Genomic DNA, 121,896 nt, shown 5'->3' on the forward strand with positions numbered 1-121,896 from the left:
CGTTGCAGATATATTCATGGATTTCTCTCTATATATTTTTTACCTTTTATTTAACTCTTATTTACAATGATGGCCTACCCTGGCCAAACCCTAAACCGGACGACACTGGGACAATTATGCGCCGCCCTATGGTACTCACAAACACGGCTGGTTGTGATACAGCGTGGAATCGAACCAGGGTCTGTCGTGACGCCTCTAGCACTGAGATGCAGTGCCTTAGACCGCTGCGCCACTCGGGAGCCCCTGAATACGGTTAAGCAAAGCAATAACCAAACCCTTCTAAACATCTACGTTCCAGGAAGTTGTACATGGCCCACTATGACAACAGGCAGCGCAGGTCTCCACAGCGCTACAGGGGCACACGTGGGTCAATTGAAAGTGTGGGTTCACAGCTCCTTTCCAGGTGTGTTGGTCATTACTGAGACATGGTTAAGAAAGAATGTTTTGAATACTGATATTAACCTTTCTGGTTCTAACCTTTTTCGGCAAGACAGATCTTCCAAAGGTGGGGGAGTGGTAATCTTTACCAAGGATCACCTTCAGTGCTCGGTTGTCTCCACCAAGTCTGTCCCCAAACAATTTGATTTGCTGGTTTTAAGCATTAAACTTTCAAATAGCTCTTTGTTGACTGTTGCTGGGTGTTATTGTCCTCCATCACCACCGGCCTGTACCCTACCTGCCCTAAGCTCTCTCCTGACCCCTTACACTAAGTCTGAATTTGTTCTGAAGGTGACCTAAACTGGGACATGCTTAAACAACCTGAACAAGTCCTAAAGCAAATGGGACTCCCTAAATCTCTCTCAGATTATTACCAATCCCACAAGGTATGATTCCAAACACCCAGAAAAGGATACTCTCCTCGATGTTATCCTCACAAATAATCCTGATAGGTATCAGTCTGGTGTTTTCTGTAATGACCTTAGTGATCACTGTTTTACAGCCTGTGTTCATAATGGCTGCTCAGTGAAACTACCTGTCCTGATTTGTCATAGACACTTGCTAAAAACCTTTAATGAGCAAGCCTTCCTTCATGACCTGGCCTCTGTAAATTGGTATAGAATCAGCTTGATCCCCTCTGTCGAAGACACTTGGACCTTCTTTTTTGATATTTTCGGTGATTTGTTATAACGCTCCCATAAAGAAAATGAGAATTAAAAACAGGCTCAGCCCCTGGTTCAACCGTGATCTTGCAGAGTTACTCCACCTCAAGAATTGCGTTTGGCGAAAGGCTCGGCACACGCATACTCAGACTGACTGGCTCTCGTTCAGGCAAATGAGAAATAAGTGCACTCAGGCTATCTGGAAGGCCAAAGTTAGTTACTTTAAGGAGCAGTTCTCTCTCTGTGGGTCTAAACCCAAGAAGTTCTGGAAAATGGTTAAAGACCTGGAGAATAAACCCTCCTCCTCACAGCTGCACATGTCCCTTAAAGTTGATGATGTGGTCGTTACTGACAAGAACCACATGGCTGAGCTTTTTAAATCACCACTTCATTAAGTCAGGATTCCTATTTGACTCAGCCATGCCTCATTGCCCGTCCAACATTTCCTTATCTCCCACCCCTTCTAATGCGACTAGCCCCGATGCTCCTCCCTCTTTTTCCCCTGCCCGCTACAAAGTTTCTCCCTGCAGGCAGTCACTAAGTCCGAGGTGCTGAAGGAGCTCCTTAAACTTGACCCCAAAAAAACATCTGAGTCAGATAGTTTAGACCCTTTCTTCTTTAAGGTTGCTGCCACTATAATCGCCAAGCCTATATCTTACCTTTTTAACCTGTCTCTCCTTTCTGGGGAGGTTCCCATTGCTTGGAAAGCAGCCACGGTTCGTCCTTCATTTAAAAGGGGAGATCAAGCCGATCCTAACTATTATAGGCTTATTTCTATTTTGCCCTGTTTTTCCGAAGTGTTGGTAAAACTTGTCAATAATCAACTGACTGGGTTTCTTGATGTCTATAGTATTCTCTCTGGTATGCAATCTGGTTTCCGCTCAGGTTATGGATGTGTCACTGCAACCTTAAAGGTCCTTGATCTAAGCAATGTTGTCCTGCTATTTTTATTGACTTGGCCAAAGCTTTTGATACGGTAGACCATTCCATTCTTGTGGGCCGGCTAAAGAGTATTGGTGTCTCTGAGGGGTCTTTGGCCTGGTTTACTAACTACCTCTCTCAAAGAGTGCAGTGTATACAATCAGAACATCTGCTGTCTCAGCCACTGCCTGTCACCAAGGGTGTACCCCAATTTACATCAACAACATAGCTGAGGCAGTAGGAAGCTCTCTCAGATGAAAGCTCTCTCAGATGATACATCCTTATACTCAGCTGGCCCCTCCCTGGATTCTGTGTTAAACGCTCTACAACAAAGCTTTCTTAGTGTCCAACAAGCTTTCTCTGCCCTTAACCTTGTTCTGAACACCTCCAAAACAAAGGTCATGTGGTTTGGTAAGAAGAATGCCCCTCTCCCAACAGGTGTGATTACTACCTCTGAGGGTTTAGAGCTTGAGGTAGTCACCTCATGCAAGTACTTGGGAGTATGGCTAGACGGTACACTGTCCTTCTGTCAGCACATATCAAAGCTGCAGGCTAAAGTTAAATCAAGACTTGGTTTCTATCGTAATCGCTCCTCTTTCACCCCTGCTGCCAAACTAACCCTGATTCAGATGACCATCCTACCCATGCTAGATTACGGAGACATAATTTATAGATCGGCAGGTAAGTGTACTCTCGAGCGGCTAAATGATCGTTACCATTCGGCCATCAGATTTGCCACTAATGCTCCTTATAGGACACATCACTGCATTCTATACTCTTCTGTAAACTGGTCATGTCTGTATTCCCGTCGTAAGACCAATTAGTTAATGCTTATTTATAAAATACTCTTAGGTCTCACTCCCCCCTATCCGAGATATCTACTGCAGCCCTCATCCTCCACATGCAACACCCGTTCTGCCAGTCACATTCTGTTCAAGGTCCGCAAATCACACACATCCCTGGGTCGCTTGTCTTTTCAGTTCACTGCAGCTAGCAACTGGAACGAGCTGCAACAAACACTCAAACTGGACAGTTTTATCTCAATCTTTTCATTCAAAGATTCAATCATGGACACTCTACTTACAGTTGTGGCTGCTTTGCGGGATATATTGTTGTCTCTACCTTCTTGCCCTTTGTGCTGTTGAAGGTGCCCAAGAATGTTTGTACCATGTTGTGTTGTTGTCGTACGTTTCTCTTTATGTAGTGTTGTGTTGTCTCTCTTGTCGTGAAGTGTGTTTTGTCCTATATTTTTATTTAATATTTTTATTTAATTTATTTTTAATCCCAGCCCCCATCCCTGCAGGAGGCCTTTTGCCTTTTGGTAGGCCGTCATTGTAAATAAGAATTTGTTCTTAACTGACATGCCTAGTTTAAAAAAAATATATAACTCCGGCCCAGACAGAGCTTCATACGCAGCAGCAATGTGGCAGAGGGGCCTCAGAAGGGACGACTTATAGCCATCCCACAGCAGCTGATCCTGCTTTACCCCTGCCTGGAGCTGCACCCCGTCCTGCCCCTCTGCTCAGGTCTACATGGCCGGCTGCTCCTCTTTCTCCTTGGACTACTCTCCAGCCCCACTCCCTCTGTTCTGCTACACCCCCCGGCCCGTTCTCCATGTCACCCTCCTGGACGACTTCATCCACTCCTCCAGTTTCTCCAGCCCATCCTCGTTGACTCCCTGTCTGAGGCACCAGCATCATCGCTACAACGGGCCTCCGCTGCTTCCAGGCCTGGACATTGCTCCGGGGCTGTATGCTGCCACTCTGGCTGGTCGGAGGGAGTTTGACAGAGAAGAGACGGCAGCCCACTTCAGTGATGACTCCAGCAACGAGACAGGCCTGTCCAAGCGCTCCTGGAGCCAGTCTGATATGAAGGTCCTCCGGCCCTCCACCAGCAGCGTTCCACCCTTTAGGTCACTATCCCCACCTATCACGACGCGCGCCTGCACACCCAACACACCTCCCTTTTACCTGGTCCTCCATGGCTGAGCAGACCACCTCCTTATGTGCGCTGGGGGCAGGGAGCAGGACAGGGAGTGGAGAGTTCCGCCTCAATAACTCTCACATTGTGTTCCCATACTACTGCCCAGGCCTGGGGAATCTGGTGCACTCCGGCGCCTTGGCTCAGATGTGTATTTCATCTGGTACTCTGCAGCTGGACGAGGAAGACTCCATCAACTTAAGTGACCCTGAAGGCATTGCAGCTACAAAGCAGCCATGAGCCAATCAGAGTGTCAGTACTCTAACTGGAACAACCCCATTGTTATCCCTAGCCAATTTGTTTTTCTTCATAATATCCAATTGGCAGTTGGAGGGGGGGGGGGGGCATGGGAGGTCTTGACCCATTAAATCTAAGGGTTTTCGTGAAAGACACTCCAAACTGATGGACGCCTTGAAGAAACCCTGTCAGACATAACATTCTGGTGAACAAAATTGACATGAACAAATGGTATAATTTGCAACAATTCCTTGTTGCAGCACATAGGATGAGTACTGGGATGAAAGCTAAACAGCCCTACTTCCCCAATTGATAGAATAATTTGTATGTTTAAGATAATGACTAAAGTATTCCACCCTGAAACCATATAATTGTATAAAATGTGTTAAGAGTCTTAATTCAATAATGTGTGTGACTAGGCCATTGTGTTACTATTTCGCAATATGAGCTGGGTATAGTTGAGACATTCAAGGACAACACAACTGTCGACTTGTGATAACGGTGAAATTAATAACTGGAAAGAGGCCTCCCCAGCCTAGGGAGGAGAAAAACTGTTAGAAATGGCTAGGCTTGCAGAAGATGAAACATGTTGCAGAAGGGTGATAATGTATGTGAACTTTGGAAAAATACAGCCCACCTAAAGAGAGGTGGAGTTTCTATTGATGCGAGTTAATTTGTGTGTGTGTGCTATAAAAAGATTGTTCTCATTTTGAAGTCAGAGCGCTCTCTGAATAAAGGACTGATCTATTGCAGAATCTGAGACTTTGTTAACCGGAGATTTATGACCTCTGGGAAATAGACAAAGCTTGAGTAATAGTTGAGTTCAACCATTGAGATACTGTTGTCACGAGAATTTTGCTGTTAGGGAATCAAACTGTTGGAATAATTCCTGATGGAGTTTCTGCATAGACGTTGGTTCCAAAAACTGCAAGGATTGTGGAAGAAACAAGGACTTATTTTTGTGAATCACTTTTCCTGTGCAGCTGACTACAGATGTGAATACTAGACTTGTCCACCATAGCTGTTGAATGTCAAAGACACTGATGCAACAGCATGGGCTATTAGGTGAGGACATCTCCAATAAGAATTCCTATTGTAAACAGACATAGTACATGTACCACAAAATAAAATAAAAAAGAATAAACCCCAATGACTTCTCACAACCCATGTCCAAATTTCTGGCAAGCTTGCTTAAACCTGTTGGCGCATGTTGGAGCTAAAAAACGACACACAAAGTCCCGAAGCACCCCACCGTTGTGGTTATATTACTTGTAGATATTTCCTCAGCAAAGTAAAGCAGTTCCGTGCAGGTGTCCTCACAAGATCCACAGCTATCAATGAACAGACAGTACTCCTAAGCAGCAACAGATATCCCATGGAAACAAAGTCGTTAATCTTCCACAAGCAATTCTCTCCAAGTCTCGCACGATGCTAGGCTAACCTCGAGCTGTCAAATACCTCCACGATGTGAGACAGTAGCTTCAGTCTCTATGAAGTCCTTAATTAACAAAATACTCTTCTACACAATAAAATCAGTATTTCCCTTCAAATCTCAGTAGATATGGGTTTTGTTCCATTTTTATAGTCTTCTTTCAGTTTTTCTTCACCAACACTGATATCTCTCCATCTTTCTTCAACTTCTCTTTCCCAGGCCTCCTGTTAACCAGGTCAACTCTCCCATTGGCCACAGCTTAACAAACTACCTTATTGGTCAAAACTTAAACCAACCTATTCACATGTACATTAAATAAATATTCATTCAAAAGAAATGCATTAACGACACTACAATTCAGGAGCAATTCGATCACCTTTTAAATCTAAAACCAATTAATTATAACAAGTGTATTACATCAATAAAACACAGGAATTCATAATTTAAATATTTATTTTTCAAGACCAAACCAAAATGAATTTAACGATTGAAGCAATGACTATCCAATATATACATTTGACAGCTTCCTGTAAAGCTAAGTCAACACGGTTTCCATTATAAAGTTCAGATACAGAAATATAAACAAAAAAAATAATCGTAGTTTTGCCATCTGCATGTCATTTGAGGAAATATAAAAATATGCAATGATCAAATACCTTATTGCTTTTAAAAACTTGAAACACTCTGGCAAAATGTATTATTACCATTTAATGCATTTGATGATACATGACCACAATTAAATAGAGAATATCACTGCAATTCTTAAGTTTAAATAGAGAATATCACTACAATTCTTAAGTTTTAGGCACTGTTGGATGTTAAGTTGGCATACTTCCTCCAAAAGGGGCAGTGTCATCACCACACCAAAGATGGCACCCTTTTGTATGCATTTGAGCTTGGCTGATAAAATTCCCAATAAAGTCTTTATTTGGGATTTGTTCAAAGATACACGACTCCCCAGTAGAGAGTACTCAAGGACTCATACCAATGTTTCAAACATTACACGTCCACAATACCGACATTGCCATTTCACTTGAGCACTCATCAAGTATTTTTTGGTAGAGGGAGAGCATATTGTCTTTAAGACAGAAAAGTACCCCATCTCCCTTGAGATCTAGTCTGAAACAGGGAAATAACTAGCAAGCATATTTAGAAAAAGCTCCACTCCCTTCAAAGTGTGTGCAGTGCATATTTCCTTCAGAAGCAGATCTCCGAAGGTTCCAATAGGATTGCCCCTTATAGAGCTAAGATCCCATAAGATAGATATGATTTGTATCTTTTGGAATGAGAGGGCGTGATACATTTTTGCGCAGCAAAGTCCTCCACCCATTTCCTATACAATCTTTCCCCAATGCCCAAACAAGTGACCCCTTTCCAAATTGTCACAAACAGAAGTTTGATTCTCTGGACATTCACTGGTGTGAGTCTTTCCTCAACCATGGCTTGCTCTCAGCAGAGAGGTACTGAACTCCTGTGGTTTGACTAGATATGCAGTTCTCCAAACAGCAGGTTTCTAAATGCTACAAGTGACATGATGAAGATGGTAAGCTAGACATCAGAAACAAGTGCAGTACACTGAACATCTAAAATATAGCTACTTAAACATTTTTAGTAGCAGTAAAAAATAAATTCAAAATTGAAATATCTTTAAGTAGCTATGTCTTATACTCAGCAGAAGATTGATGTTGCAACCTTAGAGTTTATTTTTTGTCTCAGACTTAAAATATTACAAAACTAAAATACTATTGACTACCATAACAGTAACAGGCTCTGCTTTGGGCACTAGCTTGAGCCTACTTTAAAGGGATTAAATAAAATAGCATAACAAAACATATTTCAACAAATATACATTTAAAAAATATCCTTTTGGTTATAAGATCAGTGAGTGTGCACAGCAGGAGTCCTCCCTCTTTCCCTGCATCCATTGGTCCTGGGGGAGCTGATCAGAGGAGAGGCATGGGGGATGATGGGAAAAGGAATGGGGGATGATGGGAAAAGGCATAGAGGCTGATGATGCACTCTGGAGGCGTGGTCCTCATCAAGCGTCTAAACCTGCCCTCCACATGCCACTAACTGACAGACAATCTGATGGGAAAGTCCACAGGAAGAACACAGTTGAAGGCCACCTGCTCCAAGTTATAACATGTCATCTCCACAGCTCCCAACCACTGGCACTATATCTATATAACATGTCATCTCCACAGCTCCCAACCACTGGCACTATATCCCCAACTCCCCTCCTGTCCCCCAACTCCCCTCCTGTCCCCCAACTCCCCTCCTGTCCCCCAACTCCCCTCCTGTCCCCCAACTCCCCTCCTGTCCCCCAACTCACCTCTGGAACTTGTCGACGATGCGGTTGACCATCTTGTCTGTGACTCCGGGGCAGATGTCCTCAGCCAGGTGGATGCTTTTCTCCAAGTCCTCCATCACTCCCTTCATCTCTCCATCCCTGCGCTGCAGCTTCAGCTAGAAGGGGTGGAAACAGACAACAATAGAGGATTTACTCATCGTTACAACTTATAAAAGAGTGCGGATGTAGAGTTCACCCTTCCCTACCTCAGTGAATACTGGGGCAACCAGAGTGGTCAAGCTGGTAGATTTCTTCAGGAGGTCTTGGTCCTGTCATCAAATGGAGAGCAGAGGACAACATTATAGACACACAACATTCTCTTCGTACTCCTCCCACAGATGCCAACTCACCGTTCCATTGGACACCTTCTTAGGTTCTTTCTTCTTGCGAACAGTAGTAAAGGACCAGCCTGGCTGGGAGGAGTTGTTCTCCTTGTTACTGGACTCCCTGGAAACATACCGACAGACAGCAGGAAGGATCATCTACAGGTTTAACTTTACTCTAGTTCAGAAAGGGTCTTCGATCACATTTCTACCAACCGTCAGTCAGTGATACATTGTTTAGAGCCTTCTCTACTCACGAGTCAGAGTCATCAGAGCTGGAGTCTCCATCACTGTGTCCCTCGGCCTTCCAGCGTTTCAACCGGTCGATCAACTCAGTGAGGTAGGACGTCCTCTTGGCATTCTTCACTATGAACTTGTGCTTCAACAGCTCCTTAGCTGTTGGCCTCTATACAGAGGGACAATCAGCCCACAATTAAAGGCAGGCTTACCAAGAACAACCAAATGGACTACCACTCAATAACGCAAAATGGGGAGGAAGCTGGGGCATTTTACTTACAAATGAAGGGTCTTTGTTGAGGCAGGAGTCTATAAAGTCCTTGAAGGTCTTGGAGAAGTCTCCGCTGAGTGTGGGTGGTGTGTTCTTTGGTATGAGGAAGAGGACCCGCATGGGGTGCATGTCTGAGTTGGGAGGCTCACCCTTGGCCAGCTCGATGGCAGTGATGCCCAGAGACCAGATATCAGCCTGGAGGAGGGAGTGTGTGTGTGTGTTAGGTAGTCATTGTGTGGGAGTAAGATTGCAGTATTTGGCAGCATCATTATGTTGTAGAAAAGTAAAGAGTTCAACTTAAGTGTCTTCCACTAAAGACAAGCCCATTCTTCTCTCCAGTCCCCTAGATAAGCAGTCCCAACCTCTCGCGATGACCCCAATCTATTTCCCCTAATAGTATAACCAATAGTTAGCTTAGTGCATTATCATTCCTTCATGAGCTTAGAGCTGCGTTATGTCTCCAAGTCGATGTCTGTACGAATCATTTATAGCTGTAGGACACTATTTAGGAAGAAACTAAAGAGAACAGAAAGCTGGTAACCTTGTGGTCGTAGGCAGACTGTTGGATGACCTCGGGGGCCATCCAGAAGGGCGTTCCCACAAACGTCTCGCGCTTGATCTGGGTGTCTGTCAGCTGGCCCGCCACGCCAAAGTCTGCCAGTTTCACCTCGCCACACTCTGACAGAAGAACGTTGGCCGCTGCCAAACCATACACAGTCATGATGTCAACAGCAATTACTGACATTAATAAACACAGCACTGGCATAAAAGGTGAGACAACCTGATATATTAACCTCTCTTGGGTAGGGGGCAGTATTTTCACGGCCGGATGAAAAACGTACCCAAATTAAACGGCCTACTACTCGGGCCCAGGAACTAGAATATGCATATTATTAGTAGATTTGGATAGAAAACACTCAGAAGTTTCTAAAACTGTTTGAATGATGTCTGAGTATAACAGAATTCATATGGCAGGCAAAAACCTGAGAAATCCAACCAGGAAGTGGGAAATCTGGTTCTTGTAGTCTTTTCAAGTCATTGCCTATCTAACACAGTGACTTAGGGTTCATTTTGCACTTCCTAAGGCTTCTACTAGATGTCAACAGTCTTTAGAACCTAGTTTCAGGCTTTTGCAGTGAACAGAGAGCAAACAAGGAGGCCAGGAAGTTGGTGACTGAGAAAATGACATGAGTTTTGTGGCGCGCATTCACGTGACGAGGTATCTGTGTTCCAAAACGTTTTTTCAAGACATTGGAATCATCCGGTTGGAATATTATTGAAGTTGTTAAAAAGGCCCTAAAGATTGATGCTATACAACGTTTGACATGTTTCAATGAACGTAAATAGAACTTTTTGTCGTGAAATTTTGGGCGCGCTTCCTACATTTGGAGTAGCTAACTGAACGCGCAAACAACAAGGAGGTATGTGGACATCGATGATGTCCATAATTTAAGAAAACAACATTTATTGTGGACCTGGGATTCCTGGAAGTGCCTTCTGATGAAGATCAAAGGAAAGTGAATATTTATAATGCTATTTATGATTTTGGCGGGTATCTGTATTGCCTGGTGTATGTTTGAGCGCCGTACTCAGATTATTGCAAAGTGTGCTTTCCCTGTGAAGCTTTTTTGAAATCTGTTACAGCAGTTGCATAAAGGAGATGGTTATCTATAATTCTTTGAATAACAGTTTAATATTTTATCAATGTTTATGATGAGTATTTTTGTAAATTGTTGTGCTGATTCACCGGCAGTATTGGAGGCAAAATATTTTCTGAACATCACGCGCCAATGTAAAATGTTGTTTTTGGATATAAATATGAACTTTATCGAACAAAACATACATGCATTGTCTGACATTGAGTCCTAGGAGTGTCATCTGATGAAGATCGTCAAAGGTTAGTGCTTAATTTTAGCTGAATTTCTGGTATTTGTGACCCCTCTCCTGCTTGGAAAATGGCTGTGTGTTTTTTCTTGTGTTGTACCTGTCCTAACATAATCTAACTTTATGCTTTCGCCGTAAAGCCTTTTTGAAATCGGACAATGTGGTTACATTAAGGAGAAGTGTACCTTTAAAATGGTGTAAAATAGTCGTATGTTTGAGAACTTTGAATTATGACATTTTGTTGTTTTGAATTTGGCGCTCTGATTTTTCACTGGCTGTTGAATAGTGTGAACCGTGGGTGGGAGGCTAGCGTCCCACCTCCCCAAGAGAGGTTAAAGCTGAAATCCAGGATTAGGTGAAACTGCACCACTGGTCGCCACAGATACATCTTATGGGTTTTTAAACTGGGCAGTTAGATTCTGAATCGTGGTAAAAAAAATGTGGACATTCTGCTGTTCTACCGTGCAATGATGTCTGATGGGGAGGAAAAAAACATGTTCATTGTTTGAAGTAATGTCGTTGTTTCAATATGGAAAACGGACATGGCAGCTTTAACCCTGTACTGCTGTAGCTCGCCTCTGTCCGAGATATCCTACATGCTGGACGTGATGACACGCACCTTTGATATCTCTGTGGATCTTCCTCTCGGAGTGGAGGTAGTCCAGGCCCTTCAAGATCTCCTTCAGCATGGTGGCAATCTGGAACTCATCAAAGGGCCCTGCTCGCAGCTACACACAAAACACAGTGAACACACCCAGTAGACAAATCCACCGACAGACATTGTACATGTTCACATATTGCATCTCTTACCAGGTCCAGAGCTGAGCCACCACCAAGGTACTCCATAATGATCCATAGTTTACTGCCCTGTACAGAGAGAGAGAGAGAGAGACACTCATTAGACATTCTAATACCAACGTCTTCCTAGGGGATACACATGGCTGTAAACATGTTGTTCCATGCAGAATGTCTTAGGATGGCCTAGAGGTCTAGGCAGTTGCCTCTGGTAAACAATGTACCGCTGCAGCATGGGTTTGAATCCAGCCCACGCCACCTCTACCTCTCTATTCAATAAACATAAAATGACAAAGGGATAAACCACCCCCAGAAATAAAAATCATGAAACTTCTGTCAATTTGGGTAAAATAAAAAGGCCCATGATATTTTTTTATTTTACCAGGCAAGTCAGTTAAGAACAAATTCTTATTTTCAATGACGGCCTAGGAACAGTGGGTTAAGTGCCTTGTTCTGGGGCAGAATGACAGATTTTTACCTTGTCAGCTCAGGGATTCGATCTTGCAACCTTTCAGTTACTAGTCCAACGCTCTAACCACTAGGCTACCTGCCGCTAAGTGATCAGTCTGAAAATCAGGAAATTGTATTGGAACCTGTCATAGCCATATGATTCTCGTCACTGGACAGTGTTGTATCCCATATCACATTTCATAACGTTTAAAACAATTACCTGCACTCCAGATCCCCATAATTAGCCAATAACTTAGATGGTATGGGCATACTGTCTAGAACACATCCACCCGTTTACGACCTGACAAAATATATTTGGTTTAGATGTGCTCAACCTAAACATTGTACCAAATTATTCAACTCAGTTTCTCCTTCCAAGTACCATGTCTCAATGAGCCCTGTGTGTCTATGGGAAACGTGGGAAAAGGGATGTAGTTGCCATAGCAACATACTCTGCACTGGCTCTGGGCCAATGACTATATATACACACATGAAGCTCTGGGCATACACGAACTGCAACTTGAACTCTGAGATGACTCCTAAATTATAAGTGCAGTTTGTCTAGCTAGTTAGCTACTTCACATGCTGATATTAACTATGGTATTGTGTGTAGCTACGTTAGCTAGCCAGTCAGCCCAGAGAAAGCATTGGGGGTTTCGTAGTCAACTTGAGCTGCAACAGATTTTCATGTTGCTACCAACTTTGCTATAACAAAATAGTTCACTGAACTAGAAGTCATCCGACTAGCTTGAAAAGATGGTACCATGCAGTATCGAAGAGCCCTCACTGCTGCTCGATCATCCTATTTTTCCAACTTAATTGAGGAAAATAAGAACAATCCAAAATGTATTTTTAATACTGTCGCAAAGCTAACTAAAAAGCAGCATTCCCCAAGACAGGATGGCTTTCACTTCAGCAGTGACAAATTCATGAAGTTCTTTGACGAAAAGATCATTAGAACGCAAATTACGGACTCCTCTTTAAATCTGCATATTCCTCCCAAGCTCAGTTGTCCTGAGTCTGCACAACTCTGCCAGGACTTATGATCAAGGGAGACACTCAGGTTTTTTAATACTATATCTCTTGACACATTGATGAAAATAGTCCTGGCCTCTAAACCGTCAAGCTGCATACTGGACCCTATTCCAACTAAACTACTGAAAGAGCTGCTTCCTGTGCTTGGCCCTTCTATGTTGAACACAAACGGCTCCCTATCCACTAAAAATGGCAGTAATAAAGCCTCTCTTGAAAAAGCCAAACCTTGACCCAGAAAATATAAAAACTATTGGCCTATATCGAATCCCCCATTCCTCTCAAAAATGTTAGAAAAAGCTGTTGCGCAGCAACTCACTGCCTTCCTGGAGACAAACAATGTATACGAAACGCTTCAGTCTGGTTTTAGACACCATCATAGCACTGAGACTGCACTTGTGAAGGTGGTAAATTACCTTTTAATGGCGTCAGACCGAGGCTCTGCATCTGTCCTCGTGCTCCTAGACCTTAGTGCTGCTTTAAATACCATCGTTCACCACATTCTTTGAGAGATTGGAAACCCAAATTGGTCTACACAGATAAGATCTAAACCAGGCCAGATCTTGTCTGTTGGAAAGATATCAGTTTGTCTCTGTGGATGGTTTGTCCTCTGACAAATGAACTGTAAATTTCGGTGTTCCTCAAGGGTCCGTTTTAGGACCACTATTGTTTTCATTATATATTTTACCTCTTGGTGACGTCATTCGGAAACACAATGTTAACTGTCACTGCTATGCGGATGACACACAGCTGTATATTTCGATGAAACATGGTGAAGCTCCAAAATTGCCCTCCCTGGAAGCCTGTGTTTCAGACAAATGTTCTACTTTTAAACTCAGACAAAACAGAGATGCTCGTTTTAGATCCCAAGAAACAAGCATCTGTTGAATCTGACAATGAATCTTGATGTGGTCTCAAATAAAAGTGGGTTACTCTGGACCCTGATCGCTCTTTTGACGAACAAATCAAGACCGTTTCAAGGACCACTTTTTTTTCCATCTACGTAACATAACAAAAATCATGCAGAAAAATTAATCCATGCTTTTGTCACTTCTAGGTTAGACTACTGCAATGCCCTACTTTCCGGCTACCCGGATAAAGCACTAAAACTTCAGTTAGTGCTAAACACGGCTGCTAGGATCTTGGACTAGAACCCAAATACCCAGATCATATTACTCCAGTGCTAGCCTCTCTACACTGGCTTCCTGTTAAGGCAAGGGCTGATTTCAAGGTTTTACTGCTAACCTACAAATCATTATGTGGGCTTGCTCCTACCCATCTTCCCGATTTGGTCCTGCCGTACATACCTACACGTACGCTACGGTCACAAGACGCAGGCCTCCTAATTGTCCTTAGAATTTCTAAGCAAACAGTTGGAGGCAGGGCTTTCTCCTATAGAGCTCCATTTTTATGAAATGGTCTGCCTATCCATATGAGAGACGCAGACTCGGTCTCGACCTTTAAGTCTTTACTGAAGACTCATCTCTTCAGTAGGTCCTATGATTGAGTGTAGTCTGGCCCAGGGGTGTAAAGGTGAATAGAAAGGCACTGGAGGAACGAACCGCCCTTGCTGTCTCTGCCTGGCCGGTTCCCCTCTCTCCACTGGGATTCTCTACTTTACTGGCGACTAGCGAAGCCAAAGCAGGCGACTAGCGAAGCCAAAGCAGGCGACTAGCGAAGCCAAAGCAGGCGACTAGCGAAGCCAGACAATAGGGATGCAAAGGCACGTGTCCTTCTAGATTTCCGATACGCATATTGAAGATGTTAGAAAAACTGTCCACATGACTGTCAACCAACAAGATGAGTAAAGAATAGCAAAAAGCACTAGCCTGTGTCAATCTACTATCCTGCATAGTACAAAAAAAACAGGTTCTATTGATCAGCTTGTCCTTCTGTGTGAGAAACAAATATTCCAAAACATACACTGGGACAGTTGTGGGATGTGATAGATCCCTAATTCATACAACCACTGTACATAAAAAAAATACAATAACATTTTAAAAGGCAATGAGGCTGATGCAGTTGAATCTTGGTTTCATCAGACCAGAGACTCTTGTTTCTCATGGTCTGAGAGTCTAAGTGCCTTTTGGCAAACTCCAAGCAGGCTGTCATGTGCCTTTTACTGAGGAGTGGCTTCCGTCTGGCCACTCTACCATAAAGGCCTGATTGGTGAAGTGCTGCAGAGATGGTTGTCGTTCTGGAAGGCTCTCCCATCTCCACAGAGGAACTCTGGAGCTCTCTCAGAGTGACCATGGGGTTCTTGGTCACCTCCCTGACCAAGGCCCTTCTCCCCCGATTACGCAGTTTGGCCAGGCAGCCAGCTCTAGGAAGAGCCTTAGTGGTTTCAAACTTCTTCCTTTAAAGAATGATGGAGGCCACTGTGTTCTTAGGGACCTTCAATGCTGCAGACATTTTTTGGTACCCTTCCCCAGATCTGTGCCTTGACACAATCCTGTCTTGGAGCTCTACGGACAATTCCTTCGACCTCACGGCTTGGTTATTCCTCTGACATGCACGGTCAACGTTTGGACCTTATATAGAGAGAGGTGTGTGCCTGTCCAATCAATTGAATTTAACACAGGCGGACTCCAATCAAGCTGTAGAAACATCAAGGATGACCAATGGAAAAAGGATGCACCTGAGCTCAATTTCAAGTGTCATAGCAAAGGGTCTGAATAAATATGTAAATACGTTTTTATTTATTTATACATTTGCAAAAATTTCTAATAACCTGTTTTCGCTTTGTCATTATGGGGTATTGTGTGTAGATAGATAAAGGGAAAAATAATTTCATCCATTTTAGAAGACAAATGAAACAAATGTGAATGCACTGTATGTAATTAAAAGTCTCATTAAAGTCTGGCTACATTTTCTGGTGCCTCCCTCATGTAAGCGTTGGTCTGGACATGACAGGCTGTAGCCAACACAGGCTATCACCTACACTTCAACATGTAGGCAAATTATTTATGGACATTTACATAGGCTTATGTTTTTCTTAACAGAATTACTACTGTTTTTCAAATCAAATGAATTGGCTATTTTGGTTAATGGCCTTGGTGCCCTAGCAGATGGGCACCTCTAGAAGGCCAAATCCCCTTGTCCCTAAAAATCACAAAATGCCAGGCCTGCTTACACACATCATGAGGGTGCTACAACCTAGCCTACAAATTAATGTTTATAAAAATAGGCCGCGTCAAAAACTGGAGTAATCAAGGTGACAGACATTGACACATTGAAAAGCGCCTTGCACACTCTTGACTGCATTTAGCAGATCTAGGATGTAATCATTAGTCCAAACAAGTTTATTTTGGACAAATTCAGGTAGATCCATTCCCATTTCATTCAAGAAATGTTTTGCAACAGAATTGGTGGAATACACCCAATCACCCACAGTTCACTTTCATAGTCATAAAACAGCATCACCACATCTACCTGCTCTCCTCTCACATTTTTCCTTTGCTTGTGGAATTCTGTGCACAACACAACAGCTGTCTGTGACCAGGCGAACAAACCTCTATAAGCCAAACCTTCATACCATAACCGCTACACAGCCTAGATAGTAGCTATTTTGACTATGATGGTGACTAAAACTAACGAGTTAGTAAACCCACAATCCAATCCATGTGTACAATCACGCAGTAGTGTACAACAAGCAGTTACACCAGCGGGCCCTGGTGGCAATACATTTATAAAACCGAAAGCTTACATGGACTTAATGATTTGGAAAAGTTGGAGTGTTGGATAGCATTAGCAATCTAGCTAACACATATCATTCCTCTGAGTCAGGTTGTTGAGTAGGCTAAATTAGCTGCATTAGCTAGCACAGTGTGAAAATGAAACTCCTGCTGCTCCTCAAGTTAAGGAATTAGTTAAAAACTGTTCAACTATAGTCCCGCTCTCTCTTTGAGTCTACTACTCACCACATTTTATGCACTGCAGTGCTACAGTAGCTAGGTGTAGCTTGTGCTTTCAGTACTAGATTCCTTCTCTGATCCTTTGATTGGATGGACAACATGTCAGTTCATGCTGCAAGAGCTCTGATAGGTTGGAGGACGTCCTCCGGAAGTTGTCATAATTACTGTGCAAGTCTATGGAAGGGGGTGAGAACCATGAGCCTCTTAGGTTTTATATTGAAGTCTATGTACCCAGAGGAGGATGTAAAAAAGCTGTCCTCCGGCTACACCATTGCGCTACCCTACAGACTGCTGTTGAGGCTACTGTAGACCATTGTACAACAGTGTGTTTTAAATCAGTTATTTGGTGACAATATATTTAGAATAGTTTTATATAAGAAAATATTTTTATGAAAGCCTCCACAGAGTTATTGTAACATTTCAAGGCCCTGGGGTATTTAACCAGGGTTAAATCACATCTCCCTCTTCTAGAAATACAGGTATTGTAAAATAGTAAAAGAGGGGTCTTCTGATAAGTGACACTGTATTTCTGTGGTACAGACTGATCCACTATCATTTTGAAGGAACAGACATTAACACCTCCTGTTGAATTGTAGCTGATTTACACTCCCAGCTGTGAGTGTAATATTGCCTGAGGTCTCCAAGTATGAGATAACATTCCACCAAGCAACAGCAAGCTGTATGCTAGAGTCTGTGGGGCCTACGCTTTGTTAACTGCTTGTGTTCAGGTATTTGTCAATCAATTCCTAGTAAGCAGTGTGTGTTACCTTGAGATAGGAGCCATAGTACTTGGTGACGTAGGGGCTGTCACACTGGCTGAGCACGGTGATCTCCTGCTGGATGTCCTCCATCTCATCCTCAGCTTCCTCCAGGTCTATGGTCTTGATGGCCACCACTTTCTGGGTGCGGTTGTCGATGCCCTTGAACACCTCGCCAAAGGAGCCCTTCCCAATACGCTCCAGCTTGGTGAACAGCTCCTCGGGGTCCGTCCGGCTGTTCTGAAGGTCGAGAGACGAGGACATACAAGTTATGTAGCTAGTTTATACTGTTGGATCAGGTAAAAGAAAATAATTTAAAAAAAAAACATTTTAATGATAGGCCATTACATAAAACTGATGATCAACTATTTTATAAAAAATACCCAATTAGGAAAATCCATATAAATCTGCACTGTTGCCGCAATGTAGCCTATCCCTAAATAACCACAAGCATGTTTCCAAAAGGAGCCTGGTGGATCCAAATAAATGACACACTTTCTTCTCTGTTAAGCTTATTATAAAACTTTCCTCATTCAAAATGTGGAACATTTCAAATTCAGCAAAGGTGAGAGAGTGCTGCCTTGAGAACACTGGGAAGCAGATGTGTCTTGATATCATCATGACACATCACGACCCCTCTACCTCGCCTGACACAGGAAGAATGAGGTTCCAGTTCCAGAAGGCAGACTTAGTGTATTTATTCATCTGGATAGTGTGGAAGAAGTCAGAGGCATCAGCCTTGATCTAGCCCTGCCCTGACTATTAATAGCACTGCCTGGCACAGAGGCAGGGCTAGAGGACTTCCTTGTCTTTCAACACCTTTGGGCGTGTTGTGCTCCAGTGTGACAGCACTACCTAGAATGGCACCAGTGTCAACGTCTGGATGAGCAGAGCGCGGCTCATGGCGTCACAGAGGGCCAGAGCAGCGATAGGAGGCTGCATCCTGCCTGCCCCCTTGTCTCACACATCAACTTTTTTTTATATTCAAAACTAAAAGCTTTAGAGAATAGGCCCCTATGCACATTGTGGAGAGAATATGCAGCATGCTAAACATTTAGCCTAACATACACACGTGCACAAACAGTCCTAATGGGCCGTTTCAATTTTCCTGCACTGTTGACAACTAGCCTAGCTCCACCTCAGGTGTTACCCACAGGAAGCCAGGGTGATGACAAGAGGGTAAGGAATATTTCAACTCAGGCCACACCCTCTACAAGCTTACAGAACAACACTTCAACATGACCAATGCTACTGGTCATAGTTGGCAGTATCATACCAGTTTCACAAGACATTAAGGCTTGCTGCCTGATTTAGCGTCAGACTTTGGACTCCGGGTAGGCCTTAATGACCAGGCTACATGAGAAAACAACAGGAAATCATATGGGAGAGGGGAGCTGCTGATCTCCCTGGAGACAGACAGTTGGATAGGAATTAATTTGCTGTGGCAAAGTGGGCAGGGTTATATCCTGCCCGGTTGGCCCTGTCCGGGGGTATCATCACAGGGCCACAGTGTGCCCTGACCCCCGTCTCAGCCTCTGGTATCTATGCTGCAATAGTCTATGTGCCGGGGGTCTAGGGTCAGTCTGTCCTATCTGGTGAATTTCTCCTGTCTTATCTGGTGTCCTGTGTGAACTTAAGTATGCTCCCATCTCTCCCCGAGGACCTGAGCCCTAGGGCCATGCCTCAGGACTACCTTGCCTGATGACTCCTGGCTGTCCCACCTGGTCATGTTGCTGCTCCAGTTTCAACTGTTTTGCCTGTGGCTATGGAACCCTGACCTGTTCACCTGACATGCTACCTTGTCATGCTGCTGCTGCTTTCAACTGTAGTCTTATAGCTCCACACACACGTTTTCATGGAGCAATCTTCCCTCTGATGTTCACATCAATGACAGACGGGCCCAAATAATGTCGCTAACATTATTGCACTGAAAGGTTCTCACCCATGTCAGATTACAGGCTGTAAATGGACAGTTGTAGCTAGTAGCTTAGGCCTATTTCAAGTCACAAATCTAGGGAACGGTGACCTTATGGCCGCCTAAACAATGACATGTATAGCTAAATTTGACAAGGCAAGGAATACACAAAATATAATTTCAGGCGACCAGAGGTGAACACTTGTGCCTTTATGAAACGTCACCTACCAATTAGCCTTTCCTTGATTACCAAGATGACCAACGCCACCCTCAAAATATATAGCTAAAGACCTCTGGTACTTCTTCTCTAGACAACTAACGTTAACTAGATACTAAACAAGGCAAGCAGATAGTCCACGCAAGCTAAGCTAACGTTAGGTCATTTAGCTCACCTGTTACACAATGGCAGACATTTGTCATTCCTTCCACTGAACTGTCGTTGAATACCTGCGGTCCTGAGTGCTAATAAAAAGGTAGCAAGTTGACTTTGATTTGTTTGTGTCATAATGCCCCTCAAAAACGATCTAGCAAGCCAACCACCGAGACAGCTAGTTACAAAATGTAACGTTAGTTAACTAGTGTGTAACTTTAGAACTAACTAGCAACGCCTTGAAAGTTAGCTAACGTTTGCTAACTAGCTTCACAGCTAGCCACAAGCTAGCTAAATGGTTTCGTTGTAGAAAAAGTTGGAGGCCTCCACTTACCTGCATCCCAGGCACTTGCACCGCACCCGGTGACTGGGCCATCTTCCGCATCCAAAGGAATAACAGAAAGCCAACCAATTGAATAGTTTTAGCTAGCTAGACTAGCTAGCTAACGTAGTTTGCTTTTTGTTATTCGCTAGTTAGACGTAGCAACCTTTTTTTCCTTTGGAAAAACAACGTAACCTCAAATAGGAGCTAGTTACCAGTATCTTTGACTTAGCCAGCTGCTATTAAGTCGTCGTAGCTAACTGCTAGCTAACGTTACCCAGCTAGCTACTTCAAAACAACAGGCGACTATTTCGTTCCATGATGACAATCGACCTAGATGTTAAAAATATATAATTAATAGTTGTAAAGCAATGTCTTAGATGTTACGACAGGCTATTCATCTGTGGATTTAGCGAGTACAAACGCACTCCAAAAGACAGCAGTCGACGACTTGTCAGTCAGACCCGCGTTGATGTGGCTGGCTGAAGTTATCAGCAGTTGGGTGGAGCCGAATACTGAATGTACAGAGACACTTACGTCACTGTTTGTCACCTCTCTTTCTTCAACTTCTCTTTCTATTGGACAAAACAATTGACTATATTTAAACATATGGACAAAAAATAAACATATGTATATGAATGATTTGTTCCTGCTTGACAGGGAACCAAATATCCATCTGGTCAGTTTTATTATTTTCAGTATAGCAGCCAGCTTCACAGCACAACAAAGCTAATAGGCCTCTATAAATCACATTGTTGACATTTGATACTGTTAATTAGAACCCTAAAAAAAAAAAAATTGCTGTCACTGTTATGTTTTCCATATTTATTCTCTATCAGCCACAGGAGGTTGGTGGAACCTTAATTTGGGAGAACGGGCTTGTGTTAACGACTGGAGCGGAATCAGTAGAATGGTATCAAATACATCAAACACATGGTTTCCAGGTGTTTAATGCCATTCATTTGCTCCGTTCTGGCCACTATTATGAGCCATTCTTCCCTAAGCAGCCTCCTATGCATCAACCCATGGTGAATAAGTGTTTTTCACTGCATATAACTTCTTCTCAGGTAGCCTACACACAGAGCTGCTACTACATGATAACATTGCTTTCCACCTCACACCATGGACACTGTGTCCTCTACTTTTCTTCCCTTCAGTGCTGACACCACAGCCCTATGGGAAGTATTGTCAAGACTGGTACTGGGTTACTGCAGACTTAGACTGTCTACAGTTGGGGAAAAACCTCTCCCAGTCACAACCAGTCAGATGAATGCACACAAGTGTGGTTTTAAATCCTTGCCAAGATCTTTATGTAGCCTAGACCACTGGTAATGTTAAGAACCACTGATATTCACAGGTCCATTTGACACATGGATGTGAAGAGAGCCTGAGGAGACCCACTCCAATCAGAACTCAGACAGTTCCTGCAGTGTCTCTTCTGCAAACAACTCGCCATTGTAAGCAGCTTTGCTCCTTGTTCCATCCTTATTGACTTTGCGCTTGTCCTTTTAGGAGTAGCAGGAGACTGCTGTGTACTTCCTCGAGACAGAATGTCCTCCATTATCTGATTTCTTCAGTAGCTACTCTCATGACCTGTCAGGATGTACAAGTTGCTTAAAGCTGATGGATTGTCTGTGGGAGTACTCTGCAAGATAATGTCCCTGAGGAATGAAAGCATATGTTAATATGCAACACATTTTTTACATTTTGCTTCAATGATTTGACAGAAATGTTTTGTTATCAAATTGCTATCAAACTCCTATAATTAAGAGACATGCCTTGAGGTTCCCAAGACTCTGAATATTCGACTTTCATCCGTGATCTCTTGTGTAACCTATGAAAAATATCACAGATGTCACAACATCATTTTATTGTCAATAGGAGAGCCTGACAATACTGAAAAGCTGGCCTGGCATGAAAAACTTGTTCTGCCTTACCTCATCACTATGTAGGCTTCTACCTTTAAGCCCATGCTTCCAGAAGGCCAGAACACTGTCCTGCAAACATACTGCAAATAACAATTTAGTCACCTCCAATCCTTTTGAGGCTGCTGAGGGGAGGACAGCTCATAGTAATGGCTGGAAAGGAGTCAATGGAATGGTCTCAACCACATGTTTGAAACCATTCCATTCCAATCATTCCAGCCATTATGAGCCCCCCCCCCCCCCCCTCCCTCCCCAGCAGCCTCCTCTGCTCCAATCCAGACACCAAGCTAAATGATTAGAATGCAGAACGCATCTATTCCCTTACCAAGAGTCTCAATGGTAAAGTCAAAGGTCAACATTGAGGTCATCCCTTTGCTTGGGCTGCCATCCAGGTTCACAATGTTCACAGTATCTGCAAAGGTACAATGGAAAAAACAGTCACAATTCAATCATTGCTTTTTTTCTTTCATTCAAGGGTCTTTTTCGCTCTGAATAGAACACTAGCACATCCAATGTTCCTGACCAAATGATACTGACAGAAGACTATTGAAAAAAAAAAAATGAAAAAAGAATGAACTCACTCTCCAGACCGATCAGGACTGTGTCTCTGTCCAGCTGGGTTACCTGCATCACCTTCATAGATCGACTATCTGTGAAAACGTCACAAACAATAGCATCACAGCTTGTACACTCTGCTGGTGTTTGTCTAGATTAAAACTACATTAAAATATCCAATTAGTGATGGAGGGTATTATCATAATAATGACATCGATTCCATCTACAGTACCTGACTGGGCTCTTGGTGTGTCATTCAGGTGGATGATGTCAAAGTGGACCCGCTCACAGGTCTTGACAGGGGTCTGTAGCCTGCTCACACCTACACACACCTGTGGCAGCTCATCAGTCTCCAGGACAAGCAGCTCAAAGATGGGGAGGGTTTCTGGGAGACTCACAGCTATGTACTGAGAGGGGAAGGAGAGAGTGGGACGGACATCGTCGGAATGCTTTGTGATGCTTTTCTATATACAGTACCAGTCAAAAGTTTGGACACCCCATCTCATTCAAGGGTTTTTCTTTATTTTACATTATAGAATAATAGTGAAGACATCAAAACTTTGAAAAAACACATTTGAAATCATGTAGTAACCACAAAAAAAAAAAGTGTTAAACAAATCAAAAAAATATTTTTGATTTTCAATGCCTTGAAAGTTTTACACACTGTCATGACGTGGCCCTTTTTGGGTGTAGATCATGGCTCCCCCCTTCCTCCCTCTCTCTCTCTCTCTCTCTCTCCTAAACCAGGTTTAGTACCTCAGGTCATAAATATCAGGTAGAAACTGCCATGCAGTAGAGAGGGAGAGAGCACAGAGAGAGAACAAAGGACTTCACTTGACCAAACTCCTAAATCCCCAAAATGGGAGAATTAAACAATATTTCTACTTTTGAGACTGGTTTGTGGACACTTAAGGGACAGTTATGACGAGTGTGTTTCATTTGGTGATCTCATGAAGGAAAGGAAACACACACAACGGTATCTCCTAAAGTGTACATTTCCCAGCTGTCAGGTTTAGATCTAAATATTGTGAAATGTATGTGATTAAACATGAAACTATTTGTGAAATTATGTAATGTGATATTAACCTTTAAAATGAGAGAATTGTCTTCCATGTAAAGTTGCACGAGTCAATGGCCACGCCCCCGTTAGGCCAGCCATTACATCAGGCGTCATGGAACTGGCCTTTTCTACTGAAATGTATAAAACCACCTGTGGCGAAATGTACATTTCATGCCAAAGAGACCCACGGTAAGCTGGACGTCTTGAATGGTTAAGACCAAAACATGCCGGGTGTTGCTGGTGTGTGAAGTGGTTTAAACTACAACTCTAACAAAGGACAAGACTATATCACTTGGAGCATTGGCTACACGGCTGGAAATGGTTAAACTATGAGACTATCGATCCCCACAGACTAAGAGCAAATCTTAGACATATATTTACTAGTCTGCAGCTAGAAATTACGTAAACCTAGAACAAGATTACCAACAACCGCCGAAGCATCTATGGTATGAGAACATTTACGAATGGTACTCTGAAGTATCCACTCTAACCACCTACAACCACAAAAAAACTTTGACTTCAATGAAAGTTAACCAGAGACTCTGCAGGATGATCGTGGATTCCAACAGAGTTGACAACAACGACACACACACACACACACACACACACACACACACACAGCTCAAAAAAATAAAGGGAACACTTAAACACATCCTAGATCTGAATGAAAGAAATAATCTTATTAAATACTTTTTTCTTTACATAGTTGAATGTGCTGACAACAAAATCACACAAAAATAAATCAATGGAAATCCAATTTATCAACCCATGGAGGTCTGGATTTGGAGTCACACTCAAAATGAAAGTGGAAAACCACACTACAGGCTGATCCAACTTTGATGTAATGTCCTTAAAACAAGTCAAAATGAGGCTCAGTAGTGTGTGTGGCCTCCACGTGCCTGTATGACCTCCCTACAATGCCTGGGCATGCTGCTGATGAGGTGGCGGATGGTCTCCTGAGGGATCTCCTCCCAGACCTGGACTAAAGCATCCGCCAACTCCTGGACAGTCTGTGGTGCAACGTGGCGTTGGTGGATGGAGCGAGACATGATATCCCAGATGTGCTCAATTGGATTCAGGTCTGGGAAACAGGTGGGCCAGTCCATAGCATCAATGCCTTCCTCTTGCAGGAACTGCTGACACTCTCCAGCCACATGAGGTCTAGCATTGTTTTGCATTAGGAGGAACCCAGGGCCAACCGCACCAGCATATGGTCTCACAAGGGGTCCGAGGATCTCATCTCGGTACCTAATGGAAGTCAGGCTACCTCTGGCGAGCACATGGAGGGCTGTGCGGCCCCCCAAAGAAATGCCACCCCACACCATGACTGACCCACCGCCAAACCGGTCATGCTGGAGGATGTTGCAGGCAGCAGAACGTTCTCCACGGCGTCTCCAGACTCTGTCACATGCTCAGTGTGAACCGGCTTTCATCTGTGAAGAGCACAGAGCGCCAGTGGCGAATTTGCCAATCTTGGTGTTCTCTGGCAAATGCCAAACGTCCTGCACGGTGTTGGGCTGTAAGCACAACCCCCACCTGTGGACGTCGGGCCCTCATACCACCCTCATGGAGTCTGTTTCTGACCGTTTGAGCAGACACATGCACATTTGTGGCCTGCTGGAGGTCATTTTGCAGGGCTCTGGCAGTGCTTCTCCTGCTCCACCTTGCACAAAGGCGGAGGTAGCGGTCCTGCTGCTGGGTTGTTGCCCTCCTACAGCCTCCTCCACATCTCCTGATGTACTGGCCTGTCTCCTGGTAGCGCCTCCATGCTCTGGACACTACGCTGACAGACACAGCAAACCTTCTTGCCACAGCTCGCATTGATGTGCCATCCTGGATGAGCTGCACTACCTGAGCCACTTGTGTGGGTTGTAGACTCTGTCTCATGCTCCCACTAGAGTGAAAGCACCGCCAGCATTCAAGTGACCAAAACATCAGCCAGGAAGCATAGGAACTGAGAAGTGGTCTGTGGTCCCCACCTGCAGAACCACTCCTTTATTGGGGGTGTCATGCTAATTGCCTATAATTTCCACCTGTTGTCTATTCCATTTGCACAACAGCATGTGAAATTTATTGTCAATCAGTGTTGCTTCCTAAGTGGACAGTTTGATTTCACAGAAGTGGGATTGACTTGGAGTTACATTGTGTTGTTTAAGTGTTCCCTTTATTTTTTTGAGCAATATATATATATATACACACACACACACACACACACACACACACACACACACACACACACACACACACACACACACACATATAGTTGAAGCCAAATACATTTAAACTCAGTTTCACAATTCCTGACATTTAAACCAAGTAAAATTTCCATCTTAGGTCAGTTAGGATCACCACTTTATTTTAAGAAAGTGAAATGTCAGAATAATAGTAGAGAGAATTATTTATTTCAGTTTTTATTTCTTTCATCACATTCCCAGTGGGTCAGAAGTTTACATACTCAACAAGTGTTTGGTAGCATTGCCTTTAAATTGTTTAACTTGGGTCAACTTTTCGGGTAGCCTTCCACAAGCTTCCCACAATAAGTTGGGTGAATTTTGGCCCATTCCTCCTGACAGAGCTAGTGTAACTGAGTCAGGTTTGTAGGCCTCCTTGCTCACACACACAGTTCTGTCCACACATTTTCTATAGTATTGAGGTCAGGGCTTTGTGATGGCCACTCCAACACCTTGACTTTGTTGTCCTTAAGGCATTTTGCCACAACTTTGGAAGTATGCTTGGGGTCATTGTCCATTTAGAAGACCCAAGAACTAAGCTTTAACTTCCTGACTGATGTCTTGAGATATTGCTTCAATATATCCACGTAATTTTATTTTTCCTCATGATGCCATCTATTTTGTGAAGTGCACCAGTCCCTCCTGCAGCAACGCACCCCCACAACATGATGCTTGCCACCCCCATGCTTCACGGTTGGGCTGGTATTCTTCGGCTTGCAAGCCTCCCCATTTTCCCTCCAAACATAATGAGGGTCATTATGGCCAACCAGTTCTATTTTTGTTTCATCAGACCAGAGGACATTTCTCCAAAAAGTACGATCTTTGTCCCCATGTGCAGTTGCAAACCATAGTCTGTTTTTTTTATGGCGGTTTTGGAGCAGTGGCTTCTTCCTTGCTAAGCGGCCTTTCAGGCTATGTCGATATAGGACTCGTTTTACTGTGGATATAGATACTTGTGTACCTGTTTCCTCCAGCATCTTCACAAGATCCTTTGCTGTTGTTCTGGGATTGATTTGCACCAAAGTGCGTTCATCTCTAGGAGACAGAACGCATCTCCATCCTGAGCAGTATGATGGCTGCATGGTCCCTTGTTGTTTATACTTGCGTACTATTGTTTGTACAGATGAACGTGGTACGTTCAGGCATTTGGAAATTGCTTCCAAGGATGAACCAGACTTGTGGAGGTCTACAATTGTTTTTCTGAGGTCTTGGCTGATTTCTTTTGATTTTCCCATGATGTCAAGCAAAGAGGGACTGAGTTTGAAGGTAGGCCTTGAAATACATCCACATGTACACGTCCAATTGACTCAAATGATGTCAATTAGCCTATCAGAAGCTTCTAAAGCCATGACATAATTTTCTGGAATTTTCCAAGCTGATTATAGGCACAGTCAACTTAGTGTATGTAAACTTCTGACCCACTGGAATTGTGATACAGTGAATTATAAGTGGAATAATCTGACAGTAAACAATTGTTGGAAAAATTACTTGTCATGCACAAAGTAGATGTCCTAACCGACTTGCCAAAACTATAGGTTCGTTAACAAGAAATTTGTGGAGTGGTTGAAAAACACGTTTTAATGACTCCAACCTATGTGTATGTAAATTTCCGACTTCAACTGTATATTGCAATTATTCTCGAGTGAGCGGCCGTTCATGTGCAAAGGATTAGCATTTCAATGAATATAATTATAGACTGTGTGTAGTGAATCCATTTGTCTTTCCTGCTCTCTCAGTCCCACCCCTATCTTTTTGTCTACCAAGCTGTCATATCGGCTTAGCCCGCTAGGTACTTTTTCTTTGTATCATGTAGTAACCCAATGTATGAACTAATTGTGTGTGTTTTCATGTATTTGTGTGATTTGATTAGTTAGTAAATAAATAATTAAGCCAATTTGTATATCGCTGATTCATAATATAAGCTAGGGTTCGTGCAGATAACCAAGAATTTTACAACGTTTGGAACGAAACTAACAGAAGATAAAGATTAACAATCATTAAAAGAAGACTGTACTCGATAAGATATGAAAATAGCTGAAGAGTCGATTCGGGAAATCGAGACTAAACATTTTCACGTGGTGCCCCGACTTCCTAGTTCATTAAAAAGTTTACATGATTAGTTTCATCACAAAATAATAATAATTACACAGAGAATTGATTTGACAAAATAACAGTCTTTACATTTAATGATAGTAAAGACACGACACTACTCTTGGCGTTCTCTCAACCAGCTTCACCTGGATTGCTTTTCCAACAGTCGTGAAGGAGTTCCCACATATGCTGAGCACTTGTTGGCTGTTTTTCCTTCACTCTGCGGTCCAACTCATCCCAAACCATCTCAATTGGGTTGAGGTTGGGTTATTGTGGAGCCCATGTCATCTGATGCAGCACTCCATCACTCTCCTTCTTGGTCAAATAGCCCTTACACAGCCTGGAGGTGTGTTGGGTCATTGTCCTGTTGAAAAACAAATGAAACTCCCACTAAGCGCAAACCAGATGGGATGGCGTATTGCTGCAGAATGCTGTGGTAGCCATGATGGTTAAGTGTGCCATGAATTCTAAATAAAAATCACAGACAGTGTCACCAACAAAGCACCCCCACTCCTCCTTCTCCATGCTTCACGGTGGGAACTACACATGCAGAGATCATCCGTTCACCAACTCTACATTTCAAAGACACTGCGGTTGAAACCAAAAATCTTCCATTTGGACTCATCAGACCAAAGGACAGATTTCCACCGGTCTAATGTATATTGCTCGTGTTTCTTAGCCCAAGCGAGTCTCTTCTTATTATTGGTTTCCTGTAGTAGTGGTTTCTTCGCAGCAATTCGACCATGAAGGCCTGATTCACATATTCTCCTCTGAACAGTTGCTGTTGAGATGCGTTTCTGTTACTTGAACTCTGTGAAGCATTTATTTGGGCTGCAATTTCTGAGGCTGGTAACTCTAATGAACTTATCCTCTGCAGCAGATGTAACTTTGGGTCTTCCTGTGGTGGTTCTCATGAGAGCCAGTTTCATCATAGTGCTTGATGGTTGTTGCGACTGCACTTGAAGAAACATTCAAAATTCTTGACATGTTCCTGATTGACTGACCTTCATGTCTTAAAGTAATGATGGACTGTCATTTCTCTTTGCTTATTTGAGCTGTTCTGGCCATAATATGGACTTGGTATTTGACCAAATAGGGCTATCTTCTGCATACCACACATACCTTGTCAACACAACTGATTTGCATTAAGGAAAGAAATTCCACAAATTAACTTTGAAAAAGGCACACCTGTTAAGTGAAATGCATTCCAGGTGACTACCTCATGAAGCTGGTTGAGAGAATGCCAAGAGTGTGCAAAGCTGTCATCAAGGCAACGGGTGGCTACTTTGAAGAATCTCAAATATAAAAAATAATTTGATTTGTTTAACACTTTTTTGGTTACTACACGATTCCATATGTGTTATATATATATATATATATATATATATATATATATATATATAAAAAAAAGCTATGCTAACATTGTATAGATGTGCATTGGGATCACACACCTTGAGTTGCATGAACTTCTGAAGAGGCTCATACCATAGAAGTAGGACAAGGCCAGTTGGTACAACAGCACACAAAAATGTGCTATCAGTGTACGGGTTATGCACTGAGAAGCATCGATAAGGCAGAAGGGAGACAGAAAGAAAGGAAGAGGGGGAGAGAGAGATGTTGTCTTAGTCATAGATACTGTGCAGTACACCTCCATTTTAGACTAAAATAACATGTTTCTTACCAACACTGCAGCGTCGACAGCCTTTGGTGTCTGATATCTTCCCAGACACAGAAAACTTTCTAAAACAGAAAACACATTAACATGACATTTTTTGGTACAATTTCCAGGATGATTTCCCTTCCTCTCATGTTAGTATCAGTGAAAAGCAACAGTGCTCGGGTATTTTCCAATGATGTATTTAAACCCTGGAATGCTGATGCAATGTATTGGCCATTGAGAGGATTTGAAGCCACCTGTTGGCCATAATGGCACTCCCCAGTAGGAGCTGTCCTCCATAGGAATGAACAAAATTCTACTGTATTCCAATTAAATGTTTCAAGGTCCAAATTACATGTATTTAGTATGTTCTTGTTGTAGTGGGGGCAGTTACATTAATCAAAAAAAATTACACTAAGGAAAATGTTTGTATATGTTTTTTCATTTTCTATTTGTATGTTTAGCTCACATAATATATTTTAAAAGTATGCATTAAAGTGTCTGTAATGGAATAAATGTGGCAAACACAAATGTAGACATGGATTTCTATAGCTTCCAAAATATTTTTGTGAACATTGGGAGAATGCCAAGATGGAGTAACAGTGGCTTAGTTATCTAGTGTTTTTATAAACCATTGGTATTTTCACTACAGCCTCCTTCTGACCAGTGGTGGGGTGTCCCTACCTTGAGTTGATCCTCTCAGTGAGGCGGTGGGCGTTGATGTACAGGTGGCCCTGCCTCTTCTGCAGGTGTCTACGGTCAAACAGGGTGGTCAGCCTCTGGGAGCACAGCTGGGATGATTTCCCTGTGGAGCACAAAGACAGTCAACACACATCTAGATAGAACATAAGTATTAGGGTGTTGTGGAGACACGGAGGATCCTACCTGAGATAGACATCAGCACGTTGTTCATGACATACAGCCAGCTGCACCTCTGGGGTAGTAACTGAAAAATAATATACATAAAAATACATTACAAAACAAATGACGGGTAGAGCAACACTGCTTTTTGTGTTAAACCAAAATTGTACAATGATGGTAGCTACCTTCTCCATGGTGTCCTCATGAAGCTCGTTGAGGTTCAGGGTGTAGATGCCCTCCTCCGTGCCCAGGATGAGGTGTTGATCTGAGGGAGGAAAGTCAGACATTATCCCTGAGATCTGACTGGTTTGACAGAAGCTCCATTTACCTATCGTTTGTCTTTATAACCTGTGCGTACCTTTAGTCTTTGGCAGGACCCATGTGACAGCACAGTGAATCTTCAATGGACAGCCATTAAACACCTTGGAAAAACAAGCCCCCATCTGGAAAAGATTGTGTGGGTCAATATGCATGATTTCAGTCCCGCTATGACCTTCGCAGGGTCATCAAACGAGAAAAAGGCAATATAGGAATAAGGTGGAATCATACTACACAGGCTCCAATGTACGCCGCATGTGGTAGGGGATACAGTCTATTACGGATTACAAAGGAAGACCCAACCGTGATCTGCCCAACAATGACACTCTACCAGACGAACTCAATGCATTTTATGCACGCTTTGACAACAACAACATTGTGCTGGGTGTGAGGGCCGTCACCGACCCAGAGGATTGGGTTATCTTGCTCTCCAATGCCAATGTGAGAAAGGTCTTTAATCAGGTCAACACCTGCAAGGCCGCGGGTCCCGAGGTTATTCCAGGGCGTGTTCTCAGAGCATGCGCAGAACAGCTGGCAGGCATATTCATGGTAATTTTCAACCTCTCCTTGTCCCAGTCTGTAATCCCCACATGTTTTAAAATGACCACCATCATTCCTGTCCTCAAGAACTCTAAGACTTCCTGCCACAATGACTACCGCCCTGTAGCACTCACTTCTGTGGTCATGAAGTGCTTTGAGGGGCTGGTTATGGCACACATTAACCCCACCATCCCAGACACCCTAGATCCACTCCAATTTGCATACTGCCCCAACAGATCCATAGACGATGCAATCTCAATTGCTCTCCACGCTGCCCTCACCCACCTAATCAAGAGGAATACCTATGTGAGAATGCTGTTCATTGACTACAGCTCAGCGTTAAAACGCCATTGTCCCCTCCAAGCTCGTCACCAAGCTTAGGACTTTGGGTTTGAACACCTCCCTCTGGAACTGGATCGTGGACTTCCTGATGGGCCGACCCCAGGTGGTGAGGGTAGGCAACATCACCTCCGCCACGCTGACCCTCAACACAGGGGCCCCATAGGGGTGTGTGCTTAGTCGCCTTCATTAACGCCTGTTCACCCACGACTGCGTGGCCACGCACGACTCAAACACCGTCATCAAGTTTGCTGACGACATGACGGTAGTAGGCCTGATCACCGGCGACAATAAATCAGCCTACAGTGAAGAGGTCAGTGACTTGGCAGTGTGGTGCCAGAACAACAACCTCTCCCTCAACATCAGAAAGACCAAGGAGCTGACCTTGGGGTGGCGAGCAGGCCCCCATCCACATCGATGGGGCTGCAGTGGAGCAGGTCGAGAGCTTCAAGTTCCTCGGTGTTCAAATCACTGAAGATTTAAAATTGTCCAAACACGCGCACAGTCATGAAGAATGCGCAACAGCGCCTCTTCCCCCTCAGGAGGCTGAAAAAGTTTGGCATGGGCCCTCATATCCTCAAAAATCTATACCATTGAGAGCATCTTGACTGGCTGCATCACCGCGAGGTATGGCAATAGCACCGCCCTTGATTACATGGCGCTACAGTGGGTGGTGCAGACAGCCCAGTGCATCACTGGGGCCAAACTCCCTGCCATCCAGGACATCTATATCAGGGGGTGTGGTAGGAAGGCCCGGAAAATTGTTAAAGATTCTAACCACCCAAGCCATAGACTATTCTCTCTTGACACCAACAGGCTCTTGAACAACTTCTATCCCCAAGCAATAAGACTGATAACTAGCTACACAGACTGCATCTATGCACACTCGCAGGGCCCTACACACACACACTGTCACTCCAACAGACACACGAACACTCACGCCATCATTTGCTCACTCACACAATAATGCAAAGACATTTATACTGACTCTAAACACCCACTCAGATGCAAGCTGCTGCTACTCTGTTTATCTTATATCCTGTTACCTAGTCCCCTTACTCCATATATATGTATTTATTATGGATCCCCATTCAGCTACTCTTCCTGGGTTCCGGCAGAATTAAGGCAGTTATTCACAACACACTAAGTGTGTCCCCTCAGGCCCACACTCCACTACCACATATCTACAACACTAAATCTGTGTACCTGTGTGCATAGTGTGTATGTTATTGTGTGTGTGTACATGTGTCTATGCCTCTGTTTGTGTTACTTCACAGTCCCCGCTGTTCTATAAGCTGTTTTTTTACCTGCTTTTTAAATCTGATTCTACTGCTTGCATCAGTTATCTGATGTGGAATAGAGTTCCATGTAGTCATGGCTCTATGTAGTACTGTTCGCCTCCCATAGTCTGTTCTGGACTTGGGGACTGTGAAGAGACCTCTGGTGGCATGTCTTGTGGGGTATGCATGAGTGTCCAAGCTGTGTGCTAGTATTTTAAACAGACAGCTTGGTACATGCAGCTTGTCAACACTTCTTACGAAAACAAGTAATGATGATGCAATCTCTCTTCCACTTTGAGCCATAAGAGATTGACATGCATGTCATTAATGTTAGCTCTCCGTGTACTTTTAAGGGCCAGCCTTGCTGGCCCTAACCCTGCAATTTTCCCAAGTCCTTTTTTGTGGCACCTGACCACACGACTGAACTGTAGTCCAGGTGCGACAAAACCAGGGCCTGTAGGATATGCATTGTTGATAGTGTTGTTAAGAAGGCAGAGCAGCGCTTTATTATTGACAGACTTCTCCCCATCTTAGCTACTGATGTATCAATATGTTTTGACCATGACAGTTTACAATACAGGGTAACTCCAAGTAGTTTAGTCACCTCAACTTTCTCAATTTCCACATTATTCATTACGAGATGTAGTTGAGGTTTAGGGTTTAGTGAATGATTTGTCCCAAATACAATGCTTTTAGTTTTGGAAATATTTAGACTAACTTATTCCTTGCTACCCATTCCGAAATGAACTGCAGCTCTTTGTTAAGTGTTGCAGTCATTTCAGTCGCTGTAGTAGCTGACGTGTATAGTGTTGAGTCATCCGCATACATAGACACACTGGCCTTACTCAAAGCCAGAGGCATGTTGTTAGTAAAGATTGAAAAAAGCAACGGGCCTAAATAGCTACCCTGGGGAATTCCTGCTTCTACCTGGATTATGTTTGAGAGGCTTCCATTAAAGAACACCCTCTGTGTTCTGTTAGACAAGCAACTCTTTATACACATTATAGCAGGGGATATGAAGCCATAACACATCAGTTTTTTCCAGCAGCAGACTATGATCAATAATGTCAAAAGCTGCACTGAAGTCTAACAAGACAGCCCCAACAATCATTTTATCATAAATTTCTCTCAGCCAGTCATCAGTAATTTGTGTAATTGCTGTGGTTGTTGAGTGTCCTTCTTTATATGCGTGCTGAAAGTCTGTTGTCAATTTGTTTACTGTGAAATAGCATTGTATCTGGTCAAACAAATTTTTCCAGAAGTTTACTAAGGGTTGGTAACAGGCTGATTGGTCAGTTATTTGAGCCAGTAAAGGGGGTTTTACTATTCAAGGGTACCAGAATGACTTTAGCTTCCCTCCAGGCCTGAGGGCAGACACTTTCTATCAGGCTTAAATCGAAGATGTGGCAAATAGGAGTGGCAATATCATCCACTATTATCCTCAGTAATTTTCCATCCAGATTGTCAGACCCCAGTGGCTTGTCATTGTTGATAGACAATCTTTTCACCTCTTCCACACTGACTTTACGGAATTCTAAAGTACAATTCTTGTCTTTCATAATTTGGTCAGATATACTTGGATGTGTAGTGTGAGCGTTTGTTGCTGGCATGTCATCCCTAAGTTTGCTTATCTTGCCAATGAAAAAGTCATTAAAGTAGTTGGCAATATCAGTGTGTTTTGTGATAAATGAGCCATCTGATTCAATGAATGAAGGAGCCGAGTTGGCTTTTTTCCCCAAAATTTCAATTAAGGTTCCACAAAGCTTTTTACTATCATTCTTTATATAATTTATCATTGTTTCATAGTACAGTGGGGGGGGGGGAGTATTTGATCGCCTGCTAATTTTGTACGTTTGCCCACTTACAAAGAAATGATCAGTCTATAATTTTAATAGTAGGTTTATTTGAACAGTGAGAGACAGAATAACAACAACAAAAATCCAGAAAAACGCATGTCAAAAATGTTATAAAATGATTTGCATTTTAATGGAGGGAAATAAGTATTTGACCCCTCTGCAAAACATGACTTAGTACTTGGTGGCAAAACCCTTGTTGGCAATCACAGAGGTCAGACGTTTCTTGTAGTTGGCCACCAGGTTTGCACACATCTCAGGAGGGATTTTGTCCCACTCCTTTTTGCAGATCTTCTCCAAGTCGTTAAGGTTTCGAGGCTGACGTTTGGCAACTCGAACCTTCAGCTCCCTCCACAGATTTCCTATGGGATTAAGGTCTGGAGACTGGCTAGGCCACTCCAGGACCTTAATGTGCTTCTTCTTGAGCCACTCCTTTGTTGCCTTTGCCGTGTGTTTTGGGTCATTGTCATGCTGGAATACCCATCCACGACCCATTTTCAATGCCCTGCCTGAGGGAAGGAGGTTCTCACCCAAGATTTGACGGTACATGGCCCCGTCCATCGTCCCTTTAATGCGGTGAAGTTGTCCTGTCCCCTTAGTAGAAAAACACCCCCAAAGCATAATAATGTTTCCACCTCCATGTTTGACGGTGGAGATGGTGTTCTTGGGGTCATAGGCAGCATTCCTCCTCCTCCAAACACGGCGAGTTGAGTTGATATCAAAGAGCTCCATTTTGGTCTCATCTGACCACAACACTTTCACCCAGTTGTCCTCTGAATCATTCAGATGTTCATTGGCAGACTTCAGACGGGCCTGTATATGTATTCTTGAGCAGGGGGACCTTGCAGGCGCTGCAGGATTTCAGTCCTTCACGGCGTAGGGTGTTACCAATTGTTTTCTTGGTGACTATGGTCCCAGCTGCCTTGAGATCATTGACAAGATCCTCCCGTGTAGTTCTGGGCTGATTCCTCACCGTTCTCATGATCATTGCAACTCCACAAGGTGAGATCTTGCATGGAGCCCCAGGCCGAGGGATATTGACAGTTCTTTTGTGTTTCTTCCATTTGCGAATAATCACACCAAATGTTGTCACCTTCTCACTAAGCTGCTTGGCGATGGTCTTGTAGCCCATTCCAGCCTTGTGTAGGTCTACAATCTTGTCCCTCACATCCTTGGAGAGTTCTTTGGTCTTGGCCATGGTGGAGAGTTTGGAATCTGATTGATTGATTGCTTCTGTGGACAGGTGTCTTTTTTACAGGTAACAAGCTGCGGTTAGGAGCACTCCCTTTAAGAGTGTGCTCCTAATCTCAGCTCGTTACCTGTATAAAAGACTCCTGGGATCCAGAAATCTTTCTGATTGAGAGGGGGTCAAATACTTCTTTCCCTCATTAAAATGCAAATCAATTTATAACATTTCTGACGTGTTTTTCTGGATATTTTTGTTGTTATTCTGTCTCTCACTGTTCAAATAAACCTACCATTAAAATTATAGACTGATCCTTTCTTTGTCAGTGGGCAAACGTACAAAATCAGCAGGGGATCAAATACTTTTTTCCCCCACTGTATAGATTATTTTTCTTTAGCTTAGTCACATGATTTCCTAATTTGCAGTACGTTTGCCAATCAGTCAGGCTGCCAGACTTATTTGCCATACCTTTTGCCTCATCCACCTCAACCATACAATTTTTCAATTCAAGGAGATTTAACAGTTTTTTGTTATTTTCTTAATGGGTGCGTGCTTATTAGTAACTGGAATAAGCAATTTCATAAATGTGTCAAGCGCAGCGTCTGCTTGCTCCTCATTACACACCACAGACCAGCAAATATTCTTTACATCATCAACATATGAATCACTACAAAAAACTTATTGTATGACCTCTTATACACAATATTAGGTCCAGGATCCCTGCACATTGTAAATATGGTTTTGGAACTGACCCTGGATATAGTATGCTTATCCCTATACATATCTACCTCCATCCCTCCAGTATCCCTGCACATTGTAAATATGGTATTGAACTGACCCTGGATATAGTATGCTTAATTACTTATTGTGTTCTTATGTCACATGTTTTTTTTCCTAGTATTAAATTGTTATAGATCATTGCATTTTGGGGTTTTGAGTTTGCAAGAAAGGCGTTTCACTGTACTTTTGCACATGACATTAAAACTAAACAGGTATTTTCTTTTTTGGTGGCTGTATATCCAGACATCTTGACTTACATGGACTTTGGGCGTGGGTGGAAGTCCATGGCAATCACCTCTCTGAAGAAAAAACAAATTCCACGATAGATAATCTGTCATTATGTGTGCACAAAATATTAATTGAAAAGTGTTGTCAGTGACTTGTTGATGGTGTCTCACCGAGTCCTCAGTTTTCCTCCTCAGTGTGCTCCATTCTGGAGACAGTGGGGGCCCCAGGGCCATGTAGGGTGTCTCTCCCGGCCAACGTCCCTCTGGCTCACTGCCCTCTGCAGGAACACACAGACCCATCAGTGCGGCATAGCGTCTCAGGATTATGGGTTTGAGACTGTTCTTAATTGGTCATGCAGAGAGTATACATGAAAAGCAGTTGATTTCACTACTTGTTACGCGATGATGTCATAGATTGTTTTAGCGTTCCTGGATGTGTTGTGTGCGGTGCTGTACCTTCAAACGAGCAGTTGGAGGAAAGTGAGAGGTCAGAGAAGATGGTGGAGTTGAAGAGAGAGGGTTCAGCCAGGGCCGAGTCTGTGTCTGGATGTGTGACAGTGGGAGGAGTCGAGTCAGTGGATGGGGAGATGTTATGCCTTAAGGCAGGGCTGAGGACCCCACTCCGCTTCACGGTACCACTTTTATCCATATCCTCATCTTCAGGAGAGTGCTGCAACAGATGAACACAGACACTGGTGTGGTTCCAAAGAAACATTGTTCAGTGCCTGAGAGGCTGATGATAGTCTGTAGTTCTCTCTTACCTCAGCAGAGGGCGCTCTCTTTATGGTTAACCTCCTGCAAAGAATATCAAACAGACACAAATATACTATGTTATGGGAATTAAACATGTCTAGTGGTGTGAATGTGCAGTATTGTTTTACTTGGTAGGTTTGTTTATAATGGAAATTATATTTTGTTCCTTTGGTGTGTTATTGCCTTCCAGACACAATACAGTAGGTATTAGGTATTTTACCTTCCAGACACAACACAGTAGGTATTAGGTATTTTACCTTACAGACACAACACAGTAGGTAGGTAAGTGCTATAAAGAGATGTATATGGAATGTCTTATAGCCTCACCTTTCAAGTAACGCTTCCTCAACACACTCCAGTAGACTTCTGCACCTCAAATGTAGAGTAGATTCAGTTATTGTTGCTTACATTAGTGATTTATTACGGCTGACATCACATAGAAAGTGTGAGAAATAATAGCTTACGGCGAGTTCTTCTCATCTCCTGTAATGCTCCATTCGTCATACGATCCCTGTTGGGGAAAATATGTTCATGTACTGACAATTTGACAAATAAATGAATTGGTTTTCTATGTTCAACATGCTGTTTGTAGAACATAGAGGTTAGACAGATAATTCTCACCAGGTCAGGAGAGAGCTCAGTTTCCTTCCTCATGGGAGGCCCACATTTCAGCAGATCAACTGGAAAACACATATACAATTATGATCCAGAAGAACACCTTTAAAATAAACTCAGCAACAAAAAACAAGAAACGTCCCTTTTTCAGGACCCTGTCTTTCAAAGAGAATTCGTAAAAATCCAAATGACTTCACAGATCTTCATTGTAAAGGGTTTAAACTCTGTTTCCCATGCTTGTTCAATGAACCATAAACAATTAAATGAACATGCACCTGTGGAACGGTCGTTAAGACACTAACAGCTTACAGACGGTAGGCAATTAAATCAAATGTATTTATATAGCTCTTCGTACATCAGCTGATATCTCAAAGTGCTGTACAGAAACCCAGCCTAAAACCCCAAACAGCAAGCAATGCATGTGAAAGAAGCACGGTGGCTAGAAAAAACTCCCTAGGAAAAACTCCCTAGGAAAAACTCCCTAGAAAGGCCAAAAACCTAGGAAGAAACCTAGAGAGGAACCAGGCTATGAGGTCACAAGGTCACAGTTATGAAAACTTAGGACACTAAAGAGGCCTTTCTACTGACAATGAAAAACACCAAAATTAAGATGCCCAGGGTCCCTGCTCATCTGCGTGAATGTGCCTTAGGCATGCTGCAAGAAAGCATGAGGACTGCAGATGTGGCCAGGGCAATAAACTGCAATGTCTGTACTGTGAGACGCCTAAGACAGCGCTACAGGGAGACAGGACAGACAGCTGATCGTCCTCGCAGTAGCCGACCACGTGTAACAACACCTGCACAGGATTGGTACATCCGAACATCACACCTGCGGGACAGGTACAGGATGGCAACAACAACTGCCCGAGTTACACCAGGAACGCACAATCCCTTCATCAGTGCTCAGACTGTCCACAATAGGCTGAACTGAGGGCCTGTTGGCCTGTTGTAAGGCAGGTCCTCACCAGACATCACCGGCAACAACGTCGCCTATGGGCACAAACCCACCGTTGCTAGACCAGACAGGACTGGCAAAAAGTGCTCTTCACTGACGAGTCGCAGTTTTGTCTCACCAGGGGTGATGGTCGGATTCGCATTTATCGTCGAAGGAATGAGCGTTACACCGAGGCCTATATTCTGTAGCGAGATCGATTTGGAGGTCGAGGGTCCGTCATGGTCTGGGGCGGTGTGCGTTACAGGGAAGACATCCTACTCCCTCATGTGGTACCCTTCCTACATGCTCATCCTGACATGACCCTCCAGCATGACAATGCCACCAGCCATACTGCTCATTCTGTGCATGATTTCCTGCAAGACAGGAATGTCAGTGTTCTGCCATGGCCAGCGAAGAGCCCGGATCTCAATCCCATTGAGCACGTATCTGGGACCTGTTGGATCAGAGGGTGAGGACTAGGGCCATTCCCCCCCAGAAATGTCTGGGAATTTGCAGGTGCCTTGGTGGAAGAGTGGGGTAACATCTCACAGCAAGAACTGGCAAATCTGGTGCAGTCCAAGAGGAGGAGATGCACTGCAGTACTTAATGCAGCTGGTGGCCACACCAGATGCTGACTGTTACTTTTGATTTTGACCCCCCCTTTGTTCAGAGACACATTATTCCATTTCTGTTAGTCACATGTCTGTGGAACTTGTTCGGTTTATGTCTCAGTTGCTGAATCTTGTTATGTTTATACAAATATTTACACATGTTAAGTTTGCTGAAAATAAACGCAGTTGACAGTGAGAGGACGTTTCTTTTTTTGCTGAGTTTATGAAATAAACTCTAGTAGATAATCATCATTACCATCATCATCATTATCATCATAATCATATATTTTTGTTCTGACAATGATATGAGATACCGGTAAACAAAAAACACACTTGTTCTCACACTACCTTCTTTAATTTTCTTTAATTTTCTGTGAATAGATGCTTAGTTTTGGTGCCAGTGACTATCCCCTCGTGTTCTACTGACCTTGGCTGCTTGCCCCTGCATGCTGTAATGTAATGCTACATTGGCCATAACAATGGCTCATCAGTAACAGAGTCCTTGAGGAGCTGTGCTTAGAGGGCATGGATCTGAGAGGCTATACAGATGCCGTATCTTAATTTGAGTAGGTGAGTTTGCTACTTCAGGAAAACAATCCTGCAGCAACAGGATGTTAGTTATTATGTGGAATATAATTAAATTGACATATTTGTAGAGGTTGATACATTTTTCGTAAGGGAAAACCAATTCTGAAATTTTTAAGCGAAATTACAAACTTCAGAAGCCTTTTTGAACCTCAAATACACTACATGTTTTACATTTCCTGCATTGCAGGAATGTTCTCCCGGAACAGGGTGATCAAATTAAGATCCTACATCTGTAGTTACTCACACTGCTCCTCAGACTGAGTCCTTTGGACCGGCAGGTGTTTCGCTAAGGAATGGATCTTATCAGGGAATGCACTGCACATCTGCAAAACCACACAACAACATACACAGCACACACAGATCATTAGTGACATATTCATCTTAGTAGTATAGTAATCCATATCATATATTGTTGTGCCCAAGCATACATTTCAGGAAAGGAAAGGTGAGGATAGGATAGGATAGAGGAGGGGGACAAGCTCACGTCAAGATCACTCTCATCCATAGTGTGTGTGGTTTGCAGAACAGGGTTGCTGGCCATGTCCAGCAGTTCAATGGCCAGGGTCCTGGTCAGCAGCTGACTCACAAAGGGGTGCTGAGGAGAAAACATAGATCATGTGGGGAGTGTCTGTCACCCGAAGGACTACCCGACAGTTTTTCCACTAGGGACACGAATACACCAGTTTTTTATTAACGTTGATGCTATCTTGTTGCTCTCCTCTAAAAGGATAGAACTCTGAGGTAGTACCTGTAACAGTTTCTCCGAACTGGGCCTCTTGCGAGGGTTCTTGGTGAGGGATATTTTCACAAAGCCGTGAAAGTCTGCAGACCTAAACAGATAGTTATTGGTTATTACCACATGGGCTCTGTCATGACGTTGCCCTCTCTCTGGGAACAGAGAACACAGCTGAACCCCCTCCCTCTGCACCAGGCCTTTTCTATGCACCATCCCCCGACCTCTATACTTCTGACACTGCTGTGGTGAGAGGGGTCGTAAAATACTAAAGGCAAATGTCCTTCCGCATGGCCCAGTTGAGAGAGAGAGGGGTTTCATAGAGAGACAAAGGACATTCTTCCAACTCACAGAATTGGGGAACCGAACGACATTTATGTTCTGGAGAAGGTATAAAAGATCGGTGAAGAACCCAGCTTTGAACTGGTCCGCTTGGTACAATTTTGTGATAGTCATTGAAGACAATAGTGCCATATTACCATACTAAGGTTTATATAATAGCCTCAGCTATGGGACTTGCATCTAAATGGTTGTATACAATGATTTAATAAGATTAAAGCTATTTGGAATATGTTGAGAGGCTATGTACTGATGTTAATGTGATAGAATTGTATTTCTGTTCAAAGCTTAACTCAGTCATCAGCACGCCCCCAGGGACACAGACAAGACCTGGCGTCATGAGACAGCCCTTTTCTGTCATTCCGAATAAAACCCCCACCCAGGGTTACTTTCTTCAGACCAGGCCTCCACTCCATTACGAGTTGGCCAATAGGTTTTACCCTGCATCCCTCTACTTAACTTTAACCATACCACATGGTTAAACTTTTAGTCTATCGATACCGACAGAATAATAACAAGTCTTTGATATTAATTAATAGTCTGCAGCTAGAAATTCTATCATTGAGCGCGAAGACTGACGAAACATCTATTCTATAACGACATTATTGAATGTCGCTTTGAAAGATCCATTCTAACCAAGAGAGAGAGAGAGAGCGAGAGAGAGAGAGAACTCTCCAACAGAACGACCTTTCCAACGAAGCTCACGACAACACACTGAGCGTAAATATATATATTGATTGCAATTGTTTCCGAATGAGTGAGCGTTCATGTGCAAAGGATTAGCAGATCAATTGTTAATATTTATCAACTCTGTAGTATCTTCTCAGCTGACCCCCACCACCCTTTGTTTAACAAGCCGCCATGCCGGTTTAGTCCACTAGGGCACATTCCTCTACCATTTCTTTGTAACGATAACTACTGTTTGTATGCTTTCTGTGAATTACTTAGTTTAGTAAATAAATGATTTTAAGACAATTGATGTATGGATGACTTTTAGTAAAGACTGGGTTCGTGCAGATACAACAATTTACGATGTTTGGAATGAGACTGGACGCGAGGTAAAATACACCATTTAAACCAGAAGATAATCGGCCTATACTATAATATATAATGTTATAATATAGGAAAGTTATATTAGGAAAATTATAACTTTGTAATCTGAATATTTTCCTTGGTGCCCCGATCTCCTAGTTAATTACAGTTAAACGATTAATCAGTTTAATCACGTAATAATGATAACAGGGAGTTATTTTGATAAACATGTCTTCAGTTTAACGGTGCCCAAAGACACGACAGCTCCTAGACACTCACAGTAACATACAGTATATACTTTCGGTTCTGTAGCTCATTACTTTTTAACTATAAAGTAACTTATACCATTTGGTCTTGTCCTTTAGTTTGGGTGGCTGGAAGCTGCTCTTTGACATCATCATCAAGGCCCTGGAAGAAAACAACAAAATCTTATGTACTTAACCTGTTGATGAAACATGATGCAGTGATAATTATCAAAATCTGATCTGTTAATATGACTGGATAGATGAAAATAGATTTAATCTGTATAATTATAACAATGAGAGGTGACATCCCAGCAACGGTGCCCTCACCTCATGGGGTGCAGGTCAAACATGGGAGGCTGAAGCTCTGCCAGCTCGATAGCTGTGATGCCCACTGCCCAGATGTCACATAGCTGGTTGTAGCCACCTTTCTTCTCCACTGCTGCAACCTCAGGTGCCATCCTAGAAGAGCAAAGCTGCCCGTGGATAACTATGGTAAACCATGATCAATGGCCTTGTTTTGGTACCATGTATGAACTTAGATCACTCACCAGTAAGGCGTGCCTATGAATGACTTCCTCTTGGCAACGGAGGCGTTGATCTCAGCTGCAACGCCAAAATCCGCTGGGGAAAAAAAGATGCCATGAGAGAGTTGGAGAAAAAGTATTTTTGTACATCTGTTTTTGAGTGTGTCTATGGGAGAGGCAGAGAGGATGTGTGAGAGTGAGTGACAGTGTGAGGGTGGTTGACAGACCCAGTTTGACATCTCCTCGCTCTGTCAGAAGAACATTTGCTCCCTGTGAAAAACCCACAGTGACACAATGAGTGCACTGTCTCATGCCCTCTCATGAGGACCGTCCACAGCTCCAAATACACACACACATCTACACTTAAATATTCGATTTCAGTAAGTATGAAGGAGTAGTTACAACGCGCCAGACCAAAATGATTCAATTCAGACGAGGGGTAGAGTAAATTGTTTACATGTTTTATATCCAACAGGATTCTATACATTACCTTTATGTCTCTATGCATTTTCCCAGTCTCATGTAAGTGATGCAGTCCCTGCAAACACAGAAAACCCTATAACACTGCACTGAAAAAAATGAATGTTCTTAAATGGGGATAAATGGAGAACTCTTGCCCCATAAAGAACCATTGATTTAAAGGGGGGGGGGGGGGGGATTCCTGACATGGCATCTATGATTCTTTAGAATTCTAAAAGGGTCTTGAAATGTATAGAAGCCTGCAGATGTGTTCCTTTCATAGTTTGGCAGTCTTAACTAATGTTGATTTTTTCAGTGAAACATTTCTAGTGTTGATTCAAAAGTGTATTTAACACTGTAGTTAAAATACAACTCACTGGTGTAAAATACATTCAGTGTTGGTGTTAATAACCAATGTTGAACCAAAACCACGCCCATAATTATTATATTTCCCAGCATGCTCTATTGCAGGTTGGTTTTTAGAATTGTTTGTTTCAATATCTATGTTTTTGCATGCACATTGATTGATTAATTGAATCTCATGCTACTCAAATATATAGCATTCATTTTTCTAAACTATTCCAATCTGTTACTTGGACTTATTGCATCAGTTAGTGTTCCAATTAAGATGTTTAAGGTAGTCTCATACCTTAATTTTCTCAACCCTGGTAGTCATTCTGAATGCAGGTTGCATGTGAATAAAAATTCCAAATGTTGGATATCCCCACTCTGGCTGGATTCCAATAGGAATTACACGTCACTTTGCAAGCCAGCTTAATGTAATTTAAGAGGCCTGATGTGGCCTGTAAACTATGAGTTTCAGGCCACTGTATTAGGGTAAAACTAGGCCCTTAAAAGAAATCCTTATGAAATATGTATTGTTTTGTCACTTTGTGAAGGCCACAGGACTGTAAATGAATGAATGCAACAACCATGTCTCTCTCATTTGCAAACACAGTCATGGGTGGTACTGGTAACTCAAAAATTCATTCAAAAAGCACTCTGAGAAATATGCAAATAAGGCTTAAAACACTACAGCAGGGCTATTCAATTCCAGTCCTGGAGGGCCGAAACATTTCTGGTTTGGATTTTTGCATGGTTCTTCGGAGACCCTAAAATGGTTACCCTATGGCCCTCAAACGCAACTCTGGACCGCAAAGCCAGTTCCACTGCACCACCAGGTGGGTGCAATTAATTATCAGGTAGAAGAGAAAACCAGCAGGCTCCAGACCTCGTAGGGTAAGAGTTGAATACCCATGCCCTATGGCATTGCTCTCAAGAACCTTATTTGGTTCCAACTTGCACCTTTATTATTTAGACTGTGGCACTGTACCTCAGAGCAACAGTCAAGCATGATGTCTGCATTTATAATGTGAATAATGTTACATCCAAATGGAAAGTTTCACAATAGAAAATGGTTGAACGCCTCAGCCAATGAATAAAGCTGCATATAATTTCATGCTTACCTGTAGTGTTTCCCTGCACACATATGCAATCTGCCTCTCATTCAGGGGGCCAGTAACTATGGAAACATACAAATTAAATATGTCAGGGCCATCATTAAAAAAAATGAATGATGTACACAGTAGTAACTGATATCATTTTTTATTTTAAGGGATAGATCAGCTTTAATATTGTGGATTCCAACAATGTAATTGTCTGCATCATTTCCAATCCCCCATATTTTGGGGGTAAATATATACATTTTTTACATGTTTCCCTGGTTGAATCTTTACTTGAACACTGGATGATGCCATTCATATACACCAGAGCCATGTATTTATATATAATTTGGAGAAAATTAATATGGCTCTGATACCACAAAAAAAAAAAAAAGAGTGTGACTTGTTCTCCAACTACCATGATAAATGTCCTGCAGGGAACCTCCTCCGCAGTACTCCATGCAAATCCACAGCTTGTTATTTCTACCAAAGGAAGAGGCATACCGTTAAAGGACAGTGGTGTAAAGTACTTAAGTAAAAATACTTTAAAGTACTACTTAAGTAGTTTTTGGGGGTATTTTTTACAACTTTTACTTCACTACATTCCTAAAGATAATGTATGTTTTACTCCATACATTTTCCCTAACACCCAAAAGTACTTGTTACATTTTGAATGCTTAGCAGGACAGGAAAATGGTCCAATTCACACACTTATCAAGAGAACAACCCTGGTCATCCCTACTGCCTCTGATTTGGCAGACTCACTAAAAACACAAATGCTTAGTTTGTAAATTATGTCTGAGTGTTTGAGTGTGCCCCTGGCTATTGATAAATAAACCGCCTGGTTTGATTAATATAAGGAATTTGAAATTATTTATACTTTTACTTTTGATACTTAAGTATATTTAAAACCAAATACTTTTAGACTTTTACTCAAGTAGTATTTTACTGGGTGACTTTCACTTGAGTCATTTTATATTAAGGTACAGTACCTTTACTTTTCCCACCACTATTAAAGGAATACCTCATTGCATTTCATATCAAGTTTTAACGTAATGTTTGATTGCAGACCAAACCTGAGGTAGCTGCCGAAATAGGCCACTATGTTCTTGTGAGTGCATTCTTTAATCATGGTGATCTCCTGCTGGATAGATAAGATGTCATCACCTGAAGAGAGAGATGAGAAAAGACAAATTCTGGAATATCACTACTTCACCACAATGTGATTAAAGGTCCAATGCAGAAATGTTTCTCTCAGTATCATATCATTTCTGGGTAACAATTAAGTACCTTACTGTGATTTTTTGACCATTTTAATTGAAAACAATAAACAAAAACAGCTTCTTAGCAAAGATAATTTTTCAAGCAAGAATTTAGCTAGGACTGTCTGGGAGTGGTCTGAGTGGGGAGGGGGAAACCGAAAACTAGCTGTTATTGGCAGATAGGTTTGGAGCCCTTTTTTTTGTTGGTGTATTAACTAACGTATCGCCTGGTGATGTCACCAGGCAGGCCAAAACTCCATCCCATCAAAACAGGCAGAAATTTCAGTCAGTCCTTTCAAACAACTCTATAAAAGGGCATTATCATAATTTCACACTGTTATTCCAAACTCATAGTGTGTAAATATATATTAAACACAGGAGAATCACTGGGCCTTTAAGATAAAAAACACAATCACATTTTGGGATAAATATCCTACCAGGATCTAGTTTTACAACTTTGATTGCAGAGATCACAGATGTCTTGATGTTTCGTGCCTATAGAGAAGTACAAAAAAAGTTAGATGTTTTTCTGATCATATGACATTGTGATTTCACTTCATGCTGTGAACATTATGGGTAGTGACATGACCTTTGAAGTCATGAGTGTCACAGCCTCTCAGGTCTACAATGGGAAAAGGAATACTAGCCTACCACGCATCACTAGTTAAAATGAGTTCCAGATATATTATCCTATTTGTGGGCCTTGTGCTCACGCTTTCTTTTTCTGAGAAAACATGGGTGATAAAGGAAAGAACACTCTCACTGTATGGCTACAGCACTGGAGGTTGGTGGCACCTTAATTGGGGAGGATGGGCTTGTGGTAATGGCTGGAGCAGAATATGTGGAATGGTATCAAACACATGGTTTCTATGTGTTTGATGCCATTTCATTAGCTCTGTTCCAGCCATTATTATGAGCCGTCCTTCCCTCTGCAGCCTCCACTGGTTTACAGATCATGATGCCATTCCATTAGCTTCGTTCAGACATTATTATACGCCGTCCTCTCCTATGCAGCTTCCACTGGTCTACAGATCATACAGACACAATGCTTCTGTTACCAAGCAAAGCAGCAAACGGCCACCCGGGAACAATGAGGCTCGTGTCAGTCACCGATAGAAGAACTGCTACCTTTGAAAAAAAGACATCTGTTATGGAGCGGTACTCACTTCCTGTTTTGTTTCTGTAGTAAAAGATTTCCGGAGATGTAAGGCATGTATCATATTGCAGCAGAACTTTTACCTCATCGGTTATTATTGCAAATGTCTGATCAAGATCATTTACCAAACAGGACCTAGGCAACCAATCCTTCCCTAATTTCATAATGATCTACTCATTTTATTTTTTCTATGAGAAAAAGTACATTAATTACAGAACTCTCTCCAATACTTTACAAGGGTGTCTTGGGTGTCATGTGCTATGACAGTGAAGCTGCAGTGAAAATACTATATATTTGCTGGCCTTTCCAAATATTATGCTATAGGTCAGGGTACTGGCTTCGTGTGTACAGTGAGTTTCCCCACAGATGACACTTCTTCCGTTCTCAACACATTGTTAGTTTCCTGTTACCAACTGCTCCCTTCTAGTCACCATCTCAGCTAACCATACTGTAAGATAACAGTGGAGTGCATTTCATAAGGTCCAGTACACCAAATTTTTCAACAAATGACCACATAGACCTAGAGAAACGGCTTTTTCAGCATTTCAATGAGCCTTGTTTTGACATGAGCCATTCTGATGTTAAACTATGTGCACATGACAACCAAACATTCAATACAGTTATGGAGAGGGACCATGCAGCCTGCCTCCATGCACAAATTGATGACACCCACGATGGTGAAATATCACTTTTCTGGCAACATTATAATCAGGATTTTTTAAAACATTTTTAATCATAAAAAAAGTTATATCACTCTTGATTAATAAAACCATCACATTCTGTTTTTAAACGTTGACTGCAACCCGTCAACATAGAACAGACTCCAGATATGACTAACCATTTACTCAAACAGGTGCGTCTGCTCAGGTACAGCCATATCAAAACTATCTTAGAATTCAGGGGGTGGATACAAATCCCGTAGCCTACGAAGGAGACATCATTCTCACTAAAGGACTGCAAAATATCAAAGCATGGTTTATTTCAAATAGGCCTACCTTAAATACGTCTCCGTATGTACCACTACCGATTCGGTGAATCATCTCGTAGTCCTCCAATGGGTTCGAGTAGGAAACACCAATTGCATCCATCGCAGCACTGTATGTCTCGACTACTGCTTTCTAGCCACTAATTATATGATTCCTATCCAGATGTCTGCACTTCCTCTGCAACAAACCATCAGAAGCAAAAGCTGAAATAAAAATGGCAGCTATACAGCCTTGTGATGCTCAGAGAACGGCAGCCTACCGGTGCCATGACATTTTTGTAAATAATAAGGCATTGTTGTTGCCCCTGAATGAAGAACAGAATCTACATTCTGGGTTTTTCAGTGACACAAAGCCTTGTCAAAAAATAGTAATTGGTCCCCATTTCGGTTATTGTTTAAATTATATATTTTCTTTCTATTTCAGTAAAAAATATGTGTGATAATAATCCCCTCTCGCACGCACGCACGCACACACACACACACACACACACACACACACACAAGGGGGTAGGTAGTAAACCCTGGGAATATACTTGGGAGAGCCCCTGGGGTTCTTGAGGTGATTGGTTGATTGACTGGGTGATTAGTAAGGTTATTTTATGGATATAGGAAAAACGAACTCAGGAATTTTTTAACAATGATTTATAAAAGAGTAGCATAAGTAAGCCACTGTATAAATATGCGGTAAAGGTAATGGTACTGACTAGACCATATTGAGACCACACCTTTATAGCCAAGCCCCCCTTCGTGGTGAAGGCACGTCCGTCGTTGTGCTCCGAAACATCATTTTCAAGGCGTCAAACGGGCTTGAGGAGTCAATTTAGCATCAGTCATCTGTTAAAAATCCGAAAGAATTTTAAACATAACATATTAGCTAACTACGCACTTCGATTTTACAACGTTTATTTTGATTGTCTCGTTGTCTGGGTAGAAATCGTCCCAAAAATGGCAGATCCGATGACACAGTCTGGACAGATCTCGTCCTCTCTGAACGCTTCATCGACAAAAGAAACTACATATTCCGGTAGGAAAATCATTTTTTGGAATAGTTTTATTTTGAATGCAAACATTTTGACCGTAAAAGCTCGAGCTCAGCTCAACCACACTCGTATGCAATTCATGTTCAAACAATTGATGTCGTGGGGGGTTTACGTGTGTGTGAATGCTAACGATGCCTCAGAGCGATTTGATCACATGTTGAACAGGACTCATGTTGGCTAACGTTAGCTAGTTATTGGTTTATTATATTCTAGGTAACGTTAGTCCCTCTATGCTGGTTAGCAGTGTTGTGAACTGCCCATACCATAAAGCAATTGTTTGGATAATTTGGTAGCTAGCAAAGGCCGAAGACCAGAGAAAACCTTTTGTATTTTTGAGTAGTTCCGTAGCCCACAATAGGTCGTTTGTTCACCGAGTTGATCTCTGACCAACGTTATGTAGCCACGGTATTATCAGTGTATTATCAGTGTAGGGACATACCGAGGATCCCGGGTAGCAACGACCGCGAGCACATGGCCCTATTTGAATGCGTTTAAAATGGTTCTAATCACACTGACAATGATTGGACCAAGGAAGGCATGGTTGCTTTCATTAATCAAACCAACCTTGTCAGCTCAGTGGTTTCGTCAAGAAAATGTAAGTGGTGAGCCAAGAAACGATGTTTCTTGTATATACGGTAAAACCTTATGACATTCTTTTTGGCATCTTCAATTCTTGCACATTTTTCTCATTAGTAAATTTCAACACTGTATGCTCAAGGCAAATTTGCTGAACTCCTAAACCAGTCAGAACTCCTGTACATACCCCTCGTCATGAAGTTGGCCAATGTCCTGCTTTTATCTAAATATAAAACCCGAGCTGATGACAGAAATAAGATAAATATCAGCCTCTATGCCTTTTCCCCTCATGCTCTATGCCTCTCCTCTGATCAGCTCGACTGCACCTGAAATATGCAGCATGTAATGTGACTAGTCTTGATCGTATGTAGAGGTAACTCTCTTGACCGCTTAGCCAATTTATTGAAAGCTAGCCAGTATTACAGGGGAGAGGCTATATGGACAGGCCTGGTGCCCAAATGGATGGCGTGTGTCATGCAGCCGTGTGGAGACGATTAGGATCAGTCAGTCGTTCTGATCAGCCCTTCCAGCTAGAACTACTGGCACCAGCAGCCGCATGGCACTAGTTACGTGGAAAAGTAAGTGATGTTTATTTTGATGGGCGAGGGAGAAATACCTTGTAGTAAGCATCTGGATGTCACTGTGATGGTCTACTGCTCAATGGAGAGAGTTTGCGCTGCAAATCCTGGGGCACAGTGTCCTTCGCTCCGCATTAAGGGGAGGGAAGTAGCTAAGATGGTGTAGCCGATATCAGGCCAGGATGACGGCTAAAGCACTTTTTGTAGTACATTAGGTGACAATCACAACTACGGGATTAACGTCTATCTTAAACTTTTTTGTAAAACTATTATTCCTACAAAATGAATGATTCTGTACAGTCCCAATTTTGGCAGACAAGTTTCAAAATCACTCTGAAGTTTCTAGGCACAGGCATAACTAACTAGCTGGGAAGGGGTCATCAGGAGGACTAACTGAACCAAATTCATTCTTCTCCACTCGACTCTTGCTTCAAATGTCATCATTTTGGGCACCAGGCATGTCCATGCAGTCTCTCCCATGTTACAGTTTGACTAGCCTAGCCAGCTATTGTGAAAGGCCATTTGGCTGCTTCAGAAGCTAAAAACAGCTTGGCAAAATGTACACAATGTGCTCTACAATAAGATTGTCAGCTTTTGATTTCCACTTACTATGACTGAGTGTGAGGCATGTGTTCCATAATGTATGTTTCATGCATATACATTTGAACAAAGATCATCATCATTTTAGTGTTTTGCCACTTATGGAGTACGGAGACAAATGGTAAATGTGTTGCTCAGTATTTGAAGGATAGTGTAAATATAGGTAGGTTACACTAAATATAGTGCTGTGGGGGGAGAAATCATACAATGTTGCAGTCCAGAAATAAACGCTTTTCCAACTATGCCAAAAGCCATCAACGCATGCTTCTGAATCCAGGCTGTATCACATCCGGCCGTGACTGGGAGTCCCATAGGGCGGTGCACAATTGGCCCAGCGTTGTCCGGGTTTGGCCAGGGTAGGCCGTCCATTGTAAATAAGAATTTGTTCTTAACTGACTTGCCTAGCTAAATAAAGGTTACACACACCACACTGACCAAAAAGTTATTTTGTTGGCATTTACACATGTCCCCATTTATCAGTAAAACAAAACCTATTTCTTTCACCGTTTTTGTTTTTACATTTTTTCCATAATTAAAAAAAAAAAAATGTTTTAGTCCTTTTTGTTTTTTAATTAAAATAATTTTTACACCTTTATTTAACTAGGCAAGTCAGATTAAGAACACATTCTTATTTTCAATGACAGCCTAGGAACGGGGGTTAACTGCCTTGTTCAGGGGGGATTTGGGGATTTGTTTTTGCAACCTTCTGGTTACTAGTCCAATGCTCTAACCACCTGCCTTACATTGCACTCCATGAGGAGCCTGTATGGCAGGCTGACTACCCATTACACGAGGGCAGCAAGAAGCCAAGGTAAGTTGCTAGCTAGCATTAAACTTATCTTATAAAAAACCATCAATCTTAACATAATCACTAGTTAACTACACATGGTTGATATTGCTAGTTTATCTAGCGTGTCCTGCGTTGCATATAATCGATGCAGTGCCTGTTAATTTCTCATCAAATCACAGCCTACTTCGACAAACGGGTGATTTAACAAGCGCATTTGCGAAAAAAGCACTGTCGTTGCACCAATGTACCTAACCATAAACATCAATGCCTTTCGTTAAAATCAATACACAAGTATATATTTTTAAACCTGCATATTTAGTGAATATTGCCTGCTAACATGAAATTGTCACTGCTCTTGCGTTCATTGCCTGGCTCGTTGCGAACTAATTTGCCAGAATTTTATGAAACTATGACATACCATTGCAGGTTGTGCAATGTAACAGGAATATTTAGACTTAGGGATGCCACCCGTTAGATAAAATACGGACCGGTTCCGTATTTCACTGAAAGGAAAAACGTTTTGTTTTCGAGATGATAGTTTCCGGATTCGACCATATTAATGACCCAAGGCTCGTATTTCTGTGTTATAATTAAGTCTATGATTTGATAGAGCAGTCTGAGCGGTGGTAGGCACCAGCAGGCTCGTAAGCATTCATTCAAACAGCACTTTCGTGCGTTTTTCCAGCAGCTCTTCGCAATGCGTTGCGCTGTTTATGACTTCAAGCCTGTCAACTCCCAAGATTAGGCTGGTGTAACCGATGTGAAATGGCTAGCTAGTTAGCCGGGTGAGCGCTAATAGCGTTTCAAACGTCACTCGCTCTGAGACTTGGAGTAGTTGTTCCCCTTGCTCTACATGGGTAACGCTGCTTCGAGGGTGGCTGTTGTCGACGTGTTCCTGGTTCGAGCGAGGAGAGGGACGGAAGCTATACTGTTACACTGGCAATACTAAAGTGCCTATAAGAACATCCAATAGTCGAAGGTATATGAAATACAAATGGTATAGAGAGAAATTTCTGAGCAAGGAACTTAAACGTTAGCTTTCTTACATGGCACATATTGCTCTTTTACTTTCTTCTCCAACACTTTGTTTTTGCATTATTTAAACCAAATTGAACATGTTTCATTATTTAATAGTGACGGCAGGGCTAGTTCAAACTGCAGTAGGATGGTTCTTCTCACGAGCGAATCAGCTGAGTCCATGCTTGGTGAATAGCACTTAGTTGATCTCTGGGAGCAGGACACAGGAGAGGAGAGTTAAATAGATCGTAGAGAAAAGAATTAATCACACACAACATCTGAGCAAAGGATTGTAGTTTGAGCCAGAAATGAACATCCTGTCAGTCTAAAACAAACTACAACCAGGCTACTAGAATCAGGAGAGAGGCAGGGTGCTCTGCATCCTACTGCAACTAGGCCTATTGACAGGGATAATGTGGCATTTGTTATTTGTCAGTATGAATGAAGTTAGTGAGTCCTGCCTTGATGACTGTATTAGCTTTACACTACTTGTCCTATAGATTTTTGCAGTCTTAAATTATTACTTGGAATAATGATAGCTAAAGCTCCCTGTCCCATAATGACATGCAAGTAGTGATAAAGCTATTTGCTCCTGCTAGCTAGCAACAGGTCTACATATTTTTTTATTTAATTTATTTCACCTTTATTTAACCAGGTAGGCAAGTTGCGAGCATGTTCTGATTTACAATTGCGACCTGGCCAAGATGAAGCAAAGCAGTTCGACAACATACAACACAGAGTTACACATGGAGTAAAACAAACATACAGTAGAAAATACGTCTATATACAATTAGAGCAAATGAGGTGAGATAAGGGAGGTAAAGGCAAAAAAGGCCATGGTGGCAAAGTAAATACAATATAGCAAGTAAAACACTGGAATGGTAGATTTGTAGTAGAAGAAAGTAGAAATAAATAATGGGGAGCAAAATAAATAAATACAGTAGGGGAAGAGGTAGTTGTTTGGGCTAAATTATAGATGGGCTATGTACAGGTGCAGTGATCTGTGAGCTGCTCTGACAGCTGGTGCTTAAAGCTAGTGAGGGAGATAAGTGTTTCCAGTTTCAGAGATTTTTGTAGTTTGTTCCAGTCATTTGGCAGCAGAGAACTGGAAGGAGAGACGGCCAAAGGAGGAATTGGCTTTGGGGGTGACCAGAGATATACCTGCTGGAGCGCGTGCTACAGGTGGGTGCTGCTATGGTAACCAGTGAGCGGAGATAAGGCGGGACTTTACCTAGCAGGGTCTTGTAGATGACCTGGAGCCAGTGGGTTTGGCGACGATTATGAAGCGAAGGCCAGCCAACGAGTGTACAGGTCGCAGTGGTGGGTAGTAGATGGGGCTTTGGTGACAAAACGGATGGCACTGTGATAGACTGCATCCAGTTTGTTGAGTAGGGTATTAAAGGCTATTTTGTAAATGACATCGCCGAAGTCGAGGATCGATAGGATGGTCAGTTTTACGAGGGTATGTTTGGCAGCATGAGTGAAGGATGCTTTGTTGTGAACTAGGAAGCCAATTCTAGATTTAACTTTGGATTGGAGATGTTTGATGCGAGTCTGGAAGGAGAGTTTACAGTCTAACCAGACACCTAGGTATTTGTAGTTGTCCACATATTCTAAGTCAGAACCGTCCAGAGTAGTGATGCTGGACAGGCGGGCAGGTGCAGGCAGCGATCGGTTGAAGAGCATGCATTTAGTTTTACTTGTATTTAGGAGCAGTTGGAGGCCACGGAAGGAGAGTTGTATGGCATTGAAGCTCGTCTGGAGGGTTGGTAAGTGTCCAAAGAAAGGCCAGAAGTATACAGAATGGTGTCGTCTGCGTAGAGGTGGATCAGAGACTCACCAGCAGCAAGAGCGACATCATTGATGTATACAGAGAAGAGTTGGCCCAAGAATTGAACCCTGTGGCACCCCCATAGAGACTGCCAGAGGTCCGGACAACAGGCCCTCCGATTTGACACACTGAACTCTGTCTGAGAAGTAGTTGGTGAACCAGTCGACGCAATCATTTGAGAAACCAAGGCTCTTGAGTCTGCCGATGTGGTGATTGACAGAGTCGAAAGCTTTGGCCAGGTCAATGAATACGGCAGCACAGTATTGTTTCTTATCGATGGCGGTTACGATATCGTTTAGGACCTTGAGCGTGGCTGAGGTGCACCCATGACTAGCTCTGAACCCAGATTGCATAGCGGAGAAGGTGCGGTGGGATTCGAAACGGTCGGTAATCTGTTTGTTGACTTGGCTTTCGAAGACCTTAGAAATGCAGGGTAGGATGGATATAGGTCTGTAGCAATTTGGGTCAAGAGTGTCCCCTCCTTTGAAGAGGGGGATGACGGCAGCTGCTTTCCAATCTATGGGAATCTCAGACGACACGAGAGGTTGAACAGGCTAGTAATACGGGTTGCAATAATTTTGGCAGATAATTTTAGAAAGGGTCCTGATTGTCTAGCCCGGCTGATTTGTAGGGGTCCAGATTTTGCGGGCATCAAGCTTGGATTGTAGGATGGCTGGGGTGTTAACCTCTATGGGCTAGGTGGGACGCTAGCGTGCCACCCGTGGTGCACTCCATCAACAGCAGGTGCATTTCAAGAGCGGCAAATTTGAATCCAAATAAATGTCAAAATTCAAATTTTTCAAACATACAACTATTTTACACCCTTTGAAAGATAAACATCTCCTTAATCTAACCACGTTTTACGATTTCAAAAAGGCTTTACAACGAAAGCAAAACATTAGATTATATCAGCAGAGTACCCAGCCAGAAATAATCAGACACCCATTTTTCAAGCTAGCATATAATGTCACAAAAACCCGAACCACAGCTAAATGCAGCACTAACCTTTGATCTTCATCAGATGACAACCCTAGAACATTATGTTATACAATACATGCATGTTTTGTTCAATCAAGTTCATATTTATATCAAAAACCAGCTTTTTACATTAGCATGTGACTAGCATTCCCACCGAACACTGCCGGTGAATTTACTAAATTACTCACGATAAACGTTCACAAAAAGCATAACAATTATTTTAAGAATTATAGATACAGAACTCCTCTATGCACTCGAGATGTCCGATTTTTAAAATAGCTTTTTCGGTGAAAGCACATTTTGCAATATTCTAAGTAGATAGCCCGGCATCACAGGGCTAGCTATTTAGACACCCAGCAAGTTTAGCACTCACCAAAATCAGATTTACTAAAGTCACATTTACTATAAGAAAAATGTTATTACCTTTGCTGTTCTTCGTCAGAATGCACTCCCAGGACTTCTACTTCAATAACAAATGTTGGTTTGGTCCCAAATAATCCATCGTTATATCCAAATAGCGGCGTTTTGTTCGTGCGTTCAAGACACTATCCGAAAGGGTAAATAAGAGTGACGAGCATGGCGCATTTCGTGACAAATTCAAAATATTCCATTACTGTACTTCGAAGCATGTCAACCGCTGTTTAAAATAAATTTTTATGCCATTTTTCTCGTTTAAAAAAAGGATAATATTCCGACCGGGAAAGCGTGTATACGTACAAAGAGAGAAAATAAAAACATCTCGTGCCTGAGTCTGAGAGTACTCTGACCAGCCACTATCCAAACGAGATAATGTGTTTCAGCCTGGGGCTGCCTCGATATCATTCAGCTTTTTCCCGGGCTCTGAGAGCCTATGGGAGCCGTAGGAAGTATTACTGTACTTCGAAGCATGTCAACCGCTGTTTAAAATAAATTTTTATGCCATTTTTCTCGTTTAAAAAAAGGATAATATTCCGACCGGGAAAGCGTGTATACGTACAAAGAGAGAAAATAAAAACATCTCGTGCCTGAGTCTGAGAGTACTCTGACCAGCCACTATCCAAACGAGATAATGTGTTTCAGCCTGGGGCTGCCTCGATATCATTCAGCTTTTTCCCGGGCTCTGAGAGCCTATGGGAGCCGTAGGAAGTGTCACGTTACAGCAAAAGATCCTCAGTCTTCAATAAACGGAGACAAGAAGAACAAGATCTTGTCAAAGAGGGCACTTCCTGTAAGGAATCTTCTCAGGTTTTTGCCTGCCATATGAGTTCTGTTATACTCAGACACCATTCAAACAGTTTTAGAAACTTTAGGGTGTTTTCTATCCAAAGCCAATAATTATATGCATATTCTAGTTACTGGGCAGGAGTAGTAACCAGATTAAATCGGGTATGTTTTTTTTATCCGGCCGTGTCAATACTGCCCCCTAGCCCTAAAAGGTTAAGGTTCCCATTTAAGCCCGGTGTGTTCCCATTTAAGCATGGTATGCTTTCAAACACAAGGACATTGTGATATCCCTAATATTCAATGATCATGTGTATAAATAGTTTAATTTCAAAGGGCTCGTTTACAAGGATTCGCGCATGTTCGTTCATCCACCCACAATATATGTCGGGCCTCCAAACAGTGGTGAATGGAAATAGACATCTGTTAGACAACACCAAAAAGTGTACCCCCACTATGTATTTTGCCGGGATGCTGTACTGGACCGCCTTTCACCCCTGGAGTAAAGTCATACCATATAAAACAAAGTTTTGGTACAATTTTATAAATGCGGACAGAATTTCTTCATTAGGCGTGGTGGTATCTTTCTGTGTGAATTATTTGTATTTTTGTATGTGAAATATGGTCAGTGGAAATGCTTTTATGCACAAATATTGATATAATAACCATATCGTAAATTTGGGAGTCATGCGACGATATGGCGTGTGGTCCTCCCACGACTTGAAAAGCATGCAGTTTATTAGACTACAGATTATATAATTCATGGACTTCACAGAGTGGTGAATGTTCAGTGATGAGCTCGATGCTGCTTTCCAATAAATATCTGAGGGTCTTATTCTGGTGACCTGATTGATGCTTGGCAACCGTTTTCTGACAAAAAAAAAAATATTCTTGCTCTTAGCCATAGTAATCTCATGTAGGCTAGCCTACCCGCACATTATCTGCAAGCTGTAGGCTAGAGCACACGTGCCAAGACCAGAATAGGCACATTTGCTATTTAATGTAATTTTTTTTTTTTTTTTTGACAACTATCGGGAAATAGTTTAAAATACGATGGAAACAGATTGAACTTGAGAACTTTATTCGGTATATGAGAACTTAATAGGAGAAGTACATTTTTGCGTGCACTGTCATCACGCACTGGTTTTTATCTGCAACAAGTCCATTTTGTGGAAACTAGGGTTGCACATTTTGGGGAATATTTAGGGGTGTAAACTTTCCGTGGGAATATATGGGAATTAATATTACCTCACATTTAAATGTAGAGGTTTTTTGCATTGGAAATAAACTCAGCAAAAAAAGAAACATCCTCTCACTGTCAACTGTTTTATTTTCAGCAAACTTAACATGTGTAAATATTTGTATGAACATATGATTCAACAACTGAGACAAACTGAACAAGTTCCACAGACATGTGACTAATAGAAATGGAATAATGTATCCCTGAACAAAAGGGGGGGGGGGGGGTCAAAATCAAAAGTAACAGTGAGTATCTGGTGTGGCCACCAGCTGTATTAAGATTTGCCAGTTCTTGCTGTGAGATGTTACCCCACTCTTCCACCAAGGCATCTGCAAGTTCCTGGACATTTCTGGGGGGAATGGCCCTCGCCCTCACCCTCTGATCCAACAGGATCCGGGCACTTCGCTGGCCATGGCAGAGCACTGACATTCCTGTCTTGCAGGAAATCACGCACAGAACGAGCAGTACTGTATGGCTGGCAGCATGTCCAGATGAGCCTGCAGGAAGGGTACCACATGAGGGAGGAGGATGTCTTCCCTGTAACGCCCAGCGTTGACATTGCCTGCAATGACAACAAGCTCAGTCCAATGATACTGTGACACACCGCCCCAGAACATGACGGACCCTCCACCTCCAAATTGATCCCGCTCCAGAGTACAGGCCTCGGTGTAACGCTCATTCCTTTGACAATAAATGCGAATTCGACCATCACCCCTGGTGAGACAACCTGCGACTCGTCAGCGAAGAGCACTTTTTGCCAGTCCTGTCTGGTCCAGCGATGGTGGGTTTATGCCCGTCGGCGACGTTGTTGCTGCTGATGTCTGGTGAGGACCTGCCTTACAACAGGCCTTACAACCCCTCAGTCCAGCCTCTCTCCGCCTATTGCGGAGAGTCTGAGCACTGATGGAGGGACGGTGTGTACCTGTCCCGCAGGTGTGATGTTCGGATGTACCGATCCTGTGCAAGTGTTACACGTGGTCTGCCACTGCGAGGACGATCAGCTGTAGCGCTGTCTTAGGCGTCTCACAGTACGGACATTGCAATTTATTGCCCTGGCCACATCTGCAGTCATGCCTCCTTGCAGCATGCCTAAGGCACGTTCACCCAGATGAGCAGGGACCCTGGGCATCTTTATTTTGGTGTTTATCAGTCTGTAGAAAGGCCTCTTTAGTGTCCTAAGGTCACACTTATGAAAACTTAATTGCCTACCATCTGTAAGCTGTTAGTGTCTTAATGACTGTTCCACAGGTGCATGTTCATTAATTGTTTATGGTTCATTGAACAAGCATGGGAAATGGTGTTTAAACCCTTTACAATGAAGATCTTGTAAGTTATTTGGGTTTTTATGAATTATCTTTGAAAGACAGCGTCTTGAAAAAGGGACATTTCTTTTTTGCTGAGTTTATTTACCATATCATATGGAGACAAACATAAACCTTTTACCTTTGTGTTAAGTAGACATAATTGCAAATTTATTAAATCCTTCCAATAGAAATAAAAACGATTTAGTTACGAATTGAACTTTTTAATTGAGTTGACTCTTCACATGGGATGACTTCACTGAACAACAAAAGGGAATATTGAATGAGCCCCAATGATCCATCGCATCTCCCCAAAAAAACATTTTCAACATGCATCTGTAAAATGATAGTCTAGAAACTAAAGCTTTGGTTGTCTTCCTCTCAGGCTTCCATGTCTTCTCCCTGGACCTCCTCAATGTCCACACCTCTTGAACATCAGACTTTTGAGGCCTCATCTTCACTCACTTTCCAACCTTGTTGAGGATGGCTTGTTGTCAGGCTCAAAAAGCCTCACATTTGCCCAGATGGCCACCAATTGTTCAACCCTTGTATTGGTCAGTCTGTTGCGTGCTTTTATGTGTTCCCAAACAAGGACCAGTTGCGCTCTGAGGCAGCTGATGTTGGTGGGATTTGTAGGATGATGGAGGCAACAGGGGTAATACTCGGATCCACAAAGTCCCTTCCACCAGGTGGCTGATGAGATATGTTGGCACGACTGCCATATTGCATCTCTATCCCAAAACCCTTGCTTGGAAGTGTACTTCGCCAGACTGGCAAGAACCATGCCCTCATCCAGGCCAAGGTGGCGAGACATGGTAGTGATGACACCATAGGCCTTGTTGATCTCTGCACCAGACAGGATGCTCTTGCCAGCATACTTGGGCTCCAACATGTACACTGCGGCATGTATGGTCTTCAGGTAGAAGTCTTCATGCTTTTTATGTGTTTCAGAACTGCAGTTTCTTCTGCTTGGAGCAACAGTGAAGTGGGCAGGGCAGTACGGCTTTCTTCTCTTACATCTGCAAGCAATCTGAACATCAGACAGGATGGCATTGTCTCCCTCAATCCGTGCAATGGCTACTGCTATAGGTTTCAGGCTGCTTACCACTCTCTCCCAAAATGCATAATCCAGGAGGATCCTCTTGATGCGGCTGTCCATATCAGCTGACTGATATGGCCATTTCTTGAAGAGACTCCTTCCCCTCCAGGAGACTGTCAAACATAACACCAGTGAGGGTAGGACTCCTCCACTTTAGACAATGCTGCGAACATGAAAGCTGCTTGGTCTGTCACCAGTGCAAAACCTTCTGTGGTCTTAGGTCATTACAGATGAGCTGAAGGCAGTCATCAATGTAGAGACTGGTGTGTCTGTTGTCCCTTGTGTCTGCTCTTGTAGAATACAAGATGTAGTTCATTATTCCTTGCCCATGAACATTCGACCACCCATCAGAGGTGATTGCAATACAGTATGCTTTCTCTATGATTTGCTTGACCTTCACTTGAACTCTGTTGAACTCTGCATCCAGCAAATGAGTAGCTAAAGCATGTCTGGTTGGAAGAGTGTATGTTGGGCGAAGAACATTCAGAAATCTCTTCCAATACACATTGCATGTGAGCCTCAGAGGTGAACCAGTTGCATACACCGCTCGAGCAAGACGTTCATCAGCATTTCTGACTACCTTCCTCCATTGAGTCCAAAAAAACTTCTGATTCCAGGAGGACCATGAGCTGTTGCTATCGATAAGGTGTCTGATTCATCATTTTCACCTCGAATAGAAGTAGAGGGACTTTGGTCAGAGGTTGCTTGTTGTGAGCGCTTATGGAACTTTATGCACTTGGCCAGATGATTCTGCATCTTTGTTGCATTCTTCACAGAATTTGGCACAGCATTTGCAAATGTACACAGCTTTTCCTTCTACATTAACTGCAGTGAAATGTCTCAACACATCAGATAGTGCCTGTGGCATTTTCCTGTGACGATTAGGAAACAATGATTAAAAAAATAAATACAATTCCATGTACAGATAAATACTTAACCTGTTTAGGATAGGGGGCAGTATTGACACGGCTGGATAAAAAACATACCCGATTTAATCTGGTTACCACTCCTACCCAGTAACTAGAATATGCATATACTTATTACATATGGATAGAAAACACCCTAAATTTTCTAAAACTGTTTGAATGGTGTCTGTGAGTATAACAGAACTCAAATGGCAGGTCAAAACCTGAGAGATTCCTTTACAGGAAGTGGCCTGTCTGACCATTTCTTGAACTTGTTTTCCATCTTTATCATTTACTAAGGATCTCTGCTCTAACGTGGCACTTCCCACGTCGTCCATAGGCGCTCAGAGCCCGGGAAAAAACAATGTCGTCATTCCAGCCCCAGGCTGAAACACATTATCGCCTTTCTCAAGTGGCCGATCAAGGGACACTGGCTTATGCGCGTGACCCCGACCGCCCCCGCCTTTGGGATTTTTTCCTCTGTTTGCCGAAAAGGAGATTCCCTGTCGGAATATTATCGCTTTTCTACGAGAAAAATGTCGTAAAAATTGATTTTAAACAGCGGTTGACATGCTTCGAAGTACGGTAATGGAATATTTTGAATTTTATTGTCACGAATTGCGCCATGCGCGCGACACTTCTTTACTATTTCGGATAGTGTCTGGAACGCATCGAACAAAACGCCGCTATTCGGATATAACGATGGATTATTTTGGACCAAACCAACATTTGTTATTGAAGTAGCAGTCCTGGGTGTGCATTCTGACGAAGACAACAAAAGGTAATCAAACTTTTATAATAGTAAATATGATTATGGTGAGTGCTAAACTTGCCGGGTGTCTAAATAGCGAGCCCGTGATGCCTGGGCTATGTACTTAGAATATTGCAAAATGTGCTTTCACCAAAAAGCTATTTTAAAATCGGACATATCGAGTGCATAGAGGAGGTCTGTATCTATAATTCTTAAAATAATTTATGCTTTTTGTGAACGTTTATCGTGAGTAATTTAGTAAAATGTTAGCGAATTCCCCGGAAGTTTGCGGGGGGTATGCTAGTTCTGAACGTCACATGCTAATGTAAAAAGCTGGGTTTTGATATAAATATGAACTTGATTGAACAAAACATGCATGTATTGTATAACATAATGTCCTAGGGTTGTCATCTGATGAAGATCATCAAAGGTGAGTGCTGCATTTAGCTGTCTTCTGGGTTTTGGTGACATTATATGCTGGCTTGAAAAATGGGTGTCTGATTATTTCTGGCTTGGTACTCTGCTGACATAATCTAATGTTTTGCTTTCGTTGTAAAGCCTTTTTGAAATCGGACAGTGTGGTTAGATTAACGAGAGTCTTGTCTTTAAATAGCTGTAAAATAGTCATGTTTGAGAAATTGAAGTAATAGGATTTTTAAGGTTTTGAAAATCGCGCCACAGGCTGCCAGTGGCTGTTACGTAGGTGGGACGAATTCGTCCCGCCTAGCCCAGAGAGGTTAACCTGTTATGGCTAGGGGGCAGTATTTTCACGGCCGGATAAAAAACGTACCCGATTTAATCTGATTATTACTCCTGCCCAGAAACTAGAATATGCATATAATTATTAGCTTTGGATAGAAAACACCCTAAAGTTTCTAAAACTGTTTGAATGGTGTCTGTGTATGACAGAACTCATTTGGCAGGACAAAACCTGAGAAGATTCCATGCAGGAAGTGCCCTGTCTGACAATTTCTTGGCCTTCTTGATTATCTCTATCCAATACAGGGGATCTCTGCTGTTACGTGACACTTCCTACGGCTCCCATGGGCTCTCAGAAGGCGGCAAAAAGCTGAATTGTGGCATTGCAGGCTCTGGCTGAAAAAAAAGTAGCGCGTTTGGATAGTGGCTGGTCACAGTACTGTGAGACTCAGGCTCGTGCACGAGGGGATCCCATGCTTTTATTTTCTCTCTCTTTGTACGTATACACGCTTTCCCGGTCGGAATATTATCGCTTTTTTATGAGAAAAATGGCATAAAAATTGATTTAACAGCGGTTGACATGCTTCGAAGTACGGTAATGGAATATTTAGAATTTTTTTGTCACGAAATGCGTCGTGCGGGTGACCCTTATTTACACTTCGGATAGTGTCTTGAACGCACGAACAAAATGCCGCTATTTGGATATAACTAGGGATTATTTTGAACCAAACCAACATTTGTTATTGAAGTAGCAGTCCTGGGAGTGCATTCTGATGAAGAACACCAAAGGTAATCAAACTTTTCTAATAGTAAATCGGAGTTTGGTGAGTGCTAAACTTGATGGGTGTCTAAATAGCTAGCCCTGTGATGCCGGGCTATGTACTCAGAATATTGCAAAATGTGCTTTCACCGAAAAGCTATTTTAAAATCGGACACCTCGATTGCACAAAGGAGTTCTGTATCTATAATTCTTAAAATAATTTGTTTTTTGTGAAAGTTTATCGTGAGTAATTTAGTAAATTCACCGGCGGTTCTGAAGTCACATGCTAATGTAAAAAGCTGGTTTTTGATATAAATATGAACTTGATTGAACAAAACATGCATGTATTGTATAACATAATGTCCTAGGGTTGTCATCTGATGAAGATCATCAAAGGTTAGTGCTGCATTTAGCTGTGGTTTGGGTTTATGTGACATATGCTAGCTTGAAAAATGGGTGTCTGATTATTTCTGGCTGGGTACTCTGCTGACAATCTAATGTTTTGCTTTCGCTGTAAAGCCTTTTTGAAATCGGACAGTGTGGTTAGATAAAGGAGAGTCTTGTCTTTAAAATGCTGTAAAATAGTCGTATGTTTGAAAAATGGAAGTTTTTGTATTTTTGAGGAGTTTGTAATTCGCGCCACGCCTATCATTGGATATTAGAGCAGGTGTTCCGCTAGCGGAACGTCTAGATGTAAGAGGTTAAGCAGTTAGAGTAAACAACTCCTTTTGTAAGCTAAATGTTTTAAAATGAAACGTATGGAAACGGGTGAATTAACACTCCTCGGTTAGCAGGCTCAAGCAAGCTAAAACCCACATGGTAGCAAAAACTAACTAGCAGAAGTTGTTAACAAGTTAGAATTGATTTAAACAAACTTTGCTGTAGGCTACTATTTACTAGTAAACAAAAAATCATGTCATATAAAATATATTCACCCCACCCAGTATTGTAATGAAAACTTACCAGAAAGCATGTAGTCCTTGGCTCAGACAGTGTAGTAGTGTGGGCTCAATAGCATCTTATTACTGTGCAAGATCTTGAGAATCAGCTGTACATGTGATGGAAGAGTGCACTGCACTGTGCATGCAGAGGGTTGCAATTCCATCGAATTGGGGATAGTTTAACCAAAATATGCCACAAGACCTAGAATTGCCTTGTGTATCCCACAAAAAAAGGTTCACTATTATACGCTAACTTGTTTGATGAATTTAAGCCAAAGTTCAGAAGTTTCAGGGATTAACTTCCCATGGAAAATTTCAGGGAATTTACCAGGTCATTTCTGACACTTTGCAACCCTAGTGGAAACGCACCAATGGTGGGACAATGTGTTTATCTTCTTAATGTGGATTTTAGAATATTCACATGGAAACCCAGCTATTGATGTAGCCTAGTGCTTCCTGAACTGGCATCAAGTTAACCTCTCTAGGATAGGTGGCACCAAATTGTCCCACCTACATAACAGCCAGTGTAATCCCGTGGCGCGTTATTCAAAAACCTTAGAAATGCAAAAACTTGGAGACGCGTGATGCAGCGGAGCTGAACAGACGTTGACAAACGAGCTCTTGAAATTTATCCTATTATTACCTAAATAACAACGTTGAAACAATATTCTAACATCGGCTGATAAATTGTCAAATACTTACCTTCCCAAAGAGCCATGGACCTCCGACCGAGAGGCAAGAAGGACGACCAAAACGTCGTTGAATCCCAAGACAACGATAACGCCACAGCTAGCAAGTCTAGCATTAGCCCTCATATCTCAGACGACGGTTCCAGACTATTGCTCTCGGCAGCCTCGCAAGACATGCTGGCTACTCTCCTCCGGGAAATTCAGGATGGTAACAAAGGTCTATCTATGAAAATTGACAAGAAATCGGCTGAACTCCATTCTTCCTTCGACCTGAAATCCTCCATGAATGATCTCCTTCTGAGAACGAGGCCGAGATGCGCATTAGCACAGTTGAGGACACCGTCACTCGACATGACCAGGTTCTGATAGAACTGCAGAAGGATAATGCCTACCTCAAAAACAAAGTAGACCAGATGGAGAACCAGAGCAGACGCAGTAATATCCATGTGGTGGGATTGAAAGAGGACAGCGAGGGCCGTGACCCGGTCCGCTTCTTCACTCAATGGATCCCGGATGTCCTAGGCATAATCAACTTCACCAAGCCGCTGGAAATCGAACGCGCCCACAGAACATCAGCGCCGAAACCCCGGCCAGAGGAGCCCCCACGTGCCGTTCTGGTCAGGTTCCTCCGTTTCCAAGACAGAGAGAAGATACTGCAACTTGCAAGAGCCAAAGGGGACATCACCTTCGATGGCAAGAGGGTCAGCCTTTTCCCGGATATGAGTGCCGATCTCGCCAGACGTCGCAAGCAGTTCAGACCTGCCGCCAAAGCACTGAAGGAGAAGAACATCACCGGCTACCTCATCCACCCTGCGCGGATGAAAGTTCAGTACAAAGGCCGATGCCATATCTTCAACACACCGGGAGAAGTATTCACTTTCCTCGAACCGAACCGCGACGAAAAACGGTCTCTCTGGGGGATAAGATCCAATCTGTTTGTTTTCTCTTATCTGGACTGATCTGCTGATATCGGATCCGTCTACCCCGCTATCCGGTCGCTATAATTGTATTTGTACATTTTCAACTAACCGTTTTTCCCCGGGGTGAGTTCTATTACATTTACAGGAGACTATATTTTGGTTTAGTCAATATCCACTGGACGAAGCAATAAGTGGGTTTAGGCCCACCGCTTCCCCCCCATTTATGTTTCTCCTCTCCCGAAAAGAGACTCAAGCAGCCCTTACCGTGGGCAGTAATTATTCAGCCATAAATGCCTATTCACAATGTTTGTTTTCAATTTAGAGAGCTCGCAGGTTTTAGTTTACGCCAAGGTTTAGCTAGTAAGAGTAAGGTGGAAAGCGAGCAGCAACGTATCTCTACAAGTGTATTCATGTTTGATTGTTGGGATTGTTGTTTTAGTCTGACAATCGGGGTGGGTGGGTTTTTTTCCCCCTTTTTTTTCCATGTTTATTGTTGTTTCCTTCCTAAAGAGGCACATAGGTCACTTCTGTGTTCAAACCAAAGTTGAAACATTTCCTGACTATTTACATATGAGAGATTTCCATTTGGTTACATATTTCAAACCCAACCTATGCTTAATCCACTAAAATATGTCACATTCAACGTAAAAGGCCTTAACAGCCCGATTAAAAGGAAAAGAGTCTATACATACCTTAAGAAGGCCGATATTGTGTTCCTACAAGAAACACATCTTACAGCCAGCGAACACAAGAAATTGAAGAGGGAATGGGTAGGACAAGTTTTTGCGTCCTCTTTTAACTCCAAAGCAAGAGGAACTGCAATTTTGATAAGTAGACACATCCACTTCTGCGTCAACAACACCATCTCTGATCCCTCGGGCAGGTTTGTTTTGGTGCAGGGGCATATGTTTTCAGAGTCTTGGACCCTGCTGAATATTTATGCTCCTAACTTCGATGACCATATGTTTATACAGAATGTCTTCCTTCAGGTCGCTCAAGCACCACCAGGATGGCTACTGGATGGAGGAGATCTACATTTTTGTTTAGATACAGTCCTTGATAGGTCCTCGGATAAACCCTCCCTTCTTACCAAAGCCGCCAAGCTCACCATGTCATTCATGAAAGATCTTAATTTACTAGACATCTGGAGACAGTTGCACCCACAAGATAGGGACTACTCTTTTTATTCACACCCACACAAGACACACACACGCATAGATAATTTTTTACTATCGACCCAACTGTTTCATAGTGTTAGATATCGAGTATCTCCCCAGATTGCTTAGCGACCATTCTCCTCTGGTATTATCAATCTCCATTCCTAACAAGGTAAACGGAGCATATAGATGGAGACTAAATCCTACACTCCTAAAGCAACCAGAATTTTGTGCATTTATCAAAGAGCAGATCAATATTTTTACTTTGACAAACAAACCCTCCACTCCTGACAGTTTCATTCTTTGGGACACATTGAAAGCCTATCTGAGGGGACAGATCATTTCCTATACTAAAGGGTTGAAGAGAAAATACGGTGCGGAACTGAATGTCCTTGAATCTGAAATCTCTGAGCTGGAAAAAACCTACCAAAGAGGCCCGACTAAAGATCTATATAGGCTTTTGGTAAATAAAAAACTGAAATATAATATTCTGAACACATATCAAGCTGAGAGGGCCATCACTAAATCAAAACAGCGTTATTACGAGCTTGGAGAGAAAGCTCACAAAGTACTGGCATGGCAACTGAAAGCAGAGGAAAGTAAGAGGACAATTAATGCTATAGAAACCCTTACTAATGAGATCTTTCGACCCTACCGAAATTAATAATACCTTTAAGAAATACTATGAAGACCTCTACACTTCCCAATCAAGCGATGATCTGTCGGAGATCGACTCCTTTCTCTCCTCTCTCAACCTCCCATGCCTGTCAGAGGAAGACAGAGAGCGCCTGAGTGAAAACTTCTCTGTTCCTGAATTGGTGGAAGCCATTAAATCCTTACCTTCTAATACATCTCCTGGGGAGGATGGCTTCCGTCCAGAGTTCTATAAAGAATTTAGGGAGCTGTTGGTCCCCTACCTCATGGAGGTACTTAAAAAAGCCGGGGAAGACAACTGCTTTCCAGAGTCTCTCTCAAGCAGTGATTACTGTAATCCACAAGAAAGGGAAAAACCCGCTAAAGTGCGCCTCCTATAGACCAATCTCTCTCCTTAACACAGATTGTAAACTGGTCACCAAGATGCTATCTAAGAGACTGGAGTCATGTCTTCCCCTGTTGGTCAACCCAGATCAGACTGGCTTCATAATTAATAGACTGTCCTCCAATAATCTCAGAAGGTTCTTTGATATAATTCACCTTGCTAACAAAAACAAAATACCTAGTGTCGCAGTCTCCCTCGACGCTGAAAAGGCCTTTGATAGGGTTGAATGGCCATACCTCTTTCGCGTCTTGGAAAAGTTTGGTTTAGGTACCGTTTTTGTAAATTTGATAAAATCACTCTACAAATCTCCTAAAGCTAGGATTGCTACCAATGGGATTACTTCCTCCTCTTTCCCTCTCTATAGGGGGAACAGACAAGGTTGCCCAATTAGCCCCCACCTCTTTGCCCTCGCCATCGAACCGTTGGCTGAGGCTATTAGATCGTGCCCGGACATACATGGCTTTGAGGTGGGCCCCCATACCCATAAACTATCACTCTTTGCGGACGACCTTATCTTATTTCTAACAAACCCAGAACACTCCCTCTCTCACTTAAAGATCCTACTACAGTGTTATAGCTCTTTCTCTGGATATAAGGTTAACTTCGATAAAAGCGCAATCTTACCGCTGTCTGTCTTTGACCATCATACCATCAAGCACAAGTTTCCTTTTTGATGGTCGCCTCTGGGCTTCACATATTTGGGCATAATGGTGGATGGTAACCTGAACAACCTCTATAAACTCAATCTGGCCGGCTTGTTGCAGAAGGTGGAGGGTGACCTGTGTAGGTGGATGGACTTGCCTCTCACCCTACTGGGTAGAATCAATGTGATTAAAATGAATATCCTGCCCAGATTCCTTTATTTGTTTCAATCTCTCCCTATCCCTGTGCCCGCAGCATTCTTTTCCTCTCTTGACAAGCTGACCAGACGGTTTATCTGGCATGGCAAAACCCCGAGGGTTAGCCTGGACAAACTGACCCTGGATTACGGTCAAGGGGGCTTAAACCTCCCCAATTTTAGAATGTACTACTGGGCTGCTCAGTCTAGGTTTCTGGCTCAGAGGTTTGACAATGGTCCCTCCCCCTCATGGTTGAACATTGAAAAGCTTGAGATGAATGATGACACAGGGGCAGAATTGTTTTACAAATGGGACAGAAAATCTATAAAAACCATCACAGACAACCCTTTAATCATACATTCTGTCCTGGCATGGTGTAAACTGCATGAGCTGTTCGGACGAGGGGGATTTCTCTCCCCTAAAACCCCTTTATGGAACAATAGATTGATCCCTATGTTTTTCCCGAATAGTAACTTTAGACCATGGTCTGATAAGGGGATCACTCTTCTGGAACACTTATGAGGAGGGAGTTCTTATGTCTTTTGAACAGCTGAAACAGAAATACCACTTGTCTAACAGGGACTTCTTTAGCTACCTACAACTACGAGACTTTATTAGGGTGACTCTCAAGGGACAATGGACCCTACCTAAGATGTCACCTATTGAACAATTCTGCCATGCAGACCAACCACTATTCAAGACCATTTCCCGTGTTTACGATGCTCTAATGTCAGTACTAACACTGCCTGAGCTAGATAAACCCTGACTTAGATGGGAAAAAGATCTGGGTATTGATCTTGATGAGGGCCTGTGGAGTGACCTATGCAGGGATGGTGTTACATCCACATTGAACTCCAGATACAGATTGATCCAGTTTAATTTCCTCCATCAGCTCTATATCACCCCATCTAGACTGCACAAGTTCAACACTGATATCTCCTCCCTATGTTTTAGATGTGGCTCAGATGAAGGAACATTCCTCCATTCCACTTGGCAGTGTTCAAAACTACATGGTTTCTGGCAGGGGGTATGCGATACCATATCCTCAATCCACGGGGTTGCATTCCCTTTAGACCCCGAGGTCTGCCTACTGGGTAACTATACTAACACCAATCTTAGGCAAAGCCATACTATAAAGCTAACAGAAATATTGCTAGCGATTGCCAAGAAATGTATTGCCTTGAAATGGAAATCGGATTCCCCCCTGCCAGTGGCAATGTGGCTATCGGAAGTTAATAGTTGTATCCCACTGGAGAAAATCACTTACTGCTTGAGGAATAAGTTAAAGACATTTTACAGAATTTGGCAACCTTTTATTGACTATATGGAGAATCTCCCCCCACACCACATTGATTGAATCTCTATATAATTATTATATAATGTTTCACACGTAATGTATAATATGTAGCTTACAGCAGGTGACCATATGAATCAATGTCTTATTATTATTAATATTTATTTTATTATGATTTATGTATCATGTATATTTATGTATTATGTATGCCCGTATATATAATTTGTTTTATTACGCTCGTCTGTTACCGTCACTTTGTCCTTTGTTGTCTAACATATTTTCACTTGTTTTGAATGTTCTTAATTAGAAAATGCAAAAATAAAATATTCAAAAAAAGAAATGCAAAAACTTCAATTTTTCAAACATGACTATTTTACACCATTTTAAAGACAAGACTCTCGTTAATCTAACCACACTGTCCGATTTCAAAAAGGCTTTACAACGAAAGCAAAACATTAGATTATGTCAGCAGAGTACCCAGCCAGAAATAATCAGACACCCATTTTTCAAGCTAGCATATGTCACATAAACCCAAACCACAGCTAAATGCAGCACTAACCTTTGATCTTCATCAGATGACAACCCTAGGACATTATGTTATACAATACATGCATGTTTTGTTAAATCAAGTTCATATTTATATCAAAAGCCAGCTTTTTACATTAGCATGTGACTAGCATTCCCACCGAACACTGCCGGTGAATTTACTAAATTACTCACGATAAACGTTCACAAAAAGCATAACAATTATTTTAAGAATTATAGATACAGAACTCCTCTATGCACTCGAGATGTCCGATTTTAAAATAGCTTTTCGGTGAAAGCACATTTTGCAATATTCTCAGTAGATAGCCCGGCATCACCGACTAGCTATTTAGACACCCAGCAAGTTTAGCACTCAGAAAAGTGACATTTACTATAAGAAAAATGTTATTACCTTTGCTGTCTTCGTCAGAATGCACTCCCAGGACTTCTACTTCAATAACAAATGTTGGTTTGGTTCAAAATAATCCATAGTTATATCCAAACAGCGGCGTTTTGTTCGTGCGTTCAAGACACTATCCGAAAGGGTAAATAAGGGTGACGAGCATGGCGCAATTCGTGACAAAAAAATTCTAAATATTCCATTACCGTACTTCGAAGCATGTCAACCGCTGTTTAAAATCCATTTTTATGCCATTTTTCTCATAAAAAAGCGATAATATTCCGACCGGGAATCTGCATTTAGGTAAACAGAGGAGAGAAAATAAAGCATTCGGTCGACTCGGGCACGCGCCTAAGCCCACAGTACTCTGAGCGGCCACTTGCCAAAAGCGATAATGTGTTTCAGCCAGAGCCTGCCTCGATATCCTTCAGCTTTTTCCCGGGCTCTGAGAGCCTATGGGAGCCGTAGGAAGTGTCACGTTATTGCAAAGATCCTAAATCTTCAATAAAAAGAGCCCAGATGAAACACAACTTGTCAGACAGGCCACTTCCTGCATGGAATCTTCTCAGGTTTTTGCCTGCCATATGAGTTCTGTTATACTCACAGACACCATTCAAACAGTTTTAGAAACTTTAGGGTGTTTTCTATCCAAAGCCAATAATTATATGCATATTCTAGTTACTGGGCAGGAGTAGTAACCAGATTAAATCGGGTATGTTTTTTATCCAGCCTTGTCAATACTGCCCCCTAGCCCTAACAGGTTAACAGATGAGGGGCCATTTTGTGTCGAAGCGTGTGTTTTTGGCACCATTCCTAACAACTTGACACTAGACTACAAAAACCCTGGCTGCAGGCTACAGCCCATTGGGAAAGTGTGAACAACTCCTGAATTAGGACAACTATGAATGAAATGAAGGTCCCCACTAAATTTCACTAGATATGAGACCGTGGACTGGATTACCAATTTTTCGGGATAACCACCAGTTGCGCTCACCCGAAAACTGAGGGAAATAATTTTTCAGTGTTGATTGTGGACTGATGCCCTGGTGCTATGGAGAAGTAGACTAACATGACGTGACCAACTAATGGAGCACTGTCAATTGGTCCAGTTCCTCAAGGAGAAAAGGAGTTGAACATGTCTTCCATTATTTTGAACCCTGAGAAAATCTGAGATCTGTGTCTTGTAACATGGATAATCCTCACAGCCATGACTCATTCAACTAGAATGAACTGCATGTTGACATGATCATGGTCATACCTGAGATCATATGAGGGAAATTGGGTACTTTATGCTCTCAGGTTTCTCATCCAAACTTTCCTTCAGTATTAGGATTTATAAATGACATCTGTGATCATCTGACAGTCAGGTTTGGCTTGAATTAATTCTCTCTCTCTCCTGTTCCATCCTATTTGTCCCTCATCCAGTGATGGAGCTGGTGTACTGGCGGGATCCCAAGAAGTCTGCGGTGGCCTTTGGCATGTCCCTGCTGGTCCTTCTGTCCCTGGCCACCTTCAGCGTCATCAGTGTGTTGTCCTACCTGCTCCTTGCCCTGCTCTGTGTCACAATCACCTTCCGCATCTACAAGTCTGTCATTCAGGCAGTGCAGAAGTCTGGAGAGGGCCACCCCTTCAAGTATGACCGCTCAGCTTGGGATATGTTGGAACATGGGGAAACAAGGATATATATTATTAGAACTGAGTCTACTCGTATTGAACTTGACCCCTTGGAGTCATTGTCTAATTAGATTGTTAGGTGATGACTGTGATGCTTTCTCTCCCACAGGGGTCTGATGGAGCAGGACCTAACTGTTCAGCCTGAGATGTTCCGTAAATATGTGGATGTGTTCCTGACCTATGTGAACCGAGCCGTTAAACAGGTCAGACACTTGCTGCTGGTGGAGGACCTGGTGGACTCACTCAAGGTAACGTTCATCAGGCTATAAGCTACTGCAGTCTGGGAGATTTCCAATGCTATGGTCTTCAATTGGCTCTAAATGATTCATTCTAGAAGTGCTTGATGTAGAATCTTCTGTCAGGCATGTATAGCAAGGGGAGTAGTTTTGTGAATCTCACCAGTTTCATCTACTGGGCTGAATGGTAATGCTCTTGGGTCAAAATTATGGTTTATGTTGACTGGATGGGAAATTGACTTAAAGGTGCTTAGAATTGTAAAAAATAAAAAGTAGTGTTTTGCACACCTTAAGAGCTGTTGGTCTATATAAACTGTGGTCAGTTGTCTTTGGAGATATTTTTTCACAACACTGAAGTCGGTCTCTATTATGTATTGTTACTAAGAAAGCCTGAAAAGTTGTCATGTGGTGGCAGAGAAAGAAATGTCTGGCAGATGTTCAAATGAGGGATTAAGAGTTTATCAGATGAAGGAAGGAGTGGATTACACAGCTGAAGGCAGCTAGTGTGTTTTTCCAACAGTAAGTTCCTATAGAGGCTAAACATTGTGGGACGCTCATATCAAACACATTCAATGTTTGAATAAGAAGATAATAATTCAATTGATCTATAGTGGCCAAGGAAAATGTGGTCCTTATTCTTGTCATGACGTTTATCCATAAGGTGTGGTAGTTTTCTGAAATGTTCTGGTCCCTCTGTTGCAGCTGGCTGGTTTTATGTGGCTGATGACGTATGTGGGAGCTGTCTTCAATGGTATCACAATCCTCATACTGGGTAAGAATCACACTGTCCAGTCTTCCATTTGTCTAATGCTCACAAATGAGTGTTCTGCACCCGGTCACGTAGACACTTGATGTTCTAATAATGCACATCTGCTTTTTTTTACGGTCCTCTAGGAACCTAGACTTCTCATTACATGTCATGTTTTAATAACTATTGGGGCTGTGTAGGTTGTCCTGTGTCAGGGATGGGCAACTGGCTGCCCTCAGATTACACAACAACAAAATTCACTTACCGCTTAAATGTTTTACTCCGTCAGGGTTTCAGCTTAGTTAGAATAGTAGAATACACAAGGTGGAAATGTGCCTGTGCATCTGTGGTGTTTCTCTTATGTCAGTCACTGATAGTCACTCAGTTAGCCCATTGTCAGCTAAACATTTTTACATTTTAAATTATTCTAGCGGTCAGCAATCTAAACTTGTTATCATGGTTGAATTACTGTCTGGGGGGCCCCCCCATTTGCTTTTGTTAGTCAGTCTCACTCAGGTATCATATTAAAAACTGCAATCATTTGTCTCCACCCTATGGCAAAATGCCTAGACTTGCAGGAAACTTGCTTTAAAATGGCCACGTTTTCTCTTCACCCCATGGCAGAATGTGTAGAATTGCTCAAAGTTAACTCAAACATTTCTCCCTGCTGTCAAGAGGTGGGTTCCTAAAATGTTTCGCTCGCGATGTGGGGGTACAAAAAAATAAAATAATGCATGAAATGTATTCACTACTGTAAGTCGCTCTGGATAAGAGCGTCTGCTAAATGACTAAAATGTAAATGTCAAAAATGGGGTGTGTGCACATGTGGGTACTCAGACACGCCAACAGCAGCCCCTCATGAGTTCAGGTTTTTAGGGGGGCACCCCATCAAAGTTGCCCATCCCTGGTCTATGTTCTTGTATTGTACAGATCTGTACTTCTGCCTAAGTAATTGCTCGTTGTGAGGAGCAATCAGACTTACATTTACTCTAAAGATGGGTGGGGAGGGGACAAGGTCTGAACGATGTACAGTAGACATGGTTAAAATTGCCTTGAGGTACAGTAACATATTGCTCTTTAAACAGGTCCATAGTATTCAATGAATACTGTAGCTTTGTTGAAATATCATGTTAGAGGTGTCCCACGCTATCTGGAAACCTCCAGAGATGCATATGTGCCTAACCAGAGTTCACTCTGTTTCTCAGCTGATGTCATCTTATTCAGCACGCCTCCGGTTTATGACAAAAATAAAGTAAGAATGAACTTTGTTTTTACATACAATTACTGTTTGTTATGAACCTGTGTTGTATAACAGTTTGTTCTCTTTCAGACCCAGATTGATAAATACATTGAACTGATTCGCACCAGAGTTGAAGTCACACTTGCAAAGTAAGGGCACCTTTTTCTAACCATCAATATGTAGATGAGGTGAAATCACAGAACTCCCATGTTCTGGTTTTTGGCAATATAATTTCTACATGGCATGCAGGAGCACACATCATCAGTAGCTTCGTCTTGGTTAAACCATCCGAAAGGATTCGTCTTACCAGATGCAGTGTGACCTCTAGTGTAGTAGTATTTAGATGCAGTGTGACCTCTAGTGTAGCAGTATTTAGATGCAGTGTGACCTCTAGTGTAGCAGTATTTAGATGCAGTGTGACCTCTAGTGTAGCAGTATTTAGATGCAGTGTGACCTCTAGTGTAGCAGTATTTAGATGCAGTGTGACCTCTAGTGTAGCAGTATTTAGATGCAGTGTGACCTCTAGTGTAGCAGTATTTAGATGCAGTGTGACCTCTAGTGTAGCAGTATTTAGATGCAGTGTGACCTCTAGTGTAGCAGTATTTAGATGCAGTGTGACCTCTAGTGTAGCAGTATTTAGATGCAGTGTGACCTCTAGTGTAGCAGTATTTAGATGCAGTGTGACCTCTAGTGTAGCAGTATTTAGATGCAGTGTGACCTCTAGTGTAGCAGTATTTAGATGCAGTGTGACCTCTAGTGTAGCAGTATTTAGATGCAGTGTGACCTCTAGTGTAGCAGTATTTAGATGCAGTGTGACCTCTAGTGTAGCAGTATTTAGATGCAGTGTGACCTCTAATGTAGCAGTGTATATACATGTGAGAAGTACAGCATTATTTCCCCTTTTCAGGCTTCAAGATAAGCTTCCTGGGGCACTGAAGCGTACCAAAGCAGAGTGATTGTCCATGACCCCTATTCAACAACTGCTCTCTCCCCAATTCTGCAACTCCAGTCCTACCCTTTCAAATGCATTCCCAGCGTCAAACTTGTGGCCAAGTCATCGCTCAATATTCAATGTACCGTAACTAACTTGCATAGGGTGCAATGCTTGTATTTGTTGTTGGAGTCAGCCACGTTCTGAATAACTCAATCTGTACTTGTTACATCCATTTTGTGACTTATAAATGAATGATATGTACCCATTAATTATTGAAGAATATAATGTATAAATGCCTCATGAGCTTAGTTCAACTGTCGTACCCCATCAGAACCTGAAATAAAAACGTATTTTACTCCAATGTTTGTAAACAAAATAAATGGAAACTAACACTATATAGCCTCAAAACATTGGTAGAACTATAATTTTGATATCATGGATTGTTTGTCCTTGCATCCATACCGCTGTCTGACTTTTTGACAGTGGTTACATTTCTCCAACCCCATTTCATCTTTTTAATGAAACGGTGGAAAGCGCTTTGTTTCAACTACTGATTGAGGCTTTAACAGATGATTCCTGATTGAGCCAGGGGGGTTTAAATCAGAACTTTTATTTCAAGGATACAGAATGGTGTATAGCATTTTTACAAAGCAAATGTTTTTTTGTTTTTTTTAGGGAAAAGTCATTTGTTGGTCTGGTTTGTAAATTGGCATAAAATAAAGTGTTTTTATTTATGAAGGAACTCGAAGCTGGGATCCAGATTAGGTGAAACTGCACCACTGGGTGCCCCAGGTGCATTATGGGTTTTTAAACTGGGCAGAGGAGCATTCTGAATCCTGGTAATAAAGTGACATTCTGCTGTTCTATCATGTGTGCAATGATGTCTGATGGGGAAAAAATGATTATTGTTTGAAGTAATGTCTTTGTTTGGAGGGAGGACTCAATCTTTTCAGCATCAGCTCAGTTCATCCTAAAGACACTTGTTTGCTATCTGCACTGCACTGAGTATTTTGCAAGCAAGTCCTCAAACTTGAAATAAAAATGAAAGAAACCGTCACAACAAGCTGTCACGACTCATTTATCCTGTTTTGTCAGTTTGTGTATGAGCTGGTAAAACCAACAGAATTACCGTATCGGTGTAAAGGATCATACATGATGCAATAGGAGGATTAGATAAGAAAAGGTTGATTGTATAAGTAGGCTATGTATTTTCCTCTGATTATTGAATGAAAAATCTCAGCATTTTTCCATGACTCTCCCAACCCTGAGAAGATGGGTTTAAGGAATATGACGATGGCACTACATTACTCTGCTAAGTAACGCGTGTAGTGCCATCTGGCTTACACATACTGTATCAAGGTCTTTCAGTTGAGTGTACATTAACGTAGTAATGTTAGGAGCTAGGGGAAAGAAACTAGTATGGAATGTACCGTTCCTCCAAGCCAACGACTAGACAGTTGGGTTCATGACCACCTAATGTCAAATGAATGTGCTCATGTCACAGAGAATATAATGTGTCTCGTACTGACAGTGAGTGTAATATTTGAAACCATGACGTCCATTTTGCGGCACACAGAAAGGCCATGTATAACCAGGGAGTGACTCATCAGCCAATGAATGAGATCTGCTGGGATAGGCTGTTCTCTCATCCTAGTTTATTTTCATCCCTAACTACTTGTAATTTGTGGGGGGAACAGAGAAACATATTTCTGTTATGTAATTAGGCTCCAGTTCGCTCTTCTGTACAGTAGATTGAAGTAATGAGGGGGAAAAAGCAACAATTTTGGTTTTGAACATCGAGTGAACGGCTGACTGAAATTGCTTGAGCCACAACTAGATGAAATGTGATTTGTACTTCCAATCTAGAAGTCATCCCGTAAGAGTTATTTGTTTAATATAATATGCCATTTAGCAGACACTTTATCCAAAGAGACTGATGCACGAACACATATGACGGTGATGAAAGGGCCCCTCTAGGTGGCTGAGGGAATATGTTGCTGTTAACTAACTTCCTATAATTATACACATTTTTCCTTGTGGCTTAAACAATAATTCAATTTTAAAGCTAATTTCATGAAATTCTACATATTTTGCCATAGTTTATGCCAGGTTTTTTACATAACATCAGTGGGGGGTGGGGCCCTGGGCATGTGCCTGATGGGTAATCCGACCCTGGATGATGAGGGGGTCAATCAGTGATGAAGGTGACAATGGTGGAGATGATATAACTCATAACTGGCCAATAGACGATTCGAGAGAGGGAAGGATCCGGATGTAGCTATAGGCCACAGAGTAAAGTGTCCTCATGTTGGTCAATGATTCCTCAGTCCTGTGAGCTTTTAACAGTCACAGGACCCCTGTTGTCAATATTTGATTGGCCAGTTAATGCAACAAAAAAAAGTTTAATTTGGTGGGTGCTTATTTGTACTATTTCACACATGTGCAAGTGTGTACTAATACGCATGTGTGAATTGGAAATGTATTTTTTCCATATCCCAACTCTCCCTGAGAAACACTTGGAGAGTGAGGTCACGGCCAGCGTCTCCCATTATATCGTCGACCCCGGAGTAATTAGGGTTAAGTACCTTGCTCAAGGGCGTCCCTTGTTTATGTGCCCTCGGGTGCCACTTTATAGCTGTCTATGTACACAAGCAGTGCGTCTGTAGCATGGGTTGGCCCCCTTGGATATCTCAAAGGAAGATACAGTATATGATGCCTGTGTGTGTACATTCTAAAACCTTTCCATGAACTCTATGCCTGAATCTGAGGAATCCGTAATCTTAATGTTACACCAACGTCACCAATACACTTGCGGTTCTGGGGGCCAGTGCCCCTGTGACAACAATTTTGGACCCCTTTATGGCCCCCCTAAATGTGGAGTATGAAATAATTTTTACATAACTCATTTTTGCTATCCGTTCATCCGTTAATAGACAGTGGCAACGCGGAACATGGTCTTTTGCCTGCTAATGCCTGCAATGCAGTGAAGAAAACGATGACAATAACGTCTAATGTAATTGGCCCCTCTAACAGTACAACTGGCCCCAGCTTGGCCCCCCCAGTTGAAATGGTCCGCCACTGCACCAATAGGCTCATTTGAGATGAACTAGGGCTGAATTGAACACTTAACATGCTAAAACAACGCATTTGAGTGGCATAGCTGGATTATTATGTCAATGAGTTTCTCTCTGAGCCCTTGCATGTCATTACAAGCCCTTGCTGTGAAATTCCATTATAAAGGCTTTGCTTTAGTGGGGCTTTTTTGTTGTTACTTTTTTGCTTTGCTTTCGTGTAACCCGATTACGTGGCATTCATTAGTTTTGAAGGAGAGTCTAGATTAGAACTCCAATATGGGGATAATATTATTCAACATCACCGTTATTATTCACGTCTATGTCACACTGTTTCTATAGACCTATAGGCTTTTTGGGACACATGCAAATTCACAGAATCTCAAGCAGTCACGTTCCCTCAAGGAATACAACTGACCTCGATCTGTTGTCTAACAACCATTAACACCTTAGTTAAGAATTGTGAGGTTCCCGTAGTGTTGTAAAACGTGTGCAGGAGTAGCAGGTGAAACTTCAGAGAGGTATAAAATTAACTACTGCGCTGAGCAGCGGATTTGGAGCCGGTGAACACCACATCACAACCACTTGGCCCTTTGGAGTTGTCTTATAGGACAATAACGGCACTCAATGATTTCCCAATAACTTTTCGAATAACTTTTTTTTAGAACTTTTGCAAGCCTTTTTCTTAGACTTTGCTACAGCAGTTTAAAGGCTACAAACACTAGCCTACTGTTCCTCTCAGAATCGCCGATATGGGTTTTGCGGACCTCTTGAATGACGTTGGCGGGTTCGGGCGTTTCCAATGGATCCATGTTACCTTGTTGTCTATTCCTGGTCTACTGATGGCAAGCCAGAATCTGTTGAATAATTTCACAGCTGGTATGCCTGGACATCACTGTACCATACCCAATAGGACTTCGATTGCCAGTAGTCAAAACATCTCTCAATCAGAAGTGGATGACAGAGAGCTCCTTCGCGCCTTTATCCCGATGGATGCCAGTGGGACCAAATTGTCCAAGTGTACGAGGTATGTCAAGGCGCAGTGGCATCTTCTTGAAAGCAACGTAAGCGTCATTGGACATCAGGCTAACTTTTCAAAGCTTGAGACAGAGATATGTCTGGATGGCTGGACCTATGACAAAACAGAATTTCTGTCCACAGTTGTCTCAGAGGTAAGTGGAGATGTCCATGCGCATTTATTAAGTACTGGGTTATAAATTAGTAGGTATAAAATAATAGAAGTGCTTGTGCGTCCCCTGCAAAATGCTTCATGACGCATGGTTTATGAATAAAGTTGTATATTATGATTATTATCATTCAATAGGCTTACTATTTTTTAAGTAGGCCTACTGCGCCATAAATTAGTACTTGTAATATAAAATAATAAAAGTACATGTGCTTCTCCTGTGAAACACATGATGTATGATTTATGAATAAACGTGTATATTATTAGTAGTATCATTCAATAGGTCTAATAGTTCACTAACAGTGGACCTTATGACGTTGCTGAATGTCAAGGCAAAGAATGTGATATTACAATCCTGCCTATAAGAAAAGGTTTGTGATCTTGTTTTCCAGTGGGACTTGGTCTGTACCCTCCGTCCTATGAAACAGATGAGCCAGACTATTTATATGGGTGGGGTCCTGGCAGGGGCTATCATATTTGGAGGGCTGTCAGACAGGTGAGCAGCGTCCTGTCACAGACACGGAATACCTTATAGCGTCATTGTGTTCAACATTTTCATCAAGGCAAAGGAATTCAACAATTCAATCATCATATTGTCCTATAGAACATCACGTTATCGTTGTAGAGGTTGTACAGAGGAACTGCATTTACCCTATGAAGGATTGTGGTCAATGTGATACAAATGGATGCAGGTGTACATTATGAATAGGTAACCTAGAGCTAAATCAGTACTGTAAATAGATGTCTGACATTACTAATTAAGATGTAGCCTACTGTATCCATTGCCAGGACATCATTGACTCTTTAACACAAAAAAACAACTGTTGGCTTGAACCCTGATCTTCTTTGTGGTTGGACAGAATAGAGCCCAGCTGGTTGAAAGTACAGGATTAACATTCTCCACATATCAGACTTTTATCTTATTTATTTTTACACACAGAACTTTTAGTAATTTCACAGAAGCAAAGTTTTCCCTGTGTGTGTGTGTGTGTGTGTGTGTGTGTATGTGTATGTGTGTGTGTGTGTGTGTGTGTGTGTGTGTGTGTATGTGTGTGTGTGTGTGTGTGTGTGTGTGTCTATGTAATTTACTTCACAGTAGGGAACATTCTCTCCTCAATGATTTGGTAGGGCTTGAATTTGGTGCTTAGTTGCCACCAACAACAACAATGCATTGTGTTCTTGTGACTTTTGAGCAAGTGTTGCTGTGGTTTCCCCTATTTGTTTTCCCCTCTAGATTTGGGCGAAAGGCCTTGTTGATCTGGTCCTATTTTCAGCTAGCCACGCTGGGCACCTGTACAGCCTTCTCACCTTCCTTCATGACCTACTGTATCTTCCGCTTCATGACAGGCATGGCAGTATCTGGGGTGATCCTCAACACAGTCTCTCTCAGTGAGTCTCCCTACAACCCCACCTATAGCCCATACATCTAGAGACTTACATTTGAGTCATTTAGCAGACGCTCTTATCCAGAGCGACTTACAATTATGGTTAAGAGACTTGCTCAAGGGCACATCGGCAGATTTTTCACCATTCAAACCAGCGACCTTTCGGTTACTGTCTCAATGCTCTTAACCGCTAGCCTACCTGCGGCTTAGATGCTCCACTCTTTTTTTGTGTGATGTGTGAAAGTTGGCACACTATCAGGTCATGCAGCGTAAGGAAATTGTTAGTCTTTTAAGCATAAGGAAAATGTTACTGTCTTTTAAGTCTTTCAAGGGGGAAATTGATTACCTTTTGCCAGAGGTGGGTCCGGGAATGAAAACCCTGGGGAAATCCAGTTCTGATGAATCAGATGATTTTACATTGGAGAGTTCCCATTTCCACCCACTGCCTGTCGCAAGACAACAGAGTCATAACAGACTTCTGTCCACAGAGGTGGAGTGGATTCCCACCAAGTCCCGCACTCTAGTGGGCACCCTCTCGTCCTTCTTCTTCACCTTTGGCCAGATGGTCCTGGCAGGCATCGCCCACAGCCTCAGGGACTGGCGCAAGCTGCAGGTGGCAGTCTGCGCTCCCTTCTTCCTCTTCTTCCTCTATAGCTGGTGAGCCTATCATTTTACTGCACCACTATACAGGTACTTAACCATATCATGAATGAACAATTCAGGATGTCTCACCTTTTGATTGATGGGTGAATGGCAGTCTTTGAAAGGTTTCCAGAGACAATGTCTCTTGTGTTTTTCTAACTGGTCCTAAGGTGGTACTCTGAGTCTGCCCGCTGGCTAGTGCTAAATCGCAGGTCTGACAAGGCCCTGAAACACATCCACCGTGTGGCCAGGATCAACCGCAAACCTGAGATGGTAGAGAAGATCACCCTGGAGGTGAGAGAGCTGGCTGGGGTACAACGAAGGATACGGGCATATTGAGAGGTTCTTGGAAGGGTGAGGTGATCTTGGAGCTCAGAGAAGGATTATGACCTGCGTGTGTGTGTGTCTGTCTGTGTGTGTGTGTGTGTCTGTTTGTGCATGTGTGCATGCGGCTATGTGTGTGTGTGTGTGTGCGTGTGTGTGCGTGTTTGTGCATGTGCATGTGTGTGATTACAGGTTCTGGAATGTCACATGCACAAAGAGGTCCAGTCGAGTAAGACCACCCATACAGCATACGACTTGATACGCACCAGAGTGATGAGAAGAATATCTCTCTGTCTTATGGTTGTTTGGTAAGGTTCATTGTTTGGTAAAGTGCATTGTTTGGTAAGATTCATTTGTAATTCCAGTTACCTTTGTACCTATTCTTATCTACAAAACCTTCCAGTGATCCGATTAACCTCTCACCCTACAGGTTCTCTACCAGTTTTGCCTACTACGGCCTAGCAATGGACCTGCAGAAGTTTGGGGTGAACATCTACCTGATCCAGATCATCTTTGGGCTGGTGGACTTCCCCGCCAAGCTGGTGGCTCTGGGGAGTCTTACCTTTCTGGGTCGGAGGATCACTCAGGGAACATGTCTCCTCATGTCTGCCCTGATGATATTCACCAACATCTTCGTCCCCACAGGTTAGATGGTCACACAACTTTGTGTTGGCTACTGTGCTCGCGTCTAATTAAATGCCATTGGTCTTATCTTTGATAATCTAATTGAGAACAGTTATTGACAAGGATTGGCAATGACAACCCCTTTGATCCCAACACAGACATGCAGTCTATTAGGACTACTCTGGCTTGTCTGGGGAAGGCCTTCACCTCTGCATCCTTCACCTGTATTTATCTGTTTACTGGAGAGCTTTACCCCACCGTCATCAGGTACCACTTCATTAGACAACACCGTCATCATGTACCACTTCATTAGACAACACCGTCATCATGTACCACTTCATTAGACAACACCGTCATCAGGTACCACTTCATTAGACAACACCGTCATCATGTACCACTTCATTAGACAACACCGTCATCATGTACCACTTCATTAGACAACACCGTCATCAGGTACCACTTCATTAGACAACACCGTCATCAGGTACCACTTCATTAGACAACACCGTCATCATGTACCACTTCATTAGACAACACCGTCATCATGTACCACTTCATTAGACAACACCGTCATCATGTACCACTTCATTAGACAACACCGTCATCAGGTACCACTTCATTAGACAACACCGTCATCAGGTACCACTTCATTAGACAACACCGTCATCATGTACCAGTTCATTAGACAACACCGTCATCATGTACCACTTCATTAGACAACACCGTCATCAGGTACCACTTCATTAGACAACACCGTCATCAGGTACCACTTCATTAGACAACACCGTCATCAGGTACCACTTCATTAGACAACACCGTCATCATGTACCACTTCATTAGACAACACCGTCATCATGTACCACTTCATTAGACAACACCGTCATCATGTACCACTTCATTAGACAACACCGTCATCATGTACCACTTCATTAGACAACACCGTCATCATGTACCACTTCATTAGACAACACCGTCATCATGTACCACTTCATTAGACAACACCGTCATCATGTACCACTTCATTAGACAACACCGTCATCAGGTACCACTTCATTAGACAACACCGTCATCAGGTACCACTTCATTAGACAACACCGTCATCATGTACCACTTCATTAGACAACACCGTCATCATGTACCACTTCATTAGACAACACCGTCATCAGGTACCACTTCATTAGACAACACCGTCATCATGTACCACTTCATTAGAAAACACCGTCATCATGTACCACTTCATTAGACAACACCGTCATCATGTACCACTTCATTAGACAACACCGTCATCAGGTACCACTTCATTAGACAACACCGTCATCATGTACCACTTCATTAGACAACACCGTCATCAGGTACCACTTCATTAGACAACACCGTCATCATGTACCACTTCATTAGACAACACCGTCATCATGTACCACTTCATTAGACAACACCGTCATCAGGTACCACTTCATTAGACAACACCGTCATCATGTACCACTTCATTAGACAACACCGTCATCAGGTACCACTTCATTAGACAACAACGTCATCATGTACCACTTCATTAGACAACACCGTCATCATGTACCACTTCATTAGACAACACCGTCATCAGGTACCACTTCATTAGACAACACCGTCATCATGTACCACTTCATTAGACAACACCGTCATCATGTACCACTTCATTAGACAATACCGTCATCAGGTACCACTTCCTTAGACAACACCGTCATCAGGTACCACTTCATTAGACAACACCGTCATCATGTACCACTTCATTAGACAACACCGTCATCATGTACCACTTCATTAGACAACACCGTCATCATGTACCACTTCATTAGACAACACCGTCATCATGTACCACTTCATTAGACAACACCGTCATCAGGTACCACTTCATTAGACAACACCGTCATCATGTACCACTTCATTAGACAACACCGTCATCATGTACCACTTCATTAGACAATACCGTCATCATGTACCACTTCATTAGAAAACACCGTCATCAGGTACCACTTCATTAGACAACACCATCATCATGTACCACTTCATTAGACAACACCGTCATCAGGTACCACTTCATTAGACAACACCGTCATCAGGTACCACTTCATTACACAACACCGTCATCATGTACCACTTCATTAGACAACACCGTCATCAGGTACCACTTCATTAGACAACACCATCATCAGGTACCACTTCATTGAGGGATATTCAAAGCAGACATGAAATATCCCTTTGAGCATGATGAAGTTATTAAATACATTTTGGATGGTGTATCAATATACCCAGTCACTACAAAGATACAGGTGTCCTTCCTAACTCTGCCAGAGAGGAAGGAAATCGCTCAGGGATTTCACCATGAGGCCAATGGTGACTTTAAAACAGTTACAGAGTTTAATGGCTGTGATTGGAGAAGACTGAGGATGGATCAACAACATTGTAGTTACTTCTCAATACTAACCTAATTGACAGAGTGAAAAGAAGGAAGCCTGAACAGAATAACAAATATTCCAAAACATGCATTCTGTTTGCAACACCAAAGTACAGGCAAAATCCTAGAGGAAAACTTTGATCAGTCTGCTTTCCACTAGACACAAGGAGATGAATTCACCTTTCAGCGGGACAATAACCTAAAACACAAGGCCACATCTACACGGGAGTTGCTTACCATGAAGACAGTGAATGTTCCTGAGTGGCCGAGTTACAATTTTGACTTAAATAGGCTTGAAAATCTATGGCAAGACCTGAAAATGGTTGTCTAGCAATAATCAACAACCAACTTGACAGAGCTTAAATCATTTAAAAAATAACAAAATGGGCAAACATTGCACAATCCAGGTGTGCAAAGCTCTTAGAGACTTACCCAGAAAGACTCACAGCTGTAATCGCTGCCAAAGGTGATTCTAAAATGTATTGACTCAGGGGTGTGAATACTTAGGTATATTATGTATTTCTGGGTTTAATTAGCAATTTCCCTACTTCTCCTCCTCCTTCTCCGCATCCTCCTCCCCCTCTCTCCTCCACCTCCTCCTCCCCCTGCAGACAGACAGGAATGGGATTTACCTCCACCATGGCCAGGGTGGGCTCCATGGCAGCGCCTGCTGTGCTGATCCTGGAAGAGATGCTGCCCGCTCTGCCCAGTATGATCTATGGAGGTGCTGCTGTGGTGGCTGGCATCATCGCCTTCTTCCTCCCTGAAACCCTCAACATCCCTCTTCCTGACACCATCGAGGATGTGGAGGAGAAATGGTAAGGTTGTGAGGCTGTGACTCTGCATATCATTTACCTCTGACATGTTTTGAAATATGATGAAAATGCTTTCCAGGGCTAGTAAGAAGCTGGATGCAGAGAAACAGGCTAAAAAGGAGGCAGTGGCTCTTCGGGAGATGAAGAAGGGAGCAGTTGAGGGGGATGGGGAAATCACGGGACTCAATGCTCTGTGAGAAACAATCTGGTCAGAATAATGTAGAAGAGGTGGTATGATTTTACTGTGTCAGCAAACGCTAGCGAACTATATACGCTGGGTAGCAAATTAAAGACAGATGCATACAACTGTTTAGAGAACTAGATTATTTAATTGAAACCAAATGGAAACAGATTAGAACCGAAAAGTTGATTGTGGTATGCAGGAGATACTGGTGTTTCTTTGCTAAGCCATCATTGTTCAATTTGTCTTTGTCTGATTGATGTATGGTTTCTTTGGCACAAGGTTGAAATGATCAACAGTGATCCTGTTGACAACGGCTGCCAATCTCATATCATTTTACAGTTTGTCTCAATTGTAAGCAAAACACTTGGAAAAACTTTCACGTGTATATTCACTGTATGTGATTTTTTTTGTTACCTACATTTTTTATTCAAAATGTAGATAGATAATAAATTAGACACTTTTACATGACATTTTATGACTTCAACATGCAGTGTATGGTGATTGTTTTTATGACATTTGCAACATTGTGGAACTATTTTTGATTGGTCATTATAGAACAAGATTTAGAACTTGAACTGTGTTGGCTGTCTAGGGACGTTATTGTAGCTTCATCAAAAATAAACAGTAGGCCTATGTGGTTCAGCAGTTGTTTTCTTGACATTTTGTTTTGTGCAGTTATTAAAAGGTAGAAGCCAGTAGTTCCCAAGGGGCAATATTCCATATTCAATTAATGTGTCCGTGTTTGTCTGTGCGTTTGTTTGCACTGAACATGCCCAAGTACATGCTAAATAAGTATGGTTAATTTAGCTATTTATTGACTCATGAATAAGTTACAATGATTGAACTTTGATGTTATCTATGTGCTAATACTCGTTTAGTAGCCCTGCCCAGCTGCTGACCGAGCTCAGTTTCGGAACAGGTAATACAGGTGAGACCGCGCTGTACAGATTTTACCCGCATAGGCTACACACTGTCGTCGTTGGCAGAACGCAAAACAGCCACAAACCTTTCCAGTGTCTTTTGAACGGAATATCGCATTTGAACATAAGAGTAACGATAAGGTAAGATTTTAATTAGGCCTACCAAATCATTTATGTAACATTTCATTTAGGATTTTCTCAACACCGTTGAGTTACCCAGAAATCTAGCCTTCACGTTCAGTCCTAGTTATGTGACGTGCTCGGGAACAAGTGCAGTAGCCTACGGTGGTTGTCACCTTTGAACAGAACAGCATGAATGTACCCGTAACTGTGATTCAGAGCTTATAAGCTTTATACGACTGTAGTTGAGATCAACATTTCCAACACGAACTATTAACCCATATTCACACACAGTTTTTTCCCCCATCAAATAATCATAACAATATTTTAACGTATTTACAAAACTGGAACGCAAAGTTTTTGTAGGCCATCTGAAATGTTAAAATAAACAGCAACCATAGCCTACCTATAAACTTTGAGTAGAAAAAGGCAATGAAATGACCTCCAGAATCTGTCTCAGTAGGCCTAAACGTCAATCCAAGACAGTATTAAAGGTAATAACAACGTGATAATAGTTGCTGTAACATTTAGGACGCATGCACCTTAAATTAGTGGATTCGGCTATTTCAGCCACACCCGTTGCTGACAGGTGTATACAATCGAGCACACAGCCATGCAATCGCCATAGACAAACATTGGCAGTAGAATGGCCTTACTGAAGAGCTCAGTGACTTTCAATGTGGCACAATCACAGGATGCCACCTTTCCAACAAGTCAGTTCATCAAATTTCTGCCATGCTAGAGCTGCCCTGGTCAACTGTAAGTGCTGTTACTGAGCAGTGGAAACATCTAGGAGCAACAACTCAGCCGATAAGTGATAGGCCACACAAGCTCACAGAGCGGGACCGCCGAGTGCTGAAGTGCATAAAATCATCTGTCCTCAACACTCACTACCGAGTTCCAAACTTCCTCAGGAAGCAATGTCAGCACAATAACTGTTCCTCAGGAGCTTCATGAAATGGGTTTCCATGGCCGAGCAGCCGCACACAAGCCTAGGATCACCATGCGCAATGCCAAGTGTCTGCTGGAGTGGTGTAAAGCTCACCGCTATTGGACTCTGGAGCAGTGGAAACACGTCTGGAGTGATGAATCAGGCTTCACCATCTGGCAGTCTGACGGACGTATCTGGGTTTGGCGGATGCCAGGAGAGTGCTACCTGCCACAATGCATAGTGCCAACTGTAAAGTTTGGTGGAGAAGGAATAATGGTCTGGGGCTGTTTTTCATGGATCTGGCTTGGCCCCTTTGTTCCAGTGAAAGGAAATCTTAACGCTACAGCATACAATGACATTCTAGACGATTCTGTGCTTCCAACTTTGTGGCAACAGTTTGAGGAAGGCCCTTCCCTGTTTCAGCATGACAATATCCCTGTGCACAAAGCGAGGTCAATACAGAAATGGTTTGTCGAGATCGGTGTGGAAGAACTTGACTCGCCTGCACAGAGCCCTTACTTCAAATCCATCGAACACCTTTGGGATGAATTGGAACGCCGACTGCGAGCCAGGCCTAATCGCCCAACATCACTGCCCAACCTCACTAATGGTCTTGTGACTGAATGGAAGCAAGTCCACGCAGCAATGTTCCAACATCTAGTGGAAAGCCTTCCCAGAAGAGGGGAGGCTGTTATAGCAGCAAAGAGGGGGGACCAACTTCATATTAATGTCCATGATTTTGGAATGAGATGTTCGACGAGTAGGTGCCCATATACTTTTGGTCATGTAGTGTACAGTGAGGGAAAAAAGTATTTGATCCCCTGCTGATTTTGTACGTTTGCCCACTGACAAAGAAATGATCAGTCTATAATTTTAATGGTAGGTTTATTTGAACAGTGAGAGACAGAATAACAAAAAAATCCAGAAAAACACATGTCAAAAATATTATAAATTGATTTGCATTTTAATGAGGGAAATAAGTATTTGACCCCCTCTCAATCAGAAAGATTTCTGGCTCCCAGGTGTCTTTTATACAGGTAACGAGCTGAGATTAGGAGCACACTCTTAAAGGGAGTGAATCTGAATGACTCAGAGGACAACTGGGTGAAAGTGTTGTGGTCAGATGAGACCAAAATGGAGCTATTTGGCATCAACTCAACTCGCCGTATTTGGAGGAGGAGGAATGCTGCCTATGACCCCAAGAACACCATCTCCACCGTCAAACATGGAGGTGGAAACATTATGCTTTGGGGGTGTTTTTCTGCTAAGGGGACAGAACAACTTCACCGCATCAAAGGGACGATGGACGGGGCCATGTACCGTCAAATCTTGGGTGAGAACCTCCTTCCCTCAGCCAGGGCATTGAAAATGGGTCGTGGATGGGTATTCCACCATGACAATGACCCAAAACACATGGCCAAGGCAACAAAGGAGTGGCTCAAGAAGAAGCACATTAAGGTCCTGGAGTGGCCTAGCCAGTCTCCAGACCTTAATCCCCTAGAAAATCTGTGGAGGGAGCTGAAGGTTCGAGTTGCCAAACGTCAGCCTCGAAACCTTAATGACTTGGAGAAGATCTGCAAAGAAGAGTGGGACAAAATCCCTCCTGAGATGTGTGCAAACCTGGTGGCCAACTACAAGAAACGTCTGACCTCTGTGATTGCCAACAAAGGTTTTGCCACCAAGTACTAAGTCATGTTTTCGATTCCCACGTGGTCCAGTACGGATTTTTTTTTTAATGAAATGTATGCATTCACTACTGTAAGTCGCTCTGGATAAGAGCATCTGCTAAATGACTAAAATTTAAAAATTTAAAAATATACTTTTAGATCTCTCTGTACTTTGCCCTGTTCATCTTTCCCTCGATCCTGACTAGTCTCACAGTCCCTTCCACTGAAAAACATCCCCACAGCATGATGCTGCTTCACTGTAGGGTAGGTGCCAGGTTTCCTCCAGATGTCACGTTTGGCATTCAGGCTAAAGATTTCAATCTTAGTTTCATCAGACCAGAGAATCTTGTTTCTGATGGTATGAGAGTCTTTAGGTGTCTTTTGGCAAACTCTAAGCGGGCTGTCATGTGCCTTTTACTGAGGAGTGGCTTCTGTCTGGCCACTGTACCATAAAGGCCTGATTGGTGGAGTGCTGCATACATGGTTTTCCTTCTGGAAGGTTCTCCCATCCCCACAGACAAACTCTGGAGCTCTGTCAGAGTGACCATTGGGTTCTTGGTCGCCTCCCTGACCAAGGCCCTTCTCCCCCGATTGCTCAGTTTGGCCGGGCGGCCAGCTCTAGGAAGAGTGCTGGTGGTTCCAAACTTCTTCCATTTAAGAATGATGAAGGCCACTGTGTTCTTGGTGACCTTCAATGCTGCAGAACATTTTTAGTACCCTTCCCCAAGTCTGTGCCTTGACACACTCCTGTCTCGGAGCACTACGGACAATTCCTTCGACCTCATAGCTTGGTTTTTGCTCTGACATGCACTGTCAACTGTGGGACCTTATAGACAGGTGTGTGCCTTTCCAAATAATTTCCAATCAATTGAATTTACCACAGGTGGACACAAGGACATCTCAAGGATTATCAATGGAAACACGATGTTCCTGAGCTTCATTTTGAGTCCCATAGCAAAAGAGTCTGAATACTAATAAGGTATTTCAGTTTTTTATTTTAATACATTTGCAAAATTTTCTAAACCTGTTTTCGCTTTGTCATGGGGTATCAGTGGTGTAAAGTACTTAAGTAAAAATAAGTTCTACTTAAGTAGTTTTTTGGAGTATCTGTACTTCACTATTTATATGTTTGACAACTTTTACTTTTAATTCACTACGTTTCTAAATAAAATATTGCACTTTTTACTCCATACATTTTCCCTTACACCCAAAGTACTCATTATATTTTGAATGCTTAGCAGGACAGGACAATTGTCAAATTCACGCACTTATCAAGAGAACAGGTGGTCATTCATACTGCCTCTGATCTGGCGGACTCACTAAACACAATGCATCTTTTATAAATAATGTCTGAGTGTTGGAGTGTGCCCCTGGCTATCCGGACATCGGACATTTTTATAACAAGACAAATGGTGCCGTCTTCTTTGCTTAATATAAGTCATTTTAAATGATTCATACTTTTACTTTTGATACTTAAGTATATTTAAAACCATATATACCATTGGTCCCGTGTGGCTCAGTTGGTAGAGCATGGTGTTTGCAACGCCAGGGTTGTGGGTTTGATTCCCACGGGGGACCAGTACGGGGAAAAAATGTATGAAATGTATGCGTTCACTACTGTAAGTCGCTCTGGATAAGAGCGTCTACTAAAATGTAAAAATAGACTTTTACTCTAGTATTTTACGGGCTGACTTTTACTTGAGTAACTTTCAAATCTACATGTCTAGGGGAAAAAAAAGTTATTTCAGACATGTGTTTGTGACCTACAGTAATATCTCCTACTGTGAAATAGATGTCTGCCCCCCTCGGTCCAGACATGCCTGTGCCAGTACCTAAACCACGGACTCGCTACAAGCGGGCTGGAGGGAGCCCACAGATCCACCTCTCTTCTGATCGGTGAGTGATCCTCGTGATGTCCACTTGTTTTAGCAAACACCTGTTACGCTCTTGGGGATTGTTTTCTAATTCTTTGTTTTTACACTTGTCTTCAAGGGATTTGATACATGATACACCTGATACAGGAATTCATAGCAAAGGTAGGCCCTGGTGCTCATCATGATAACAGTTCCATATTTTGTAATGATAGGGACCAGAGGAGTTTTGTTAGAACTATGACTGTACTTGTGTAATGACAGGACATATTTGATTGGCTCAGACACAGTGTGCCAGCTAAACAGCTTACCTTTCAACAACTCACCAATTAACAATATTTTATCATGCTAAACAAGATTTGTTCCGTGCCATTCATTAAAGAGTTACTCAAGGTCAAGGAAGTGCATACTATGTGATACTGAGCTTGAGTCCTAACTTCCAGTAAAGCATTCCTACAGCTAACATAGCTGCAGTGTACTGTCACAATAGCAACACAAGAAAAACTGGTTTTTACTCCTAAACACAAACAGCTGTGATTCAGTGACAGACTTCTGAAATACTTCCTGCTTTCATTTGTCACCAAACAACAAGGCATCTTTTACTGTACACCATTTTATCTTGGGTTCACAGGTATTCCACCTGCAAATGATTTGCTGGCAGAAAAGGAAGACAACCCTGCCGTTATCCTAAATAAGCCTGCCATTACCAGCCCAGCAGAGCAGAATCCAAGCCAGTGTAACTTCCTTCTCTTCAGATCTGATTCTGGAGTGACTCCATCTTGCCCAGTACTGGACAGTAATGAGCCAGATGGACTCCTTGACAGATCTGCCTGGTTGTCCTTCTCTCCACACAGTCCGGCTGCGATTACTGACCCCTACGTCAGTCTGGCTGCGGATACTGACCCCTATGTCAGTCTGGCTGCGGATACTGACCCCTACGTCAGTCCGGCTGTGGATACTGACCCCTACGTCAGTCTGGCTGCGGATACTGACCCCTATGTCAGTCCGGCTGTGGATACTGACCCCTACGTCAGTCCGGCTGTGGATACTGACCCATACGTCAGTCCGGCTGTGGATACTGACCCCTACGTCAGTCCGGCTGTGGATACTGACCCATACATCAGTCCGGCTGTGGATACTGACCCCTACGTCAGTCCGGCTGCGGATACTGACCCCTACGTCAGTCCGGCTGTGGATACTGACCCCTACGTCAGTCCGGCTGTGGAAACTGACCCCTACATCACTGATGTAGCTGACTGGGAAAAATGCCCTGGATCTGGATCTGAATCGTCCAATGATGACGATGCCGTTACTGAAGAAATAAAGAACCCATCCCACATGAACAAGTGAGTATCAAATAAGAGGTGCAAAAGCATAGACCACAAAACAGTATAGGCCATGGATAAAGGCAGGGAAGAAAATGTATATCAATGTATGTAACTACATGTAACAAGCTACAGGTCACAGCAAACAAATTGGTGGTAGAAATGTTGAATGGCTTTGTGTCATTCTTCTATGCCTCTTCCAGTGTTGCGTCAGGGCATGTTTGTATTGGTGTTGTCCCCAGCGGGAAACCTCCTGTGGAAAAGGAGTCTATGCAGACCAGACCTCTCAAACAGAAGATCCCACGGTACGTCACAGCACCCCGTCACAGTAGACAGACAGACAGACAGACAGGAAGTTAACAGATGGCCTTCATGGGGAGTTCAATTAGAGTAAAATGATACCTAATCAACTGAGATTTTAACATAGTCACTTACCAATATTGATACAATTTGAATGGGTTTTCAATATTATTGTATGGTTTTAAGGGTATGATAGAATTTAAAACCAATTGAAGTGGTCTTTTTGGGTGTGGCTCACTTGGCAGAGCGTGGCACTTGCAACGCCAGGGTTGTGGGTTTGATTCCCACAGTGGGACCAGTATGTAATTGTATGCTCTCACTTACTGTAAGTCGCTCTGGATAAGAGCGTCTGCTAAATGACTGTAATGTAAATGTACAAATGTGTTGCCGGGTCAAACATGAAACAGTAGCTATTTTATTTTGAGAGTGATATACTTGTTTGTCTAATCACCTGTGAACTCTACAAGCCCCTTTGTTTACCTATTCAGATCACTGTATTACACATGCCTATACTTCCTGCTTCCTTCCCACTAAGAATGTTTTCACCTGCATAGCAGTGCTCTGTGCAAGACATGAAGTGTGTTATGCAATAGGTGTCTTGTAATTTACCCATGAGGTACTGTACAAGCAGTGGGTCTGTATTAAATGTGAGGCATATTTGTTCAAGATAGCTCCCAGTTAATTAAATATTTGTCATGTTTCTATGAGATAACTTCTTCTCTCTTTGTCCCCAGTGCGGCCACCATCCGTGTCAGCAGGAGAAAACAGGCAGCAGCGAGCGGTGGTGCTACCCAGGCAGCAGAGTCCTCTCGTAGGGAGAATGTGGTGTCCCGATCCAGCTGGCTGGATGTATGGAAGGGCCGCAGGTAATGTGGGACACTGTGGGATATATGTACTGTTGCTGTACAACAACAGCTTACTGAAATCACATTCTCTGATATGACATTTCAGATTATTTTCCAAATGTCATTGCCTAATTTCTATGTATTTGAAAATTGAGATACTTTGATTCCTGAAGGCACAATGTTCTGTGGGCCACCCTGGATGGACCGTTGGTATCACTTTGGAAGAAACGCACAGTGAGTGAATCACTAGCACCACCATGGTCCAATGGACCCTTTCTTTTGACTAGAACTAAGACATAACGTTGTTATATCATTATTGTCTCTCCCAGGCTATGCCAGTGATCTGTTTCTCACACTATTCCCTCTTTTTCTGGGCCGCAGGACAAGTTCACAGACCTAGTGTTCCATGTGTCAAGCATCACCAACGTCTGCAAGCAGGACAAAGGACGCTTCTCCCTTTACTTCTGCAAGAAGCACTTTGAGTTCATGGCGCACAACAAAGGTGAGCTACTGATGGATATTAACTCTCTTTCTGGTTCCTACTGTTTTTGTGCTTTGCCTTGTGCCTGAGCATCTCTCCACCTCTCTCCCCGGTCCCAGCGGTGCAGGAGGGCTGGGTGACGTCCCTTCTGGCCTCTCGTGGATGGGACCCCCCAGCCCCTCCGGAGCAGCATGGAGCCCTGACCATGAAGGACCCTCGCAGCAGCAGAGTGTACGCTGCCATCTGTGGACACAACCTATGGATCTACAACAATAAAGAGGTGAGGAAGGGAACAGGGCTCTGCTGAGCTCCATCACTATATGATTGTTATGACAGTTCGGGAGGACATCTTGAGTGTATTTTGTGTCATTCAGTTCATGTTATTTGTGCCATGCAGGACTTCCAGTTGGGGGTTGGGCTGACCTATGTGTCCATGAACGTGGCTTCAGTGAAGCAGACTGGCCGTCATAACTTCAGCCTCATCACACCTTACAAAACCTTCAAGTGAGTGTCCGTCTCTTTCTCTCTCACTGTCTCTGTCTGATCAGCCCCAACCCCAATCTACAGTGCTGCTTTCAACCAGCAGAGGACAGTGTAGTTCATCTGGTTTTTGTTAGGATCCCTTCCTAACTTGTGTTATTACACAATTGCTCTTCTATCAGATTATCCCAGTATCTGGCCAATGTATGTGAGCGCCTTGCTTTACTACTGAGAAACACAGTCTTTGTATCTGTAGTTTCTCCACAGACTCGTCGAGGGAGCTGGCTGTGTGGCTGGGGAGTCTGAACCAGGTGATCCTCAGTGCCCTGTCATGCAGCGAGGTGGCTCACCGACTCTGGGCCAGCCCATGGAACAAAGTGTGTGCCGACTGTGGCAGTGCCAACCCCGAGTGGGCCTCAGTTAACCTGCTGGTGGTCGTCTGTGAGGCCTGTGCAGGTGAGCTGGGACTGTGGTGATACTCAGGATGTGTACGGACTGCTCTATATGACCTATGTCCCTACGGTTTCTCTAAGGTCAGCATCGCTCTTTGGGCATCCATGTCTCCAAAGTGAGAAGCCTGAAGTTGGACAGTAAAGTGTGGACCGAACCTCTGATTTTGGTGAGATGACCTTCCCTGTAACAGTGCTGCAGAAAGTATTCAGACCCCTTGATTTTTCTACATTTTGTTACGTTACAGCCTTATTCTTCATAAATCTACACACAATACCCCATGACAAAGCAAAAACGTTTAAATTTTTTTTTGCAAATATCACATTTACATACTTTGTTGAAGCACCTTTGACAGCGATTACAGCCTCGTCTTCCAGAGATGTTCGATTGGGTTCAAGTCCGGGCTCTGGCTGGGCCACTCAAGGGCATTCAGAGTCTTGTCCCAAAGCCACTCCTGTGTTGTTTTGGCTGTGAGCTTAGGGTCGTTGTCCTGTTGGAAGGTGAACCTTCGCCCCAGTTTGACGTCCTGAGCACTCTGGAGCAGGTATTCATCAAGGATCTCTCTGTACTTTGCTCCGTTCATCTTTCCCTCAATCCTGACTAGTCTCCCAGTTCCTGCCGCTGAAAAACATCCCCACAACATGATGCTGCCACCACCATGCTTCACCGTAGGGAGGGTGCCAGGTTTCCTCCAGACGTCACGCATTCAGGGCAAATATTTCAATCTTGGTTTCATCAGACCAGAGAATCTTGTTTTTCATGGTCTGAGTCAATTAGGTGCCTTTTGGCAAACTCCAAGCGGGCTGTCATGTGCCTTTTACTGAGGAGTGGCTTTCGTCTGGCCACTCTACCATAAAGGCCTGATTGGTGGAGTGCCGCAGACATGGTTGTCCTTCTGGAAGGTTCTCCTATCTCCACAGATTAACTCTGGAGCTCTGTCAGAGTGACCATCGGGTTCTTGGTCACTTCCCTGACCAAGGCCCTTCTCCCCCAATTGCTCAGTTTGGCCAGGCAGCCAGCTCTAGGAAGAGGGTTCCAAACTTCTTCCATTTAATAATGATGGAGGCCACTGTGTTCTTGGGGACCTTCAATGCTGCAGACATTTTTTGGTACCCTTCCCCAGATCTGTGCCTCGACACAATTCTGTCTCGAAGCTCTACGGACACTTTCTTCGACTTCATGCCTTGGTTTTTGCTCTGACATGCACTGTCAACTGTAGGACCTTAATATAGACGGGTGTGTGCCTTTCCAAATCATGTCCAATCAGTTGAATTTACCACAGGTGGACTTCAATCAAGTTGTAGAAACATCTCAAGGATGATCCATGGAAACAGGATGCACCTGACCTCAATTTCAAGTCTCATAGCAAAGGGTCTAAATACTTATGTAAATAAGATAAATCTGTTTTTAATTTTTAGTAACTTTTCAACAATTTATTATAACCATTTTTTGCTTTGTCATTATGGGGTATTGTGTATAGATTGATGGGGGAAAACATATTTTATCAATTTTCGAATAAGGCTGTAACATTACAAAATGTGGTAAAAGTGAAGGTGTCTGAATACTTGTATGTATAACCAAATACAGAAGTAAAGTAATGTGAAAATAGGCACTGCTAATAACTGATGTGTTCTCTTTCCTCCATAGCTATTTGTCCATTATGGGAACAAAGCAGCCAATGATGTATGGGGTCACAACGTGCCGGGTGCAGAGCAGATCCTGCCAGACTCCTCTGTGGATCAGAGGGGGGACTTCATCAGGGCCAAGTACACCAAGGGCCGATACAGATTCACCCATCCTCTAGCCTCCAGCCAGAGACTGCTCAACCAGGTCAGCCAACACCCCAGCCCTAACCACAGCCCCAACCCCAGGTCTCAGCCCCAGCCCCAGCCCTAACCACAGCCCCAACCCCAGGTCTCAGCCCCAACCCCAGGTCTCAGCCCCAACCCCAGGTCTCAGCCTCAGCACCAGCCCCAGTCTCAGCACCAGCCCCAGTCTCAGCACCAGCCCCAGTCTCAGCACCAACCCCAGCCTCAACCCCAGTCCCAGCCTCAACCCCAGCCTCAGCCCCAACCCCAGCTTCAGCCCCTTTCTCAGACTACACTGCTGCTCTCAACCAGCAGAGGACAGTGTAGTTAATCTGGTTTTTGTTCAGATCCCTTCCAAAATAGTGTTATTATATGTATGCATCCTATTCTGATTCCTATCAATCCTTAAAGATAGGAAAATACACCAAAACATCCCAGGGTCTGTACAGGACAGACTGTGCTGAATGATATGTGTTATTGGTTGTTATATCATCCCCTCACCCTGTGTCCTCCAGAGGCTGTGTGAGGTGGTGTGTGGCCCTAATGTCCCAGAGACCATGTCATTGCTGTGCTCGGGGGCCCGGGTCCTGTGCTACTCAGGGGACTCTCAGTGCCCCACGCCCATCTCCCTGGCAGAGCGGGCTGGACAGGCCATGCAGACGGAGCTGCTCAGACACAACGAGTACACAGGTACTAACATCAGGGGTCCTCTAAGATCCACAGATACTGGCATCAGGGGTCCAGGCTCTAAGATCCAAAATATCTGATCTGATTGGTCGAAATTTGTGAAAAAATGTGTAATTGCAGCCTAAGATCCACAGCACTGCTGTTGTTTTGTCTTTGCGTAGTCTCAACTTGTCACTTTCATGATATCAGTCAGTACATCAAAATGTCTGTCTTGTTCATCATGCTTTCAAATATCTGTTTATTTTTCTCTTTTACAGATGCCCCTGCCTATGTTCATCAGGTGCCCAGCAGAGACCCTGCGACCTTTGACCCTCCTTCTGCTGCAGGTACCCTTATACTATGGGCATATCACAATAGCCTAAAAGCCTATCGTTTTATATAAAAGACGACTTCTTAATGGGAGTAAAACTGTGTGTGTGTGCAGGAGAGGAGGAGCTCCATGGGAAGTTGGAGGAGGACCGCTTCTTGTTCTCCCAGGAGAATGACTCTGCAGCCTGTGATGTTCTGGACCTGAGGGAGGTCATCTCCATCTTCCACAGCTCCAACGGGTACTGCAACCTTATGACGTTAACATTGTGGGAGACATTTCATATCCGTTTTTAAGATATTATATGTTTTAATACGGTTTATAAGATATAAGGGTGATTGTTGATTTCCTCCTCTCCCACAGATCGACTCATGAGTTTGAAATGGTGACTCTGACAGACCAGTTGGTGTGCAATGCTGACACCGAAGAGGATCTACTGAATCACCTGCTTCATATTCTCAGGGTAATACAATAACAGCTGTGTGTTTATCAATCTGGAAGTAATAAGGACTGTAGGTTGTGTTCCATATGCTGGATGATAATAGAGGCCTTTGTGTCAACTTTCCTGAGCAGAGAGTAGGCCTACAGATAACACAGACAGATATAGTAATGTGGGTTAAAACTAATCATATGTTCTCCCCCTACCAGGTGGTGTTGCCCGAGCCCATAGATGAGGAGGAGCTGGACGGGGTGTTTGCTGTGTCCCGGGTGTCTCTGAGGGAGGGAGGAGGCCTGCAGCACACTGAGGTCTGGGCAGTGCTCCGTGGAGGTCAGGTCCTCGTCTATCCTACTGACCAGCAGCGCCACAGAGAGAGGCTAACACTCAATCCTGAGACTCAATACAGTGAGTCACACCTTCCCTCACCTCATTGTCTGCATGTTTACACAACATGATTTTTCTCTACATGCCTTGTGTAGAGGAGCAGAAGTATCATGATAAGGTAATACGACGGTGTTCTTTTCTGCCCACAGAGATAGATTCCTCTGAGAACACCATAGAGCTGGTCACTGGAGAGAGGTCAGCACTACAGGAACACTTTGTTATAACAAGTTGCATTCCATCGTACTTGATGTCATAGCAATGGTTCCCAAACGTATTTCAGCATCTGTCATTCAATGGATGGTGTCCAATCCATCTATCTCTTCTTTCTGCTAGAACCATGTCCATGCAGTTTGAACGAGACCACAGCTGTCAGTCCTGGCACAGCCTACTGAAACGGGCAGTGACCACAAAGAGGAAGCAGCGCCCATCACTGTACCAGCTGCCACCCAACGCCATTGGCAATGTGCCCCCTGCCATTGAGAGGTGTATCTCACACATCACACAATATGGTGAGTGTCAGCTACAAGCCATTTGAGACTGGAACAAGTATTGTAGTGATCTGGATAACCAGTGTCCGGCAGGAACATGAATTCTCACAACTGGTTAATCTGCTCTGCTCCTCTTCCGTCTCCCTCCCAGGCCTGAAGGTGGATGGGCTGTACCGGCGCTGTGGCTTGGCCACTAAGGTCAGCAGTCTGGTGGAAGCCCTCAGCAGATCACCTAAAACTGCCCCTCTGGAGAAAGATGAACAGGGTCTCCTGGACGCTGCAGGGGCCCTGAAGCAGTATGTCCGCCAGCAGGTGGTGCTCATCCCTCAGACACAAAGGGAACTGTGGGTCAAGGCTGCAGGTACTGTCCTTTGCATCTTAAACAACCCCAGGGAAGAATGTATTTCCTTGATTCCTCGCGTCCTCTCTTCTCGCCCTGTTCTCAAAACCCATTGGATCAGGTCGGGGTTCCCTCCCCTCTGACCTTCTCATTCATATTTTATATGTTGTATAATATTTATTTTCTTCATTTTTACCAGTTACAAACATACATACAGTTGAAGTCAGAAGTTTACATACACCTTAGCCAAATACATTTAAACTCAGTTTTTCACAGTTCCTGACATTTAAACCTAGTAAAAATGCCCTGTCTTAGGTCAGTTAGGATCACCACTTTATTTTAAGAATGTGAAATGTCAGAATAATAGTAGAGATAATGATTTATTTCAGCTTTTATTTCTTTCATCACATTCCCAGTGGGTCAGAAGTTTACATACTCAATTAGTATTTGGTAGCATTGCCTTTAAATTGTTTAGCTTGGGTCAAACATTTTGGGTAGCCTTCCACAAGCTTCCCACAATAAGTTGGGTGAATTTTGGCCCATTCCTCCTGACAGAGCTGGTGTAACTGAGTCGGGTTTGTATGTCTCCTTGCTCGCACACGCTTTGTTAGTTCTGCCCACAAATGTTCTATAGGATTGAGGTTAGGGCTTTGTGATGGCCACTCCATTACCTTGACTTTGTTGTCCTTAAGCCATTTTGCCTCAACTTTGGAAGTATACTTGGGGTCATTGTCCATTTGGAAGACCCATTTGCGACCAAGCTTTAATTTCCTGACTGATGTCTTGAGATGTTGCTTCAATTTATCCACCTAATTTTCCTGCCTCATGATGCCATCTATTTTGTGAAGTGCACCAGTCCCTCCTGCAGCAAAGCACCCCCACAACATGATGCTGCCACCCCCGTGCTTAACGGTTGGGATGGTGTTCTTCGGCTTGCAAGCCTCCCGCATTTTCCTCCAAACATAACGATGGTCATTATGGCCAAACAGCTCTATCTTTGTTCAATCAGACCAGAGGACATTTCTCCAAAAAGTACAATCTTTGTCCCCAATGTGCAGTTGCAAACCGTAGTCTGGCTTTTTTATGGCGGTTTTGGAGCAGTGGCTTCATTCTTGCTGAGCGGCCTTTCAGGATATATCGATATAGGACTCGTTTTACTGTGGATATAGATACTTTTGTACCTGTTTCCTCCAGCGTTTTCACAAGGTCCTTTGCTGTTGTTCTGGGATTAATTTGCACTTTTCGCACCAAAGTACGTTCATCTCTAGGAGACAGAACGCGTCTTCTTACTGAGCGTTACTTGCGTACTATTGTTTGTACAGATGAACGTGGAAATTGCTCCCAAGGATGAACCAGACTTGTGGAGGTATTCAATTTGTTTTCTGAGGTCTTGGCTGATTTCATTTGATTTTCCCATGATGTTAAGCAAAGAGGGACTGAGTTTGAAGGTAGGCCTTGAAATATATCCACAGGTACACCTCCAATTGACTCAAATGAGGTCAATTAGCCTATCAGAAGCTTCTAAAGCCATGACATCATTTTCTGTTTAAAGGCAGTCAACTTAGTGTAAACTTCTGACCCACTGGAATTGTGATTAAGTGAAATAATCTGTCTGTAAACAATTGTTGGAAAAGTTACTTGTGTCATGCACAAAGTACATTTCCTAAACGACTTGCCAAAACTATAGTTTGTTAACAAGAAATTTGTGGAGTGGTTGAAAAACTAGTTTTAATGACTCCAACCTAAGTTTATGTAAACTTCCAACTTCATCTGTACATCTGAACAAGAACTTACACAAACAATGACACTGGAACTCTGGAACTCTTCCAAGTCAAGGTAAGCTTTTAGTTTGACTAATTTAATGCCAGCGGGGCCCGCCGATGTAACTGCTAACTTACTGACTGTACACTGTACTGCATGACTGTTTACTAACTTGTTAGTTCTAGTAGATATGCTGACTATGAAATTACTTTAGCTAATTTGGTGACAATGATGTAGGGGTTAGTGGTTATGATATGAAGGTTTGGCTTGAATTATTTTTTTTTTGCCTGGTCACAGACAGCTGATGTGTTGTGCATTGAAGTCCACAAATGAATGGAAAAGGTGAGAGGAGAGCACGTAGATCCAAGGAGAATAGAACAAGCTATGAGAGTAAACTGTGGTCAAGGCATGTATTCATTCCACCGATTCTGTTGAAAAACGTTTTTCATAAATGGAAGCAAACAGAACGAAGCGGGGATAAACATACCTAAATTTGTCCAATAGAAACACTCGTTTGCAACTGTTGGACTAATGATTACACCCTAGATCAGCTAGATGCAGGCAAGAGTGTGCAAGGCGCTATTGAATGTGTCACTTTCTCCACGTGTCATTGTCTGTCAACTCAAATTTTCTCTCGACCTGTGTGCACTTACAGTGAGGGAAAAAAGTATTTGATCCCCTGCTGATTTTGTACGTTTGCCCACTGACAAAGAAATGATCAGTCTATAATTTTAACGGTAGGTTTATTTGAACAGTGAGAGACAGAATAACAACAAAAAAATCCTGAAAAACGCATGTCAAAAATGTTACAAATTGATTTGCATTTTAACGAGGGAAATAAGTATTTGACCCCTCTGCAAAACATTACTTAGTACTTGGTGGCAAAACCCTTGTTGGCAATCACAGAGGTCAGCCTTTTCTTGTAGTTGGCCACCAGGTTTGCACACATCTCAGGAGGGATTTTGTCCCACTCCTCTTTGCAGATCTTCTCCAAGTCATTAAGGTTTCGAGGCTGACGTTTGGCAACTCGAACCTTCAGCTCCCTCCACAGATTTCCTATGGGATTAAGGTCTGGAGGCTGGCTAGGCCACTCCAGGACCTTAATGTGCTTCTTCTTGAGCCACTCCTTTGTTACCTTGGCCGTGTGTTTTGGGTCATTGTCATGCTGGAATTCCCATCCACGACCCATTTTCAATGCCCTGGCTGAGGGAAGGAGGTTCTCACCCAAGATTTGACGGTACATGGCCCCGTCCATCGTCTCTTTGATGCGGTGAAGTTGTCCTGTCCCCCTGTCCCTCTAAAAACACCCCCAAAGCATAATGTTTCCACCTCCATGTTTGATTGTGGGGATGGTGTTCTTGGGGTCATAGGCAGCATTCCTCCTCCTCCAAACACAGCGAGTTGAGTTGATGCCAAAGAGCTCCATTTTGGTCTCATCTGACCACAACACTTTCACCCAGTTGTCCTCTGAATCATTCAGATGTTCATTGGCAAACTTCAGACGGGCATGTATATGTGCTTTCTTGAGCAGGGGGACCTTGCGGGCGCTGCAGGATTTCAGTCCTTCACGGCGTAGTGTGTTACCAATTGTTTTCTTGGTGACTATGGTCCCAGCTGCCTTGAGATCATTGACAAGATCCTCCCGTGTAGTTCTGGGCTGATTCCTCACCGTTCTCATGATCATTGCAACTCTACGAGGTGAGATCTTGCATGGAGCCCCAGGCCGAGGGAGATTGACAGTTCTTTTGTGTTTCTTCCATTTGTGAATAATCGCACCAACTGTTGTCACCTTCTCACCAAGCTGCTTGGCGATGGTCTTATAGCCCATTCCAGCCTTGTGTAGGTCTACAATCTTGTCCCTGACATCCTTGGAGAGCTCTTTGGTCTTGGCCATGGTGGAGAGTTTGGAATCTGATTGATTGATTGTTTCTGTGGACAGGTGTCTTTTTTACAGGTAACAAGCTGCGGTTAGGAGCACTCCCTTTAAGAGTGTGCTCCTAATCTCAGCTCGTTACCTGTATAAAAGACACCTGGGAGCCAGAAATCTTTGACTGAGAGGGGGTCAAATACTTATTTCCCTCATTAAAATGCAAATCAATTTATAACATTTTTGACATGCGTCTTTCTGGATTTTTTTGTTGTTACTCTGTCTCTCACTGTTCAAATAAACCTACCATTAAAATTATAGACTGATCATTTCTTTGTCAGTGGGCAAACGTACAAAATCAGCAGGGGATCAAATACTTTTTTCCTCTCACTGTACGTTGTAAACTTTCATTCATAGGCTAGGTTGTAGCAACATCATGTGTAAAAGGAAAAATAGAGAATCATGTAGTAGCCTAAACCTATTGACGTTACATTGACCAGGGTGAATGGAATATGAATGACAGTCATCCAATATACTGTAATAGAAATAAGACCAAACATCTTAAACGGCACCGAACACCACTGTTTGCCACATGGCCTTAAATTGTACCAATTTGATTTTCTCGGTCACCCATACTATTTCAATAATAAATCATTAGATTTTTCCATTGTGTTAATGATGGTGGATTGATGGTTTTCCAATGTTTTTAGTATACATTTTTTTTTCAAGATGAGTGATGAGAAGAGAATCGTCCAGTCCTTTGGGTATCTCACTACACCCCCATATGACATGTCTTGAAATATGCAGACAGACGGATTAAATGTACGTTTACATTGTAATACTTCTGACCGACAACTTTTTAGCTCCACCCATAATTTTTAGATTTTATATGATTCCCAGAAGGCATGGATTATTGAGTCATTGTTAATTATACAATTAAGACATGACTCTGCCGTTGTGCTGTAGAATTTTTTCATTTTGTCTCTTCTAAAAATAGAGACCTTCTCATTAAATGGGTTTTGAAAAAACGGCGAGGAGAGAGGGATGCAAGAATGGAAGTTTAATGTGAGATTCTTCCCCGGTCTCTCCAGTCAGACAAGTAACATTGGATTGTCAACATTGCAGCCGACTTTAAAGGCGAGTCGAAAATGACTGTTTTACAAATCAACTTGCGTCATAAATAATTACTCAATATTATTTGTAGATCAGTCAGTTGTTCACAATTTACCCATGATACATCTCGGCTTTGATGCTCACGAACACGACCAATGGCACAGTTTAGGGTCACTATGGACCGGTGGAGGCTGCTGAGGGGAGGACGGCTCATAATAGTGGGTGGAACGGCGCAAATTTAATGACATCAAACGCATTGAAACCGTGTGTTTGATGTATTTGTTACCATTCCACTAATTCCGCTCCAGCCATTACCACAAGCCCGTTCTCCCAATTAAGGTGCCACCAACATCCTGTGGTATGGACATATTTCATATATGAAACTCAGTCAGGCTTTCAACTTACTGTTGAGATATTTAAAACTGTTGTACTGCATTGGAAGTTTCTCTTCTTATGTCAGTCACTGACAGCTATTCATAACCTGTCAGAAATGTCCAGTTGATCAACTATCCCATGTCAGCTAACATTTTTTAGGTAGGTAAATTAACTAGCTTTCTAAACCTTGTAGTTATCATGTCCAGATTACATGCCAAGGTTTTTTTATTTATTTTGATGTAATGTTTGAGTCACTCAGACATATGAACACGTAACATAAGACATGGTAAAATGTGTCGAATTTCAGGAAATTAGCTTCTAACCTGCACTATTTTCTCTCCGCTAACAAGAGGGGTGTGAACAGTTTGTGGTCACAAGGTAGGGGTTTGTTACTATGTCGATTTTAAATCACAATATCCATCCAGATCTTTGCACCTAAGAAATTTGTGTGACCGGATCTTCTCCAATAGTATTGGAGTAGCCCTGATCTAGATTAACGAGTGGTTCAATACAAGCTGTACTTTGAGTAATGGGGTTCTCATTCATTGCCTTTGTCACCATAGCCCACACTGAAGAGACCCTTAGACTGGCTACCTACCGCAGACTCCTGAAAAAACTGCCCCCTGACAACAGAATCACACTCAATGCCCTGTGTGGACACTTCTACATGTAAGAACACATGATCAATGATTTAAGATTTTAACAGGGACAACAAAATGATCCTGCATGACTAATACTCATTGTTGCCATCCCCTTTCTAGAGTTCAGCTGTACAGTGTAGAGAACAGAATGACAGCTCAGAACCTGGCGCTGGTGTTTGTCCCAACACTGTTCCAGGAGCTGGCCATGAACACAAACATGGTGCGCCTCACCAGAGAACTCATCATCCACCACACACTCATCTTCCTGGTAAGACACTAAAGTTAATCTGTTCTGTTGGGACATGGAACAGATGAAGCAGTGGACAGTGTATGAGACTAACACCATGTATTGTATTCTACAGGGTAAAGAACAAGAGTCCGACATGGAGAGTGAAGAACTCATAACAAAATTATAGAAAAAAACATATGTATATATTTGGCTTTGGCTGTCAAAGAAAGCTTATATTGGAAATATATATTTGGTTACATAGTGTAGTCGTTTTCACAACTTCTTTGAACTACACATTTAGGCCATGGACTGGATTAAACTTCTTTATTCTGCTATATTCAACTTGGGTTTATTGTAATTTAGGTGATGGTAAAATAATAACGAACCAAGCTCAAATTGTATGTTGTTACAGTGCCTTCAGAAAGTATTCACAGCCCTTGACTTTTTCCACATTTTGTTGCGTTACAGCCGGAATTTAAAATAGATTGAATTGAGATTTGTTGTCCACTTTGACATTTTTTTTTTTAAATGTGTAAAACATTTCAAGCTGAAATGTCTTGAGTCAATAAGTATTCAACCCCTCTGTTATGGCAAGCCTAAATATACTGAACAAAAATATAAACGCAACATGCAACAATTCAAAGAAATCAGTCAATTGAAATGAATTCATTAGGCCATAATCTATGGATTTCACATGACTGGGAATACAGATACCTTAATAAAAAAGGTAGAGGTATGGATCAGAAAACCAGTCAGTATCTGGTGTGACCACCATTTACCTCATGCAGCACAACGCATCTCCTTCGCATAGAGTTGATCAGGCTGTTGATTGTGGCCTGTGGAATGTTGTCTCACTCCTCTTCAATAGCTGTGCGAAGTTTCTGGATATTGGCAGGAACTGGAACACGCTGTCGTACCGTTGATCCAGAGCATCCAAAACATTCTCAATGGGTAACATGTCTGGTGAGTATGTAGGCCATGGAAGAACTGGGACATTTTCAGCTTCCATGAATTGTGTACATGTCCTTGCGACATGGGGCCTGCATTATCATGCTGATAACAAGCTGAGTTTTACAGAGAATGCAGACTGTATTTTCTTTTAAAGCAAACCAATGGCTGTTCTTAATCAGGAAATTAAAGGAGAGGGTGTACAGCAGCTTGGTGGAGAGCATCCTCATGTTCAATATGACAGTAATGATGGTAATCTGAGCATGAGGAGCAAAAGCAAACTGACCAGAATAGTAAACAGTCAGCAAAGTAATTGGTCGACCACAGGCACATTTGAGCATTCTATTCCACAAGGCAACCAAAAAGACGGCACTGGTTGTCGTTGGGGACCCCTCCCACCCTCAGTTGGAGAGGCTTCCCTCGGGCCGGCGCTTCAGAATGCCCATGGCCAAGAAGAACATGTTCAAACATTCATTCGTTCCTTGTGCTGTTGGACTACTAAATGCAAAGTAAATTGTATTGGTATATGTACTTATCTAGTGCAGTTGGGACAGTGGTCGTTTGTGAGTGAATGTATTAATGTCCTCAGTCCATCATGTTGCATACACTGACTGGTTTAAATGTGTATGATGTGAGAATGTATGTGATTATTTTAATGGAAGGTGATGCCAAAGAAAAATGTCCATCCTGGATGGACAAAGTTTTATTATATTCTAAACATGAGGTGATGGTGGCGGATGAATGGCACGACAATGGATCTCGTCACGGTATTTCTGCTTTCAAAATGCCATCGATAAAATGCCATTGTGTTGGTTGTCCGTAGCTTATGCCTGCCCATACCCCCACCATGGGGCACTGGGGCTCACTAAGTTGACATCAGCAAACCGCTCGCCCACACGACGCCATACACGTGGTCTGCGGTTGTGAGGCCGGTTGGGCATAATTCTTTAAAACGACGTTGGAGGCAGCTTATGGTAGAGAAATGAACATTAAATTCTCTGGAAACAGCTCTGGTGGACATTCCTGCAGTCTGCATGCCAATTGCAAGCTCCCTCAAAGCTTGAGACATCTGGTATTGTGTTGTGACAAAACTGCACATTTTAGTGGCCTTTTTGTCCCCAGCACCTGTGTAATGATCCTGCTTCTTGATATGCCACACCTGTCAGGTGGATGGATTATCTTGGCAAAGGAGAAATGCTCACTAACAGGGATGTAAACAAATGTGTACAACATTTTTGAGAACAAGTATTCTGTGCGTATGGAACATTTATGGTATATATTATTTCAGCTCATGAAACATGGGACAAACACTTTTTACATGTTGCGTTTATATTTTTGTTCAGCATAAGTTCAGGAGTTCAAATGTAGTTAACAAGTCATAAGTTGCATGGACTCTGTGTGCAATAGTGTTTAACAATGACTACCACGTCTGTACCCCACACACAGATAATTGTAAGGTCCCTCAGTCAAGCAGTGAATTTCATACACAGATTCAACCACAAAGACTAGGGGGATTTTCCAATTCCTTGCAAAGGGCACCTATATGTATAACAATTTAAAAAGCAGACATATCCTTTTGAGCACAGTGAAGTTAATTACACTTTGGATGGTGTATCAATACACCGTCACTACAAAGATACAGGCGTCCTTCATAACTCAGATGAAGGAAACTGCTCAGGGATTTCACCATGAGGCCAAATGGGGACTTTTTTTAAAAACAGTTTGAGTTTAAAGGCTGTGATAAACGGAGGATGGAGCAACAGCATTGTGGTTACTCCACAATACTAACCCAAATGACAAGAGTGAAAAGGAAGCCTGTAGAGAATTTAAATATTCCAAAACATGCATCCTTTTTTGCAACAAGGCACTAAAGAAATACTGCAATAAATGTGGCAATGAACAAGTGAATTTATGTTTGGGGCTAATCCAATACCTTACAGAGCATCTCGCTCAATATTTAAGGGTAGTGGTGGCTGCATCATGGTTATGGGTACGCGTGTAATCGTTAAGGACTGGGGAGTTTCAAGATACAAAAACTAAACGGAATGGACATAAGCACAAGCAAAATCCTAGAAAACCTGGTTCAGTCTGCTTTCCACCAGATACTGGGAGATTAACCTTTCAGCAGGACAATAACCTAAAACACAAAATAACCTAAAGCCAAATCTACACTGGAGTTGCTTACCAAGACAGTGAATGTCCCTGAGTGGCTGAAGTTGACTTAAACCTGCTTGTAAGTTTATGGGAAGACCTGAAAATGGTTGTCTAACAATGATCGTCAACCAATTTGACAGCACTTAAAGAATAATAAAAATAAATAAAAGGCACATTTTGGACAATCCAGGTGTGGAAAGCGCTTTAGAAACTTCCCAGAAAGACTCACACCTGTAATCGCTGCCAAAGCTGATTCAAGCATGTATTGACTCAGGTGGTTGAATATTTATCTAATCAAGATGTTTATTTAATTTTTTACAAATGTTAGAATTTCTTCCACTTTGAGTATTTTGTGTAAATTGTGAACAAACTTTTTTTTTTATTGTAATCCACTTTAACAAAATGTGGAAAAAGTCAAGTGTTTGTCGTATTATGACATTTCTTAAAAATAAAATGTATGACAAAGCAAACGTTTTTTCCGATCTTATTTATTGGATGTTGCCTAATAGAGACATTGACAGTGTGTAAAAGCTGCATAACATTGTGCTCCAATTCTCAGTCATGGTTACATTTCCATGACAAAAGATAAAGTAATCATAATACACAATCTAGTATTCCACAAAATACAAACAGGATTTTTAGCATACAATATATTGCAAGATTTTCAACATGTTCCAAATTATGCAAGATGAGAGAACATTAATACTTTGGCCTCTTCGGCTTCTCCCTGAAAAAAGGAGAAATGAATATAGAGCAGTGGGAATTTAACATTTAGCATCATATTTGACAATCTACCATTTATGTTTGAGGATATTTTAGGCAGCATCTTGCATGATGCAGTATTTCTGGAGTGGAGAGATGAGATGTTTTCCTCCTTTCGGAGTGTGAGCAGAATGTAGGTCACCACTGTACAGCACAGTGAGCGGCTCTGACAAGTCTCTCAGATACCACCGCCATCTTCCCACCACCGTCTGTCTGCTCTCAGTCCTCTCCCACCACCGTCTGTCTGCTCTCAGTCCTCTCCCACCACCGTCTGTCTGCTCTCAGTCCTCTCCCACCACCGTCTGTCTGCTCTCAGTCCTCTCCCACCACCGTCTGTCTGCTCTCAGTCCTCTCCCACCACCGTCTGTCTGCTCTCAGTCCTCTCCCACCACCGCCTGTCTGCGCTCAGTCCTCTCCCACCACCGCCTGTCTGCTCTCAGTCCTCTCCCACCACCGCCTGTCTGCTCTCAGTCCTCTCCCACCACCGCCTGTCTGCTCTGTCCTCTCCCACCACCGCCTGTCTGCTCTCAGTCCTCTCCCACCACCGTCTGTCTGCTCTCAGTCCTCTCCCACCACCACCTTACCATCTGTCTGTCTGCGCTCAGTCCTCTCCCACCACCACCTTACCATCTGTCTGTCTGCGCTCAGTCCTCTCCCACCACCACCTTACCATCTGTCTGTCTGCTCTCAGTCCTCTCCCACCACCGTCTGTCTGTCTGCTCTGTCCTCTCCCACCACCGTCTGTCTGTCTGCTCTCAGTCCTCTCGCACCTTACCGTCTGTCTGTCTGCTCTCAGTCCTCTCCCACCTTACCGTCTGTCTGCTCTCAGTCCTCTCCCACCTCTCTCAGTCTTCCCACCTTACCGTCTGTCTGCTCTCAGTCCTCTCCCACCTTACCGTCTGTCTGCTCTAGTCCTCTCCCACCTTACCGTCTGTCTGCTCTCAGTCCTCTCCCACCTTACCGTCTGTCTGCTCTCAGTCCTCTCCCACCTTACCGTCTGTCTGCTCTCAGTCCTCTCCCACCTTACCGTCTGTCTGCTCTCAGTCCTCTCCCACCTTACCGTCTGTCTGCTCTCAGTCCTCTCCCACCTTACCGTCTGTCTGCGCTCAGTCCTCTCCCACCACCGCTGTCTGCTCACCACCTTACCGTCTGTCTGCGCTCAGTCCTCTCCCACCACCACCTTACCGTCTGTCTGCTCTCAGTCCTCTCCCACCACCACCGTACCGTCTGTCTGCTCTCAGTCCTCTCCCACCACCACCTTACCGTCTGTCTGTCTGCTCTCAGTCCTCTCCCACCACCACCTTACCGTCTGCTCTGTCCTCTCCCACCACCACCTTACCGTCTGCTCTGTCCTCTCCCACCACCACCTTACCGTCTGCTCTGTCCTCTCCCACCACCACCTTACCGTCTGCTCTGTCCTCTCCCACCACCACCTTACCGTCTGCTCTCAGTCCTCTCCCACCACCACCTTACCGTCTGTCTGCTCTCAGTCCTCTCCCACCACCACCTTACCGTCTGTCTGTCTGCTCTCAGTCCTCTCCCACCACCACCTTACCGTCTGTCTGTCTGCTCTCAGTCCTCTCCCACCACCACCTTACCGTCTGTCTGTCTGCTCTCAGTCCTCTCCCACCACCACCTTACCGTCTGTCTGTCTGCTCTGTCCTCTCCCACCACCACCTTACCGTCTGCTCTGTCCTCTCCCATCACCACCTTACCGTCTGTCTGTCTGCTCTGTCCTCTCCCATCACCACCTTACCGTCTGTCTGCTCTGTCCTCTCCCATCACCACCTTACCGTCTGTCTGAGTCATGTACACTAACTGTAGGATGTCAGCTGAAAAACAGACTGATGGAAATGTACTCACCCATCTGCCTCAGCCTTCTTCCTCTTCTCAATGATCTGTGACGGACAAAACATGATTAATGAGACAATCTTTCCTGGTTTATGTCTCAGTATACCCTGATAACTGTCACAACCCTGTTAACAACAGAGCCATTAAACCGCCCACTCACAACCCTGTTAACAACAGAGCCATTAAACCGCCCACTCACAACCCTGTTAACAACAGAGCCATTAAACCGCCCACTCACAACCCTGTTAACAACAGAGCCATTAAACCGCCCACTCACAACCCTGTTAACAACAGAGCCATTAAACCGCCCACTCACAACCCTGTTAACAACAGAGCCATTAAACCGCCCACTCACAACCCTGTTAACAGAGCCATTAAACCGTCCACTCACAACCCTGTTAAAAACAGAGCCATTAAACCGCCCACTCACAACCCTGTTAACAACAGAGCCATTAAACCGCCCACTCACAACCCTGTTAACAACAGAGCCATTAAACCGCCCACTCACAACCCTGTTAACAACAGAGCCATTAAACCGCCCACTCACAACCCTGTTAACAACAGAGCCATTAAACCGCCCACTCACAACCCTGTTAACAACAGAGCCATTAAACCGCCCACTCACAGCACTGATCTTCTTCCACTGCCTGTCCAGCTCTGCCTTCTCATTGGTCTCCTTGAAGCGGCGAGTCTTCCTCCCCTCAGACATCTTGATGCCATACTGGAAAGCAGCCCTGAAAGGACGAACACAGTTTGTCTGCAATTAATATTAAATTTCTTGGCCCGATTAAAAGTCTTTCATAGAAATGGCAAGGAATCCAATGATGTTTCTATCACTGTGTCCTGTAATGAATGTATGAAACAAGGGATTCCAGGTTGGTTGTTGAGACAAAGCTCTAAGATAACATACTTTGGCAGAGCCTCCTTGTTGTTCATGTATTCACTGTATTCATCCTGAGTGTCAAAGTCCCAGCGACCCAGAGGACCCTTCTTGTTACCCTATAGAGGTCAGAGACAAAACAGAGGTCAAAAGTATGTCAACCACAACACACAACTAACTGTCACATGACTAGAAAGAATCAACCCAAAGGTCTATCTAGGAGGGGACTAAGGATTAAAAGATGAAGCACCAACCTGGTCCATCTTGGTGTAGTCCACCTCTTCATCACTGTCCACAGCCAAGTCGTCCATACTGAGAACAGAGAGAGAGAACACCCATATCACACAGGTACACCCACTACAGCAAATGACCTGGTATATTAAGTCCAGTGTTCACCCTACTTAAGTGCAGTGATGTGACATGGATGAATCGGGGGACTCACGTAGCTGGGTAACACTCAGCATAGCTGTTGGACATGCCAAAGAAGTCCCCGAGCTTCTCCTCTTTACGGCCACGCGACCCAGCAGTAGCTCGCAGTTAAGGAGGTCAGCGGACTAAACATTTCCACCTCTATCCAGTCTAAATACTGGGAATGAAGACATTTCCCCCTCTATCCAGTCTAAATACTGGGAATGAAGACATTTCCCCCTCTATCCAGTCTAAATACTGGGAATGAAGACATTTCCCCCTCTATCCAGTCTAAATACTGGGAATGAAGACATTTCCCCCTCTATCCAGTCTAAATACTGGGAATGAAGACATTGTCAAGTCTAGCTATGTAAGCCAAGATAATGTGGCTCTCTGGCCCAAACAGTGAAAAGGATATGTTTCTCCTGGCCACTGGGGAGTTGCTGCAAACTTCTCATTGATCAGCTTGATCTGGTCTTTCACTGATCCTGGACCTGTATGGTCCGAAGAGGATAGACAGGCCAGAATGTGTAGTTGGGTTGAATGGGGATCAATAATACATTTTAAAAAGAGCATATTATTTGTATGCTATGGTTGATGAATTACCTGTCTCAATCTCCATGGTATCATCATCATCTGCTCTGGGCTTCTCGAAGTAGCTGTGGCGTCTCTTTTCTTCCTCCTTGTCTCTTTCTCTCTCCCTCTCCCGCTCCCTCTCTCTGTCCCGCTCCCTCTCCTTCTCCCGGTAGCGTTCCTTCTCCTTGTCCCGGATGGCCTTGGAGGTAGATGGAGCGTAGTCCCCGATGTCATCAAAGATGCTGTTAGGATGGAGAAAGGAATGGTTTGAGTTCAATGGGAACAACTGATCTTCAAAGAAACAAAGTGATTAAATGAAAACAGCCTTTATGGAGAGCCACAACACTGACCTTGCATCTGCCTCTGGTCCTGGAACTTTCTTCTCATCAATTTTCACCCCTGTAAGAAGAAACCAATGGAAATCATTTCATTGTGAACTGTAGATAAACAAACGGATGCCATGAAAAACAGGGTAGGAATCAGTATCCAGTTGTGAACCAATCAAAGGCCAACCTCCTTTTTCCTTCTTCTTCATCTTCTTGTTGCGGGTCCCTTGTCGCAGGTAGGACAGGATCTGGGTCAGCTTGCTAATGACAATGTCGTTGGTGGTGAGAGTTGTCTGAGCCTGAAGAGAGAGAAGTTACGCATACCTCTACATAAACCATGACTGTAATAGACCATGACTGTAATAGACATTCTATGTTATTGTGGTCTGCAGTGCAGTCGGACCTCCATGGTGGGGCAGTCGGCCTTGCTGCGGATCAGTGTGGTGGGGATGTCGGTGTCTGCGTACTCATCCTCCAGGTCTACTACGTATGCCATACGGCCGGGCAGGAACAGCTCATTCCTCTCAAACTGGCGGCCCTTGAACATGATCCGGTAGATATTCCTTCCTGAGGGTGGAGCAGAGAGACCGTCAACACCACCAACCAACTGGAGTGATTTACCTTTACATGGGCTCAGATTCCAGTAGATAATATGACTATTACTTACCTAGACGTGTCTTGAACTCTATTTTCTCCTCTGGTTCAATCTCTTTCCTGGAGGAAAGAATACAGTTAATTTCTCTGGAATGAGGACACTGGAGAACTCGTTCAGGAAAAAAATGACATGTTCTATGCTATGAGAAAATGATGAAGAGTGGGGAAAATATGAATATATACATACTTGACTTCCTTTGTTACTTTTTCAATCATATCCTCCTCCTCCTTCTCCTTGCTGGTGATCTCAGCACGCACCTGCAAGTAGACAAGTATGATATCCATGTCAACTATTTCCTGTAGGTCGACAGTCCCTACTCTGCTGCAGTTGTTCCATTATATGGCACAGCAGAGGATGTTTTCTTCACCTCTGGGTGTACATTGCAGGAGTGATAGAACAGGGTGACCTACTTGGTATTTTCACTCTATTCAGGGAGGGAGGGAGCAATGACAGTGTGTCCCATTGGAACAGCCAAGGAATTCGCATCCCTTACATTCAGCATACTTCAAACCAGATATCTTCTACACTATAGATGGCATTCTATAGCTACTACATGACTGTGTTACTGATAATCTGAGCTCAAGCATCTTCGGATTCCTTAATTTTAGGTTCAAATGCTATTCTTTCCCCCGCCTTTTTCTAAAACGTGACTCAAGTTTTATTGACAGGTCCAGGTTAGACATGTAGATAGGGGAAACAGTAAGAGGGATAAAGCTCAGGAAATGAGTGGTGGAAAGGGAACCAAACCACTGCCCTTAGGGGCATATTGGTCAGGGGGCAGCAGAACTATAACTACACCAGCCCCCCGGAACTTGAAACGCTATTCTAATGGCAAAGACCAACAATCTGGACGGGCAGCTTCTGTTGTTTAATGAACCTTAGCATAATGAAAAGGACAGTAGACTGACCTTCTGCAAAAGGGCAAAATCCAACCCTTTCACCAAGTGAGTGTGTTCCATGTCACCACCCAAGAACTTAGACTCTTGGATCATCTGCCGCCTCTTCTCAGCTGCTGAATTATCCCTGTCGACACAATACATCACCATGGACATTCATACAGAACACGTCCATACACCACCACTCCCGGTGGGGAGTAGACAGTAGCATTATGGGAAACTCACGCCTCGGCTGTGGGCCCCACTGCTCTGTAATTGGCTGTTGTGCTGATGAGCTCTGTCTCCTCGTAGTCCTTGTTGACGCCATCACGACGCTCCCGGGCACGGTCACGGTACTTCTCAGCTAGCTCCCGCTCCCTCTCCACTTCCTGCTGACGCAGCTTGGCGTAATAACTGATAGGGGTAGCAGAGGGCAAAGGTCAGCGGGTGACAGCTGAGAGACCTCAGGCAGTGTGACAACAAACATTCAGTTTAATCAAATAATAAGAGAAACAGTTATTATAGACTGCCACTCTTAATTAAAGAATCACCTTTTCTTCTTCCGTCTACGGGCTGCAGGATCATCCTCTTCGCTGTAGTCCCGGGGCATCCTGTAAAAAAGCTAATTCAGTTCTAGAAGTGTTGATTCAAAAGACTGTGTACTTGGACTTAACAATCCCCAAATCTGCCATTTTCAGTAATATATTCATGATCCAACGGACTACTCTATGGTACTGTAAATCCATCACTCACTCATGATGTCTGGAGGATTTGGAGGATGGGGGAGCTGACGAAGGCGTGGCACGAGGGGTCATCAAAAGTTTACGGAAGTCCTCATTTGTCAGCTTGGACCTGGGGGGGGGAAAAAGGTGGGGGGATTAAGCCACACAATATGTGTAGTCTAACGTAGTCTTGGAAGACTTTCAGACCATTTGTACTCATCCAAAATGTACAGCGAAACAATCAAAACATATCTCAGACATATTCAATAAGTGTCATCACACTGGGTCCTCTGTTCTCATGACCCAAAAGTTGATGTGGTGACCAAATGTGTTGTCATGCAAATATTGTAAACTGCAGCAAAAGCCTCACTTACTGAAGTGCTGACCGGTGGTCCTCCACCTCATGCCCATCCGGAGCCAGAGGGTTGGAGAACGACTCCGCTGTAAAATACAGACGTTACTACCTGCGGACGCCATTTTTCCGGGGAGAACTGGCAACTGTGTCAATTGGTCCGCGCTTCACTTCGACTGCATCGAATGAGGTTAACTTGTACTAAATAATTAATACGTGGTTGATGCCACTGCAGTAAAACCCCAATTAGCTAAGAGTTCACGAATGGCTATCAAAATAGACATGTTGAGCAGATATACATATAAAATGGGGTAATTGAGAGGTTACTTTTTCTTTGCAAGATGGCCAAACAGTGGCTACTCAGGCTATTTAACAGTAGCTAGTTAGTTAGCAAGCTATGATGGGTAGGTAGCTAACAAACACCCCTAGTTAGTTAGTTACGGTTGTCTTTTGAGTCTGGAAATATGAATCCATATAGCTATATACATTGCTAATGCAACATGTAAACGTAATATTCAGTAACGTTAGCTGCACAAATGGGGAAAGTTATCAGTAGTAACGTTAGCTAACATTAGCTATCTTTGTTAGTTGGCTAGCTAGCTGACGTTAGCTCACACAATGCCAAATAAATTCAACTTACTCTCTCGTTCTCCTCGTTCTCGTTCCGGCATGTTGAAAGAAGTTGGTCTCACTCAAGTAAAACAAAAAGTTTGTGATCAACTATTGCTAGATTTATAATCCTAGCTATGTTGTTGATGGTGATGTGTGCTGCTCTGAAAACGGAAATGACAGTCAACATTCGATTGGTATGGTCTTGATTTGCGGCGCAAACGTTACGTCAACCTTAAACGTGGAATGTAATTGGGTGAATTCTCGAATTTACAAAGCTTCTTGAATGTGATTTGTTGATATGGAGAGTGGGTGGGTTCAGGAACATTCATCTAAAGCTGGTGAACCATCATGGCCGCTTCTGTAGTAAGAGGTATTGGCTCTAACCTTGCTAAAAACCTTCGAGAGATTCGTCTACATTTGTGCCAGACATCGCCTGCGAGTCAAGGAGCAAGGTAATTTTTTTTTATTTGACAACAGTCATATTTTCATGAAATCGAAATAGTTAGCTACTTTGTATTCGCTAGCGGTCACAAAGCTGTCCTCATAGCTAGCACAATCTACTGCCAGACGCCTAGTGGATGGATACCCGCATTTCTCTCGGCAATTCTGCCGGTTTTGATTAGCAGAATTGACTTTTCGTAGCAGGGTAGGGAGAACTTACGCAGCAGGTTATGATAATTAAATAACGTTAGGGAAAGCGTTAGGGTTAGCTAAAATGCTAAACTTGTCCCCGACTCGAAAATACAGTATCTTGTTGAAACCAGTTCTGCCCTGAAAACATTCTTGTTTCCACTAATTCGATTCTGCCTGCCAGACATGTAACATGTAAACATACAGTAGTTAACGAACAATCGCAATTTAATATAGAATAAACTCATCTGAAATAATTTGTAGATCACGCATATTTATCTAACTACAGCTCTACAACATCGTTTCTATTATGTCTTAAAATTCCACATTTACTAATAAGATAAATAGTGAACCCATGTTTATTAGCTAGCTATTTCAGTCTTATGAACTCGTATAGTAAAAAATATTGTAAAAGTTATTTCACTTGATTATTTATTATTCCATGTTCTCCAGGGATTTTGTGGAACAGCACTATGTGGAACTAAAGAAGGCAAACCCCACATTCCCCATCCTCATCAGGGAGTGCTCAGGTGTTCAGCCTAAGCTTTGGGCAAGATCTGGTGAGAACATTGTTTCAGTAGCTAGGCGACTCACATCTGTCACCACTGAATGTCAAATGCAATGTTTATGGCCATGCATTCATTTGGTTCTTTCATGTACCTGTATTGCAGATTTTGGTAAGGAGAGCAGTGTGGCCCTTGACAACATGAATGCTGACCAAGTGGCTAAGGTGCTGGAGACAGTTGTGACATCATAAGCATGACCAACTCCGCTCCCCGAGGACACCTTTCCAACTGAGATGGAGTGTGGATTGTAAAGGACTTGTATCACATAAACCTCTATTTCTGTTCTAATAAATCTGAGTACTAACTTGTGACATGCTGCTGCATTGATATGTTTGCTAATTGTTTGTGTTCATATGAACTACATTCCATTCATAGGCATGTGCATATATTGGTAAGTCTATTGTTAAAAACAAAACTACTGTCAAACTCACAGAAGGCTCACTGTTCAATGTTCCCAATTATGGTCTGAGAGAATTGACCAGACAGTCAGCATTTGACTGAAAGATACACAAGTGGCTGGCAACAATATGATTTTATATTCATGCTATAGAAATTCACACTTTCATAATAAGCTTTTATGAATAAAGAAACCAGATTAAGAGATTAAACCATTTTTATTGATAACGATGAACAATCAGAAATGACAAATGGAAGAAAAGTTTGTTTTCACAAGAATGTGACAGAAATACTGGTTTGTAAACATGGGAGTTCAGCAAATTCTCTGAGTCAGTCAGATCAGCTATCTCCTCTGGTCCCCCAGAACCTTCCTCTGCATAGGTGTATGGGTCTAAAATAAGTGCTAAACCACAAGGCTATGGGCTCAGCAATAGGATTTGTGAGGTGCATAGTACAGTATTTGGAGTGACATTTGCTACAAGTGTTCCCCATTTTGAGTCCTAACAATCCCTTACCTTACACACAATTATGTGGAAGTGTTCACAGCTTAAAGAACAGAAATTAAAACCCACAACATGCAAGAGTACTACACCCTACAACATTATCTAGACAGCAACGCTAGACCAAGGTTATATTAATGCCCAACGATTGTTTTATCATTAGTTAAGACTTGGCAAATACACTGAAGATGGGTTTACGTTCCATCAGGCTGTGCAAATGTGTTAGTTTCTGTGTCCAGTTTATTCAACACTTCAAATAGAATGGTATGAGTATTTAGCCTTTTTCATGTCAATACATGCCTGGTTTAGCAAGCTTATAGAATATATGGTTAAAACATAGATTGTGTTGTTAGTAACACAATACAGATGTTCCCCTAAAATACATGTGTAGAACCTTAAGTACATGTACAGGCTAGAACTCCAGTTTCCACTTCTTTTGGTTGAAACCTCAGGCACCAGTGTGATCGAGGTGGTCTTCTGATTGACGTCAGCAGCTCCACTTCATTCCCTGGAGAAGATATCCACCATCTCCTGCAAAGTAACATTAGATTTGAGAAATTATGTAAGTCATTTTGGGCTTTGGGAAAATGACAGAATATATGATGTATATTTACCTGAAATTTCACCATTGGATTATTTCTTTTTGGAGGACTTCTTTTTCTAAAGAAAAAAGGAAATATCAGTGCTATTATAACTATTTTATGCATCCAAATAACACTATTTACATAATTCATCATGTTCTATTGATATGCACCTATGCCCCAGATAGTGTTTCTGTCCCATACCTTAGTCACTTCTGTGTTAGGCAAAGGTCCTGTTGAGGCTTTTACCGGTGTTTTCAATGCAGTTTTCATTTTCTCCTTTTTCTCTGTCAGCTTCTTTTTCTCTGTAGAACCCAATCATAATGGAAACACACAACAAATTAACTTAATACTTAGAGAAGCAACCTTTCTTGTTTGTCCCGTACTGCACTTACTCTTTTTGTTTTTTGGGGTCTCTGGTGTAAGGCTCGGTTCAGGAGTTGAGATTGCAGAGTCTTTCACAGTGTTTTCAGCTTTAGCAGCCTTCTTCTTTCTTTTCTTTATTTCAATGCCTGGAGTTGTATTTTCCTTCACAGCGCTCCCTTTCTCTGCGACTTTCTTCTTCTTCTTTTTGAGAGTCTCTAGCTCTTCCGGCTCAGGGGTGGGAGGAAGAGGCCTCTTAGCAGCTGTGGTCTTTGGAGTTTCCTTGGTCTGGTTGTTGGTTGGTGGTGTCAGGGTGGATGCTGTGTTTTTCTTGCTCTTTTTTATTTTTTTATTTTTTGGGACGAAGTCTGTTTT

The 121,896-nt window shown here is 42.9% G+C and overlaps 7 protein-coding genes and 1 long non-coding RNA gene across 12 annotated transcripts; 4 read left to right on the top strand and 4 right to left on the bottom strand.

Annotated features, from left to right (window-relative positions):
- Positions 1 to 6,105: 6,105 nt before the first annotated feature.
- On the bottom strand, positions 6,106 to 20,760 carry LOC106563749 (serine/threonine-protein kinase 26). Its single transcript, XM_014129587.2, has 11 exons — positions 20,304 to 20,760; positions 17,694 to 17,924; positions 11,546 to 11,602; positions 11,355 to 11,463; positions 9,393 to 9,550; positions 8,861 to 9,046; positions 8,601 to 8,749; positions 8,371 to 8,467; positions 8,227 to 8,289; positions 8,003 to 8,136; positions 6,106 to 7,755 (listed from the first exon to the last, which is right to left on the bottom strand). The coding sequence occupies exons 1-11, from the start codon at positions 20,352 to 20,354 to the stop codon at positions 7,740 to 7,742; spliced, it is 1,251 nt and encodes a 416-aa protein (XP_013985062.1). The 5' UTR covers positions 20,355 to 20,760; the 3' UTR covers positions 6,106 to 7,739.
- Positions 20,761 to 20,922: 162 nt separating this feature from the next.
- LOC106563748 (mitogen-activated protein kinase kinase kinase kinase 2) lies at positions 20,923 to 49,143 on the bottom strand. Its single transcript, XM_014129585.2, has 32 exons — positions 48,883 to 49,143; positions 47,169 to 47,226; positions 46,546 to 46,636; positions 45,888 to 45,952; positions 45,494 to 45,549; positions 44,059 to 44,106; positions 43,796 to 43,838; positions 43,593 to 43,665; positions 43,372 to 43,503; positions 43,145 to 43,207; positions 41,444 to 41,525; positions 41,180 to 41,290; positions 40,940 to 41,018; positions 38,569 to 38,627; positions 38,412 to 38,458; positions 38,275 to 38,313; positions 37,956 to 37,989; positions 37,651 to 37,864; positions 37,366 to 37,472; positions 37,225 to 37,266; positions 31,030 to 31,114; positions 30,857 to 30,936; positions 30,696 to 30,756; positions 30,495 to 30,615; positions 29,835 to 29,893; positions 29,605 to 29,708; positions 23,004 to 23,178; positions 22,798 to 22,866; positions 22,542 to 22,628; positions 22,229 to 22,299; positions 22,070 to 22,125; positions 20,923 to 21,952 (listed from the first exon to the last, which is right to left on the bottom strand). The coding sequence occupies exons 1-32, from the start codon at positions 48,973 to 48,975 to the stop codon at positions 21,865 to 21,867; spliced, it is 2,592 nt and encodes an 863-aa protein (XP_013985060.1). The 5' UTR covers positions 48,976 to 49,143; the 3' UTR covers positions 20,923 to 21,864.
- A 399-nt stretch (positions 49,144 to 49,542) lies between these two features.
- Positions 49,543 to 77,930, top strand: LOC106563750 (reticulon-3). The gene is made up of 7 exons (XM_014129588.2): positions 49,543 to 49,896; positions 73,467 to 73,674; positions 73,825 to 73,963; positions 74,654 to 74,723; positions 75,905 to 75,951; positions 76,030 to 76,088; positions 76,847 to 77,930. Exons 1-7 carry the CDS (start codon positions 49,818 to 49,820, stop codon positions 76,893 to 76,895), a joined length of 651 nt encoding a protein of 216 aa, XP_013985063.1. The 5' UTR covers positions 49,543 to 49,817; the 3' UTR covers positions 76,896 to 77,930.
- LOC123725201 (uncharacterized) lies at positions 76,637 to 76,938 on the bottom strand. The gene is made up of 2 exons (XR_006757695.1): positions 76,790 to 76,938; positions 76,637 to 76,756 (listed from the first exon to the last, which is right to left on the bottom strand). It is a non-coding gene; the product is annotated as an uncharacterized lncRNA (long non-coding RNA).
- Positions 77,931 to 80,515: 2,585 nt separating the features above from the next.
- Positions 80,516 to 88,193, top strand: oatx (organic anion transporter X). Its single transcript, NM_001139884.1, is given in 10 exon segments — positions 80,516 to 81,116; positions 81,523 to 81,626; positions 82,365 to 82,519; positions 83,004 to 83,172; positions 83,328 to 83,451; positions 83,674 to 83,789; positions 83,912 to 84,126; positions 84,264 to 84,372; positions 87,148 to 87,354; positions 87,431 to 88,193. Coding segments are annotated over 10 exon segments (1,737 nt in total). The 5' UTR covers positions 80,516 to 80,696; the 3' UTR covers positions 87,549 to 88,193.
- Positions 88,194 to 88,435: 242 nt separating this feature from the next.
- On the top strand, positions 88,436 to 107,896 carry LOC106563746 (arf-GAP with Rho-GAP domain, ANK repeat and PH domain-containing protein 1). Of its 5 annotated transcripts, none has more exons than XM_014129579.2 (25): positions 88,437 to 88,596; positions 92,057 to 92,152; positions 92,966 to 93,069; positions 93,166 to 93,209; positions 93,676 to 94,390; positions 94,573 to 94,674; positions 95,404 to 95,535; positions 95,688 to 95,748; positions 95,896 to 96,016; positions 96,115 to 96,275; positions 96,393 to 96,499; positions 96,732 to 96,931; positions 97,009 to 97,094; positions 98,573 to 98,755; positions 99,249 to 99,423; positions 99,678 to 99,746; positions 99,845 to 99,968; positions 100,091 to 100,190; positions 100,376 to 100,571; positions 100,700 to 100,745; positions 100,884 to 101,059; positions 101,190 to 101,399; positions 107,058 to 107,163; positions 107,256 to 107,403; positions 107,498 to 107,896. In XM_014129579.2, exons 3-25 carry the CDS (start codon positions 92,966 to 92,968, stop codon positions 107,549 to 107,551), a joined length of 3,420 nt encoding a protein of 1,139 aa, XP_013985054.2. In that variant the 5' UTR covers positions 88,437 to 88,596; positions 92,057 to 92,152; the 3' UTR covers positions 107,552 to 107,896. The 5 variants fall into 5 exon arrangements, with proteins under 5 accessions (XP_013985055.2, XP_045546095.1, XP_013985054.2 ...); XM_014129581.2 differs by having other exon boundaries at positions 88,461 to 88,596; positions 92,943 to 93,069; XM_014129580.2 differs by lacking the exon at positions 92,057 to 92,152 and having other exon boundaries at positions 88,436 to 88,596.
- Positions 107,897 to 110,938: 3,042 nt separating this feature from the next.
- On the bottom strand, positions 110,939 to 118,646 carry ik (IK cytokine). The gene is given in 19 exon segments (NM_001173724.1): positions 110,939 to 111,193; positions 113,092 to 113,126; positions 113,705 to 113,813; positions 113,990 to 114,078; positions 114,214 to 114,271; positions 114,402 to 114,485; positions 114,786 to 114,861; positions 114,974 to 115,185; positions 115,294 to 115,342; positions 115,457 to 115,568; positions 115,673 to 115,836; positions 115,937 to 115,983; positions 116,111 to 116,181; positions 116,833 to 116,947; positions 117,046 to 117,213; positions 117,351 to 117,410; positions 117,553 to 117,651; positions 117,896 to 117,962; positions 118,514 to 118,646. Coding segments are annotated over 19 exon segments (1,674 nt in total). The 5' UTR covers positions 118,545 to 118,646; the 3' UTR covers positions 110,939 to 111,165.
- A 27-nt stretch (positions 118,647 to 118,673) lies between these two features.
- Positions 118,674 to 119,992, top strand: ndufa2 (NADH:ubiquinone oxidoreductase subunit A2). The gene is made up of 3 exons (XM_014129578.2): positions 118,674 to 118,937; positions 119,569 to 119,675; positions 119,787 to 119,992. The coding sequence occupies exons 1-3, from the start codon at positions 118,834 to 118,836 to the stop codon at positions 119,870 to 119,872; spliced, it is 297 nt and encodes a 98-aa protein (XP_013985053.1). The 5' UTR covers positions 118,674 to 118,833; the 3' UTR covers positions 119,873 to 119,992.
- Positions 119,993 to 121,896: the final 1,904 nt, after the last annotated feature.

The sequence above is a fragment of the Salmo salar genome, chromosome ssa11 (genome assembly GCF_905237065.1).
Source record: "Salmo salar chromosome ssa11, Ssal_v3.1, whole genome shotgun sequence".
Classification (NCBI taxonomy): Eukaryota; Metazoa; Chordata; class Actinopteri; order Salmoniformes; family Salmonidae; genus Salmo; species Salmo salar.

What these genes read in the sequence shown, in the direction of transcription:
- ndufa2 (XM_014129578.2), top strand. Translation starts at nt 118,834, where the DNA reads ATGGCCGCTTCTGTAGTAAGAGGTATTGGCTCTAACCTTGCTAAAAAC. An exon ending in CCTGCGAGTCAAGGAGCAAG is followed by an intron (nt 118,938 to 119,568) that starts GTAATTTTTTTT and finishes CATGTTCTCCAG; the next exon opens with GGATTTTGTGGAACAGCACT. An exon ending in TAAGCTTTGGGCAAGATCTG is followed by an intron (nt 119,676 to 119,786) that starts GTGAGAACATTG and finishes CCTGTATTGCAG; the next exon opens with ATTTTGGTAAGGAGAGCAGT.
- LOC106563749 (XM_014129587.2), bottom strand. Translation starts at nt 20,354, where the DNA reads ATGCGGAAGATGGCCCAGTCACCGGGTGCGGTGCAAGTGCCTGGGATG. An exon ending in ACTATGGCTCCTATCTCAAG is followed by an intron (nt 11,603 to 17,693) that starts GTAACACACACT and finishes CTCTCTGTACAG; the next exon opens with GGCAGTAAACTATGGATCAT. An exon ending in AGCTCTGATGACTCTGACTC is followed by an intron (nt 8,468 to 8,600) that starts GTGAGTAGAGAA and finishes GTATGTTTCCAG; the next exon opens with GGAGTCCAGTAACAAGGAGA.
- LOC106563750 (XM_014129588.2), top strand. Translation starts at nt 49,818, where the DNA reads ATGGCAGATCCGATGACACAGTCTGGACAGATCTCGTCCTCTCTGAAC. An exon ending in ACCTGGTGGACTCACTCAAG is followed by an intron (nt 73,964 to 74,653) that starts GTAACGTTCATC and finishes CCTCTGTTGCAG; the next exon opens with CTGGCTGGTTTTATGTGGCT. An exon ending in TATCACAATCCTCATACTGG is followed by an intron (nt 74,724 to 75,904) that starts GTAAGAATCACA and finishes TCTGTTTCTCAG; the next exon opens with CTGATGTCATCTTATTCAGC.
- LOC106563746 (XM_014129580.2), top strand. Translation starts at nt 92,966, where the DNA reads ATGTCTGCCCCCCTCGGTCCAGACATGCCTGTGCCAGTACCTAAACCA. An exon ending in CACTTTGGAAGAAACGCACA is followed by an intron (nt 95,749 to 95,895) that starts GTGAGTGAATCA and finishes TCTGGGCCGCAG; the next exon opens with GACAAGTTCACAGACCTAGT. An exon ending in CAGACACAACGAGTACACAG is followed by an intron (nt 99,424 to 99,677) that starts GTACTAACATCA and finishes TCTCTTTTACAG; the next exon opens with ATGCCCCTGCCTATGTTCAT.
- LOC106563748 (XM_014129585.2), bottom strand. Translation starts at nt 48,975, where the DNA reads ATGGATGCAATTGGTGTTTCCTACTCGAACCCATTGGAGGACTACGAG. An exon ending in TGGATGAGAGTGATCTTGAC is followed by an intron (nt 41,019 to 41,179) that starts GTGAGCTTGTCC and finishes GTGGTTTTGCAG; the next exon opens with ATGTGCAGTGCATTCCCTGA. An exon ending in CTGTCGACGCTGCAGTGTTG is followed by an intron (nt 29,709 to 29,834) that starts GTAAGAAACATG and finishes GATGCTTCTCAG; the next exon opens with TGCATAACCCGTACACTGAT.